This window comes from Ictidomys tridecemlineatus, chromosome 2, assembly GCF_052094955.1.
Source record: "Ictidomys tridecemlineatus isolate mIctTri1 chromosome 2, mIctTri1.hap1, whole genome shotgun sequence".
NCBI lineage: Eukaryota > Metazoa > Chordata > Mammalia > Rodentia > Sciuridae > Ictidomys > Ictidomys tridecemlineatus.
Genome location: NC_135478.1, coordinates 13,053,257 through 13,184,889, shown reverse-complemented (window position 1 = coordinate 13,184,889; position 131,633 = coordinate 13,053,257). Strand labels below are relative to the sequence as shown.

Here is a 131,633-nt window from a genome sequence, read left to right as displayed (position 1 = left end):
CGTGTTTTGAACGTGAAGGGGTGGGGGTGTTTTGTCGAATGCTTTCTTTGAGTCTATTGAGATAATCATACGATTCTTGTTTTCAACTCTATTGATGTGATGGATAACATTTAGGTGATTTCCTTATGTGGGACCAACCCTGCATCCCTGGGATGAACCCCATTTGATCGTGGTGCACTATCTTTTTTAATGTGTTTTTTTATGTGATTTGCCAGAGTTTTATTGAGAATGTTTGCATCTGTGTTCAGGAGGGATGTTGGTCTTAAGGTTTCTTTCCTTGATGTGTCTGTGTCTGGTTTTAGGGTCAGAGGGATACTAGCCTCACAGAATGAGTTTGGAAGGTTTCGTCTTTTTCTATTTCATGGTATAATTGTTCTTTGAAGATCTTTGACAGTCTTTTTTTTTTTTAATATTTATTTTTTAGTTCTCGGCGGACACAGCATCTTTGTTTGTATGTGGTGCTGAGGATCGAACCCGGGTCGCACGCATGCCAGGCGAGCGCGCTACCGCTTGAGCCACATCCCCAGCCCCGATCTTTGACAGTCTGGATGTATGGTTCCCTTATGCACTATGACATGTCCTTCTTTGTCCCTTCCGATTATCTTTGGCTTGAAGTCCCCGCTATCTGCTTGTTTACGCAGTCGATGTGACATATATTTTCTCATCCTTCCACCTTCAGCCTGTGGATGTCTTTGCCTGTGAGACGAGTCTGTTGGGACGGCTATTGTTGGGTCTTGTGTTTTAATCCAGTCTATCTATGTCTTTTGATTGATGAGTTTAAGACATTAATATTCAAGGTTATTATTGAGATATGATGTGTGTTCCTGGTTGTTTTAGTTTATTTCTAGTTTTTAATTAATTTTTGTTTTGTTTTGTTTTGTTTTTAGTTGTAGATGGACACCATACCTGTATTTTATTTATTATTTTTACCTGGTGCTGAGGATCAAACCCAGTGCCTCACACATGTCAAGCAGGCTCTCTACCACTGAGCAACAACTGCAGCCCCTTATTTCTAGTTTTAATTTGAACTAGTTTCTCCTCTGATCTATCCCTTGACTATCCCATTAGTGAAGTTACTCCCTTCACTGGTTTTCGCTTTTTTTTTCATTTAGTCTTCATGAATATTTTGTTGAATATTCTGAAATGCAGGCTTTCTGGTTGTGAATTCTTTTTCATTTTTGTTTATCATGGAAGGTTTTTATTTCATCTTCAAACCTGAAGCTTAATCTCGCTGATACCGGATTCTCGGTTGGCACCATGTCCTTTCAGAGCGTGGTGTCTGTGACCCGGGACCTCCGAGCTTTGAGAATCTGGGCTGGGAAACCAGCTGGGATCTGCACTGGTCCCCGCAGTACGTGATCTGATAATTTTCTCTTGCAGCCTTTAAATTCTATCCTTAATCATCAGGTTGGGCATTTCCATCATCATGTGACCTTGTGTGGGCTGTTGTAATTTTGCACATTTGGGGTCCTGTAAGCCTCTTGAATTTGATTTTCCATTTCATTCTTTAGATCTGGGAAATTTTCTGACATCATTTCACTGAAGAGATTGTGCGTTCCTTTGGTCTGTATCTCTGCTCCTTCATCTATCCAATAAATCTTAAGTTTTCATGTCACCCCATAATTCTTGGAACTTCTGTTCATGTTTTTTTAACATCCCTCCATGGTAAACTCTGTTTCAAGATGATGTACTTTGTCTTCATTGCCTGAGGTTCTATCTGCAAGTCATCTAGTCCGTTGTGGTGCTTTCTATTGAATTTTAAATTTGGCTTATTATTTCCTTCATTTCAAGGATTTCTGCTTGTTTTTTCTTTTCTTCTTCTTTCATAATCTCTGCTTCTTTACTACAGTGACCTTTCACCTCCCGTATTTCCTCTCTGATGTCACTCCTTACACCTCCCCCACTTCGCAGGTCACTTTAACCAGGCACGTTCTGAAGTACTTCTCTGACATACCTTCCACTGTGGCGCTGATGGATTCTGTTATTGGAGAATCTTGGTTGGTTGGGGGCGATTTTTCCCTTGCTCTTCGTGTTGTTTGAGTGTCTACCGGTCTGTGGGTGGGTCTGGAGCTAAGGCAGTAGAGTCTTTGCCCTGTGGACTAGTGTCCCTGAAGGTTTCCAGGACCTCACTGTTTACAGGGAGACAAGTAACAAGAACCAGTGCAAACAGCATGCAGCATTAAACCAGTAGTTCCCACCATGACATTGACCATGTTGATTATCACTTAGACAGGAATGGATATGGCCAGATATTGCCTACAACCAAACCAGCAAGTTTCCAAAAGGATTTCCAGAACGGGAGGGTTATAGGATGTGATAATTATGAGGGAGGAGGAGAGAAGACAGAATAAAAGATCAAAGGAAGAGTGAAAGAATAGCAGGGGCTGGGGCCGGGGCTCAGAGGCAGAGTGCTTGCCTTGGACGTGGGAGCACTGGGTTCCATCCTCGGCACCACACAAATAATACACAAATAAAATAACCCATCTACAACTACAAAAAAATTAAAAAAAAAAGAACAATAGAGATTGGCTGTTAGCAGAAGAAAAGAGAGAATCAAGGGAAATGGGAGAAAAATATATATAAAGCAAAAATTTTTTTAAATTAGAAATAAAAATAAAAGAACAAAACTAAAACATACTAATCAAACATCCTAGTTTACCAAAAAAAAAAAAAACAAAAACAAAAACAAAAAAAAACCAAACTGATCCATGTAAAATAACTGGCTTCAAACATGTAGAGATGAGAAGAAAAATTAAAAAAGGAAACTAGAAATGTCCATGTACCATTAAGGTCACAAATAAAAGTGAAAAAGAAAGAAAATCATGATGAAAGTTAAAGGGTTCTTTCTGTTAGAGCTCAACATTCTCTCAGCTTCTCTTCCCAGCGGTTTTGGGTGGAGCGGACGCTCTTCCTCTGCTGGCTGCCTGCAGGGGGAGGGGTGATCCTGGGGGAGTCCCTGGGGGCTCTGGAGCGATTTAAGCAGCGCCCTTCCTGCACCCATTGCTTGCTGGTCCTTGCAGGAAGACTCTCCCCAGGGACCTCCCTGGCTTCCCTCACATGGTGGGGAGCCAGTTCTTAGTCCCCTACATCAGCTGCAGACCCCACGTTCCTGGCCTTGGGTTCAGTCTCCAGACAACCTCCTCCCCCCACACCCTTCTGAGCTCCTGGCCAGCTGCCCCGAGTCAGGCTGGAGGGGGGGTGGAGCCAGGTGGGTTTCTGCGACCAGGTGTCCCCTGGGCAAACCCCTGTCCACGTTTGGCTTTCCCTGGTCAGTCGAGCACACTCTGTGTTGCAGCGTGGTTCCTGGGCTTGGATTTGTGGCCAAACTCGGATTTGCCAGGAATCTGCTTCCTCAGCTGCGGGCCCCTGAGCTGCAGCTGAAAACTGTCCCTTTGTCCTCCACACGCCATTGGAGAGGTGGCGGCTTCTTTCCCCACACTCAGGACCTGGGCTTCCTGCAGCCCGGCCTTCAGCAATGCCCTTGGTCTCTAATGCTCCGTCCCCGACATGCCTCGGGCCTTTGCACGTTCTGAACCTTCCTTTAATTCCCTTCCCTCCACTGTGCTCCCAGCCCCATGGGGGACTGCTCGGCTGGAGCCTCTGGCCGGGCTGTGGCAGTGGCTGGGGAGTTGTATTTTATCCGGCCTCCTGTCCCTGGTCTGCTTTGAATGTCCAGTTGTAGGTTCCAGGAAAGCCTCCCCTTTTTTGCTCACCACCTTGTGGAGAAGCTACCTGTCTGCTTTCTCGACTTCCTGCCCTGGGGCAGCCAGGACCGTCTCCTCCTCTACTCTGCCATCTTGGATCTCCTCCTCTTCCACTTTCAAGAACCAGATCCGACCACCCGGGGTGCTCAGAATTGTCTCCCTGCCCAGGTGTGGATCAGAGGCCAAGACTGTCTGCCCCCTTAATTCCCCTCTGCCACGTATCTCGACATGTACATCGGCTCTGGGCATCAGAAAGTGACATCTCTTCACTACTGAGACTTCGACTCCATGAACATGGTATATCTTTTTCTTCATTTAGGTCTTCCCTGTGGCTCTCACTAAAGGTTCTATGGAGGGCTCGAGTACTGTTTGATTTAATCCTAGGTACTTCATTTTTTTTGACATTATTGTAAATAATGATAGCTTATTAAGAGTTGTTTATTAGTAGTAGTAGTTAGTAGTAGTAGTAGTAGTACTACTAGGGATAGACCCAGGGTCTCATGCCTACTAAGCAAGTGCTCTACCACCGAGATACATCCACAGCTTTTTATTTTGAGATGGGAACTTGCTAAGTTACCCAAGCTTGGCTTGAACTTGTGATCCTCCTGCCTCAGCCTCCTAAATAACTGGATTGCAGGTGCAGGCCACTATGCAGGGCTCTTTTTCGTTCTTGGGTGTTTGGTAGAGTTTTACCAGCAGAGCCATCCAGACGCAGAATTTTGATTACATTTTGTTTTTGTAGTTATAGGGCTATTCCAATTTTAAATTTAATTTGATCAGTTTTTCCTTCTAGAAATCATACAGGTTAACTAAAAATTTCACATTTGCCAGCGTTAACTGTTTCATAATATCCTTTAATTTAGGTGTCCTCTATTGTATCAAGGGAATTGGATAAACACACCCTTCTCTAGAATGAAACTGGGATTGGCAAACAGTGAATGCCCCCCAACCCAGGCATCGTCCCTGCTTGGATCATCTTAATGGGGACAGAACCCAGGGCCTCTTGCATGCCAAACACACGCTCTGCCCCTGAGTCACACCGCAGCCTTTTAATGTCTTTAAACCTATAGTGGGAGTGACCTTTTCTCAGCTCTGAGCTACATCCCCAGCCCTTTTTGAGTCTGGGTCTTGCTAAGTTGCTATGCTGGCCTCAGACTGCAATCCCCCTGCCTCAGCGGCTGAGATCACTGCCACCTTCTTTCCGTTTTGAACACTCTCCCAAGAAGCTTTTCAATTTCATTCATTTTTCTAAATAAACAACTAACGATTTTGATGATTCTTATTGAAGATTAGTTTTCCATTCCCTTCATATTGCCTATTATTTTCTTCTTTTTGTGCTTTTAGGTTTGTTATATTTCTGTTTTTCTTGTATTTCTTTTTTTAATAATATTTTTTACCTTTTTAATTTATTTTTATGTGGTGCTGAGGATCAAACCCAAGTGCTCCACAGCTGAGCCACAGCCCCAGCCCTTAGCTCATCTTTTAAAAAATATTTATTTATTAGTTGTAGTTGGACACAATATCTTTATTTTATTTATTTTATTTTTAATGGTGCTGAGGATTGAACCCAGGGCCTCGGATGTACTAGGCGAGCGCTCTACCGCTGAGCCACAACCCCAGCCTCCCTTAGTTCATTTTTTAAACCTTTCTATGTTATTCTTTTTGTGTCAGCTTTTTTTTTTTTAATGTTATTTGTGACTTCTAAAAAGCAATCGTTGGGGGCTGGGGCTGTGGCTCAGTGGAGCGCACTTGCCCAATGTGTGAGGCACTGGGTTCCATCCTCAGCACCACATAAAAAATAACAAAATAAAGACGTGTCTACCTACAATTAATAGTATCAAAAGAACAGCCATCATGGTTTTCCTCGGAACCTTTGGAAGTCAGTTCTGCTTTGATCATTTTAGTGACTCCCTTACAAGTTTAAGTGCAAACTTAGCCAACGGGTGGCACCGTCCTGTGACCTCAGCTGCGGGGCAGGCTGAGGCCGGGGATCACAAGTTTGAGGCAACTTGGGCAATTAGCAAGTCCCTGTCTCGAAACACAATAAAAAGGGCTGGGAGTGCAGCTCAGTGGTAAGCACCCCCGAGTTCAGTCCCTGGCCCCCACCCTGACTCACAAGTGCACACTGGAGCATCGACCAGCTCTCCATCCCTGTAACAAACAGCCGAGAAGATAAACTTATAAAGGGGAAGAGCCTGTTCTGGCTCCTGGTTTCAGTCCACGGTTGCTTGGACACATTGCGGGGGCCTGCGGTGGCCTCTGGTGGGAGTCCATGGGGGAGGAGGCCACTCCCCTCACAGCCTCCAGGAAGGAGAGAGGGGGAGAGGGCCTGGTGCCCAGGTGACCACCTCTCCCCAGGCTCCACTTCCTAAAGGCCCTTCCACCTCCCAGGAGCACCACAGCTGGTGACCAAGACTTCAGCAGGGGGCCTTGGTGACAGTTAAGATGCCCAGTGGGCACACTAACTCAACACAGGGATCTAGTCCTTTCCCTCCCGTCAGCGTTTGGCTGTGAGGCCCCGACAGCTCCTGGAATGGGGGTCCTCGGAGGTGGGGTGGTCAGATCCCGAGCCGTGGCCCAGGGGGTCCATCCTGGGGTGAATGGCTGACGGTGGGAACTGGGGGCGGGGTGTGCGGGGAGGAGGCGGCTCACTGGGGGGTGCCCTGGAGGGCGGTTCTTCCCTTGGGCCTCTCCCCCGCTGTCCCTTCCGCCATGACGTCTGCCTCCCCCAGGGCCACAGCATGGAGTGGCCCTCGGTGGAGGTGACTCTGGGGCCATGAGCCCCGAGTAAATGCTTTTTTTAGTATTTTTTGGTGTAGGTGGTCACCGTACCTGTATTTTGATTTTATCTTTATGTGGTGCCAGGGATGGAACCCAGGGCCTGGCACACGCAGGCCACCGCCCCACCCGAGCCACCCGGCCCCCTGAACTTTCCCTCCTCTGAGCTTTCCTTGTCGGGTGTTTTGGTCACAGTGATGCAAAGGCCGCCTGGAAGCCCTCCTCCCAGACCAGCTGGGGCCTGGGTCAAGCCCACCCCCTGCTGGCCCTCTCTGGTGCCATCTGATCCCGTCACACTTCCTGGAAACGCCGTCATTTAGGCCCGTTTGCGGGGTCCACTCCTTTGCTTTTTCTTCTTCTCGCATCTTTCCCTTCCCCCGGGGTCAGGACTGTCCCTGTGGAGTCTGGCTGGCAGGGCGTCCAGCGCGTTCTGACGTGCCTCCTGGGGCTTCTAGTGTGGGTGGCGGTTGCCAAGTCACTCAGCTGTCTCCTGGCTTCCTTTGAAGAGCTATGGCCCCACTTCTCCCCGGCTGCCTCAGGGGCCTCCTGCCCTCTAAGTATTTCCCCAGGGTGACACCCGAGGAGCCGGCATCCAGGGGACAGGCGACACCCGACACCTGCAGTCTGACTGGGCTGCTGTGGCACGGCCACAGACTAGCGACTGGCACAGGACAGAAGTGTATTTTGCTCAGTCCTGGAAGCTAAGAAATCTAAGATCAAGGTGCGGCACCCGGTGCCACTGGGTCTCCCTGCTGCGTCTCACATGGCGGAAGGCGGAGGGCAGGGGGCAGAACTCCCTCCACCAGCCCTTTATGACGCGGGAGGAGTCCCAGGACCTGAACTCCTGCAGGCCCAGCCTCCTTGTGTCTCCCCTCCCAGAACAGGGGATTGAACCCAGAGGCATCTACCACGGAGCCACATTCTCACCCCTTTTTGGTTTTTATTTTGGACTTGAATTTGCGATCCTACGGCCTCGGCCTCTCGGGGAGCTAGGGCCACAGGGGTGTGCCCGAGCCCGGCGTAGGGCACGACTTCTAAGGCTGCCACAGGGCCATTAAGGCTCGACACCTGAATTCTGGAGGAGACACATGCAAACCCCAGCAGTTTTTCTGATTTTCACTATACTTTCCTCTTCATCACCTGGTAGTTTAGAAGTGTGCTTTTAGAATCTCTTCTATTAGGAAAGACTTTTTTTTCTTTGTTGAACTCATTTCTGTTGAGAATCCCCTAGAAAGTGTGGATTCTAATAATTATTAGAAAGTGGAATTACACACCTGTAATCCCAGCAATTTGGGAGGCTGAGGCAGGAGGATTGAAGGTTCAAGGCCAGGCCAGGCATGGTGGTGCTCGCCTGTAATTCCAATGGCTCGGAACACTGACGCAGGAGGATGGCGAGTTCAAAGCCAGCCTCAGCAACTGAGCAAGGCCGTAAGCAACTCAGTGAGACCCTGTCTCTAAATAAAATATAAAAAGGGCTGGGGATGTGGCTCAGTGGTTAAGCGCCCCTGGGTTCAATCTCTAGTACCAGAAAAATAAAAAAATAAAAAAGTTCAAGGCCAGCCTCAGCAATTTAACGAGATCCCGTCTTAAAATATAAAAGAAGGCTGAGGGTTCAGCTCAGCAATAAAGCATCCCTGGGTACCTTTCCCCATTACTGAAAAATAAATAAATAACGCTTGGGGCTTTGTGGGACCTTTTGGGGGACTAGGACATTGACTGCCCCCCACGTAAGGTCTATTCTGTCTGGTATTTATGTAACTAAAGGCTTTTCTTTTGGTGTCTTTTAACGTCTTCACGCTCTTCCCGTCAGTGCCTTCAGGGGCGTCTATAGACAGTGCAGCTGGATTTTGAACTTGGTGGCCCGAGCCCCTCCCCAGCAGCTCTGGCCCTCCGACACCGTCGAGTCTCAACACCAGGACTTATTTCTGTGATCTTATTCTGTGCTTCCAACGATGGGGGACAGGGTATCCCCCATTAGCTAGCTGTTGTTTTCTTGGGGTGCTGGGGACGAAGCCCCTGCCTTACTGGTGCCGGGGAGCCTCCGCACCCCATTGCGTGGCGTCCCCGCCCACTTGGTGCCGTCTGGGGACCACCTATTATCGTGAAAGTGTCGGAACACCCGTGTTTGTTCTCCCAGCACTGTCTGGGGGCTACAGGGAACACGCAGCCTCTCTACACTTTAAATCCCCCTCCTCCCAATCAGCCCAGAGCCCTTGGAAGGCGCTCAGCAGTCACCTGCCCCTTTCCGTGTGCCTCCACAGTCACTGGGACCTGACGTCACTGGGACACATCAGTCACCAACGGCTGCTGTTCGGTGCTTGACGCGGTCTCACGGCTCCTTCTCTTTAAGGGTCTTTTCTGGGGTGAAGGTTGGGCATGGAGTTCTAGGTGGTTCTTCTCTTGCCGGTTTGAGACGCCTCCTCCCACCTGTGCGCTCTCCTCTCCTGACTCGAGGGCTCCTCTGGGGACGTCCGCTTTCTGTCTAAGGGGCAGCCCTGCTGGGGCCTGCTCTGTCTCTGCTCTCCGAGGTGCGCATGTTCTGCATTTGGACAGTGACTTTTTTTTCTTTTGGGCACAGTGCGGGGGCTGGCAGCCGGGGCTCTGCACGGGCCAGGCAGGTGCTCTGCCGCTCAGCCACAGGGCAGCCCCGTCCCCTCCCCTCCCCTCCCCCATTTCTGCATCTCTGAAGTGGGGGGGGTGGTTTCAGGTCAATGGAGACTGGAGCCCCACCTGCCCGGCACCATTTCCTGGGCCATGGGGTTCTGCAGAGTGCGGCTGGCAAGAGCCCAAGCTGCAGTTCCGCCCCCCACGGTGGGTGAGAGCAGGGTCCTCTGCAGAGAGGCCCTAGGGTGGCTGCTGTGGGCCTGGGCCTGGGCCTGGGCCTGGGGGGACAGAAGACTCTGCCGCAGGCCCCTTTCCCATTACAAATCCTCAGCCTGCGGTGCCCCTTGGCACCCCTGGTGCTTGGTGAGGTTCCTGGGCCCAGCCCCGGACTCTGCTCTGGCAGGCTGGTGGGCCCTGAGCCTGGTGTCCAGAGGGCGGTGGGGCTGCTGGCCGATGGCACGAGGACTGCACTCCAAGGCGTCACCAAGGGCGGGGCAGCTTGTGGCCCCCGGAGGCTGAAGGCATCCCTTAAGGGGAGAGAACAGCCTGAGGGCCTCCTGGTGGCCTCGGGCTCAGGGGCAGCCCAGTGTCCAGGGAAGGGGGTGCGTGTCCCGACAGCCTGTTCCTGTTTCTCAGCTGGGGGCTGAGGGGAGGTGCTAGGGGACAGCAGGCCTCATGGGGCCACACAGAAGGTCAGTGACAGCCAGGGGGGCCCCACGCCTGCCGTGGTGGCCACGGAGCAGCACCTACCCCACTGCATCCTAGAGAAGGCGGGCGGTGGGTGCAGCGATGGCATTTAATGCAGCTGTGACAAGCACGGTGGGCGGGCAGGGCCGGGCGGGGCTGGTGACCGCCCACCCTCTAGGCGTCCTTTGGGGAAACACTGAGCCAGCTGAGGGACAGCGCCTTGAGGTCTGGGTGACCCTGGGACGGTGCCACCAGGGAGGCTGTGAGCCCAGGCCAGGGGCCCCCCGAGAGGCAGCCGCTGAGGGCAGCAGGCCACCGCCATCATGGGAGGGGGCCGCGGGCGGTGGCGAGGCCGCCCCGGAGAGCTGCCCTGAGGACGGCGGGCACAGGAGCAGCAAGAAACGCACAAAGCCGAGCTCCGGGAACAGCGACAAACAACGTCTTCAACAAAACGGCAACGAAACCATGTCCCTGCTGCCGAGCGAGGTGGGCGCTGCCCTGGGAGGCAGGGAGCGGAGCCGCGGGCAGCTGGGGCGGGACAGCACGGAGGCTGTCGTGTACCTCTAGCGGGGCGACCTCACGTCCTTCCCTGGACTTCAGGGGACAAAGAGAGAGGACTCCTGAGGAGCCAGACTCTTTGGGAAAAGGTCTTCCGAGGTGAGTGTCCATGGCAGAGCAGGTGGCCTGCAGAGGGAGGGAGGTCCCTGGGCAGAGGCCGGGGTGGCGGCCAGGGTCTGGGGGGTGGCCCTCCTCATCTGGCGGGCTTGGCAGGTACGACCCGGTGCTCCCACCAGGAACCCCGAGCCGGCAGGGCCGGGGTGTTGGCTGCGGTGGCCCCTCACTGGGTCCGGAGCTGGTAATCTAGGAGACAAGAGGGAGGCGTCCACCCTCGGCTCCGTCTCCAGGGCCCCCCCCACCCGGGGCTGCCTGGCGACCCCTCGGCACCCCCAGGCAGGGCGCGCTCACCTCCATTCTGGGTGATGTAGCGGACCCAGGGCAGCGCCTGGTAGCCGCTCTTCTCGATGATCTTCAGGTAGCGCACCTGGGACACGGGACCAGAGCTGAGTATATGCCTGGCCCTCTCCTCGCGCCCCGACCCTCCTCCCGCTGGTGGGGAGGCCGTGAGGGGGGCAACACGGGCCCCAGGAGGCCGAGGTGAGCGTCGGAGCCCTGGGCGCAGGAGGCCCAGAGCCAGGCTGTGCACCGGCAGCTGCCTCCTGGACAAGAGGCCGCCCAGACACTTCATGACCCTCAGCTGCCCGTGCGCTTTCTGAGGGGAGCCTGCCATGCTACGCGCTGCAGGGCGGGGTGCAGGCCTCTCCCTGGTGGGGCTGGGCCCGGGGAGCAGAGCCTGCTGCTCCCCTGTGCCCGTGGCAGGCTGAGCGGCAGCCCTCTCCCGCTGGTCATGCCAAGTCCACTGCGTGTGGCCTGCGCTCGCCGACACCTAGTCCCCGCGGCCCCGCTGCGGCCTACGTACCTGGATGCCTGAGGTAGTGAAGTAGGGGATCTCGAACTTGACGCTGATGGGGGGCTTGCCCTCCTTGTCCTCGGCCTCCACGCTGGGCAGGCCGAAGTGGGCCCGCATCAGGTACTCCTTGCCGCCCTGGGCAGGGGGGACAGTCAGCCAGCGCCATCACAGCAGCCCATGCTGCACTGGCCCGGGGACCCTGCCTGTCTGCTCGGGTTGCCCAGTGCCCCACTTTCCCTGCCGGCCTGTCCTCCATGCCTGATGTCTGCCCCACGGGCCCCAGTGGGCAGCCAGAGCCACTCTGAGGAAAGGCAGTGAGTTCTCAGAAGGAAAATGGCTTCAGAAGGTTCAGGAAGAGGAGACGAGTGGCCACGGAGGCCACCAAGACAGCGTGGCCTTGGGGGGAGCAGGGGACTGTGCAGAAGGCACTGGCAGGGGCTGGGGGACAGGCCACCTGCCAGCCTGAGGTCTAAGGGACAGCCATGTGCCCAACATCAGGGCACAATGGGAAAGGGACAAGTCAAGAAGCCTGTGGACAGGGAGAGGTGACAAGCAGGACCCCAGGGACAGTGCTGACCGAGGGCTGGCCCAGGTCCTGCTCCCCAAGGGTGGGGGGCAGCAGCCTCAGGCGCAGGAGTGAGCAGCGACTCCAGAGGGGGGCCGGCATGACCCTCTCCTTGCCCTGGCCACACTGGGACACCACAGTCTTGGGTCCCCAGAGGCCTGACCAAGGCTCAGCAGGGGTCGTTGCCTGTTCAGCCCCAGAGGGGGCGCGTCCTCAAGCCTCAGCTCCCTCCTAGACGTCTGCCCGTCCCCCCAGGCCAGGGAGACAGCGGCCCAAGTGCCAAGTGCGGCCAGGAAGCAGGAGGCCGCTGGACAGCCGCAGCGGACAGCAGCTGCAGGAGGGGAGCCCACCTGTCGCCTGGATGCCACCGGCCCAATCAGACCCACACCCACACTGTGCCCTGGGACCAAAGGGAGCAGGCAGGAAAGGGGACACTGGGAAGGGGCCCCCAAAACGGCGGGTTCCCCGCTTCCTCCCCCCTCAGTGGGGAGGACTGCGGACTGACTCCAGCCAGAACGAGAAGCCACGAGAGGAAGAGGAGGCCACTGATGTCACGGCAGGGGACCTGGGCAAGAACGCTCCCTGCAGAGGGGGACAGGCCACCACTGCCCGGCCCCAGGCCTGGACTCCCAGGGAAGACAAAGCAGTTCCTGCAAACCTAACGGCGCGGCAGCCACTTCCACAGAGCAGAGGGCACGGGACGGGCACCTGCCCCAGGAAGGCACCAGCTGGGGCCCCGGCCCTCGTCCAGGGGACGGCGCTGCGCTGGGGGCTGTGGACGAGGCCCTCTCCTCTTCCCTCAGTCCATAAAGGACAGCACAGGGCTCACTGCGCACCTCCACCTACAGGGCGGGGACACGGGAAGAGAAGCCTCCCTCCGCCTGCGTCAGGAAGTTTAGAAGACAAAACCACCTCTATCTGAAGACATTATTTTAGAAAATAATGTAAAGTATTGCAAGCCAGAATCACAGCGTAGACACCTGTATAAAACAAGCTTTAAAACAAAAATAAGTGAATTGAACATGGGACTCAGACAAAAAGACTCGGGGCTGGGGATGGAGCTCAGTGGGAGAGTGTGGGCCATTCCTGGTCCCCCCCAGGAATGCAAAAAATGAGATAAAATAAAATTAATTTAAAGACTTAAAAAATAGGAAAGGAAAATAAACAACAAAGAAAGTCCAAAAACAAATCTGGAAAAAAAAAATAAACAGATAAACCACTAGGTAACCTTACCCCCCCCTCCAAAAAAAAAGGTAGTCAAAAATACACAAAACAAGAAATAAAGGAAGCCATGTGCGGTGGCTCACACCTGTAGTCCCAGCAGCTGGGAGGCTGAGGCAGGAGGATCGAGGGTTCAAAGCCAGCCTCAGCAAAATTGAGGCCCTAAGCCACTCAGTGACGCCCTGGCTCTAGATAAAATACAAAATAGGGCTGGGGATGTGGCTCAGTGGCCGAGCGCCCCCAAGTTCAATCCCTGGTATCAAAAACCAAACTAAAACAGGCCCACGTGGCTCGGGGACAGGACAGCTCGGCCTCATCGAGGCGTTACTCTTCCCCATTAACAGCAGCCTCGTGCAGACCCGCAGGTTCCAATGCTTGGGAGGAAAAGGAAGCCCGCGAAGGCTGCCGGGAGGTCAGTGGAGGGAAGCGCCCAGGGCGTGGGGCCATCAGGCGGGCAGCTTGCCAGATGTGAAAACAGAGTGAAGCGCTGGTTCAGACAGCGCCTCCCTGCACGGATGGACAGACTAGAGGAAGTTCAGAAATAGACCCACTGCCACGTGAAAATCTGGACCTGGTGAACAGGGCATCTCAAACCGTGGGAAGACAGACTCTTTAGTAAATGACGAAAGGAACCTGAATGGACCTCTGGACAAAGAACGCGGGCCCTGTGTCTCCTCCCGTGTACCAGGCCGAGCTCCCAGGGGACCCAGACATGCCACCGACGGGCTCTGGAGTCAAACGTGGGTGAATTCCTCTGTGTTGGGAACGGGAGGCTTCCAAAGCATGACTTATAATCCAGACACAACACAAGGAAAAGACAGACACGTGACAATGTTAAACCACAATGTTAACAATGAAACAAGGACACAATCAGCAGAAGATGCCAGAAACCAAGTCCAAAGTGAACCACACACCACTTACACCAATGAAAAGGTCCCCATCCAGCCTATATGTAAAGAGCACTTGCAAACCAAGAAAAGGACCAGACCTGCCAAAAAAATTGAGCAAGAGACAGCTAGTTTCCAGAAAAAGAAATACAAATGGCCCTTAGGCACAAGAAAAGCACTGCTGATAACAGGAGAAGAGCAAGTCACAGTGGCACAGCCACAGTCCCCTCTCTCTGCTTAGAAGTCTGAAAGCTTGACAGCAACTCTGCTGCTGCCCTCCCTGGGGAATTGCTGCAGGCTGCGACCCACCTTCCCTGAAGCCACACTCCCAGGACACAGGATGACACAGGCACAAGGTTAACCGCTCAAGTGTCTCTAAAGCCAAAGATCATAAACAACGCAGGGGCCTGCAGTGGGGTGACCCCAATAAGTAAGTGCAGATATAAAAACTGGGGCTGGAGGGCAACACCATCTGAGAGGAGGAGCCAGGGGGTGCCCTTCCTGTTTCCCGAAGGCACTTCCAAGCTGTAGCTGGGCCCCCGGATCCAGAGAGGGGGAGCAGCAACAGACAAAGAGCTGGTGTCACCTAGGACCTTCAACAGCCCCAGAGCCCCCCGCCTTCCTGACCTCCTGGGGGGGGGGGTACTCACTGGAAAGGACTTGATGGACCACACGATCTCGCTGTTCTCGGGGACCCACTTGACGCTGCCCACCGTGGTCTTGAACTTGGGCGAGTCGGCATCGTTGGGCACGGGGATGTGGATCTCCACGTTGTTGGCAGTGGACCGCCGCTTGAACTGGCTCTTGGCCTGCAGAGGGGGTTGACGTGGCTCAAGGTTTGGGAGGGTGAAGGTGAGGTGGCCCAGCTCAGCCACCCAGGGCCACCAGGCCCCAGCCCCTCAGCCTGGCCCGTAGATCTGCTCCCCGACCACGAGCCCTGGCATCTCCAGGCACTTCCCCGCCCTCCCCGACCCTCAACGCCCCCTGAGCCTGGCTTCTGAAGTCGGGTGTCTCCTGCCTGTCCCCCAAGCCTCCGTGGCTTCCCAGATCTCCCCCTGGCCTGGCCTTCTAGGACAATGTCGGTGGCCCCAGCCTGGCGTGGGCTGGAGTGTCGTGGAGAGGTGAGTGTCCACCTGGCAGGCAGCCGCTCCGGGGAGCCCCCCTGTGCCTGGCCACAGGCCCCTCCAAGGAAGTGGCGCCATCTGAGGGAGCCCTGGGTGGCGTCTCTTTCCTGTGCCTGGCCACCCCCCAGCTGAGCCCACACTGAGGCAGCACAGATGGCAGCCCCGTGACACCCGGCCCTCCTGGAAGCCAATGCCCGAGGCCACGGATGGGCCAGGGCCACTGGAAGACCCTCGGTGGGCGGCACGCCGCTGGCCCTGCCCGGCTCCCGCTGACCTTGATCATGTACTCGATGCGGCTGTGGGAGTGCTTCTCGATCACAGACTCGATCCAGATCAAGGGCTTGACCTGGGGGAGGGGACGCACTGAGCGGGTCCTGTCTCATAAGTGCCTTGGGTGGGAGGGGGAGGCCCAGGCCATCTCCAGGGACGGGTCTCGGGGCCCAGGGCCCTGGAGGAGTTGGGCAGCGCAAGCGGAGTGCTGCCTGGAGAAGGGGGCGGCAGGGGCCACACACCTGGCCCGGGGAGGGGCTCCGTCCTGCCTCCTCAGGGAGCTCAGGCCCGAGGACTCGGTCTCCTTGGAGCAGACGCTGCCCATGGAGTGGGGGTGGGGCCAGACACCGTGGCTGCCCTGGGGCCACCTCGTGGAGGGAGACACCCCTGGGGACAGGAGCAGGGGGCCTCCTGCACAGGGCGGTGGCCGGCACTCACGTGGGTGTTGAGGCGGTAGGACATGAGCTCGAACTCGCCGTCTGGCGGGATGAAGGAGATGGTGCGGTCGTTCTCGAAGCGCGAAAGGCGCACGCACTGGTGGAACTTCACGTCCTCCAGCTCCACAGATTTGCTCTTGCCCCCTGAGGGAGGGAGGGAGGGAGGGAGGGTGAGCCCTGCCCCCCCCCCACACCCCTGCTGACCCTCGCCTCCCTGGTGGCACCTGATGCCGAGTGCCTACTGTGCTCCTGGGGACAGGGCTGCTGGGCCTGGTTGATGCCGAGTCCCAGCAGCCAGGGCAGGGCTGGCAGCGGGCTTCTCCGGACACTTGCTAATGATCGGTGGCTCCTCAAAGGGCCAGGCCCCACCGTGCCCTCCTGCTGGAACCTGTTTCCCACCTCACTAAGGGACAGGGGTGGCCCTGCCCAGCCATCCTCCTGGGCTAATAATGCCTGGGAGAGACCGTCCTGGGCCACCGTAGGAGGTGCTGCAGGTCACTTCCACTTCCCGTGACTGCCCACGGCCCAGGGGAGAGACCTGGCCTGACGGTGCAGGGGGCCGAGGCTTCGCGCTGACATTTACAGTGCTCCCTGGTTTTCCCCAGCCCTGGGTGGCCTGGGACCTGACTCTGGGATTTCCACTCTGGCGTCTCCTGCGCCATCCTGTGAGCCCTGTGAGATGCCCCAGGCCACGTGCTCCAGCCAGCCTCTGTCCCACGGTGAGCAGCCCCGTGAAGCCTGCCCTGGGTGAGGCCCACAGTCTGTGGGCCCTGGCCGCTGTGGGCCACCGCCGCCCGCCCCCGCTCGGCCTGGTACTCACGGCCCGTGTTGTCGAAGAGGACCTTGTCGTTGAGGCCCAGGCGCAGCTCCGGCATTCCCGAGAGGAAGACCCGCATCTTGATGGAGCCCACGATCTCGCTGCGCAGGACGTTGCCGTTGGCACTGACCTGGAGACGGCGGCCGGTGTGAAGGGCCCTGCCTGCCAGTGTCCCCACCACGTGGCGGCCCCCCACGGCTTCCTTCTCGGCACCCCTCTCGTCTCCACGCTCCCCCTCCTGAGCCCTGGCGGGGGCAAGGTGCAGACCCCACTCCCAACCCACGCCGGGCTGAGAGCTCTGGGCTCGAGGGGCTCTGTCCAGCCCCCTGCTAGGACCAGGGGGACACACACTGCAGGCCCCACAAGCCCAGGCAGCGCAGCCAGGAGGCCTCCCAGCCCACGAGGCCGGTCTCCGCCTCAGGGCAGCTGTCGGGCCAAGTGCCTTAGCCGAGGCTGCCCGGCCACCCAAAGCCAGTGCCCTCCACAGGGCATGGGTCAGATAGATGTCTGCCAAGGGGGACTGGCTGTAAGGTCCCCTGCTCCATCCACACGACAGGAATCTGGAGACGAACGTTGACCCGGCAGTCAGACTGAGGAAGGTGACGCTCTCACAGGGCCCCTGTGGTGACCTTTGTGAAGGAGTGGGATCCTGGGCAGAGCCACATGCAGCAGTGCACTATGGCTGGGTGCTGTCCCCCTTAGCTCTAAGCTGCACCCCTAGATTTGCTTTTCCACCCCAGAGGACCCCAGAGCCATGTGCTGGGTTCCAACAATTCAGACGAGGGCTCCCAGGCAGAAGGGGACGGTGGTTAACGAGGTCACCGTCTCGGCCCACAGAGTCGCAGCAAGAGCTATGAAACCATCTTCTAGAGGAGCCCCCTCCCGGGCAGCTCCAGGCCTGGAGACCCCACCCTCTGGAAGTCCCGACCCAGTGAGGGAGCTGTCCCATGCCCTACTGTGACGGCCAGAGGGACTCACTCTGGGCCCACGTGACAGATCAGCAGGCCATGCCAGGCCAGGCTGGGGGTGCTGCAGGAGGGCGGCAGCTCCCATCAGCCCTGCCAGCCTCATTGCGTACTGACGGCCATGGCCGGCCCTGGACACGAGGCCCTGGAGGAAGTGAGCACTGTGGGCAGACGGCACTGGAGGGCCTCGGCTCACTCGGGGCTGGAAGGGGAACAGTTCTGTTCTCTCATGTCCCGGGCCCAGGCCATCCCGTGATGCTGGCTGCTGCTCCAGGAGGATGGGCAACCTGTGCTCTTCCCTGTCCCCACCTGTGTGAGGCCCGCTGTTGAACACCACAGTGGCCAGCTGGAGCCCCGGGCTCGGTCAGGGGAAAGGGAACAGGCTGGATAGAGTGCAGAGAGGGACTGAGGAAAGACACCGGGAAGTCGTGTCTCCAGAGCACGCCGGAGTTTGCATGAGAGTGTGATCCTCGTGCCGTATGACTCGCCCCCCACTCAGAGCCAATCTGACCACCCAGGCCCCAGAATGACCACTGGGCAGTGCACGCTCAGCTAAAAGTAAATGGGCCCGAGGCTTGGGAAACTGAACTGAGACTCAGCTCACAGCACTGGGCCGGAATTTGTGGCCTGGACAAAACCAGATCAACTGTTGGATAAAACAAAAGCACCAACATTTTCCATATTATTTAAATAAGACCTAGAATCTCATCACGCAGTAACTTAGAGTTCAGGATATGACTCATAATTACGCAGCACATGGAGGCCATGACAATTTCAACCTGCGTGGTAAATATGCCATCTATGGATGTCACTGCTGACACACAGATGTCTGGATTATCTGACAGGGACTTTAAACAGGCACCTTATAATCATGAACATGCTTGTGACCAATACTGAATAGGAAGTCTCGGCAAAGAAAAGATGACACATAGAAAAATTAAATGGTGAAACTTTAGAAGTAAAAAATACACTAACTAAAATAAAAATTAAAAGCAGAAAGGAGGCAGCACAGGAAAGGGTCAGTGAACTTGTGAAGCGGAAGACAGATCAACAGAAATGATCCAGTGGGTACAATGGGGAGAGGATGGGAAGGACAGAGTTTGGGGGACCCACAGGACAGTAACAGAAGTCTGACGTTCCCGTGGCACTGGAGTCCAGAAGGAAATGAAGTGAAATAAAAACACACCTGAGGACGTCGTGGCGAAGACTTCCTGAGCTTGGTGAGAGACTAGACCTACGACTCAGGAGGTGAGTGAAGGGCTGGGCCGAGCGCAGTAGCAAAACACCGGCCGGCACGTGGGGAGGGCCTGGCTTCAGTACCCAGTACCGCGGGGGAAAGACGGGGGAATAAACTCCAAATAGGAACGCACAGACGTCCACACCTGATGTCTGAAGTCTAAATGCGGCAGGCCGCAGACGTGGCTCGACGGTACAGTGCTCGAGTAGCATGCAAGAGGCCCTGGACTGCATCACTAGCAGCAGGAAAAATAAAACCTCACTGTTGAAAACTAAAGTCAAAGAAAGACTGGGAGAGCAGCCAGAGCAAAACGACACATGACCCTAGGAGGACAAGGACCTGAGTGACTTGGGACGCCTCACCAGGAACAGGAATGTGAGAGGGAAAATTGTTGAGCCAGAGTTGTGCGTCCACTGAAAAGATCCTTCAGGAACAAAGGCAGAATGTGAAGACGCTCCCAGATGAAGGAGAAACCAGGGACACTGGTGTCCCACTGACCTGAACTATAAAAATCGCTAAGAGAAACATCTTGGATGGAAGGAAAATGATGCCAGAGGACTGGTGAGCACCTGGGTAACTATGGGGACTGCGCTCCTCTCGGGTGGCAGTGGGTCTCACAGTGGAGAAAGGAGTTCAGGTGTCTGGTGGGCTTTTCCACATACGCAGACGTAACAAACGGGACGACTCTACCATCCAGGGGTAGCAGTGTTCACACAGACCAAAGGAGTGTAGGAGGTTGATTCCAAGTAACTCTGAAATCACAAGTACAGTCACACGTGTTTAATGACCAGGCTATGTTCTCATTAGGTGACTTTGTCACTGTGCCAACATCCTAAGTACACTCATACGGACCTAGATGCATCGAGGTCACAAGTCAATCACTAGACACGGCCTCTCGGTGCAATCCAGAGATACTGGTAACACAAGATGTACGAGGCTGCTGCTGCGATCACACACAACAGTTTTATGGCAAAAAAAAAAAAAAAAAAAAACTAAAAGGAGGACTCTTGGAAAAGGTGATAAACAGAGTGGCATGGTAAATACGTGCACCAATAACCCAGTCATTCATTATCACTAATAAGCATTACACACTGCACACAGCTGTATGTGCTGTACTTTTTTATATGACTGGTACCACAGTAGGTGTGTTTACACCAGCATCACCAACACGTGCCATGACAGCTATGACATCACCCGGTCACAGGAAATATTCAGTTCCTTTAAAACCTTATCGGACCACCATCAATATGTAGTCCATCGTTGACCAAGATGTCATTATGTGGTGAATGACTATTGTAAACAGAGAACAGGAAAAAAATGACAAAATGGTAGACCTCAGTCCAAATTCAGTCACAAAAAGTATGAATGGCCTAAACACATGCAATGAAAAGATACAGACTACAGCTGGGCACGGTGGCACAAGTCTGGAATCCTAACTACTCAGGAAGCTGAGGCAAGAAGATAAAATAAATTCAAGATAGCCTGGGCAACTAGTCATTTTTATCAAAAAAAAAAAGATCATCAGATCTTTAAAAATTGATGGTCATTTTGTGTATAAGGCTTAAAGTAAAGGGATGAGAGAAAAAGTAAAAAATGTACACCGTGAAAAAACTAATCACAAGAGCACCAGAGGGGCTGGGGCCTAACCATCTGCCCGGCCACGGGTTCCACTCCCAGCACCTCCAACCAAACAAAGCAAAACCCTGGGGTGACAGTGTTGATAGCAAAGTGGACTTCAGAGCAGAACACTTATCAGAAATGAAGAAGGACGTGGCATAATAATAAAGGGTTCAGTTCATCAAGAAGACAAGAGAAGCCTAAATGCGTTGGTGCCCAAGAGCAGGGTGGCAAAGACACACAGCCACCGTAAAGGCAGGCACCCTATCCCTTCTGTCAGTGAAGGGTGACAAGCAGCAGAGCACTGCCAAAACTGCTGGAATAACTGAACAACACCATCGATCAGCTGGATCTAACGGGCCTACACAGCACATGCCACCCAGCAACAGCAGGGGACACACTCCTTGGCTGCACACATGGAGCTCTCACCAGGAGAGAGCATTCCTGGGTCCTTAAAACAGACCTAACACATTTTAAATAACTGAAATTATTCAAGGAATGTCCTCAGACAACAATGGAGTTAAATATCTATGACAAAGGATGACAAAAATCTGCAAACCTTCAGAAATTTAAACATAACCCATTGTCACAAGGAAAGTCTCAAGGAAATTTGAAGGTATTTTCGAACAAAAATAAAACCCCAACATATTGACTGTGAGATGTTTTAAATAACAATGATTTGAAAATTACAGCATTAAGGGTTTACTTCAGACAGGAAGAAAAGTTTCAAACTCCTATCTACAGCTTTACCTAAGTAACTAGAAAGAGAAGAGAAACCTTCATCAAGGGGAAGGAAATAGTAGGGATGATGCAAAAATAAAATAGAAAAAAACAGAAAAATGGGGGGGAAAATCAATGAAATCAAAAGCTGATTCTTTGTAAAGATCAATAAAATAGGTAAACACCTCACAAAACTGATAAAGAAAAAGGAGAGAAAACACAAATGATCAGTACGGGGAATGAAGAGGAACTACCAGCATAGACTTTCAGACATTAAAGACCTAAAGGATTGCTATAAACACCACTCAACAAGTCATGGGACATGGACCAAGCTCTAAAATAGAAAAATAGTAATGAAATAAAAAGTTGAAATTTGTAGTTAAAAACATTCTGAAAAAAATCACTGCTTAGTTTCATAGTTTCACTGGTGAATTTTAACAAATGTTTAAATAATTAGCACCAATTCTATATAATCTCTTTCAGAAAAGAGGAGGAAATACTTCCCAGATCATTTTAAAAGGACATCACTACCTTGATACCAAACCAAACCAAAGTATTACAAAACGAGAAATACAAACCAGACTTTGTTATGAATACAGAGCCCTAACTCTCCATACAATATTAGGCAGATAAAAAATAGCACACCAAGACCAACTGGATCTATTCCAGGAATGCAAGCCTGGTTCAATCATCAGAAAGCAGCTGGCGGAAATCACCATGTTAACATCTTGGGTGGGGTGAGGCTGGTGAGAGCCTGCCTAGCTCGGGAGGTCCTGGGCTCTGGCCCTACCATGGCAAAAACCGAGCAAACAAACATCAAACAAAAATTTAAAAAAGGAAACCCCCATGCTCACAACAATTCACAGAGAAAAAGCATTTAACAAACACAACACTTATTCATGATAAAGATCTTGCAGCAAATTAGCAATAAAAGGGAACTTCTAACATGAAAACAGGACATCTACGATAATCCTACAGCTGCCTTCCTAGTTAGCAGTGAAAGACTGAATACTTTCCTTTCAGGAACAGGGAAAGAAGGTCTGCTCTCAACACTCACAGTCAATACTGCCCTGAAAGTTTTAATGAGGTAATAGGTCAAGAAAAGAGATAAAAGGCATAAATATTTAAAAGGAAGAAATAAAACTGTCCCTGTCTATGGCCAATACATCTATGTAGAAAGTCCCAAGGAATTCAAAAAGCACTTCAAGAATAAGTGAGTTTAGGGCACTGGGGTTGTGGCTTGTTGGTAAAGTGCTTGCCCCGCACGTGTGAGGCACTGGGTTCGATCCTCAGCACCACATAAAAATAAATAAAAGTATTGTGTCCATCTACAACTTAAAAAAAAAAAAAGAATAAGTGGGTTTAGCAAGGTTGCAGGACCTGGTTAGCAAACAAATGTCTCATTCCTAAACCCTGGTGATGTCCAGTTGGAAATTTAAATTAAAATATATAACTTATAACAGCTTCAAAAGATGAAATTCTTGCTGACACCTGACATCTTATTCTAATCCAGAGATGAAGCTGTGCAGTGGCACACACCCATAATCCCATAATCCCAGCAGCAGGGAGGCTAAGGAAGGAGGATGGAGAGTCCAAAGCCAGCCTCCTCAAAAAGCAAGGAGCTAAGCAACTCAGTGAGGCCCTGTCTCTAAATAAAATACGAAATAGGGCTGGATGTGCGCAGTGGTCGAGGGCCCTGAGTTCAATCCCTATTACCTACCCCCTCGAACAAAGAAACCAAGATGAATGAAAATAAGGGGACCATAAACTCTCCAGTGCCCGCCCCGCTAAACCCACACTCGTGAGAGTTCAGGAATCAGGAAAAGTAACGCCTTCTCACCTACAGAGGGCTTTTATCGTTCATAGTCAATAAATCACTTGAAAAAATGCAATGCTTAGGAATAACTCTAACACTGCGGTCATAGTAAAAACTACACAACACTGATGACAGAAATCCAATCTCTCTTCCTTTCTCACGTGCACACCCACACACTCTCTCTCTTCCTCTCTCTCTCTGTTCATGGATTGGGAGGCTTAATTTAGTAAATATATCGAATCTCAACAAATTGACCTATAGAGTTAACAAAACACCAGTCACAACCTCTGCAGAACTTTTGTAGAAATAGATAAGCTGACTGCAAAATTTTATATAAAGGAACTAGAATAAAATATTTTAAAATGAAGAATGTTGTCTCAAAATTAAAAAAAAATAAAGGCTGGGGATATGGCTCAGTGGTTAAGCACCCTGGGTTCAATCCCCGGGACACACACACAAAATAATACTATTTTGAATAAATCATAAAATCATACTGATTTTCAGACTTCTTATAAAATTACAACAATCAAAACGGTGTGTTAGTGATGTAGGGATAGAAGGCCACACAGTCCAACGGAAGAGACGGGCACAGTACGGACAGTGGAATATGCAGACACAGCAGCTACACAGACACTGGAAGAGAAGACAGGCCACAGAGTGAGGTTGATTTTGACAAAAGTGGGAAAGCAATTCAATAGAGAAAGGGCACTCTTCTAAAAAAGAAAAACAGTGTTGGAACAACTGCAAAAAATTATTGTATATGCAAAAAGAAACCTGGATATAAAACCTCCCACCTTATATAAAATCCAACTCAAAATGGACTGTGGCTCTGAATACAATCTATAGAGCCTTGAGAAGACATGCAGAAGAAGGCTGGCCTGAACTTGGGTTGGCAATGAGTCAGACTCGACACCCAAAGTGCAATAAAAAATGCTTTTGATACTTGGATTTCACCAACATTAAAAACTTTTGCCAAATACTGCTAAGAGAATAAAAAGGCAAGTTATAGACGAGAAGAAAATACTTGCTGATCCGACTACCTGACCAAGACTTGTATCTGGGATATAAAGAACCTGTAAACTCAACACTAGGAAAACCAGCAATCCCATTGTAAGGTGCTCAGAGACACAGAGAGACATTGCTCCACAGAGGGTTCAGGGGTGAGAAGGAAACACAAAAAGGCATGTTGCGCGTCATGGAGCCCTGGGGAAACACAGACCGGCACTCTGCCGAGAGAACGCTCCCTATGCCCTAGAATGGGGGTGCGCAAAGTAAAAATGACCACGGGGGCGCAGCCACCAGAGTCCCACCCATTGCTGGTGAGCGTGCAAAGGGGAGTTCGGTGGTTTATTATAAAGTTAAACATACACTTACCGTGTGACCCAGCCATCCCACTCCTGGGTATTTACCCTAGAGAAATGAAAACTCATGTCCACACACGACCCCGAACACGACACACAGCAACACTACTCATTTATTGCCAAAAACTGGAAAATGACCCAAATGTCCTTTAATGAATGGAGAATCACACTGTGGTTCATTCGGAATGTGAAACAAAGAGAAGGGCAGAGAGAGGAAACAGCGGTGGGCACACAGAACCTGGACCCCCGAGAGGCACTGCACGGACAACGCGACGTGTGGCTCCTCACACCCCCTGACAGCTGCACTGCCAGACGATGCCATCCAGGTGACAATCTCAAAGACCATGCAACAGTAACTGAGCACAGATGGGGACGAAGGGAGTGGGCTACAAGGGGGCAACACGAGGGATGGACATTTTGGGTCTCCACCCTGGCTGGGGACGAGTGCACAGGTATGAATGGGGGCTGACACTCACAGGCACAACGAGCAACTTTACTCAGTAGCTAAAAAGCAAATTAAAGGAACAAACCAGACGGGGTGGGGTGTGGCAGAGCATCAGCCCAGCATGCTGGAGGCCCTGGTCCCCCCAGCACTGAAAACAAACGAAGCCAGGCACCAGACAGTGGACCAGAACCCAGCCCAGACCCTCCAAACCAAGGCAGCACCTGGAGAACCACCCGCACACTCTCCACACCCTGGAAAACAACACCCTTTGGACAGCCGACATGAGGTCCGAGGAGCGACAATGACAGTCCTTCAGGGAGGAGGTCATCCTGATGACAGAAACTTCAGCTTTTATACTTTCTTTCTTTTAAACAACCTGCACGTACCGAGTGTCAGAACAAGCGCTCTCCGCCTAACACGGCCTGTTTCCTGAGCAGCAGGAAACACTGCTGACTGCCGATTATCGCAACCTCCGTGTTTCTTAGGGCTTTGCCAATATTAAAATTAAAATTAGTTTTTTCCTAGGATGGAGCACTCAACAGCATTTTTTAAAAAGCAAGGAAGAAACCTGGGGTAGTGGCTCAGCGGTAGAGCACTTGCCTAGCACATGGGAGGCCCTGGGTTCAAGCCTCAGCCCCACATAAAAATATTTCGTCCAACTAAAAAATATATATATACTTTTAAATAAAAGCAAGGAAGAAGGAAGCCTACCAAGAGGTTCACAGACTCGATGACGTCCAAGAACACCTCATTCTTCCGGTACTTGATGCCTTCAGACCGCCAAGATACTGCGTTGGTGACAGTGGCTGGGGGCCGCGGGGCCCCTGTTTCCAGCTTGTGGCCTTCCTGAGTGATGTACCTGTGGGGCCAGAGTCAAGGAGGTGTCACCTACACTGGCACTGAAGCTTCAGGTGGCCATCTGGGCAGGGCAGGGTGGAAGCAGGAGGTCCTGAGCCACATGGAAGCCCCTCCCTGGCGTGGGCTCCAGGACAGGACCCCCCGAGTGCTGTCCAGCAGGCTGACAGAATCCAGCGACAAACAACCAATAGCACTTATTTCGGGGAGCCAAGGAGACAGTGTTTCGGGGATGTGTGTTCAAGTGCATGCATGTGACTGCAGGGCTGGGGGCCCATGGCCTGGTGCACGCTGGGCGAGCTCGCTACCACTGAGCTAAGGCCCAGCCCTTTGTAAAAACTTTTTATTTTATTTTGAGACAGGGTCTCGCTAAGGGGCTGAGGCCAGCTTTGAACACACGATCCTTGCCTCAGCCTCCCGAGTAGCCGGGGTTAGAGGCTTGCCACCGCACCCAGCAGAAGAGCCTATGAGATGGGCACTGAGCAGCACTGAGCCTACGGGGGCACCCTGGTGACTGATCCCATCTGGAGAGCAACAGGTGCAATGGTCGGGAACACAGGCTTCTCTGGGTGTCCCCTGGCTTCCTATGAAATGAAGACTGGTGCCCGGGACTGTGAACTGAGAGGAGGGAAAGTGCTCTCCACAACACCTGGCCCAGTAAATGCTGAACCCACACTGACTGGTTTTTTGATGGAAAAAACTCCAAAGAAGGAAGACTCTGTCGAAGCCTGTTGTGCAAGTGAGACCGAAGACAGCGACTTCCCGAGAGCAAGGGATTCAGGGCATTTATGTGGCTACAACAGGAAATGATGGTCACATTATGAGGGATGTTGTGGAGAAAGGACCCTAAGCCACCCAGAACAGCTCAATCTAAAACCCATGTCCACACTGGCTGCGGTGGCGCACGCCTGTAATCCCAGCGGTTTGGGAGGCTGAGGCAGGAGGATCCAGAGTTCAAAGCCAGCCTCAGCAAATTAGCGAGGCCCTAAGCTACTCAGTGAGACCCTGTCTCTGAATATAAAATGAAAAGTGCTGGGTATGAGGCTCAGTGTTAAGCACCCTGGGTTCAGTCCCCAGTAACAAATAGATAAGGCTCAGGTCCAGCTGGAGATGGGAAGGTGAGGGGGACAGCAGGGTTATACATCTGCTTCTCCCACTTGCAAACCTGAGGACAGCATGTCATGACATGGCCCCACCTGACCACGGGGCCCTCCCCACCCACTCACTCCTGCAAGATCTTGCTGTCCGTGGTCTGGGGGTAGCCAAAGTCCATGAGCTCATCCAGCAGCTCGTAGATAATGACGAAGTTGTCGCGGATGCTCTCCTCCTCCAGCTCCTTGAAGTACTCGGAGAACACCTGTGGTGTCGGGGTGGGGGCGGGAGGAGCGCTGGGAGGAGAGACGGGGTGAAGGGGCCGCACACTCCTCCACCTCCAGGCAGAGCCAGCAGCCCTGCGCACACGTCCCAGGCTTGGTGACGTGCTCTGCAGCACTCGGCCTGGAGAAGGCAGGCAGGACAGCGCTGGCTGGCTGTGAGGGGGAACCAGCAGGGGTTGGGCACACGCCCGCCAACATCTGACCAGAAGCCCTGGATGCCAACCCACAGTTCCATTCTCCTCCCTCCTAGATCCACATCCCCCACCGGGCCTGTGGCCTCCCCAGAACCTCTGTTTAATTGTGCTGACACCCGGCATGTGTCAGCCACCCCTCAAGGTGGGCCCCAAGCAACTGGGCCTTGAAGAGTCTAAGCAGAGCCTGGGTCACCCACCTCCCCAACCCGACTGCCAGCTGGCCCTCCATCATTCCTCCGGCTCAGGGCTCGCCCTGCCCCAGCCCCACCTCCTCTGTCCACTTCCTGACCTCACCAGGGGGAAAGTCACAAAGGCCAGAGAACCCCAAGTGCAAGAAGGCAGGGTGCCCCTTCCAACTTCCAGAGTTCTGGCTTCAGAACTCCCTAGGGATGGCCACAAACGGGGACGCGAGAGCAGAGTCACTCCTCAGCCCCTGAAGGACGCTCACCTGCACCACCTTGTAAAGAAAGGAGAACACCAGAGACACGCACGCGTTCTTCTTGGAGGTGGCGACCACTGCACGGAGCCTGGTTAAGGAGCGTTCCCAGCGGCCCTGCCTCTCGCGCCCCGTCACACCACCTGCCATCTACTTGTGGCAAGGGGAGTTAGCAGGCCCGGGGCTCCAGCCAGGCCTGGGACACAGCAGTTACCAGCCCCCAGGGAGGACTTGAGGACACAGAGAATCACAGAGATGACAAGTGGCCTGGGGTGGCCTCTTCCAAGAAGAGAAAGCAGGACAGGACCGACCAGTCCTGCTCCTCCAAAGATGGGTCGGGGTTCCCGGCCAGGACCCCTGGGACACGGCTGGGCTAGCTCTGCCGCTAGCTCTTGCCGGCTTTGGCAATGGGCGTGGCCCCCGAAGCGGATCTAACCTCAACGTCCCTCCCTGTTTAATGGGGGCCTGAGCGCAGACTTGCTGTGTAAGGTGCCTGGCCCAGATTCCCCTCCTGCAGGAACAGCCCCTGCCTCCACAGGGCCAGCAGGTGCTGGGCACTTCCTGTTCCTCTTTCCTGAATGGGCCTGGAGCCACCAGGGAGGTTGGTCCCTCTAAGGCCTGCATGTGGCACCCCAGAAATCCCTGTCTGTGACATGCCTGAGCTAGGTGGCTGGTGTGCCAAGCACGAGCTCTGGGAAGGAGGGAGGGAGGGCAGGGGCCACGTCCACCTCACTCCCACCCTCCCCGCACAGCACAGAGGTCAGGAGATGGGCGACACAGGGAGGGGGCAGTGGTGACTTTCCTGGCCTTCAGAGTTGGGTTCATTCTGGAAACTGTCACCAGACAATAAAGTTGGGGACCAGGCTAGGGTGGGAGGATGTCCACTCACCCAGAGGGGTGAGCCCTATCTCTTCCTTAGCTGTCCCTGTGTGGAATGTGGGGATCCAGAGGGACACTGGTCTGATGGCTGCTGCTGAGCTGGCATCAGTGCCTGGCCCCTCCCCACACCCGGGTGTGTGCGGCCCAGACCCAAGTGGCTTCAGAGAACGGTCAACTCCCTGAGTTACAGACTGCCCAGAGACCCTCCAGAGCCGTCTTGGCCTGCTGGAGAAGGGCGAAGTCTAAGCAGAGGCCAGAGGAGGGCCACCCCCTCCCACAGCAGGCTGGCCTCCTGGCAGTGCAGAGTGGGGGAAGGTGGCAGGGAGGCCAGAGGCCACGGTCCCAAAGCTCTGGGTGTGCGGTGGCCCATGGAGCGCGCCTGCATGGCAAGTTCCCACGTCCCTGCAAACATATCGGGGGCCATATGTGCACCAGCTCACCCGCCCCCGGCCCGGCCCCCACAGAGGGGGCTGCTGCTCCCATGCACTGTGGGAGGAGGAGATGGCCTCTGCCACTTCAGCTGCTGTAGGGGCCCAGACGGGCTGGCTACGGCACAGCTGAGCCTTGCTGCAGCAGTGTGGGTACCAGAGGTGCTTGGAGACCTGGGCCAAGAAGCAGGAGGGTCAGCTGGGCCCCATGGGCAGTCTGGCTTGGCCGGAGGGCAGGAAGGAGACTCCATGATCTGAGCAAATCTCTCCCCATCTCTGTAGCTGCTGCCCTCTGTGGTTCAGGCCAACTGCCCTCCCATGTGGACACGGGCCTGGCCTCTTCGACATCATCTCCTCGTGGCCACTGCTCTTCCCTAAAAGGGTGCACTCAGCAGCCAGAAATGCAGATGTGCCTGAAGCCCTCCCAGGAGTTCCCACCACATTTAGGTGACATTCTTCTAGACCCGACTGCAGAGCCGCTGACCACGCCAGCCTTGCTCCTGCTCTGCACCCCCAGCTCCAGCTGCAGGAGCTTCACCTGGCCCAGTGTTCCTTATGCCCCCTGCCCTGCATGCTGGCCTTCCTACAGGTCCCTTCCAGGATGTCACCTCCTTTCCTGGGCCCCCTCCTGCCCTCTCCTCCCCACCCATCACCTGTCATGCTGTGTTCTTAGCCTATCTCCCTGGGCAGCAGGGAGCTCTGGAAGGACAGGGCTGTGTACCCTGCTCAGCACTGGACCAGCCCTGGGGGCACGGCGTGTAGGCGACACACACACACTCCGGTGTCACACAGGAGGACTCCAGGAAAGGGATACGATACAGGTTGTTGTGTTTGATCCACATGAAGCGGACACCCCCGTGGGCCAGGATGGGGGACAGCATGCCCTCCTCCTCCTTCTCCATCAGGATGGGCATGAAGTGCTCCACCTCCGACATGTCCACGTCGCCACGGTAGTTCCGACAGATGAGCACCTGCGGTCGGGGAGGAAGAGGACAGACAGGAGCTTTCACCTGGGGTGCTGCAGTCTGGGCCCTGAGGCAGGGGCGAGATGTGCCAGCTGTCCTGTCCTCCTGGGGACAGGAACTAGACCAGAGGCCACTTCCCCCTCCAGGTGAATGTGAGGATGCCCCCACTAACGGTGGTTCTTGGCAAGGAGAGGGCTCTGGAGGGAAGGCCCAGGTCCGAAGCGCTGGCTCAGAGACACCAGGCCAAGCAGCTCCCTGCACGGGCCCTCACGGAGGCGTCCCCCGCTAATGCGACCTGCTCTCCTGCCCGAGTCGGGGTCCTGTTCGCTACTGAAGGTTCCGTTTACTAGATCACACATGCAGCCCGACCAGGAGAGCCCCCTCCTCTCCCACCTGTGGATCAGGACCCTCTGCCCACATGTGGCGGAGCTGAAAAACGAAGCAAGCACGATGGGAAGTCTGACAGTGTCTGGAAAAGTCAAGCCACAGTTACCGCAGGAGCCGCCTTCCCTAGGCGTCCACCCCAGAGAAACGGGACTGTGGGTCGCAGAACACCTGCAGCAGCTCCGCACTAGACACACCCGACCTGGAGGCTACGGCCACGGCCTTCAGCAGCGGAACAGAGAGAAGATTTGTGCCCATGCGCACCGCAGACAGCCAGCAGCAACAGAAAGGAACACACCAGTCACCCCCTGTGTCTGCAGGGGACTGGCCCCAGGACCTGCCCCACCAGCACACCAGAATCTGCTCCAGCCCCTGGTGTCAAGCGGCCCAGCACCCACACGGAACCTCCACCCAGCTGCGGCAGACTCCGGCCCGTTTCCTGATGGTCACAACACCTGAGACCACACGCAGGCTACGTAAACGGTTGTCACACCATATTGTTTAGGGAATAATGACAAGAAAAAGTCTGAAAGGGCAGGAGACGGCAGGAGAGGGCGAGGGGTGCCTCTCTGGTCTCTCTTTTGTGGCTTCTGGGGAAAGGCCCTGACCCGGCCGGGGGACTCCCACCTGTCCTCCTGGCCATCACCCTAAGGCAGGCCCGTGGTCATCAGAGACGGACGGGATGCCCTTCAGGGCGAAGCTGCCTGCCTGAGGCCACACGGCAGTGAAGCAGTCAGGACCGCACCCTAGCCCCGGCGGGCTCCAGGGCCTGCTCTGCTGCTAAAAGCCGCTGTCCTGGCTTCTCACGGTCCACTCTCTTCTCCAGGGATCCAGAGTCTGGGGGATGCTGGCCTGGACGGGGGCCTCTGGGTCCCCAGAGTGCTCAAAGGAAACAGGGGGCACAGTTTGCTTCCCTGCCCCCCAGGGCTGCCCAGGGGCTCACGCAGTCAGTAAGCACGTGCTGGCGGGCACCGCGGCACACACCTGTCATCCCAGCTACTTGGGAGGCTGCGGCAGGAGGACAGCAAGTTCGAAGCCAGCCCAGGCAACTTGGCGAGATCCTGCCTCAAACTAACAAAAAGGACGGGCAGAGTGCCCCTGTTCAATCCCCAGTACCACAGCAAACAAACCCAAAATTTAAAAACTATGCCTCTGTGCCCCTGTAAGGTGGCTCTGTGCTGGGCCTGGGGGCACGGTAGCAGCCAAGGCAAGGGCATGTGCTTAGGGGGCATTGGGGGCCTTCCCGAGGGCATGACTTCAAATCAAGGCCTGAGGGACAGGAGCCATGGGAACCAAGCGTGGCTGAAGTGGGGGTGGGGGCAGCCCATGGGGGTCTGGGCAGAGTGGGCAGGCCGAGTGACGACCGCCTCGGAGCTGGGGCTGTGGGGCCAGAGGAGAGGTAAAGGCAGGAGGGAGCAACACTTAAGGTGACAGTCCCTCTCCTTGCTGTCACCCTTGTCCCCAACCCAGGTCCTTCCTCACAAAATGTGACAGGCTTCTCCTCAACAGAAGCAGTTTCCTGCTGAAAGTGACACCTACCCCAGCCTCCCTGGTACTGAGAATGAACCTCCGTCCATCACCTCGGGCCACGGTACCCACGGGTCAGGCTCCTCGAAGCCCCTAACCCCCACAGTCCCACCCCCGGCTCTCGGAGCGACGCACATCGGCTCCTCCTCAGGGCCTGTGCACTTGCAGCCCCCTCTGCTGAGAAAGGCCTGACCTCCTCTATTCTCCAGCCTCAGCTCGGACGGCATCTCCTCCACGGGTCCTGCCTGCCTGCCCTGGCTGACAGAGCGTGTCCCATCCTCTCCACCCTGGCCCCTCTGTCCTCAGTGCCCATGTGCACATTGCATCATATATTTATTTGCACCTTCCTTTAATGTCTGACATTCCCAGGGACCAGGAACCAGTCCTGTCTCCTTCATGGCTGTGTCTCAGCACCCAGGGTCCTGCCTATAGTAGATGCTCAGTAAACATGCATAGAGTCAACATGGGATGAGGAGGGGTCAGAACAATGCCTTTCTAGTGGGGACGACTGGATGGATAGATGAACGGTTGTGCCGCTTATTGAAGTGGACCCAGAGCAAATATGGGAGGTGACAGGATGTTCACTTTGGGAAATGCCCAGTGGGCAGTGGTTGGGATTGCCACGGTGTCCTGGAGGCCAACATGCCTCAGAGCCAATAGAGACGGACAGTGATGGTCAGAGAGGCAGAGGTGAGTGCAGGACTGCAGTACAACTGAGAGCCACTGGCACTGCCATAAATTAAAGCCACCTGCCATGAGGGACAGCATGGGGAGCACACTGAGGCCTGAGAGCAGCCAGGGCAGAGCTGTGCGGGAGGGGCGGACAACAAAAGGAACATCAAGAATGTGACATCCTTAACGTTGGGGGAGGTGTGATGACTGGTGGCTAGTGGCGTCAGCTGCTGCTAAGAAGCAAGAGATGCAGAAGTGTCCAGGAAGGGCTTGCTACCAGCTGATGTGGCCACACTGGTCTCCTCAGGGACCCGAGGTTCTGCTTGGCAGGCAGACACGTGGTCCTGAGCTCCTCGATTATTTTTGATTCAGTGCAGTCTGCTCAGGAGGCCGACTTTTGGAACTGGAGGTCCTCAGGGAGTGGAAGAAAGGGCGTCTTGGTTGCAGAGGGAGGGAGAGGGGCATCTTGGTTGCAGAGGGAGGGAGGGGAGCTTCCCAGGGGCAAGTCTGATCATGCTTCTCCCAGGCCACAATCTCCTCATTATGACTCCTTCCTCCTGGAATTGAAGGGGTCCCTTCAGTTCCTTTCTCCAATCGGGACATTCTCAACACCTGGTGCCACCCTCCAGGCTCTGGCATTAACCAAGACTTGTGATTTGCCAGCCCATGTGGGCTGCCCGTCACCTTCTGTACTCACTGGGACACCTCTTCTCCACCTGACCACTAGTTGGTCACCTCAAAACCAGCTCCGGCGCTAACTTCTGCCAGGGAGCCTTTTGTAACTCCTCTGACAGCCAAATACCAGGTTGAGCAACTGCATCACCCGGGGCCTTGTTCCTGCCTGTAGCTGCCTGGATCCGACTGCTCAGTAACCTCTTTGCTTCCACGCGCCTCCCCTGCTAGAGCCGAGGGCCTGTGGAGCCTAATGCAAACTGTGGACCACAGCAGGGCCAAGCTTCCCACATTTCCACACAATAACCCCATAAAGGCCTCTTCCAACCAGTGAGGAACTGAGGCCCAGAGAAGATAATGTATTTGTCAGAAGTCACAGAGCTGCGACGCCAAGATGGGTTTTGCACTCAGCTTAGTTCCACAGAGTTGGCACAGGACTGGGTGCGTGCCAGGCACTCAGGAAAGGTTTGCTGAAGAAACAAGCAAGCTGAGACAGGCCTTCTGCGGCATCTCTGGAGATGTGGTGGACAGGATGGAAGAACATGTGCCCCCAGGACTAGGGAGCACTGTACCCACCCACCCGCTGGTGCACCTCTAAGAAGGGCATCCTCCCTGTTTCTGAGAAGGCTGGGGGAAGAAGCACTGGGACTCACCAGTTGTTGACTTTGGTGGCACCCAAGGCAGGCACTCACTCAAAGGACTTGAGGAAAGTTCTGGGAGTGGGGCAGGAAGGGGCAGCCACCTCACCTCTTCAGCCTCAACTTCTGAGCCAACTCCCGTCCACCTCGCCTAGGACCCAACACCCACGCTTCTGTCACCCGTGAATGCAGGGCTTGTTTAACACTGCTGGGCCAGCTCCTGCTGCTCCCACATGCAAGAGGCCAGGTGTCCCTGTCTTCCACCTGGGGTGGGCTTGGAGGGCAACAGCCCACTTCTGAAGGCCTGAACATTTTTTTCTGTAAGAGGTTCTCTTGTCTGACAACCCTAGGGAAGATGCCTGGTCCTACTGATGCCAACTCCCTCAGACTCAGTCCCCTTTGCAGTCTCTTTTATCACTACCCCAGGGATGCTCATTGCTCCCCCACTGTGATCGACATTTACTTGTGCTTATTTGTATTTGGAGATTGATGTCCATCTCCCCCACCAGACTGTCAGTTCATGGGACAGGGACTGACTGATTGTGCTCCCCCCAAAATAGCCCACCACTTACAAGCATGCCTGGAGCTTAGTAGACTCTGCAAATATCACTGAATGACAGTTGACTCCAAGTGGAACTCGGAGACCTGCAACTTCTCTGTGACCGGTTTGACCTTGGGCAGGTTGCTTCACCTCTTTGTGCCTCAGTTTTTCCTTCTAAAATGCCGCTCCCCCCACTCACCTCCCTAACCCTCGTAATTAAATGTCACGATGAACAGAGAGAAACTGCTACAGGGAGAACACGCAGGTTAAACAGAAGCTGCTGCGCCCGCAGAAGGCGGGATTGGCCCGAGGGCACAAGTCCCCGCCACGCCCAGTTACCTCGGTCAAGGGTCGCACGGCCCCTCGGCGCTTGGCCGGACTCTGAGGGCGGCTGCAGCCCGTCCTCCCCAAATTGGGGTGGGGGGTTCCCAAGGAGGCCAAAGCTCGGGACTCAGGACTGATCGGAAGGGGATGAGGCCACCGGTTACCTGGCAACGGCGGCGGTGGCAGCCCACCGCGTTACCTAGCAACAGACCAGTGATTGCGGAGTGAAGACCACCGCCCGGTTACCTAGCAACAGGGTGGGGCCCTTCAGGTGAGGCCTATCGACCTCCACGCTTAATGCCAGGGTGGGGCTCACTGGCCGGTCACCTAGCAACAGGGTGGGTCCCCGAGGGACGAGGACCCACTGGTTGCCTGGCAACGGGGAGGGTGGGGAGCCTTCAGTACCTTGCCCTTCAAGTCCAGCACGTAGACGGCGCTGGCGGACATGGCGACTGCGGGAAGCCTCGGCAGCGCCGAGGGCGGCTGCAACGGCAGAGACTGCCGGGCGTTGAGTCAGGCCAGACGCGCCCCGCGACAGTTCCTCTCCACTTCCGGTTCGAAGAGCCGCGCGCGGACCGTTATATCCGGTCGGGAGGAGGTACCAGGATGCGCAGGCGCGGGACAGAGTTTGCGCAGACGCAGCACATCCTATACGCCCTTATTTCTCGTCCCCGTCTCAAACACGCCGGAAGCAAATGGCAGGGGGCGGGGCCAAGGAGGGCTGACTAAACCTGAGCTCTCGGGTAACCCAGCTGCCGGGAACACCCGGCGGCTGGAAACCCCGTGCTGGGGTCCAAATTAGGCGACAGGGGCTAGTAATGGAACCAACGTGGGGCCAGCCTTAGAGAGCCTGCAGTCTGATCGGAAGTCAGGGAAACAAATATAGTAATGGACTGCGATAAGCCCTAAGGGGAGGGGCGGTGATGACATGGAAGTCAAATAAACTCTCTGAATGGCAATTAAATATTACAGTTATTGCGTGTCACCTGCCAGTGTCAACCTTTATCAGTGAAGAAGCGTGCCAGTTTATTGCCTGGAATGCTCTCGTGAAAACCACGCCCCACTTAGCGTGGGCAAAAAGCAAGGTTGATTTTTGTAGTTGAGTCGTTGTGGATCATGCAAATTGTGGCTAATTATTCGGTTGGATTACATGTAGTTAACTTTTTTTTTTTTTCTGGCAGTGCTCGGGATGGAACGAAGGTCTTAAGGCATGCTAGGCAAAAGCTCCACCACTGGGCCAAGTTTGCTTTTATGAACGCTTGGCCTGTGGAGAAATTCCTGCATTCTGTCCCATTGAACCATCACCACACTCAGGGCATCCCAAAAGGGCTGTCACAGCATTTACTCAGTCTGCCTATCTCTCGCATATCTCTATCTTGCCTCTTATCTGTTTAGCATTTGGAAAGAGGGTTTTGGCAACTCTGTGATTATATAACTTCTACTTAGGATAGAGATATAATTGCAGAATATAATTGAGAAATATGGAATATTCGAAGGCTACTAAGCGAATCCTAGGTTGGAAGCTTTTTTGTGGTGCCCTGGAAGCATTCTTGCACAAAGCACAGAGCAAGCAGCCAAGAAGAGCTTCTTTTTTTTTTTTTTTTTTGTACTGGGGATTGAACTCAGGGGGACTCGATCACTGAGCCACATCCCCAGCCCTATTTTGTATTTTATTTAGAGACGGGGTCTCACTGAGTTGCTTAGCGCCTCCCTAAATTGCTGAGGCTGGCTTTGAACTCACCATCTTCCTGCCTCAGCCTCCCAAGCTGCTGGGATTACAGGCGTGCACCACCAAGCTCGGCCAAGAAGAGCTTTTGAAACCAATTGTCGGATGGCCACACTCTAGATGGACTGTGATCACACATCAGGTTGGTGACCACTACTGAAGAAGAAATCTGTCGTTCAGAAAGAAGTACCTGTGATTGATGCCACGTATAAGAAACCCTGTACATAGCTTCATACTATGTCCAAATTATTGCATTTAGAAAACGTGTATTTTCAGATTACTTACTTACAGTTTTGACATGTTCACTGAAGAAAAAAAAATGTCAAAACTGTAAGTAAGGCAAGGGGGCTGGGGATGTGGCTCAAGTGGTAGCATGCTCGCCTGGCATGCACAGGGCACTGGGTTCGATCCTCAGCACCACATAAAAATAAAGACGTTGTGTTCACTGAAAACTAAAAAATATTTTTAAATTCCCTCTTTCTTAAAAAAAAAAAAAAAAAAAAACTAAGGCAAGAAGAAAACCAGCAAGGGAGGTGAGGTCTCACTCAATGGAACACTTCTGGCTCGCTGAAGGTATTCTGAGTTTTGTGTTGAGTCCAATACAGTAAATACTGTCTTTACACATAAACTATTAGTAACCCTTTTCTCTACATGGGGGAATTCAGGTCACATCTGAATTTCAACCTTGGCTTTTACATTTATTATGTATGCCAGATATGATCTCAGCAGTATCAGGAAAGACCATACCTATCGTGTAGACCAGTGTTTCTCAAACTTTGCTGCATATTGGGGTCACCTGGGGAGCTCTGAAAAATTCATGACCTAACCCCACCCCAGACCATGGCTTCTGACATTTGTGGTTCTTAATGCTCCCCAGGATGTCCATCACCACACTCAGGGCAACACTAACGTGCAGAATTTGAGAACCACCGTGATGGACTGTGACAACAAACCAGACCTCTCGGTGCCCAGGTTCTCGGTGAGCTCCCTCCCAGATCCTGCATTTGGCTACGACTTGCTGACTAATAGCTGCATGGAGAAGAACCCTGGAGGAGGACAAGCCTTCCAGGACTTGCCGGCCCTCGGGCTAGCCAGTGCAGCCACACCAGTGAAATAAACCCCAAGAACCATCCAACCGAGCTGTCCACCCACAGAACTGAGATCACGAATGTTTTAAGCCGCTGTTTTGCAGGAGCTCAATGTGCGGATCATTACAAGATTCATCTTACCACCTCATGGACAAAGGTTTTCACAGCACACAACGGACCCAGGCTAACGGGCAGGGCGAGTCACTGATGAAAGGAGCCAGTCAGTGCTAATGGGACTCCAGGCTGCACACCCTTAGTTCAAATGCTCTAAAATACAAAACTCTTGTGAGCTCTGACATCAAGTGGAAAATTCCACACCATGAAACTGTTTCATGCACAACATTGTTAGAAATAGGGCTGGGGTTGCAGCTCAGTGGCAGAGCGCTTGCTTCACACACCAGGCACTGTTGGATCGTCAGCACCACATAAAAAATGAAATATGTTGTGTCCATGTAAAACTAAAAAAAAATTTTTAAAAATTGTTAGAAATATTTAAAATTACCCTTAGGCTACACGTATAGGGTATATATGAAACAATGAATTGTATTAGATACTGCAAGATACTTCATTATGTTTATGAAAATATTCCCAAATCCCAAAAATTCTGGCCCCAGGCATTTGGGATAAGGGACACCCAACCTGCATGTCCTCTTTCTTAGATACAAACCACAGGTAGAAACCAATGTGTGTTCTACTTTTTTCCATTGAGAGATAGTTTGCACCATGCACATCCTTCAGGTGCGGCGCTTCTGTGGTAACGGATCTATAATTGAGACCCTCAGACTTCCATTTTAATAGCGGTTCTGCTTTATTCTGTAGTTTACATGCTGCCATTTGATCCTCCTGTGGTGCACGCAGACCTTCCGAGACTCGAGCTCTTCAGCCTTCGGACCTGGGCCCTGCTGCTCCTCTGCACCTGTCTCTCTGGGCTGGGCTCTGCCCTGGTTGGTCCCCCATGAGGGTCCGAGGTCAGGAACCAGAGGCTCCATGTGACATGCCGCCTCTGAATACACACATGGAGCTCCGGGATGAGGGCTGTGTGCGAGACTGTGCCCGGATTCCATTAGAGAGAGCACTGCAGCCAATCAGCAACGTCTGCCAAGGCAACATCATCAGATGCGTCCAGAAAGCATTCACTGGGGGGAGAGACTGAAAATAGGCCACCGGCTTGAAAGGGGACAAGGTACACATTCATGACCATCCCTGTCCTGGGTGGCTGCTCTGCTACCGGGCTGCATGGCATCAGGTGGCCGGGGAGGCATCCTGAAGGCCACAAGGCTGCACGGGGCTCCTCAGTGCCTGGGCGGGAGAATGTAAGTCCCAGTCAGAGCAGCCCGGGTGGGTCTGCAGGGTCTGCGTGGTGCGGACCAGGCCAGGCCAGCTTCTCGTCCTCTGCAGTCCAGCTCATCCAGGCAAAGACAGCTCGCTGGCCTCAGAGTGTCAGATGCCACTCTCAAAACTTTAACACGACACTCATACAGTGAGTCTGAGGTTAGCATCTCCAGAACTTTCCAATTCAAACTAAAAAGGGTTACCGTCAATGTACTACCAAAAAGACCAAAATTAAATAAAAGGGCAGTCTTACTTTAATCAAGTTCTAGATTGAGGGGACAGAGTTTTGAAAAGCACTGTGTCAGCAGAAGAGGCATGGGTATAAAAGAATGTTTCCGGAAAATACCAAAGCAACCAAACAATCCCGACTTTGTCTTCTGCTCTCCCTCGATGCTCCTCCACAGCCAGGGCCAGGATCTACTTGGTCCAGCTGACTTTGGGGATATCATAATGCTCTGTGAGGGTGTCCAGGTGCCTGTTGAAGTCCTAGGAAGCGAAGGAGAAGGTCTGCATCAGCACAGGCCCAGCCAGGGCACTAGGGACTCATGGCACTGCCCAGCCCCACCTCTCCCATGTCCTGTCTCTGCCCAGCAAGCCCCTCCTCACACCCACCCTGCAAGCCTTACAACCCCTGAACACTGGGCTCTCTCTGAAGGAGCCATGGGAGGTGCCATTCTTGTTGAGTAAACCTCTCCCCCACCAGCATTCCAATAGCTCCCACAGACTCTGGGCCAAGCTGGGACCCTAAACGGCTCAGTCTCCCCACACCGGGCACCTGACTCACCTCCACTCTCTGCTTATGGGTTTTGGATGCTTTTTTCAGGATCCTCTCCATTTGCTGGAAGAGAAGAGACAGGGAGGTGACTCTGCATGCCCAACACGGCCCAGCCAGCCTGGTCTCCCTTCTAGAACAGCCAGAGGCCTCAGGATGCACACCCTGTCCCTCCCCTCAATCCACTCAGGCTAGTCCAACAGAGAACCTGGCTCAGTCACCTTTGGTCCTAGCTTCCTGAGTGGGAGGAAATGAACCAGCACCAACTGAGCATGAGCAGACTCTGCTGAAAGCTGGACACGTGCTTCCTGCACCCTTGGGCAGTGGACAGCACTGCAGCTTGCAGAAGAGCAAGTCCCACATGGGGTTACAGGAAGGAGGGGAGAGAGGAGGGTAAAGGGCCTATCCTGAGTCCCAGCTGGAGTGCCGAGGCCTACAGGATCCGGGTCACAGACAATACAACATGTCCTCACTCATCTGTGGAAGCTACAGGGGCGCCAAGTGATGTACCAATGCTGGACATATATACCCGGGGCCCAGGACTGAGGGTTGTGAGGACCGTGCCAGCATTCATTATAAAGAATGCTAAAATCAATGAGCAACGTCTGCCATGGCGATGCCCATCAGATGTGTCTGGAAAAGCAGTTCTAAGAGGAAGGACGGCATTCTTCTTGATGACAAATATCCGCCTTCCTTCTCCATTCTAAATGCCAACTGAGGGCTCTCAGTAGTCACCCGAGGGTTGCTGGAATCCCTTCCTGACTCCAGCCACAAAATCTCAGCCCTGCTTACAACTACAACCACAGGTTACAGATTGAGGACAGACCTGCACTCACCAAAACCCTACAAGGAAGACTTTAGCCCTATTTAAGTGGATGGACACTTGACTTTTTTAAGTTATAGATGGACACGATGCCTTTATTTTGTTTATATATTTTTATGCCGTGCTGAGGGTCAAATCCAGTGCCACACAAGTGCTCTACCACTGAGCCACAACCCCAGCCTGCCACGTGTTTTTTGTACGGACCAAATTCTACCCAAGGGTAATCAGTTAACTCTCACCAGTGTCACTGTTTAGGTTCACACAGACCATGGATAGGACTTCCCAGCCTCAGCACTAATTTGTTTTTCTTTTTGATACTACTGACGACTGAACCCAGGGCCTCATACATGCCAGGCAAGCACTCTACCACTGAGCCACATCCTCAGCCCTTTCCTATATTTTATTTTGGACAGGGCGTCTCAAAGTTGCCCAGGCTAGTCTTGAATTTGTGATCCTTCTGCTCAGCCTCCCGATTACACGCAGCACCCCTGAACCTGGCTCATACTCAGAACCACTGGCATTTGAGGACAAATCATTTCGCAGTGGGCAGGGGGCACCGTTCTGTGATGGTAGGTTGAGCGGTGGCCTCGCTGGTCCCCACCCACTGGATGTCCACAGCACTCCCTCGGCAGACCCGTGCTGGGGGAGAGAACCACTAGGAGCACTAACCCACACCGTTATTCCCTCTCCGGCATGGTCCGCTAAGCCTGTCTGTCTTGCCTTGACCTCTCCTTTCCCGCGCCGCCCAGATTCACTCAGGGTTTAATACCAACAGAAACGACACACAGGGCCTTGTAATACGGAAAATCCGGCTCTGCCCAACAAGGGCGTCATAGAAACGGGCCGTGGGGGCTCGGAGCTGAGCACAGCCAACAACCAACAGCTGACACCCAGTGAGCGCCCAGGGCCACAAGACCTAGTGCCCACGTCCCCGACCCCTCAGGACAAAGTGCTGCCCTGACACCTACTGATGGGGCTCGGGCAGAGGCGCAAGGCAAGCGAGTCACAGCGTGGGAAAGCCCGGCCCATGCCCTGCCCGGGGCGAGGGGAACCGCCTCCCCGGCCCTGAGTCCCCTGCGACGACCCTCGCCCCGTGCAGCTTCCAGCCCCCGATCCGCCCGAGCACCCGCCCCGGGGGCCCGCAGCCCAGCACGGCGCCCCACCCGCTTCTCCTGCATCTTCTCGAAGGCCGCCTGGGCCGGCGTCCGCTTGTCCAGGCAGCGCCGCTTCTCCTCTTCGTTCTTCTTGCTTGTTCCCATGGCTTCCAGAAGTTTCGCCTTGTCCTTGTCCTTCTTTTTCTTCTTCCTGGGAGGGGAGACGGGAGGGAGACAGTGAGGTCGGGGGCCCCAGGAATACTCTAGCGGAACAGAGGAACGCGTGCCACGGGCCTCACCGCTTGTTCACGCCGAGCTCTGCGACGCCTTTCAGCTTCAGGGGCCCCTTCTGGACCTGTTCGTAGGCCTCCATGGCTCCCGCTGGCAGTTCGGTGGGGAGACTGCCACACTTCCCGTTTGTAAATGTTATTTCCGTCCCAACGCCCGCCTCACTTCTTCTTGATTGGCTGACGTGGTCGGCGCGCGGGCGTCCTTGGCGTGCAGACTGAGCCACATTTCCGGTCGCGGGCAAGGCGGAGAGTCAGGCGCGTGCCCGAGCCTCTCAGCTGCCACACTTCCGGTTTTGACGCCTACTTCCGCTTTCTCAGCCTGTAGCCCAGGTGTTCAAAACCCAATGCTTTGTCGTTTGCTTGACGTTTGGATGCGTTTTCGCTCGCTGCCGTGTGTGGAGCGTTTGAAAGACCCTGGACCTGATTTTGTAACCTGATCAGTTCTCATTCATTTCCAAGCGTTTGATAGATAAAATAATAAACGAATTCTGAGTCATCAATATGTACGTTTAAAAAAAGCCTTTAGAATCCTTCATTTATTCTTCAAGTGACAAAAAAATGCACATATTTATCGTGCACAACGGGATGTTTGGAAATTCACATACATTTGGAATGGCTCAATCGAGTTCACTAATGTGCAATCTCATTATTTTGGGGGGGAGAACACTTAAAATCTACTCTGAGAAAATTCCAAGAACTAATTAAATTGCTGTTAACAATGTTCAATATGTTACACGCCAGATCTCTTGAACTTATTCCTCCTAACTGAAATTTTTAATCTTTTGACCAACTTCACAACCTCTCCCTCCTTCCACCGGTTCTACTTTCTACTTCTATAAGTTTATCTTTTCTTATTCTGAGATAAATGGGTGCACAAACTGATTAAGAAACAGTTATTTGGGCTGCTCAGAGTTGCAGCTCAGGAGACGCAAATTTCAGACAGGCTGAAGCAAAGTTTAAAGGCAAAAGCCCCAGGTGGGGAGGGAAGTTACTTCTGCCATTTGTCAAGAATTCAGATGGGTGCAGGCAGGTAGCAAGCCTTGTAAGAAAGAGACTGGCTAATTTAATTTAAAGAATGTCCGTAAAGCAGTTTTCAGAAGGTGAAAAGGAGAAGGCAAGAATGAAAAAATAAAGTAAGGAAGGGAACCGGGGTGTGGAGGAGACCACCTGGTGGCTGTCTGTCGGACTAGAATGTTCCACTCCATTAGAACCAGCCGTAGGTGTTCTGTGGAGCCGGGATTCTTGCGGCATGATGCGTTTTGAGATTCCTCTGCGGTTGGGCCGAACAATTGTCCATTCATTTTTATTGCTGAGGCTTCTCCCACTGTGCAAATATTTTCCATCTGTTTATCCACTCACCTGTTGATGGATTCCTGGGTTGTTTCCAGTTTGCAGCGATAATGAGAAGAACTGCTGGGAACATCAACGTGGGCCTTTGTGTGGACATGAGCTTTGCAGCTCATGGGTTCATTCTTGAAGCAGAATTGCAGCAGGGTTTGGATTTCTCCAGAATAAGATGTTTGATCTCAGCCACTCGGGCCCTGGGGCCTTAAGCATAGAAAAGAGTCACAGAGAATGCCATGACACTTGGGGACCCGGCAGTTGGTTTTTGTTTCCCAGTACCATGAGTCATTGGAGTAACAGAACTGCTATCATAACCCAGACACAATTCCATTTTCGTTTCCTTCCATCCTTTCAAGCCCTTTTTAAAACATGCGAGTCATCTTCTGGTCCTGGATAACATGCTCTCAGGTCCCAAGACTCTGCTCTTATTTTGACGTTCTGTTGAGCAGTGAATAGGCCATTGAATAACTGGAGCGTCCAGAACTTGATGCAGAGAACAGCGACCTCTCCCTCGGCAGGACCTGCCGCACTAGGGCAAGGGACTGGGAAGAGCATGAGCTGCTCCTGTCCCCTCTCGTCACTGTTAGCTGCTGTTTGTGTCCCTGGGGGTGTTTGAGGAAGGTGGAGGAGGAAGTTCCTGCGGTTCCTTGGTTATAGGTAGCTGCCTCCTTCCCTGTGGGTGCTTTTCTACCTGCTTTCCAGCACTTTCCTTGTTTGCATCTTGAATGTCCTTGAAAGGTCTTTGTGAAAAGTCCTGGTACCTGGCGTGGCACAGTTGATGGGTTGTGAAATCTTGGAGAGGTGGGGACTTGTGGGAGGTTTTAGGTCTTTGGGAAAAAGTCCCTGCAGGGGATTATGGGACCCCAGACTCTCTTCTTTTTCTGGTTGCTTTCTAGCCGTGTGGTCTGGCTCTGCCAGGTGCTCCCATGACGATGTGCTGCCTTGCTGCAGGCCCAAAATCATGGGTCAGTTGACCATAAACTGTAACTCTAAAACTGAGCCCAAATCAACCTTTTCTCTTTATAAATTGACTCTCTCAGGCATTTTATCACAGTAACAGAAAACTGACTAACAAACTCCCTCTCCCCTGAAAACTTGACCCTGGAGTGTGCATCTTAATTTGTAGTGGTCCCTGACAGCTTCTCCCTCAGCCTCAGGGCAGCCAGCAGGCTCCACCAGCTTTGTTCTCTTGAGGTTTCCTCCCCTTGCTGGGCAGTCATGTTGAGTGGGATCCAAGATGACGTCACACCAGCTCTGTCTCACCCGACTCCCATCTGGTGTTTGGGAAATTCTCACACAGGCTGGTCCCAACATGCCTGCAGCCACCTGGCTCTGCCCTCACACCCAGGTCCTGCCCTCCAGACAGCCTTTCACCCTCTCAAGCATGGCTCCGACTGGATTCTCCAAGAATCAGGCCGTCTCAAAGCCGTCTTTGCTGGGCTTGGTGGTGGAAGGTAGCATCCTGCCCCTTATGCCCCAAGAACAGGGAGGAACTTACAGCATGGCCACTTCACCCTCCAAGTGTCCCCCGATCTCTCTACCAGAGCTCCTGTCCTGGTCTCTGACCTCCATGTGGAAGCTTGCTCTGGCCGAGGGAACAAGAGCTGGAGGTGAGCTCTGGGACTCACACCCTTTGTGAATCTGCATGGGAAGTCCCGCCTCCTGCCTTGAGATCCCGTGTGCCAGGGGCTGAACATGGTAGTTTCCTGCAAAGGTCCATAGGTTCCAAACTTTGTCCCTGGGAGGCAGCACTGGGAGGAGCTACAGGCCTTTGGAGGTGGGGCCTCATGGGAGGTTTTTAGGTCCTTGGGAACATGCCCTGGAAGGGGATCCTGGGTCCCTGGCCTCTCAGCTTCTCCCTGCTTCTGTCCCTTGCTTGAAATGTGAGCACTTTCCCTGACCTGTGCTCTCACCACGCTGTGCCACCTACACCAGAGGCCCAAGCTAACAGGACCTGCTGGTCTTGGACTTGAACCTGTCTTTCCCGCATAAGTAGACTGTGTCGGGGGTGCTTTGTTATAGTGACGTGAAGCTGACTGATACACTGTGGGATGGGGGAGTCTCTTTCTAACATCTCACAGTTGGCCTTCCTTCCATCTTTCCTTCCCATTACTTCTATTGTGCACATGAAATTCACATTGCAACCACTTTAAAGTGGTCCACTTTTAAGTAAGTCCACAGTGACATGTCTTACTTTTTTTTTTTTTGTATCATTACAAAGGGTATACAAACATTTACTGTGGGATATATAATTGGAAAAATGCAGAGAAGCCAAAAAAGACAGAAAAAAAATCATTCTCAACCAGAAATAATCTCTTTTGTTTTGTTTGCAGTGCTGGGGACCAAACCCAGGGCCTCACACATATTAGACAGGCACCTGACCACGGAGCCATACCGTGAATCCTCTTATTTATTTATTTTGGAACTGTGGACTGAACCCAGTCTCACTGGATTGCCCAGGCTGGCCTCGAACTTGCAATCCTCCTGCCTCAGCCTCCCAAGTCTCTGGAATTACAGGTGTGCGCCAGCTGTATCCTGCTGCTATCGTCTTGATTCCTCTATTTCTAGTCTCTCAACAAGAATAATTTAAAAAATACAAGTGGGATCTCACTCTAGCACTTTCTTGGTCAATAGACTTTTCTCCTATCAGAATATTTTGTGTCTGCTTTCATGTGTTAGGTGCTTTAAAAATCAATGACTGGATTTTTAACACGGAGGGAGAGAGGGAAGGAATGAAAACTCTCCCACCGTGTTCTGCTGACCTAAAGACACCCCCCACACTCCCAGGTAAGGGAACCACGCATTGCAGAATCGAAAGGAAGGACGAAGAAAGGGAAACCACAGCAAGGACAAAACGTGGAGCCCTCCCTTCCCGCTGCTGTGTCTTCTCCGCACACCTGTCCCCATCCGCGATGCCCCCGCGCCCCCACATCTGGGCTGAGGTGACCTGAGCCGCAGCGGGAGCCCTGCCGGTCTCCGGTGCCCGCGCTGTGTGCCGCCCGCGGTCCTCGCTCGCGCTAGGCCAGCAGCCCCGCGCATTTTACTTCTGACCGTCGCCAAAATCCTGCCCTGGACAAGCGCTCGCCTGGCACGTGGGGGGCCCTGGTAAAGATGCCGTGTCCACGCACAGCTAAGGAATCCTCAAACGTTATGCTCTGGAGGGTTTTCTTTTCTTTTTCGTGGGTGGATGGGGGGTGGAAGGAGCAGAGGTTGGAGGAGAGGGAAGCAGCAACTCTGTGTCCCCAAATCCGCACCAGGACCCAGGACCAGGAGGGCGCGGTGGCCGCCGTTCCCAGTCCCGCCTGCAGGGGGCAGCCGCCGCCCGCCGCCCGCGCCGCGATGCGGAGCCTGGACCCCGGCGCCGCCCCCTCCCCCGAGGAGGCGCCCTCACGGGTGGCACCGTCCGCGACAGACTCCAACCCAGCAGCCCGGCCGTGGAGGCCTTGGAGCTGGCCCCTGGCCCCAGCCCCCAGCCCCAGCCCCAGCCCCAGCCCCAGCCCCCAGCCCCAGCCCCCAGCCCCCAGCCCCGCCCCGAACTTGAGCTCCGGGAGGTTCCGCGACAGAATGGGGGGGGGGCAGGGCTTGACTTTGTAAAGACGCTTTAGGTTTGCACTTGTCCCCCCGACCCCACCCCTGGTCTGTGACCATCTAAGACGCGGCTCTGGTGGGACTTGGAATTTCTTTATGGCTTTTTTGTATATAATGAAATTGAAATTCTCTGCAGTGAAGAAAAAATATTGATAAAACCATAATGTTCAAAAGACCAGGGACTGTCCAGGAGGAGGGGGAGGAGGGAGGGAGGGGGAGGGGAGGGGGAGGAGGGGGAGGAGGAAGAGGAGGGAGGAGGAGGAAGAGGAGGGAGGGGGAGGGGAGAGGGAGGAGGAGGGAGGGAGGGGGAGGGGGAGGAGGAAGAGGAGGGAAGGAGGAGGGGGAGGAGGAAGAGGAGGGAGGGGGAGGGGAGAGGGAGGAGGAGGAAGAGGAGGGAGGGGGAGTAGGAGGGAGGGAGGAGGAAGAGGAGAAAGGGAGGGGGAGGAGGAAGGGAGAGGGAGGAGGGGGAAGGAGGAGTAGGAGGGAGGGAGGAGGAAGAGGAGGAGGGAGGGAGGAGGAAGGACTCCCATAGACTACCTTTTCTCCAAAGGGCAAAGCGGTTTCATAGAGAAATAAAGGCAAATGAATGGACTTTGGGCTTAGATTGACTAAATCTCACGTTGATGAGTTAATAAAGTTCACATCAAGGAAAATGAGTCACCAGAGGAAAAAAGGAAAACAGATGGAATGTTGTTGCAGAGTGTCACAACCAGGACGCTGACTGCACTGGCCGCCAGGTAGGGAAAGTCCATCACAGCCAGATTCCCCCCCCCCCTGGGGCGGGCTGGCAGCCAGCCTCCTGTCTCTTCTTGACGTGTCCGGTTTTAAGAATGTGAATGACTCACATGTAACCCTTTGGGATGGGCTTTTCTTACTCAGCATAACCCCCTGAGATTCACCCAAGCCTGTGGCTGTGTTTGTTTCCCTTTCTTTTCCTTCTCTTTTTCCCCCCTTTCCTTTTAAAGCACTGACGATTGAACCCAGGAGAAGTGAACGGCTGAGCCACATCCTCAGCCCTTTTTATTTTCAGACGACAGGGTCTCACTAAGTTGCTGAGGAGCACAAGGTCTTTGCCAGAAGGGGAGCAGATGCCAGCTCCATGCTCCAGAGCTGCAGTAAACCTCTTTTTAAAGAATATAAATGATCCAGTCTCTGGTATTCTGTTATCACAACAGAAAATGGACTAAGACACCACCATTGGAGATAGGATGTCTTAGAAGCAGCCTCTGGTCATTGTGGACACTAGCTGAGTAATCATAGTTAGTGCTCACAGAGCCTCTGGGAAACAGGGGCTGCCTTCCTAGTCCTCAAGCTTGCCACAACCACAGGGCATTTGCACGAGCTGTGCCCACTGCCAGAAATTCTCTTCCCATGTAACCTGTCCCTTCACTTCCTTCAGGTCATTTACTCAAATGCCACCCATCAGAGGAATCTTCCCCTCCCAATCCCTGTGGCCCACCTTCCTCTCCCTCCCAGCCTGGTTATTTCATTTTGGAATTTAGCACTCCTGACTAGTTATGTACTTACGACGCCCCAGAATGTGAGCTCCATGACAGCACATGTGTGGCTTTGCTCACGGATGTATCAGCAAGACCTGGAGGAAGAGGAGGGTACACAGAGAGTGCTCATACTAATTAATAATTAATTGTCAGTCGTGGGCGCACAGAACCAGATCACCAAGTGTCTGATGAGGCAAGGAATGTGGACTGCAATCACGAGGTGACAGGAGTAAGGAGGTCTTGTTTTGTTATTGTCTTCATTTAAAAATATTTATTTACATGCAAAAAAAATCACCCCTTTTGGAGTAATTCTATGAGTTTTGTCAAAAGAATACAGGCAGTGTATTCTTGTTCAATTAAATTTGGCCTAATGCAGCTTCTGAATCTTGAGTCCCTACCTAGCCAACTGCAACCTAACTTAGTATGTAAACAAACCACAACCTAAAACAGAGTATGTTCTTGCAACAAAGAGCTGAGTCTCAACCAGTCATAGCAGCCAAGCTTCCATCAATCACAAATTTCCAACCAATAAGCAATGCCCAAATAAGGCAAATGCCCAGCCCTACCCCATCAAGCTGTTTATGCCCAAGTGGCTGGGTGGAGCTCTCTGAACCTCTTTTGGTTCTGAGGGCTGATTCGCCCACCATTCTTTGCTCAGGTAATGGTGATGAAGTTAATTTGCCTAAACTTTTAACATATCCAACACTACAATAAAGATAGAGAACACTTCTATCACCTGCCCCCCCCCCCTAAAATTCCTTCATTCCCCTAACCCCATGAGAACAGAAAACAGATTCCGGACATTTCATATAAATGAAATCATTCAATATGTGACCATTTAGGTCTGGATTCTTTTGCTGAGCATACATAATTTTTTTACTTGGGTTATGCATGTCTTTTTATTGTTGATTTGTAGGAGTTCTTTATGTATTAGGAATACTAGTCCCTCATCAGATTTAGGATTTGAAAATATTTTCTCCCATTCTGTGGGTATTACATGTTTTTGTGTGGACAGAATTTCCAAAATATTTGATTAGATTTTTTAAAAAGAGCAATTTTAATTCATAGCAAGATGGAGTAGAATGTACGCAGATTTCCATTTCCCATATGTTCCCTGTTCCTACACCTACATAGACTCCCATTATCAACATCCCCTTTGCAAGAAAGTATTGTACGTCTGTTATAATTGATGAACCTACATCGACATGTCATTGTCCCCCAAAGTCCGTAGTTTGCTAAATTAAGGTTCACTCTTGGTTGATCATAGATTTTCACATTCCCTAGGTAACTACCCAGGAATGTGATTGCAGAGTCATTGCAAATATGCTGAACTCAATTTTAAAAAAAGAAAGAAAAAGAAAAGAATCGACCTGCCAGCCCATTTTCTAAAGCCCCCGCAGCCACAGTGTATGAGAGTTCCAGTTGCTCCACATCCTCATCAACGTTTGGTATTGTCGGTTTTTTGTTTTTATTTTGAAGGTGCCCTTGGAAGGTCTTTCAAGCTTGATCAGAGCCATGATTGACACATGACTGTGCAGAGTGGGGTAGGAAAGAGCTGGGGAGGTTGGGGCGGGGAAGCCTGCCAGGAGGACTTGCAATGGTCCAGGGAGGACAGGGAGAGGGAAGACCCAAGAGTGTTCCTGGGGACTTGGAGTGTGGCACAGCCAAACACTGAGCAGGAGGGGGAAGTGGAAAGACAGGTGGTGCCCAGAGGGAGAACCTGAGACCCTCAGACTCTCTGTCCAGGAGGACCCTGCTCATGTATTTATTTTGCAGTGCTGGGATGGAAACCAGGGTGGTGCACCTGCCAGGCCAGGGCTGTGCCACTGAGCTCCACCCCAGCTCCTCCGGGGTCCCACACAGGTCAGCAGCTGTTACACCGCATCTTCTCCCTGCAGGTGCATGGTGCCCCTTAGAATGTCAAAGGCCCAGATGAATCCAACAACAGAGAACTCAATCTGGTGTGATTTAACCCACTGCTTCTCAAGCTTTGACCTTGGATCACTTTCCTCAAGTCATAACACAACACTTAATTATCATCATCATCATCATCATCATCATCCTGGTGCACACCTCAGAACCTCATCTAGCTTGTTCACCATTATATCCCCAGTGCCTGGAACTGGCTTATACCCAGCCATCAATCGTCTATCTAAATCCACAGTGTGACCCAATGATGGAGGTACTAATATAATTTCTATTTCTGCCCAGAGAAGTCAGGTGACTTACCCAAGGATACACAGCGAGGGAGCAGATAGCTGGGATTTGAGCTGGGTGTGCCCACAGCCTTCCTACCCCCTTGCCTGGTTCCCCATGGTGCCCTGGACCCCTGGCCACCCCCAGTGGTGGCGGACATGGAGGGCTGCTGTGTGACCTCTTGCCCGAGGATGCATGGGTGGCTGCCCAGAGAGCTTGGCTGTAACTTGAGTCTCACAGGCTGGGGGTGACTGGGCGGGTGGGCAGGTGACAGCCAGGGCAGGAAGATTTGCCCGGACACCGGCGTGCAGCAGTCTGGTGACCCGCGTGGCCCTGGGGAGTCTGTCCTGGAGTCCGTCCTTCCGTCTCGCCATATGGGCAACAAACAGACCATCTTCACCCACGAGCAGCTGGAAGCCTACCAGGTGGGTGGCCAGCGGGGGGCCTGGGGGCCATGGCTTGGGTTCCTGGCCTGGGGATGGCGCAGCTCCCCTTCTTCTGGGCTGCAGTCAGCAAGGCTCCTGCCAAGCTCTGGATGGCATTGGCCATCGGGGTGGCTTTGGGGTGGCCCTAGGGGCCGGGGGAAGGAGGCCCCAGGGACAGGGTCTGGTCAAGCCGACACCTCTCCCCGCAGGACTGCACCTTCTTCACCAGGAAGGAGATCATGAGGTCAGTGCTGCAGGAAGTGCTGGGAGACCGCCATCCCCTGCCCTCGGACGCCCTCGGTCATCAGTGTCGCTGATGTGGGGGGAGGTTCAGTCAGGGTCGGAGGATGGAGGACCAGGCGGGAAGCTCAGGAGTCATATCCTGTCCTTTGTCACAGTCTCTATGCTAATGAGTTTAGGTTTGTCCCAAAGGTGGCAGGGAACCCTGGAGGGTGTGAGCAGGGAGGGGCAGGTCCCATGTGGAGTCACCTCCCCGGGGCCAGTGTGTGGAGGCTGGGACTGGAGGCTGGAAGACCAGGGGCAGAATCCAGAGCCAGCTTTGGACTTGGTGGTAGCAAAGTGAGGGTGTGTGGAGGTGACCTGGGGCTTCTGCAGGTCCCTGGCGTGAGCCCAACGAGATGGGCACAGATGAGTGGCCCACGTCATCACTCAGCCTGTGGGGCCATTGTCCGGGGGCCCCGGCCCATGAACTTGGAGCTGTGAAACCCAAGCTGGCTGGGGTTCAGCTGCAGAGCGATCGTGGCCAACGCCCCCGCTGTGTGGGCACGGGGCATCCATTATTAATGGGCACACTCCTCACCAGTGAGCCCCATTGTCTGGGTGAGGACAGCTTGCGGGGTCACCTTGGCCATCACGATCGGGTTACTGCTGGGGAAACTGAGGTCAGACAGGGCTGGGCCGATCTCAGGCCCGGGGCAGAGGTGCAGGGCTCCAAGGAGTTTGAAGGCTGCAGGGCTCCGTCCCAACCTTCTAAAGTGTCCCACGGAACAACGGAGGCTCAGAGTGGGAGGGGGACCAGAGACCCAAACTCAGGATGTTGCCTAAGGGCACCTGCCGGGGGCTGGCCTTGGGGACTGAAGTTCCAGGTGCCTGTGTCAAGTTTGTAGCCGGCATGCAGCCCAGGGGTTCCTGGCCTCCTCAGAGAAAGTCCCTAACAGCTTGGGGACCTCAGGGTCATCAAAGATGGTCTCTGCAAGGCTGCCTCTCACGCACCAAGGAAGGTAGAGTGTCACCAGGTGAGGGTGGCTGGCAGAGCAGAGCTGGCTTTACGGCCCGGGCAGTGGTGGTGGCATTCAGGGCTTTGCAAAATGCCTTTCATTTGTCCTTTCAAAAGATGGGAGTACTCTCTGTCGCCTCAGCCCTGCCCCATGAGTCTCCGGAGGCTTGTTGGGAAATGATCAGCCATCAGCACCTCCCTTTTCCTAAATCTGTCTTCCTGGCAAACTCCTATGCATACTTCTAAGCCCCACACCAAAGGCCCTCCTCCAGTAAGTCCTTCCTTCTCTCTAGCTTGCTTTCCTCTTTCTAGTCTTCCCCAGCCTTGGGTCTTCTCAGCATCTTGGCCTGGCCCACAGGTTGGGGGTCGAAGTGCCCGAGGCCAGCTCTGCGTGAGGGTCAGACTTAGGACTGAGGGATCCTCAGGACTGACGGATTGTAGGGACCCCGCCTCCCTTCTGGGTGGAGTGAACTGCTGCATGTGTAAGAGAAGAGGGATAGGTCACCCCTCCCTCCTGGCTCCAGTCTTTCCTGACTTTTCCTCCCCACCCCAGGCTCTTCTATCGCTACCAGGACCTGGCCCCCCAGCTCGTGCCCCTGGACTATACCAGCTGCCCAGATGTGAAGGTGCCCTACGAGCTCATTGGCAGCATGCCAGAGCTGAAGGTATGCCTGGGCCTTGGGCAGGAAGGGGAAACCGAGTAGCAACATCTCCTGTTGCACACCTACCAGTGAGGCTACAAGCACCCCCCATTTTACAGATAGAAAAACTGAGGCTTAGAGGGATCAGAGAACTTGTTTGTGTCACACAGCTGCAACATAAAAGCATTGGAGAATTGTAGAGCAGGCGAGGGGGGGTAGGGGGGAGGTAGGGGGGTGGGGGGAGTGATGAACAACTTGTGTAGATTGATACAGCAGGAGTGGGAGCCGTTTATTGTAGGACAACAGCGGTATTTATACATTCCACACAGCTTATCTTAATTAACATAAACTAGATACATCAGTCAACCAATAAGAAATCTCCACACTTAATGGCTCGCTGGTGTTACTTCACAAACCACTCCTTCTGGCAAAATGCCAGGCGCCATCCAGACTTGTTTACAGACTCTAACAGACGAGCTGACACAGGGGAAGGGCCAGTGAGAGCTGGGGAAGTGGAGGATCCCTAACAGGAGCTGCTAGGTCTTCTTGGCTGGTGTTTGACACATGGGTTCTGCTTTTGAAGGGAACCTGAGAGAGCATGGCTGGCTGAGGGTAAGGGCTGCAGCCGCCCCCTTGGTATCCACAGGGAATTCTAGTTCCAGGCCACGCCCTGGGGAATCTCAATCTTCAGATGCTCAAATCCTTCAAAGTGGCGCAGTTTTTGCATAGAACCCACTGTGGCGTCCTCTGTACCTCAGAATCCTCTCTAGATGACGGGCCACCCATGAACTCAGTTGTACACTGTGCCGCTTAGGAGGAAATGGCAGGAGAAAGAAAATTGGCACAGATTTGGTTCAGACAGTTTTCTGAACATTTTCAATCTGTGGACTCTGGGTACAGAAACGGCAGACAGGAGACTGTTTCACTGCAAGCAGGACAGACACCGCCTGTCGGAAAAGAATGAAGTGGATCGGCAGAAAAAGGCTAGCATCAGGTCTGGCTAGAAGCAGGACCTCTGATGACAAGCTTGGGAACAACCCCTCCACCCCTCCTCCTCTCAGGAAGAGGCTCAGTCCCAGGTGGCCTCTCCTCAAAGTAGCGGAAGGAACCCCCACCACCTGCTTTAGCTCCTGCAGCTCTGCCAGCAGCAGAAAGCAAGTCCCTGGCCCAATTTTTCAAAAAATATTCCAGGGCAGCCTCTGATTGGCTAGGTGGAGTCACATGCCCATGCCAGAGCCAATCACGGTTGTAGGATGAATAGAAGTCTCTGGCCCCTGATTGGCTAGTTGAGTCACATGCCCTTGCCAGAGCCAATCACGTTGTAGGAGGAATAGAAATCTCTGGCCTCTGATTGGCTAGGTTGAGTCACATGCTCATGCTGGAGCCAATCAAGGCTGTAGGAGGAACAGAAATCTCTGATTGGCCTTCCCCGGGCCACGTGGCTTCCCCTGGAGCGGGAAGGGGGTCCACAGCACAGGGGCGAGGGGGACTTGCCTGAGGTGCTGTCCAGGGACACAGGAAGGGAGCGGAGGGCACAGGAGGCAGGTGCAGAGGGTTAGACCACGTGGACCCCCCAGGTCCCGCTCAGGAGGTGGCCTCCGTGTCCTTCCTGTGCCAGGACAACCCTTTCCGCCAGAGGATCGCCCAGGTCTTCTCCGAGGCCGGGGACGGCCACATGACCTTGCACGACTTCCTGGACATGTTCTCCGTGATGAGCGAGATGGCTCCGCGCGACCTCAAGGCCTACTACGCTTTTAAAATCTACGGTGAGTGCGCGACCTCGGGTGGGGACAGCCAACCCGATGGCGCCCCGGCACGGCCTGCCGTGTCCCCAGGTCTTCAAGGCCTCCTGGCCCTGCCCGGCGCCAGCCCAGAACCCGCAGCCCTTCCCCTTGCGCACTCTGAGCCAGCCACCGGCCGTGCTGTCCCAGGCCCCTGCCCCAGCCGTGACCTCCGCCTGGGACACCCTCCCCTGGCCCCTCCCCTGGCCCCTTCTTACCCTCCAGGTCCAGGTGGGTGAAAAGCAGGCCCTGCCCCTGGCTCCCAGTCCCACGATCTTTTGTGTCACCCAACACCAGGCAACGCTGGCTCTCATTCCTTCCTCTGTTTACCTCTTGTTTGCTCTCCAGGGACACCCAGGGGTGGTGACAATGTCTGTTTAGGGCACCATCTGTCTCCTGTGCCTGGCACCCACTAGCTGTTCAGTTCATATTTGTTGAGATGAATCACTCAGTGAAAGTAAAGCAGGTCCTCCGAACCGGACACCTAGTTGGCACTCAGTAAATGCTCCTCGCGGGTGAATGAATGAAAAACAGTTATCCTAGTGCCCAACACGTAGTGTTCACTAAATACTGGTTGAGTGAATAAAATGAAAGTTATCACGGTGCCCGACACACAGTAGGCCCTCAATATGTACTTTGGGGATGAATCAATGATTCAGATGTGCCTGGCACACAGTAGGCAGTCAGTTCTTGTTCAGTGAGTAAATAAAGGAGAATGTTATCACGGGGTCTGGCCCACAGTGCACACGGTATTTGTTGAATGAATGAATGAACTCCCAGCAGCCCCAGCCCAACTCCAAAGCAAGACCCAGAGCCCAGCCTGAGGGTCCGGGTGGTCTCCCGGTGCCTGGGTTTCCTTCCTGTAACCCCGGGACAGATGTGCTGACAGGTAGCCCAGCCTGCCTGTCCCCTGGGTCCCCTCCCACACCCCCCACCTCTGTGCCACAGACTTTAACAACGATGACTACATCTGTGCGTGGGATCTGGAGCAGACGGTGACCAAGCTGACGCGGGGGGAGCTGAGCGCGGAGGAGGTGAGCATGGTGTGCGAGAAGGTGCTGGATGAAGCTGACGGGGACCACGACGGGCGGCTGTCCCTGGAAGACTTCCAGAACATGATTCTGCGGGCTCCTGATTTCCTCAGGTGATGTCCCCAGCACCCCGTTCCGCCCACTTCCATGCGCACAAGGGGCCCTTACGGAGACCCTTCACATACTCCGCTTTTCCAGATTCCTCTGTGGATTCATCTGTGACCTTGGGAAACTTTCTCAATTTCCCTAGTCTCAGTCCTTGCATCTGTACAGTGGGGACCATTAGGAACCCCACGGGCACCTCTGGTGGGTGGACGTGGCTCTTTGGTCAAGTGCCACACAGCTGGACTTGGGTCTGCATTGCCTGAATAGTTTTGCAGTGAACAGACTGTGCAACTGGACTTGGCAGCCTGCGGGGAGACTCAGAGCCCCAGCCACGGGGCTGACACGGAGGCTGAGTGAGTCCACACAGGGCTGACCAACGTCCACCCTGTTTGTGTACTTTCTGTGAGCTAAGGTTGGTTTTTTGTTGTTGTTTTTTTGTTTGTTTTTTTACATTTTCCAGTGATGACATTCCATGACAGGGAAAATGGTAGGAAATCCAGAATTCTGTGGCCACAAAGAAGATTTTCTTGGCCCAAGCCACGCCCATGCATGGACATATGGCCCATGAGTGCTTTTGTGCAGTTGATTTGCTGCACAAATATCAACTGTTTGTTCTTTGCAGAATAAGGCTGTGGGCCCTGTGTTGACTTATAGGGAGGATTTAGGGTGGCGTCTGGCACACAGTAGGTGATCAGTAAGACCTGCTGTCCTGCTGTTCTTGCCGTTATTATCCATGATGTCCTTCAGTGCTCAAAAAGACCTCCTCTACCTGACCCAGCAGGACGGGTCTCCTGGCAAACAGAGATCAAAAAATGAAAACGGGGAGGACCCACTGGCCGGGCTCTGGGCCCCCATACCTCAGCCTGGTCACCCTCACTCTAGTCCCATGAGGAACAGCCTTTATCCCCATTTTACAGAGGGATACACTGAGTCCTGGCAAGTCTAGGGTGGAGTTGGGATGTAAACCCTGGTCCACAGCAGAGCACGGTGGTGCAGCCTGTGAACCCGGCAATTCCGGAGGCCGAGGCAGAAGGATCACAAGTTGGAGGCCAGCCTCAGCAACTTAGTGCGACCCTGTCTCAAAATAAAAATATAAAAGACCAAATAAAAAAATAAATAGATAAAAAGGATCAAGGGCTGGGGTTGCAGCCCAGTGGCAGAGCACTTGGCTAGCACGTGTGAGGCCCTGGGTTCGACCCTCAGCACCACAGAAAACAAATAAAATAAAGGCACCGTGTCTCCTACGAGAAAAGGACCCAGGGTGCAGCTCAGGGAGGGGTAAGGTGCCCCTGGGGGGCTCGATCCCAAGGACAAGAAAAAAAATTGCTTGAGCGGGTCCTTCAATTGCTTGAGAGGCCCTGCCTCCGGGACTCTGGGGAGGGCGGCCTCGTCCTTGAGGCTGACTCTTTTCTCTCTGCACACAGCACCTTCCACATCCGCATCTGAGAGCACCGCCCAGAAGGATTGGCCAAGGAGGGCCGGGGAGCCCCCCCACTGTGGACTCTGGCCTCCCGGGCGGGCGGCGGGCGCTGGGCGCTGGAAATAAACACGAGGCACTGCGTCACTCTTGCTGGGGGACACACTCCATCCTCAACCCGGCAGGTGGGAGGGACAGGCTTGGAATCTTGTCTCTACCCTGTGCTGGGTGATCTTGGGTGTGGCTCGCCCTCTCTGGGCCACACGTCTCCTGTTTGCTCAAGGGATGAGCTGGCTTCTAGATCTCTCCACGGTGAAGGCCGGGAGGGCGCGTTGTGGGTCTCCACAGGCAAAACCGAGGCAGGGAGAGGAGGCGCACCCCATCCCACCCGTGGTCCTCGAGCAGAATCCACCCCAGGCGGCTCAGTCATCTGTCCCTGTACCCCAGGTCCCGTCGAAGGGACTGAGACTCGGAGGACTCATCAGCACAGCCGTGGGGACGCCTCTGAGGGGGAGGGATTAGGAGTGGCATTCGCTGAGGTGGGCAAGGTACGCCACAGTTTGCATGTGGAGGAAGACCAAGGCACGCAGTGAGTCACTTGCAGTGCTGGCTCGCGCCCAGGAGCGCCTCACTCCACACCTCCTTATCTTGAGAACTCAGGAGCATCACGCCACCCCACCTTGGTTGCCCCAGGACCTTCTTCTGTGGCCCCGGTCTATCCAAGGGGCTTGCCCCTAACACCAGGTCAGGAACCATCCCGGACACCTCCACTGTGCCTCCTTTCTAGAGAGCTTACCCCGACTTTGACCCCCTAAAGATCAAGCACCCCTGTGCCAATACTCCAGGTTTTGTCCACATCTTGCAGTTCCTCCTGAGGAGTGGCAGTTCTTCCCATTTTCCAGGCCCAGAGAGGTCTCGATTGCCAAAAGTCACACAGCTCATTGACCTAGGATTCCCTCCAGAGCCCATCCTCAACCACAAGCCCGGGGCCACCTCCTCCTTTTCCTTTTTTGGTGGTCCTGGAGGTGGAACCCAGGGGCTTGCGGACACTACATCTGCAGTGCTTTTAAAATTTTATTTTGAGACAGGGACTCACTAAGTTGCTGAAGGCCTTGCTGAGTTGCTGAGGCTGGCCTCGAACTTGTGATCCTCCTGCCTCAGCCTCCCAAATAACTAGGATTATTATGGGTGTGAGCCACTGTGCTCACCAGCTCATTCCTTTTTGAAAAGAAGGGCTCACATTGCATATCATGATGCTGCTGCAGATGAAGTCCTACTGTGCACCAAGCTCAGGAGGGAGGAGGGTGTGAGTAGCCGTGCTTGCCACCACCACTTGTGTGAGAACATACTTGGAACTGAGTCCGCAAATCCCAGCTCTGTGATGGCGGAGGTTCCTGTCGGGTGGTTTCAGATGGTGCAAAATGGCTCAGCTTTCAATCCCAATGCTCACACCCTGCTGCCTCTTCTCTCTGAACCTCAGTCTCTTCTTCAGAATGTGGAGAGTGGCCCTACGGCATAGGCTTGCTCAGGAACATGTCCAGTTGTCTCCTCGTATCCTCAGAGATTGGTTCCAGGACCTCCCCTGCATACCCAAATCCACAGATGCTCAAGTCACTTATAGCAAATGACACCGTGTTTGCATATAACCTGTGCATGGACACAGGACTTTAAACATCTCCAGATGATTTCTAATATATAACAAGGTGCAGACGCTGTGGACATAGCTATTAAAACTGTGTTTCTTAGGGAATAATGGCAAGAAAAGAAGTCCATACGTGTCAGGATAGGTAACATTTTGTCTTTAATATTTTTTATCTGTGGTTGGTTGAACTGGAGGTATGGCCCTCAGAGGAGGGTCTGGCACTGGGCCTGGCACACAGTAGGCATCTCAAGCCACCCCATGACTATTATTATTACTGTTGCTGTTGGTGGTACTGGGACTGAACCGGGGGGATGCTACCTCTGAGCTGCACCCCCAGACCTTTGCATATTTTTGAGCCAGGGCCTTGCTGGGTTGTTGAGGCTGGTTTTGAATTCACGTCCTCCTGCCTCAGCCTCCGGGCTGCTGGGATTCCAGGCGTGCGCCCTGGCCGGGCTGCTCCTGCGATTGCTGTCCTGATGGCAGTTGCAGGACTGGGTCCCCCAAGCTCCCGAGGACCAGCAGCGGAGGACGGTGGCGAAGGGAGGCCCCGGGAGCCGCGGCCCCTGGCCATGGTCCTGGAGCTGGAGAGCGCCCCTAGCAGTACCCGGGGGCAAAGGGCGGCGGCGGCAGGTACTCCTCAGGCAGCATGTCCTCTGCAGGCTCGGCCACATCCTCGGGCCCCGGCGTGGCCTCCCGGGAAGACAGGGCCCTCGCCACCAATGGGTGCCAGCCCCTAGCCGCCGGGGTGGCCCCGCTCCAGCTCACGGGCCTGGCGGCCTTCCTGGCGGAGGCGTCCCTGGGTCTTGGGGCCTGGGGCTGCGAGGGGTCAGAGGCTGTGGCCACACACGGGTCCCCGGAGACACTGTCCTTCCAGGCCGCCTCGCCTGAGTGCTTCCTGCTGTCCGCCTGGGGCCTGGGGCCGGAGGTCCCCCGTGCCGGCCTGGCCTCCTGGAGCGACGACCTCAGGGCCGCCAGCGCGGAGCGGAACTGCGGCTGCGCGATGCGGCCGGACGCGGGCAGCGCCTTGAGGCTGCTCCAGAGCCTCTGCCCGGCCTCCCTGAAGGGCCTCGCGGGGCAAGAGGAAGCGGCTTTCCCGGGGGGCGCCCTGCCCGGCTCTGCAGAGGGCTTCCTTGCTGTCCCGGGGTGGGGCAGGGCTGGCCTCAAGGGGACCTGCAAAGGAGAGACGGCGACACCCGGGCCAGGTCACCCACCAGAGCTCTGAATCGAGGCCTGCCCCTGCCCTCCCTCCCTGTCTCAGCACGTGGCTCCCCGTGTCCCCAGGGGCTGGGCCAGCTGAGCCGCTGTCCCCCAGCCCCACGTGCGCGGGTGTAGAGCAGTGACCGTGAGCACAGGGCCATGGGGCCATCGTGGCCACTGGGTGTCCTACAGTGCCCGAAGATGCCACTTCTTCCTCTGCTGGTGGCGCTCACTCCCAGGGCCTCCAGCGGGGCAGGTGCCACCACCCACTGTGCCCCAGAGGAGCTTTGCTTTTGGTGACAGGCAGCGCAGCGGGTGTGGCCGACGGCACCGGCACCGCCCACCGGGCACCGGGTCACCGAGCCACAGGAGCTTTCATCTCCGCGATGATCTCAGGGGACCATCCCACCTGCGGCCCAGTGTCAGCCTACATGTCACGGGCCGTCACAGGGCCACACTGAGGTCTGCCACGCTGCGGGCACAGCCACATGTGGAGCTCCTGCGGGTCCGCAAACCCTTGTTTAGGGACACAGGACCCAGGGGCCACCTGCCTATGAAATGCGACGTTTACTGGTCGTTTCTTAAACAATTTAAAACCTTTTTAAAAGCCACGCTTAACTCCCAGGCGGACAGAAGCAGGCAGGGGATCGGATGTGGCCGAGGGACATTTGCAAAGCCCTGGTCCACCCAGAGGATCCGGATGCCATCTGTGCCAGCGCTGCCCGCCCCCCTGCCCACCTCCGGCCCCAAGCGCTTCCAGCCCCAGCCCCTTCCCACGTGCCACCCCCGGGGCCTTCTCACCTGGGAGTCTCCAGGGGAAACGGAGCTGGAGGGTCTCCTAACGGCAGGTGGAGGACCAAAGCCCCAGCTCCCTTCCTGGTGGGACAGCTGAGGCCCATCCCGGGCACCCTGGGCCCCGCCAGCCACTAGAGTAACCTGCTCGGCCAGGTGCCCGCCATCCCCATCCCTCTGTCCTGCCTGCTCCCTAGCTTCCGGACTGTCAGCTCCCAAATAAGGAGAACCAAGGGACCCGCCCCATGACTGTGTCCCTCCCCCACCCCCCTCCAGGCCAGCAGCAAGCTTCCTTCTAAAATGTCACCACTATTCACACTGTTCCCGCCCCAGGGCACCGGGCTGGGGCCTCCCAGAGCCTCCACCCTGCTTCCCCACAGCTCCCTCCGCAGCCAGCATTGTCATCTCGCTGGCGCTCTCCCGGGGCTTCCCCACACATCTGGAACAGAGGCCCCTGTGTCACCCCGTGCTCCCCTTCTGACAACTCCCCTCTCACTACCTGCACGCCCATCCACAAACCGCACTTTTTATTGGTTTTTGACACACTGAGCGCCAGGACCTTTGCGTGTGCTGTCCCCTCTGCCTGGGTGCCAGTCTTGATCGCTCCTCCTTGACCTCCACAGCCCAGCTCTACGCAGCCTCTTCCAGGAAGCCTTCCCCGACTCCCTCGGCCTGCGCCCCCGCTGATGTCCAGCACACCAGCTGTCAGAACGGGGCTGGAGGGAGGTTAGGCCTCCACCTAGGGGCACCTGAAGGTCCACGCTGCCCCAAGAAGCTGGGGCACACTCGTTCATCTACAGATTCATCAGTTGAGCTCCTTCAATATGCCAGGACTTCTCTGGGGGTGGGGTGAGAAAAGCAGTGGAGAACATGCTAGGAGGACCCCAGCCTCCGGGAGAAGCCCACAGGAAAGAAACCCAGAAATAAACAAGGGCTTTTTAAGCCACAAGGAGTTCTTTGCAAGGAATGAAGAGGGTAATGGGTGGGTCCGCTGGAGGTCCACAGACGGGATGGAGACACTTGAAGGAGAATTAAGAGAAGCAAGACATGGAAATCTTGGGGAGGAAAACAGAGCACGTGCCAAGGCCCTGAGGTGGGGGCCAGTACAGGGAAAGGCCCAGAGTGGGCCGGTCATAGGGAAATGCCCAGAGGAAGAAGGAGCATGTGAAAGATCCTGAGGGTAGCGGGTGCATCCAAACAACAAAAGGATTGCTAAGAGGCTGGAGCAGGGCTGAGGATGCGTTTGGATTGTAATCTCAGAGCCTTCCCTTGGACAGCTTTTAGGCACCTAGTTATAGATCAGATCCTCTTTTGAGAGTCTCTCTGGCAGCCATTGGTCGTTGTCTACTCCTGCCTCTCCCACAGATCAAACGTGTCCTTTCCCCATCACATACCTTCTCAGGTGCAGCCACTGAGCAGGAGGAAGGTCTCCGATGTTCCCCGAGGCCAGGGACAGGCCTGGTGGCCTCCTCTGCCAGTGCACTGGAGTAAAGGAAGAGATCCTCATAATCTACGTTTGCTGGATCCTTCTGCAGGGCCAAGGGACCTATGTTTAGTTTCTTGGAAGGGGAAAGACTGAGGTCCTGGACACACCCTGGAAAGCGGGTCCCAGGCTCTCCTACTCCAGTAGTTTTAGGTCGCAGGCCACGCCCAGGCCCTACTAAGGAAACACGCCCCACCCACAGCTGCTGCTCAGGCCCTGGCCACGCCCACGAGCCTTAGAAGGCGCTGCATCCTGCCCTCCCCACGCTCTGGGCCTTGAAGGCAGCCACCTGCACCCCCCCACAAGGCGCTCCCGTGACCTCGGCGTGAAACCATGCGCGCGAGGACAGGGCAGCAGCGACAGGGGCTGCCCACTCGGGAGTGGCAGCAGCAGAAGCAGGAGAGGGGACTGACCCCGAGGTCCTGACCCCTGGGGATCCCACCCTCACCTGCCCGCAGGGCTGGGTCAGCAGCTCCTCGTGGGGCCAAATGGGCTTCTGCTGGTGGAAGGTGACCAGGGCGTCCAGCGAGGCGTGCGCCGCCTTCTCCCCAGGGATCACGAGGCTCCCGTCGTCCAAGAGCTTCACCATGAAGTGGCGGCAGCAGTTCGGGGCCCTGCAGAGACGCTGCGGGGTGACGGCTCGTCCTTCCACTCACCCCCCTGAGCCGGCAGCCCCCCAGCCGCCGCCCACTTCCACTCCAAGCCCTTCCTAACCGGCCGTGCCTCAGTGTCCCCGTCTACGACCAGAGGTGACCAAGGCTGGCCTCAGGAATTCTCGCGAGAGTGAAACAAGCGTTACAGGCCAAAGCTGGACGCAGTGCCCGGCTGGGGACAGAGAAAGGCTAGAACTCGGAGCAATGGAAATTTCAGGCTCCATCCAGTCCAAGGCTGTGTGCCTAGCACACAATAGGTGCTCAATAAATGCTCAGTTAATCGAATGAATTAGTATTCCTTTATTACAGACGATGATTTTGCAGGAGGCTCAGAGAGGCTGAGTAACATGTCCAAAGTCCTACAGCTTGTAAAGGCAGAGCCCTTCCCAAGTACCTAACTCGGGCCTGAGTTTTTCCCATTGTAACTCTTTCATGGGACACTTCGATTTTTAACCTTTGACCTAGAATCCTTTGGATTTGCCTGTTGAAAAGTGGTTTCATGCTTCTGAATCCTCTGAGATGCCCATCAGGACTGAAGCCTTGGGCTGCCCTAGGTTTCCTTAAGGAGGACTCAGAGAATCACCAGTTAGATGGTGAAGGTGGAGGGGTGGCGGTAGCCACTCTCAGAATCCCCAGAAGCTCCTGGCCTCAAGTCACCATCATGCCTTGGATTCAGCTATGTCTGCTGGATACAGCTAGACCTGCAGCCATGACCTCCAGCCAAATTGGCTGGATCTGCACATTGTCTGCTCCCTGGGAAGCTGCCGTGTGCAGCGCCCGTTGCCCTCTCAAAGAAGCCCAGGCCCGCCTACCCCCGCCCGCCCCGCCCTCAGCCCAAGCCTTACCTGTAGGAAAGAGTGTAGCCCACGTGGCTGTGACTGACCCTGATGAGAAAGGCCCCCAGTGGTTGTGACGCCAGCAGGTCCTCAGCAGCCCTGGAAATGTACACACAGGAGGGACATGGCCACGGCACAACTGCCCAGCACACAGGGGCCACACAGCCGTGGTGGCCAGCTCTTCTGGTTTTCAAACTAAACCCAACTTTTCTCCCCGTTGTTTTAAATCTTGGGATAGTCAGGGACAGAGGCAAAGAGGCAGTCAACCTCTGGTGACAATGTCCCCAGGGCAGATCTCCTCCCATCAAAGCACCTTTGGGTGAACTGAGAGCCCCAGGTAATGGAGCAGGAGCTGTGGCAGGTGCACTTCAAGTCAAAACTCAGCTCAGCCGCTCACTGGCTGTGTGACCTCAGGCAGGTGTCTCTCCCTTTCTGACCCTCAGCTAAGGGGAAAGTAAGCCTCATTCCCAGGGCTGGTGTGAAGGACCTGCTCCCTCCCAAGCGCTCCCCACATGTTCACTACGGCTCCTCCGTTCTCCCTTCTCCCCTCCTCTGGGCTTTCTGAATGTGCGCAGGTTTTAGGCAATTGCTATGCCATTTGATAGAGGGACTTGGGCATCTAGGGATTTGGGTGTCCGAGGGAGGCCCTGGAACCATCCCCCGTGGACACAGAGGGACGGCTGCACATTGGTTGGATCCTGAAGGTTGAGGGCCACTGTTTGGGGACCGTGTTAAGAAGGATTCTGAGGCTGCATCCTGCTATCACTGGTTGGTGCTACCCACCTGGGTAAGGTGGCAGGTGCTGCCAGGTGCCTGGGGGAGCTGGCCTGGTGGCAGAGAAAAGGTGAGACCCAGAGAGGGGAAGTGACCAGGACTTTGCAGGGATGATCTGCGGGGGGTGGGGTTTGGGGGGTAGAAAGAGGCAGCGGGGGAGGGCAGGGTGTGTCCTCACTCTCGTGAGATGGCCCCGTGGAACCACTCGGGGACACTGTCCTGGGCCAGCTGGCCCATCTGTGTGTGCACAAACCAGTCCAGTCGCGGGGGCAGCGGCGGCGGCAGCCTCTCGGCCTCGGCCATGGCTCCCGGTCCGGCGGCCACCTGGGGGTGAGAGGGGGAGGGTCAGGCTGGTCCCTCCCCATCCCTGCTCCCTGCTCAGGAAGCCTCCTCTGCTGGCCTCCGCTGGCCTCCGCTGGCCTCCGCTGGCCGGGGTCAGCCGGCTCCAGCCCTGGGCTTGCCGAGACCCACCGGGTGCCATTCATTCGGTGACTGCTCCCAAGTCTCCAAGGACCTTGCCTTTGACTTCAGTCTTATCAGGTCACTGCCAGGGGGACCTGGGAGTCCCCCTTGTGAATAGCTGCCTCCGGTGCAGTGCAGGGGGCGCCGCTCAGGGGCAGCGTGGTCGCGCAGCGGGTGCGGCTCCCTCCGCAGCACCGCAAAATGGAACAAACCAAAGGCGCGCACAGAGCAGGTGGCTTTGCTTGGTTTCGTTTTTGCTTTGCGGGGCTGGGGACGGAAGCCTGGGTCCCTTCCCCTGAGCCCCGCCCCCCCAGCCCTCTTTAGTTTTTATTTTGAGACAGAGCCTGGCGAAGTTGCTGAGGCTGGCCTCAAACTGCGATCCTCCTGCCTCGGCCTCCTGAGTCACTGGGATCGCAGCTGTGCACCACTGCGCCTGGCCCCATGTAAACATCAAGTCCGTGTCAACGTCCCCAGAGGGCTGAGGAGGTGGCGGAATGATGAGTGCCGAAGGAGATGGCGGCCAGCAGCCCGTTGCCAGGGTTTCACGGAACACCAGGGGCCCTGTGGCCTGCAGTGGCTCCTGCCATCAGTGCTGCTGAAGGTGGCGGCCACCGCAGCGCCCCTGCCGCGTGCCAGCGACAACATTCCCACAACTTCAAGTTCAACTACTCTGGGTGGGAGAGTCCCTGATGGGAGGTGACGGGACCGAGCACTGATTTGCCAGACTCCCTGCAGGAGTCCCCGGTGCCCCGGGTTTCTGTCCCCAACCTGGAGCTCGGCCGTCGGGTCCTCAGGGTCAGGAAGGCTGGCAGCTGGGCTCTTCCCAAGGGAGGGCCCTGGACCCCTGCGGCCACTGTTGACTTTCTCAGGTGACAGGCACAGCCCTGGGGTGTGGCCCAGGGAACTCTGAGCAGGCGGAGGGTAAATAACTGTGTCCCAGCGGACCCGCCCTCCGCAGCCCACCGCCCACAGCCTGCCACAGCCTCCCGCCACAGCCTCGCGCAGTTGGAAGGCTCTGGTCTGGCTCTGTCTCTGGGGGCTCCCAAGGACAGGGCCGGTGACAAGCTGTAAGGAGCCTGGAATTCCCCAACAAGATCCTACAGAACAAGAAGCAAAGCCAAGGGCCAGCCACGGGGCGGAGTCCAGCAGGAGCTTCTTGGAAGCAAAGGAAACAATCAAGAAGGTGAAGGCGGCCCACAGGGAGGGAGGTCCCCACCGCCCCTCGGTAGAGCTGGACTCCACACCTCCACACCCAGGAACAGCCGCAGCCGGCCAAGGGCCGAGCAGACGCTTCACGCCAAGAAAGACAAAGGGTCAACAATATGTGGAAACTGTTCACCGTCTTGGGCAGCCGGAGAGACGCAAACAGACTCACTGAGATCCCACCTCTCTCCAGTCGAATGGCCATCATCAAGAGTACAAGCGACATTCAGTGTTGGCGAGGATGTGGGGAAAGGCACACTCAGACACTGCTGGGGGGACTGCAGATTGGTGCAGCCACTCTGGAAAGCTGGAATGGAACCACCATTTGACCCAGCTATCCTACTCCTCAGTCTCTACCCAAAGGATTTAAAAACAGCAGACTACAGGGACACAGCCACATCAATGTTTATAGCAGCTCGATTCACAATAGCCAACTGTGCTATATGTACACAGTGGAATATTACTCAGCCAGAAAGAAGAATGAAATTACGGCATTTGTCACTAAATGGACGGAACTGGACACTATCATGCTAAGTGAAACAAGCCAATCCCCAAAACCAAAGGCCAGATGTTCTGATATGTGGATACTCACACCCCATAAGTGGGGGTGGGGGAGAAGAATAGAAGTTCACTGGGTTAGAGGAAGGGGATGAAGGGAGGGGGATGGGAATTGGAGAAACAGTCGGATGGTGGGATGTGACTTTGCTGTGCTCATGTAGGATCCGGGGCCAGAGCAGCCCTGCAGCATGAGCAACCTTGGGGTGGGAGGTCAGACTCTGTGTGTGTATGACGAGTCGGAGACACTGCACTGTCATGAGAATCAAAAGGAACAAATTAAACGAATAAATAAATAAACAAAAAGAGAACAGGGCGTCTGGAGTCGGAGGCCGATGAGCTGAGTAGGGGTCTAGTTTAGCTCACCCCTCGGCCGCTGCGTGACAGGCCACCTGACCTCCCTGTGCCTGGATTTTATCTGGGCATAATATCCACCTGCTCAGGTGGCGCTGAGGCCGGGGCGTGTGCTGCCAGATGACGTGATTCCGGGGTGACAGGGCTGTGGGTCCCAGGATCACGGCAGCTGAGTAACTCCTGGGCCTGGGGCCCTCCCTGGGCCTTCTCTGTTCGCCCTGTTTAGATCCCCAAGTCCCTGCGCTGGCGTCACCGTGGCCTGCGCAGGTGACAGAGCTGCTAAGTGACACCTCCTCGGGACGCAGCCCCCTGGTTAAGGAACACGCGACTCTGTCTGCACGAAGCAGCCCGGCCCAGCCCAGGACCTCTTTTTCCCCTTGGAGGCCAGGGCGGCCTCCCTGCCTCCTCGGGCCTCCTCCCCGGGGATCCTCCTCCCCTCTCCCTCGCCTTGCTCCCCCAGCAGCTGGGGCTGTTTCTGTCTGCGCCTCCACCGACCGACGGGCTTCCTGACCACCAGGCCCACGGCTGCTGTTCCCTCTGTCCCCTGGGTCCCCACATCACCCGGCCCCGGCAGGGCACCTCGACATGTGCTCATGGGGAGCGGGGGCTGCTGAGGCTCCAGCGCACCCAGCCGCACCCCCGCGAGGGGCCCTGGTCCCAGACTCCCCACCCGCCGCCTTCCTGTGCACCCCCCCAGCCGGGGACTTGAACCCAGGGCCGAGCAGGCCAGGCAGGTGCTGCCTCTGAGCTGCCCCGGGCCTCCCGATTTCCACTGTGAGGGAGGGTGTCACCGTGCTGCCCAGGTGGCCTTGGGGCTGGGTGACAGGAGGGCGGGAGCCTCCCAGCTCCAGGGCCAGTCCTGGTGCCCCTTCCTCCAGGAAGCCCTCCTCCCAGCTCTGCAGAAAATCCTCCTGCCTCCGGGGACCTGGGGACCTGGCCCCCCTGTCCCTGCTGCTGGCCCAGCCCCCTCCATTCCCTGCCTGCGGGTGGGGACAGGTACCTGAGACCCCCGGGTGCCGGCCCAGCCTGGGTTCGCTCCGGGCGGTGCGTGGGCAGGGCACCCGCCCTGGTTCCTGCTTCCTCCAGCGTGAGCCCGGGGCGGGGCGCCACCCAGCCAACCGCAGCCCAGGTGGAGGGAGGTGACTCCCACCCCAGGCCTGGACTCACTGAGTACCTACTGTGTGCCAGCCCCCGCGGCCACAGGGAGGACCCAGGGCAGGGCAGACCCCACCCCCTGGTGACTGTTTTCCCCAAGAATGGAGACGGCCGAGTCTCCAAGGTCCTCACTGCCAGGTGGACGCCAGTCAGGAAGGGCTGGTGGCCTCCCAGAGGGGCCCAGGGGACCTGGAGCAAGGGCACAGGACGCGGGAGGAAGCCCACCCGACTGGGGGGGGCAGAAAGGGGGCAGGAGGTGGCCCGCAGCTGGACCCAGCCTGGACTGGACTGAGGTCTCACCCCCGCACAGGGTCCCCCAGACTGTCCCTGCGGAAATGCTCGCGACCTTGTGTCCCAGGACCCTGTTGGAGTCCAGGGCTGATGCCCAGAGTCTGCTCACTCTCGGGTGTCCGGCTGTTTCTTCTGATTTTATTTTATTTTTTGAGAGAGAGAGAGAGAGAGAGGGAGAGAGAGAATTTTAATATTTATTTTCTAGTTCTCAGCGGACACAACATCTCTGTTGGTATGTGGTGCTGAGGATCGAACCCGGGCCGCACGCAGGCCAGGCGAGCGCGCTACCGCTGAGCCACCTCCCCAGCCCCTCTTCTGAGGGCCAGGGCGCAGGCCTGGGGACCCCTGGGCCCCGCTGTGCGGCTGCCCCCGCCCTCGGCCCCCTGAGCGCACAGGCAAAACCACTTCCTCCTCCTCGTGGGGCAGGAAAGGCCCGTCCTCGTCCTCGTGGCTGCCTATCAGCCTGGCCCAGCCGGCCTCCCAGACCCCACTGTGGGAACCAGCTGGCGCCTCCCCCCAGCTCTCCCTCACGGAAGTGGGTTGGGGGAGGGTCTGGAGTCTGTGGGTCAACGACTCAAGCAAGAGACACGGGGACCCCAGCTTTTCACTCACTGCTGTGTGGCCTTGCATGAGTCACTCAGCCTCTCTGGGCTTCGGGTTTCTGCAGCTGTGAACTGAGCAGGATCACATCCTCTTAGTCACGTAAAGATGACAGGAGGGAAGCCTCGAGCAGGGACATGGGCTCTGTTAGCGACGGCATCAGTTCTCTGTGTGGTGACTTGGTCCAGTGTCTTTGGACTTGGCTGGGGTTGACGCAGGCTCCGGCTCGGGACCTCCCGGGCTGGGCCACCTTGGGCAACTCGCTCTACTTCTCTGATCCTCCAGGCCCTCCCTAGCTCCTGGGCTGGCTCCTTGAAGGTGTGGGGCAGACTGTGGGGAAGAGGATAGGAGGGGCCTGTGGGACTTGTCACTGGGAAAGCCCGGCCACCGAGGCTCATGTGCATGGGGAGGGTCTCTGGGTTTCTCGGCCCAGACCCTGAGGCCCCACTCACTCCTTGACCACTCAGGGACGTGGGCCTCCACACACTGGCGTCCTCAGGATGTCACCGCAGAGTCCCCCCCCCCCCCGCCATGTCTGCAGTCTACCCATGCATCCTGAGCACGCAGCCCCAGGGGAAGCGGGTGTCACCGCGGTGGGGGCGGCCGGGCTGGGGCTCCAGGGCCCCCCTCCTCCCAGCAGCCTTTCCAGGGGACCATCTGGAGGCCTCAGCGGGCGGTGGGACATTTGCAGCCCCTGTGGGTGGCCACCGGGCAGGCGGGCAGGGCACATAAAGGGCCAGCACAACACTGCCACATGGGGACCGATTCTGGGCACAGGAACCTTTTGAGGGATACACTCAAGCCATATCCAAACCTTAGCACCACACAATGGAATATTACTGTGCCATGAAAAAGAACGGGACCCTCACCTGTGCCACAGCCTGGATGAACCTTGAAAACACGATGCAGAGTGACAGATGCCTGCCGTGAAAGGTCACACGGTGCAGGGTTCTTTTGAGAGGAAATGTCCCAAACAGGTGAATTCACAGAGCCGGGAAGCAGATGGGTGGTGGCTCGGGATAACCAGTGGGGCAGGGTGACAAAGATGTCCTAAAACTCCTTGTGGGTGTGGCGGCACAGTTCTGTGGACAGAATTGCAGGTCTCGGTGGGAGAGCTGTATGGTGTGAGGACATCTCAATACAGCTGTTCCTCAAACAAAATTCAAGATGTGAGTTCTCAAGGGGACACTAGCAACAGAGCCACCCCCAGGCCTGCCCCATCATCATCTCAGTCCCTGGGAATAAGGCAAATCGACTCCTAAAAAGAAAAGGAAAAACCCTCTGTGCTGGGAGCAGTGGCGCACGCCTGTCACCCCAGCAGCTCGGGAGGCTGAGGCAGGAGGATGGTGAGTTCAAAGCCAGCCTCAGCAACTTAGCGAGGCCCTGTCTCAAAATACAGTATAAAAAGGGCTGAGGCTGTGGCTCAGTGGTAAAGCACCCCTGGGTTCCATCTCTAGTACCAGAGGAGGAGGAGGAGGAGGAGGGAGGAGGAGGAGGGAGGAGGGAGGAGGAGGAGGGGGGGAGGAGGAGGGGGGAGGAGGAGAGGGGGGAGGAGGAGGAGGAGGGAGGAGGAGGGAGGGAGGAGGAGGGGGGAGGAGGAGGAGGGGGGGGAGGAGGAGGGAGGAGGAGGAGGAGGAGGAGGGGGGAGGAGGAGGAGGAAAAGAAAAGTAGAACTCTGAAAGGAAGAGATCTATTGTCAATCTAGTGACGTGCTGCATGAGTGGTCAGGTATAAGGGAGGACTGAGGGAGTCAAGGAATCCCGTGACCTCACTGGGGGGGGATTTGAGGCTGTGGGGGCAAACACAGAAGGTCCCTGACTCAAATGGTTCCAGTTTACCATTACGTGAAGGGTGACGCCGAAGACCCTCTGCTCTTCCCATTCAGCGTAGTATTTAATGAAGCGCTAGCGCGGTCCAGCCGCAGTGTGGGCCAGGCTCTGTGCTAGACGCTTGGCCACCCACCGCAGGCTAAGGCAGGGTCCTGAGCACGCTCAAGGAGGGGGAGGCTGGGCCGGGGTGTTGGGTAGGGTGGCCGATCCTCTGCATTTGCAATTTAGGATATTTTCCCAGGCTGGGTAGTGCACGCCTGTAATCCCAGCTACTTGGGAGGCTGAGGCAGGAGGATGGCAAGTTTGAGGCCAGCCTGGACAACTTAGTGAGATCCTGTCTCAAAAAAGAAAGAAAAAGGGTCAGGAGTGTGGCTCAGTGGTGGACGCCCTTCCCGGCTTTGCCCTCCAGGGCTGGGGGAAACCACCCCAAACCTCCAGGTCGTTCCCCTTTACACCAGGTTTGTGGACGCAGCCCCCGTTAGGCCCAGTGACAGCCAACAGCAGCTACTCCGCCGCGGGTTCCCTTGTTAGGTGGGAAGGGAAGCGGTTCTGCCTGGGGCAAAGACGGCGATGGCACAGCTCAGTGTCTGATGTCCTGTGCGCCTGTCCCTGTCTGGGACCTGCCACCTCCCTGGCTGTCCACAGCCATCCTGAGGCGGGAACCGTGGTCACCCCCATTTCAGGGATGGGGGCGCCAAGGCTGAGCTGGTGAGGCTGAGCACGTGCCCGGGGCTGTGCCCAGGCTGTGCCCAGGCTGTGCCTAGGTCTGGGCTGCGCTGGGATCTGAGCCCAGGCCACCGGATTTCCCACGGCCTCTAGAGGGCTCAGCAGGAAGGGCCTTCCAGCCAGTGCTGGGGACGCAGGGACAATAGCAACTCTTCTCCAGAAGAGTTGTGCGATATCAGGGCACCACCAGCCTAGGGTGAGGCAAGTGCCAAGGCCCTGGGGCAGCGACTACCAGGGGAGACTGCAGTCATGAGAGGAGCGAGGATCGTGTCCCTGAATGCCAGCGGGGACCCGGGAAGCTTTTAAACAAGAGGCAGAGGGTGTCCACGTGATCAGCCCCATGGGAGCTTGGGCACCGAGTGTACCAAGCTTCTGTGATGAGCATGTGGCACACGCGTTGTGTGTCACATGTGTGACTCCACGGTGGGGGATTCTGGAAGCTTCTGCCTGGTTTTCCCTGCACATATCCTTGATTTGCTGATGTTGCTCTTTAGTCCTTGGCTGTGAGCCGCCTTTGCCTTGAGCACAGGCCATGGTTCGGATGTGATCTGTCCCCAGAGTTCGTGTTTGGAAACTTGTCCTCAGTGTGGCCCTGTTACAGGAGGGGCCTAGAGGGAGTCAACTGACCGTCAACGGGGCCCTGCCCTCCAAAGGGACTATAGGACCCTAGCTGCTGTCTGGCTTCCTGTCTTGCCATGTGACATCTTTCTCCAGCATACGTCGCTGCCGCGACACCATCTGCCAGGGGCTGGACCAATGGGCGGCCTGACCTTGGACTTTCAGCCTCTCACAGGGTGAGCTACAGAAACCTCTTTTGTTAGTAAAGCAGGCTGCCTTGGGGGCTTCATTACAGTAATGAAATACACGAATGCCATACACCAGATGTCGAGCACTGGTGAGCAAGCACAGGAGTGACCCTGGGGACCCTCAAAGGGGCAGAAGACCATGGAATCTGGATTAGAGGATGGGCTCTGGGAGGGGCCTCCAGGGGATGTGGAGGCAAATGGTGGTTGAGCGGACAGGCCGAGCAGGGCAGAGCCAAGGTGAGGCTGGGGGGGGGGGGAAGGGAGCTCGGGTGGGGAGGGTCTGAAGCCAGTGCTCAGCCTGGCCATGTCACCAGGGATCAGGACAAGTCTTGGGGGCCGGCGGGAAGGCTGTGGTGTGCACACAGTGGAACTGTAGGTGGGGCGTAAGGGCCAGGTCATTGACAAGGGTGTCACCTCCCTGGAAGTCCTTCAGCTGTAACTGAGGGGAGCCCCCCTGCCCCCCAACCTGGGCTGTTTATTACCTTTTCCTTCAGTGTTTTTGAGACGGGGTCTTGCTGTTTCCCCTCTGGTTTTGAACTCCAGGGCGCCCCCAGTCCTCCTCCCTCAGCCTCCCAAGGAGCGCAGACTCCAGGCCCCGGACATCAAGTTACACCCAGCTCCAAAATCTTTTTAAAAATTGCTTTCTGCAGTGGCGGATGCAGCCCAGGGCGCGCTCCCAGCCAGCTCTACCCGCCCAGGTACTTCTCTTATTTGAACGCAACAGGAAACCAGTCAAAAAGGTTGGAGCCAGAGAGTCCCGGGACTGGAATTCCAGGGGGGGCTGCAGCTCGGTGGCAGAGGGTGCTTGGTGTGAGCGGGGCCTGGGGCCCAGCCCAGTGCCAGATACACGCACAGGAACTCTGGGTGGGGAAGACGCAGGCGACAGGGGACCGAAGCAGGGGGAGACTCAAGGATGGAGGGGAAAACATAAAAAAATACACGAGACACGGAGAGGGATGGAAACGTGACCCAGGAGTGGGCAGGGCCAGGTGCGGGGAGGGCCCACGCCCCGACCCCCGCCCCCCCCCTCTGGGCAGCACGTGAACATGAAGCCCGGGAACTTTAGAATGAGCTTTAATTGGTCTGTTTTCCTTAAGTGCATTTATGATGTAAACAGAGCAGGTTAGAGACCCCAGGGGAGAGCAGACATTGCTGGTATGTTCGTTTTAATTCAAAAAAGGAGAAAGGTGACGTCAATGACTTGGATTGACAGCGGCGGGGGGGGGGGGCGGGGCGGGAGGAGAGTCAAAGAAACGGTGGGGGTGGGGCGCCCTCCGCCTGGATATGTGGTCCCAAATCGCAGTCTCTCCGGGAGGACAAAGCTATCAAAACAGAACCGAATAATGACAGTAAAAAGCCGACCCAGGCTGCCGCGCGGCCAGCCTGTCCCTGGAATGCCTGTGCCCCGGCCGTGCCAGGGCCCCTGTGTGGACGGTGCTGCCGGCCCCTGGCCACCTCTGGCCAGGGCGCTGCACGAGCTTCCCGTCACCTGGGTCTGGCCCTGGAAATCAAAGACGAGATCACTTCATGGCACTACAAATCTGGAAAAATAAAAAATCTCAGCTAGAAAGAATGTCCGATTTGGAGATGGCGAGAGGACAGGGTGGGGGCCGTTTGGTACCGCTGAGGGGGGATCCCCGGCCGCGAGGCCCTGATGCTGGGGTCACCTGTGCGGGCACAGCATCCCCCCTGCTCCAGTAGGGTGCTCAGAGGCCCGTGGGCCCAGACCAAGACCTGGCTGCGGTCGGAGCGCCCCGTCCTCCCTCCTGGCGCTCCGCGCAGGGCGTCTTGGATTTGTGCTTCCCTTTGGTTTAACAGTGAAAGAGACGGGAGGGAAATGGTTTTTGTCACTTGTCCAAAACTGAGAGGAGGCTGATGTGGGCGGCAGACCTGTCGGGTGAATGCGCCCGGCCCTGGCCATCGGCCACTTGCTCGGTGCAGAGCGGACGTGCCTGGCACCACCAGCGGCGGGACAGGCTTTCTGTGGGGCGCTGCGGTGACACCAGGATCAGAGGCCCCGAGACGGGGTCTGCCTGTGGCGGCTGCGGATCACCGGGGCCCCATCTTTCTCTCTGGTAGATGGGCAGGTGGGCCGTCCTGGTGGGCGTTAGAGGAAAATAGCGAATTCTTCTTCCATCTCCAAAGTTGAAAAAGATCAGACAGTTACTAAAATAATTTCTCAATTATGTTCTGGTGGCCGAGGACCCGGTGGCCGCGGCGGGCGAGGTGTTGGAGCGGGAGGGCCCCGCGAGCCAGGCTCGCTGGGGACAGGCACAGTCAGCTGGGCCGGCGCGCCCAGGTAAGGCGCTCCTCACGCCAGCGCGCAGCGGAAGAAGCTGCTCCTCTTCTGCTGGTCGGGGGTGATCTTGACGCCTTGGCTGCTGCCCTGGGGGCTGTTGCCTTCCTGAGGTCACAAGGGGTTGTCTCGAGTTACTCCTGAGCAGGGCACTGCCTGGCCGCCCCGCCCACTCCGACCCACCCACACCCACTCATCATCCCCACCCCACACAGCCCCTCCCCCCCAGCCCGCCCTCCTGCTCCCACCCCCACTCCCTTCCCACCACCCAACAGGGTCAGTCCATCCACCGACCCCTGACAAACCACTCACCCTTCCACCCCTCCACCCGCTTCCAATCAGCAGCCAGTTCTCTCCTGTGTGCCAGCTGGTCCCCCACAGTCCGCACCCCAGCTCCCCTGCCGTCCCCCTCCCCCGGGCCCCTCCCACCTGGCGCTCCTCCCTCCCTTCCTCTTCCTGGTCCCCTGCCCCTCCTCCCTCCTGTCCCCCACTCTGTACCGAGCACCAATCTGGGAGGCAGTGGAAGCGCAGAGCGACTGTCCCAGGGGATCTGGAGGCTGGGTTCAGGGTGCCCCGCCCTGTGCCGGGCTGCCCTCCCCACTGCCCGCTGACCTGCCTTCCACCTGCTGCCAGGGGCGGAAAAGCTGGACGCTGACCTTCTCAACCCCCTCTTCCCAGAGCGCCCGACATTCTGAGCCCTGTCACCTGGCCCACCAGCCCCAGGAAGTCCTCAAACCCTGTTTTCCCCACCTCCCCGTTTGGGAGCCCCCACCCTCTCCACCAACTCCTCCGTCTCAGCTCTCAGGCAAAACCTGCCTCCCCGCAGGAACCCAGCCGGGGTGCGCTGGGGGTGCCTCTGGGCACCCGGGATTGGCAGAGAGAGCGGAGGCCCCGCACAGGGAGTGCTCGCTGTAGGGGGACCGAGACCTTGGGGAGACACAGAGTGAGGTTCCCACAGCGGAGGGGGGGATGGGAATATGCATTTGGCCACGTCTAACCAGGGACTTTCTGAAGGGGGGGCTGGGTGGGGACAACAAAAAGTGGCTCCTGCAGAAGTCCCCACCTAGCGCCACACACTGGGAACCTGTCACAGTGGGAACCTGTCGCGGCAGTACCCAGAGGGAGAAAGAGCAGATGAAAGTGCAGAAAGTGCTGTGAGGGCTGCATCAGGGCCACCAAAGACAAACAGGGAAGGCAGAGGCAGCACACAGCTGCACCTCAAACACCACCACAAACACCACCAGCAGGAGGGGCGGGACTCAGTTCCTGATCCAAGTTCAGAGAAAGAAGCCAGGTGGGTGGCGCTCCCTGCAATCCCAGCAGCTTGGGAGGCTGAGGCAGGAGGATGGCGAGATCAAAGCCAGCCTCAGCAACTCAGGGACCCTAAGCAACTCAGGGAGACCCTGTCTCTAAATAAAATACAGAAAGGGCTGGGGACGGGCTCAGCGGTGGATGTCCCGGAGTTTAATGGCTGGTACCAAAAAAAGAAGAAAAAGGAAGAGCGAGGGCCAGGCCCGCACCACACCTGCGCTCGGGCACTGGCTGGCTCTCCAGGTACCAACAGGCCGGTGCTCGAAGCACCAGGCTCCATGGGCAAAAGGGGTGAGAGGGGTTGGGAAGGTGTGAACTTTGACCTTTACACTGAAGAAAAGAGGAATGGCGAGGAAATCCTGCCGCTGTGGGCAGCGCGCTGTCCCCAGGCTGCTCTGACCAGGCCTCGCTGTCACCCCAGCTCCCGGGACAGCGGGGCTGCTGCAGACCAGAGGGCACCGCGTGTTCCTGAGCACCCTGTGAGGCCAGGCTTCACCCAGAGGCTGCCCCGCTCTCCGCTCAGACAGCACAAGTACTCAGTCAAGAGGGGGCAGCGCTGGAACCAAGGCCCCTGTCCCGAGGGACAGCCTTGCCCACGCCGAGTGCTGTGGGCCACGAAATCGCAGAGAACAGAAGCAGGGGACACACAGAGGCCCCGAGAACCTGACACCCACTGAAGGTCACAGAGCTGTCACATGTGCAGAGCTTGGGACAGCGAGAGGCTGTCACCCTGTTGCCTGCCGAGACGGCGAGCCAGCGCCTGCCGGACAGCACAGAGTGCTGCTGGTGGACCCCTGCCCAGCCTCGCCCCAGGACCTGGGGGGACGCTCTTTCCATGCACATGATGTCATCTGTGAGACCCTTGTGCCACATCTGGGTGTGCCCCCCAGCACTCACGTGCAGGGAACTCAACCCCCAATCGCTCGTGGTATTTGGAACTGGGGCCTTGGGAGGTGATTCAGCCAGATGCGGGCGGAGGGGGGCCTCCAGGACGGCATGAGTTGGCTCATGTTCTGGTGGCCGAGGGCCCGGTGGCTGCAGCGGGCGAGGGGTTGGAGCGGGAGGGCCTTTGCCCTGGCCTTTGCCCTTGGGCTTCAGAAGAGGCAGCAGCAAGCTCCAAGCGCGCACGCCTGCCGCCTCACCACGGCGTGCCCTCTGCCACCTAACGATCTAGCCAGAAGGGCCAGCGACCAGCACCAGACTCTCGGGCTTCCCAGCCTCCAGAACCCTGAGCTCTCAGTCTTAATCTTTATAACCCTTATTCTTTATAAGTCATCTAGTCTCAAGCATTTTGTCACAGCAACAGAAAACAGGCTAAGACCCCTTCTCAGGAGGGATGGAGGAGTGTGGCCCGTGCTGCCCAGGGCTGGGTGGGCAGAGCTGGCACTGATGTTCTCACTGCCCTTGAGGCCCCTCCTCCTCTCCTGGCTCGGGGCTGCTGGCTCGGGCTGGGCCTGAGAAGCGGGGCCTGGCCTGGAAGGCTACGGGCCGCTGTGCCGAGGGTGGTCAGATCCAGTGAGGCCCGGGCAGGGAGCCAGCGAGGCACATACTCACCAATTTTTTGTCCATTTTTGCTTTGATGTCTCTGGCGAGAGTGAAAAATGCCTGTGGAAAGACCAAGTTGTCAGTGCCCCTCACATGACAGGTCTCCAAGTCCCAGGTCACTTGCATGGAGTGGGTGTGACGGGCCAGTAAACAGCGTCCCATGTGTGGTTTCCCTTCTGCCCCCAGCTCTGCCTGCCCACCGGGACCGTGCAACGTCACATCTACTTTTACTATAGACACAGGACTTCTGCCTGAGGCCCCAGCTGGCCCTTCTCCGGCACCTCTGAACGTCCTCCCAACCCCCATCTGCTCTTCTGACAAACAGCCCCCACCCCCCACCCCCCTGCCCTCGGGGGGCCCTGGGGGGGCTGCACTAGTGCGGCCCTCGAGGGCTTTGGCGGGAGAGGCCAGACCTGGGCACAGGCCCCGTGACGTGGGAGGGCCCGCGTGGAGGGGGCTTGGTGAGGGGTGGGCAGCTTCCCCGTGGGGGCCAGAACCCCGAGGAGGCCTGGGAAGGGGGAGATGGGGTTCAGGGACAGGAAGCACCAAAGGCTGAGAGCGCGGCCCAGGTGGCTGCGGGTGGAGGTGGTGGGTCAGGGCCAGGGAGGGAGGGGCCTGGCCTTTGCCCTTGTCACTGTAGGGAGTCTGGGGCAGTGTGAGGTGGAGGTCCCTCTGGGAGCTGTCCCTAGGGTGGGGAGTGGAGAGGGTGAGGGGCGGGCTCCAACAGGGCTCCCTACTCCCTTGCCTTCAGCCGGCGGGACTCTGGGCCTGCTCTCCAGGTGCCCGAGAGCCAGTGAGAGGACACGAGCTGCTACCTGGCAGGGGCCTTTGCCCTCATGGCAGCCAGGGACTTCCACGGGCTGCTGGCCCCACACGCTGAGGGGAGCGATGCAGGGAGAGCCCCCAGGAAGAGCCCGAGGACAGCTGGCACTCTGCAGCCTCAGCCCGCAGGGGCCAGTCCCAACAGGGCCCCAGACTCACGTTCTCCACGTTGATGTTGGCCTTGGCGCTGGTCTCCATGAACTTGATTCCATAGTCAAGGGCCAGCTGTGAGGGAGACAGTGTGCCCACGTCAGCCCGACCCGGGGTGTGCCAGTGGGCTGAGGAGGCAGTGGGGGACCCCCGAGCTCTAGAGGGGAGCAGGCCGCAGCACCCCTCAGTGGTGCTATGGATGCAGCCGAGACCAGGAGGGCGGACAGGGGCCTGGGTGAAGCCACAGCCCTACCCCGCACTCTTTGTGGCCTTGGCAGCTGACAGGTCGGGATGAGTTCCCCTGTGGCGCTGGCCAAGCCTCCCTGTGTGGCCGTCACCAGGAGGCCCGGCTGGTGCGCTCTTCCTGCCCTCCGGCCGAGGCATGTGCCCCGCTGGACGACCAACTCCCACTGGAGCCCCTCAAGCAAACCGGGATGGCAGGTCACTTTGTGCTCGTAAAAACCATGAAGGGGACAGCCAGGCATGGTGGCACATGAGGCTGAGGCAGGAGGATAGCCAAGTTGGAGGCTAGCCTGGTAAAGCTCGCGAGACCGTCTCACGAGTTCAGTGGTAGAGCAGCCCTAGACTCAGTCCCAGCATCTCACTCTCACACACACACACACACACACACACACACACACACACACACACACGGAGGGAGGGAGGGAGGGCCGTAGCTGGGTGTGGTCAGTGGCAGAGCCCTGCCCGGCATGCACAAGGCCTGGGCTTCACCCAGCACCGTAAAAAACCAGTGACCGACTCTACGTTGGTCACCCTCCGGGGCGAGAGGACCCTCTGCCCCTCGGCGCCCAGGTGGGCCATCACACCCACCTTCTCTCCCCGTTCCCTGGACACCTGTCTCTTGTCGTTCACATCACACTTGTTCCCAAGTATCATCTTCTCCACGTCTGCAGAGGCGTGCTGCAGGGAGGGGACAGGGGTCAGACTGGATTGTGGGCAGGTGCCTTGGCCTGCATGCGGCCCATTCCTCAAAATCAGCGTGCTGAGGTCAGGCCCACGGGCACATTCTGGTGCAGACGACAAGCTGAGGCTCAGAGAGGCTGAGCAGCAGGCCTCACGTCACCCAGCCAGTGCCAGGGTGGCAGCTTCTGACTGATCGCAGGGCTGCAGCTGCCACTCAGGCGCACACTAAGACCCTCCTGGTTGCTGAGGACAGCTTCTCTTTGGGCTGTGTCAACCAGACCCGGGGTCTGGCGGGAGGCGGGGGAAGAGGCGTGCCCACCTTTTCCTCCTCCGGGGGACACTCTGGCTGCTGTCTCTGACCCTGCTCTCTCCTTCTCTGGGCTCTGGAAATGGGCCATGCTGAGTCACTGAGGCTCCCCACTGTCCCCAGCCCTGGGTACCTGCCCTTCCCCAGGGACGCCTCGCTCCTGGGCGCTCTTTCACAAACCCTTGCTTAGGCCCTGAAGGGTGCCCTCATGGGGTCCACCGCAGGGTCAGCCTGGCTCCCACTCTGTCCCCACCTTCGGGGCTGTGCACTTCTAGCTCTCTCTGGGGACACCAGGAGGCGCCTTCTCCTCACCAGCTCCATTCTGAGTGTGACCGTTGTGCTGCTCCCTGCTGCCCACGGCCAGACCCGGAGGGCAGCCACATCAGTGTGGCCGCCTCCCCTCCCACCAAGATGCCCCGCAGCCCGGGTGCCGGCTCCACAGGCGAGCTCCCGGGTGCTGAGCCAGGCGGTGCGACTGCTCATGAAGCGCCTGCTCCTGGCTGGCCCAGGGCTCCGGGACCCCGGGAGGGCAGTGACCCTGCTTGTGCTGTGGCCTCTGGACAGGTGGAGCTCTCTGCTGGGGTCTCAGGCCCAAAGCCCCGGCGGGTCAGTCCTCAGGGCACCGCCCCCAGGGAGCTCTGGGGCAGGTCAATGTTCTGGGGACAGGAAGAGTCGAGGTGGGGCTGCCCTCCTCCGCCCTGTCCCTCCATGGTTCAGGGTCCCCTTTCACAGCCAGCTGCTGCCTGAACACAGGTGGCCTGCACCCGCTCACGCCCTGCTCTACCGTAGCTCAAAGTGCAACGTGACGTGCCATCTTACCACACCCTCCAACACAAGGGTCACACTGGTTCTGGAGCCTTCTCTATGGAAAGCACCAAATGCTGATGGTGACCCAGAGCCCAGACAGCTTGACTCGTGACTGAGACTGGTCACGCCCGACTGCCCAGCCTGAGCTCTCAGGCTGGTGTGTGGTCTCTGGGGTCCACCGCGGGGTCAGCCTGGCTCCCACTCTGTCCCTACCTTCGGGGCTCTGTACTTCTAGCTCTCTCTGGGCCTTGTGCTCACCTCCTCAATGTTCCGAATCCAGTTCCGGATGTTGTCGAAGGACTTCTCGTTGGTGATGTCGTAGACCAGCATGATACCCTGAGCAGGGGGGACAGGGACAGAGGCTCTCAACAAGCTGCAGGCCCTCTACATAGAGAGCCCCAGCAGGGTGGGGGCCACGTGTGCCTTTGTGGTGGTGACAATGTGACATGCTCCCTGCCAGCACAGAGAGCTCAGGCTCAGGGGCAGGAACCAGCCCCTCCCTCCATCCCTGGGCTCCTTCTTTCCAAGGGACTCTAGCAGCGGCTGCCCTGTTCTCCCAGGCCAGCCTTGGCCACCAAGGTGACCTTTCTGCCCCCAGGCCAAACCCTGCCACACCTTGCTCACAAGTCTTGCTGGCTCCAGTCAGCAGGCCAGGCTTGGGCCACGTGCCCAACAGCCGAGCGGAGCGCCCTCGGCCTTCACCCTGGAGCCCTGCTCCAAGGGCCCTGCAGCCCGCTCAGGCCGACCCTCCGCTGCTGGCCTCCTCCCCACCCCACTCACCCTCCTAGATCGCCTCCAAGGCTCAGCTGGGGCCTGTCTGGGGCCAATGGCAGTGGCATGGCAGTGGGTCTTGCTACAGCCCCCTGTGCCCTGGCAGCGTCCCCTCTGCACAGGAAATCTGAGGTGGACTGTGCTCTAAGCCCGTCTAGTTTCATCGGAGGAAATGAATGCAGAACTGGGGTCCCCCAGGGAAGCCTGACGCTGATGCCCAGGTGCCCTCTGGGAACCCTCAGAGCAGAGGCCAGCGTCAAGCACTGGGCTGAGCGCACCGCGGCCCTTCTGTTCCCTAGCCAATGCGCAGAGGCAGCTGGGAGCCAGGCCCCGGGTCCTGAGTGCGGAGCGGCCCCTCCACTGCTGTCTGCTACAGGGGACCGAGGCTCCGGGAGGGGCACCTCTAGGCTTCCATCCCAGGGGGGGCCAGCTCTGACAGAGGTGATGACCCTGCTCCTGTTAGACCCCCTTCTCAGCACCAAAATAAAGCACGGGGCCCTTCACCAGACCTCGTGCTGCCCTGGGTGTCACCTGTGGGGGGCCAGCCTGCAAGGCCAGCACAGTCCCCTTTTGGGGCTGAGCACCGGGCTCTGGGGCAAATGGCCAGCTCAGGCCCCGGCCTGACTCACTCCCTTACTCCAAGCCACTTGCTCCCCGGGATGAGTCCTGTGTCTGGGGCACCTCAGGGGGCACTGACCTCTGGTGCTGGCCAGGACATTTCTGAGGCCACCCAAGTTTGCAGAGAAAGAATGAGCTGGGCAGCCCCAGGCAGCAGCTGTGCCAGACAGAGCCTCTGCCCCGTCACTGCCGACCCCAAGACGCAGTGAGGGCTGAGGCTCCTCAAAGGTGCCACCCGGGACCCTCATTCAGGGGTCTCTAGGGGACACTTAACAAACACTGCTACAGGCAGGCTGGGAGGTGAGGGAGGCCGTGATGCTGGTCACACCCCAGCCACCAGCCAGGGCAGAAGCCCTGCACATGCTCTGCCTCAGGGAAGCACAAAGCCCTCTTTGCCATTATCCAAGGACCGTCTCCTAGGAGGCCCAGGACTCCTGCTGCCACCAATGAATTGGCGCCACCGTCCAAGACTCTAAGTTCCTGGATATTTACCTATCGTGTGGGGAGGAAGGGGATCATCTGGGGACAAAACACTGGGCTGTCACCTGTCCCAGGTTTTCTTGGAAACTCCCTTCAGTGGGTGTTTCTGGCTCCCACACAGGGAACACCCTCTGTCTGGAGGCTTCCGATGGGACACCAGACACCCAGGGCTTGCCAAACCTGGGGTTTCTAGGGCCACGCTGAAGCACAGGCAGTGCCGCTGCAGGGGTGGTGACTTTCTCTGCTGTCACTGGCCATACTCGGCTCAGGGCACCTGAAATGTGCTGGTTTGGAGGGGCTGGGTTTCAACTTCCACTGATTGAGGGTGGCTAGCGCCTGCTGTGGGCGGAACTGGCCAGGAGCGGAGGGCTGACAGCCACCAGCGCCTCCTGCTGGCCGAGCACATGGGCCCCGGCCCGCCCCCTGTGGGACCAGCCGCGGCTCCTGGTTATCAAGCAGGGATAGCGATGGCATCTGCACGCGGAGGATCCTGGCCAGCTGCAGGGAGGTCACTCGAGCCAACATGGCGCTACTGTCTGAAGCACAGGAGGGCTCAGGGGACCACGCGGACTGGCTATTTTAGCCCAGAGACGAAAAGAACCTACCTGAGCCCGCACAGCCCTCTCCAGGGGGCAGAAGGTCTGGGACCCCAGTGGCCAGGGGCCCCGCTCCACCACCCTCCACCAGAGCACCGCAAGGCGAGGGGAAAATAAGCGATTAATTTTGATGAACAACACTAAGGTTGCGAGCCTCCAACTGAGTTTCCGTTGTTTCAGACTCTGAGTGGGACGCTCTAAATACTCAACGCCTTCCTTCATCGCTAGCACGCACGCACGCCTCCCTGCGCCCGTCCTGCAGACCCACGGTTCCCAGGCTCTGAGCATGCGCGGTGTCTGAGGCGGGGCACTGCCCTCACCGAGCTTCTGGTCTAGTGGGGGAATCAGGAACCTATGCACCCAAATGTTGGGGTGCACATGGAGGGGGTGCTGGGAATGAAGGGTCGGTCACTCATCCTCACAGCAGCCGGAGGCACACTCCTGCTCCCTGTTCCATTTTCCAAGTAGGGAACAGCTCAGAGGGTGGCCCCGATCCTAGGCAGGACCAGGGGGTCCGCTTCCTACTCCCACTGGGCCCTGGATCCCCTGCCTTGTCCACTCCTCCCGTGAGCAGGACCTGGCAGGCAGCACCGGCTCTTCCCCTCCCCTGTAGCTCTGAGCAGGCCCCGAGCAGGCGCTGGTGAATGAGGGAAGGTGAACAGCCTTCCTGCAGCTCAGCCTGCAGCACCAGTTATTAGCCCCAAACAAGTCAGCGCCTGGAAGGTCTTCAGGTGTGGGTAGCAAATTCCACAGGGGCTGATGTGGGCCATGTGACCCCTCTAGGTGTTGGGGCACGCCAGCTCTTAATTTCAGTGACCTCACCTGGAAGAACCGGCTTCCAGGGCTTCGAGGTCTTCCTTGAATGACTCTTCACTTTGTGTAAACCCTGCATTGTCTCTGAAGCCGGGGGCGTGCGTGCACACGGGAGGGGAGGGGCGCACTGTCTCTTCCTGAAACTAACACAAGACCCACCCTCCGCCCAAGGAATCAGACACAGGCTGCACAGAGCCACCAGGCTTTGGCGTGGGTGGCGCACGGATGCCCACTTGACTTCAAAAAAGACAAAAGGAAAACTCCATACCATGGCTCCCCGGTAGTAGGCCGTCGTGATCGTCCGGAACCGTTCCTGGCCGGCTGTGTCCCTGACATGAGGAGGATCAGGCACATTAGCGATAACACGGGCAAGACTGTCCCCAACAGAGAGCAGCAAGCATTTACTGAGGACACGGCTCTCCCCGGGGCCTCTGCTCTCCCCGGGACCACAGAAAAGGGAACTCTGGCTTGAGAAGTTGAAGACCTCGGGCGTCTTCCAGCTGGGGGTGTGGCAGGGCCAGGATCGCTTCACTGGCCCCTGTCCCCTCTCTTCTGTGCAGCTGCTTCCAGTGAACTCTGCCTGGGGTATCTACATCACAGAAGAGCCAGACTACACTAGTGACTGACACCCAGGGCCACTCAAGGAGGAGGCTGGTGGTCCCGGGGCCACAGCCACAGCCCTGGCCGTTGGGGAGCACAGCTGAGCTCGTCCACTTGGTTTGGGGGGCGGGGAGCCCCCCTCACTTCTCTGTGACGGGGAGTGTTCCGATGGTCCAGGGAGGGGACGCCTGGGCCAGAGGCAGCCGCGCCCAGCCCTGCTCGTGGCCAGGAGGATGGTGTTTGGTTTAAAGGTCGCCTAACTAACTGATGGGTGGCAGGGCCCGGATAGTGAGCAGCAGCCTGGGACGCCTTCTGTCCCTGCCCCGTTCCTCCTGCAGAGGCCCCACGTGTCTGGCCTGTAGAAACTGCTCACTCCGTGCCGGGTTCACTCTCTACCTTTTGTGGTGTTTCTGGGGTGCTGGGGTGGAACCAGGGCCACACCCAGACCTCCGCGCTGCACCCTGGCCCCAAAGCTACCAGAGCTTTTTTTTTAAGTGCGAGGGGGACGGTGGGCTGGTTAGGGCAGTCACTTTACCCTGGCCCTCTCAGAAGCGTTCTAAGTCACTCCTCCATCAAGGTTGCTAAGAGCAGAAGCAGGAGGAGAGGAGGAAGGGAAAGCGTGACTTCTGCTTGCTGCTACAGTGTCCCTCAGACTTGGGCACAAGGCTGCAGTGGGGCCACCGTGTTGGAGGCAGAGGACCTTTTTTTTTATGGCTTGTAACTGACAAGGTGGCCAGAGACTGAATGGCTACCCAGCTCTGCGGGTTGACAAGGAATGACCTCATCCAGTTCTGGGGTCTGAAATCAGATTAAGGGGCGCGCATCGCTGGAGTGGAGGGCACCCTCGGGGCTCTGAGCTCACTCAAGACAGAGTCCGGGGGCAGTGTCAGGCCCATCTCAGGACCCCACCAGGACGACCCGCTGCCACCCAAAGGTGCCTGACTGGCGTGGGGTGACCCACTCGGCAGCGTGACTCCTCCCTGCGCGTGGTGGGGGTGCGGGGCTGCCCTCCAGCCGACCACCTGCACCCGCCGCCCAGCTGCACAGAGTCAGTGCCATGGTGGGGACTTGGCAGCTCGCAACTTCCCCAATTTACCGTGGCAAGGGAAGTCGCCCTCGGGTCTGGGGACAGGTCCCACCATTGGGCCTGGCCTCCTCTGAAGGCTTAATTCCAGTTTGGGGGTTTCGGTCTGCACGCCAGAAGGGAGGCCCGGGAGCGAAAAGAGGAAGTGACATCAGACCTTGACCCCCAGCGAGCTGCCGGCTCAAAAGGAAACTCCCGGCCAGGCGACGCGCTGCCCTCGTGCCGGCCTCACCACCTCACCCGCCAGGCCCAGAGACTCTCCCAGCCCAAGGGCGAGCTGCCTGGCCCTGGGCCGGGCTGGCCGGTGCTGGAGTACTGGATGCTAAGCTACCGGACAGGGAGTTCTGCCCCACGGCGCAGACACGAGGCCGAGCAGCCAGCAGAACCCAGCTCCCTGGGCGGGTGTGAGCTCCAGGGGCTCTGAAGAGCGTAGTCAGGGCTGGATGGAGAGGGCAGGGGTCACGGGGGCGGCACCGGGTGGGTACCCAGGGCTCTGGCCTGAGCGTGGCTGAGTGGAGGGCCCGACCAGCGACGACTCTCACCATATCTGCAGTTTGATCCTCTTGCCATCGAGCTCTATGGTCCTGATTTTAAAGTCAATTCCTGAAAGAAAAAATGCAAAGGCAAGTCATTGCCAGCCCCTTCCTAGCTGCGTGAGAGACAGGCGCAGCCACCGAGCAGGTCACAGTCGTGACAGCATGTGGCGCGCCTGCCTGGCGCTGGGCCTGGGGATCTCAGAATCCACATCTAGTCTGGAAGCATCTGGAAATGCTTTTCCGTCTCCACAAGGAACCTGGGGCTTTGGGGGCTGCTGGGAGCTCCCAGGGAGGAGCCAGGGCAGGGCTGAGGGCAGACCCTCAGGCCCAGGTCTCAACGCTCTCGCTGGCTCTCACGCCCTCAATGCCCGCTGAACACGCCCCTGCCCAGGGCAGCATCCCACAGCTGGCCTCCAAGGGCCCTCCCCACCGCCGGGCACACCAGAGCTCCTGCTGCTGACCTTTCTCTGCAGGTGGCCTATGCCCTGCCTACGTACCCAAGACCTGCTCAAAGGTCACCAGGAAGCCTTCCTGACCCTACTCTCCTCCCTTCCCACCTGCTACTTTTAATTCCCTTTGCCCAGGCTAACCCCAAGCTCTCCAGGCTGCCAGGGCTCCCCCTTGGGCCCTCTCCAGCCTTCAAAAATACAACTATGTCAAAAGCTAATCTCTGCTCCAGACTATCTAGTGTGGCCATAAACGAGATGTGGAATATTATTCAACCTTGAAAAGGAACAAAGCACTGCCACAGGCTACCATGTGGACAAAACTCAGAAACACAATGCTGAGTGACAGAAGCCAAGTGCGAAAGGACACAGACTACGATTCCATCAATGTGAAATGTCCAGAAGAGGCCAATCCATACAGACAAGGAGTATACTCACGATTGCCAGTGGAGGAGAATGGGAAGATTAAGAGGGCTGGCTTAGGAGTCCAGGGGCTTCTTTATGGAGCAATGAAAATGTTCTAAAACTGATTGCTGAATGGATGCCCCATTGTGAACGTACTAAAAGACACCAGATCACACATCCCAATGGGCAGATGTAGCATATGAGTTCCACCTCAAAAGAGTTGTTTAAAGAGTATCAAGGGAGGCCTGGAGATGCAGCTTGGAGGCTTACCCAAGTAAGCCAAGGGTCCTTACCCAGCACACTCGAGGCCCTGGGTTCGATGCCCCGCACCACAACAAGAACAACCAACGCAAATCACCAAGCCACATGCACACCTTCTGGAGGCTGTCCTGCGCCTCCCAGTCAAACTGAAAAAGCTGTCCCAGCGTCTCAAGGGCCTGCCTGACCGCGTCACCTCGTGGCACCCACTGGTCAAGACCCTCTTTCTGGCCACACTGACCCGGTGGCTCTTTCCGAACCCCCCCAGCACGCGCCTGTCCCTGGCTTTCCCATCGCTCTTCCCTCTCTGGAACGCCGTCTCCCTCCACAGCCTCTGGGTCCCATTTGCTCAGGTCCATGTTCAAGTGGCCTCAGGGGAGCCTTCCAGCCCATCGTCACCTCCTCTCCCCTGGCCTGTCCTCTCCTCTTCACCGACTTTTACCAACATTGGATCCGGTCGTCCTTCGGTATCCGACCAGGACTGGTTGCACAACCCCCTGAAGATACCAAAATCTGAGGATGCTCCGCCCCTTCTTTAAGATGCGGTGGGTGTTTCACTGGATCCCTCCACATCCTCAGCGTCCCTAGGTGACTCCTAACACCGGATACAGTGCAGATGTTTTGTTAACAGTTGTTACATTGTCTTGTTAAGGAAGAATGACAAGAAAAGTTTTGTACATGTTCAGTACTGATGTAACTTAAAGAAAGCCCAATTCACGGTTGAATCCGTGCGTCAGACCCTGCGCACACTGAAAGTCAAACTGCTCAGGGGAGCCCTGGGCAAACCTGCCCCGTGAATGGCCTCTGTGGAGAGAAGAGCCAGACCCAACCTTTGTCCCCCAGGCTGTTCTAAACTCTGCTGGAGAAGACGGGAGGCCTCGGTCTGGCCTGACCTCTCAGAACCCATGCTGGGGACAATAACTTGGTCCCTGCCAGCCTCCGAGTTGTCCTGGGGAACAATGGGAATACAAGTCTGCACCTGCATTTCACCCACTAGAACATAAGCCCGCTGAGGGCAAGGTTGATGCGTCTTCCTGCTGTTACCTCCAGTGACTGAACATGGCCGGGCTGGCATGCAGATGTGCCAGACCTCAGTCCCCAGACACCTCGGCTTCAGGCCTCACTACATCTATGCTTCCCTTGGATTCGCCTGAGTCCTTTCAGGGGCCCCAGCACCAAGGCTGGCATCAGGCACTGCTTAAAGGTGGCCGAATGACAAATTAGAAGCAGCCGGGTCAGCGTGGTGCTGTATGGCTTAGGAAGCGCTTTCTGAATGTCATCCTTCTTGATGAAGCAACGAATGGGCCCCTGAGGAGCTGCGCTGGTGAGAACCAATTCCAGAGAGCCACAGGGCCAAGTGCATACCACAAGTCATCAATGGAGCTGAGGAGAATGGGCTCTGGCCAAATCATAAGAAGGGCAGAAATGAATAGCTCCTCAATCCCTGATCTATAAAGAAAACCCAGAGCTAAACTCAGTGCCAACAGACAGCTGCCTCCGTGGATTCAGCGTATTCAGGGCAAGCAGTCCCGGGTCCTCGGATCCGAAAACACTCCCCACCTCTTGTCAGAGATGCTCAGAGATATACAAAATCAAGAAGCACTGTTCACCGGCCAAGCCCATCACTTTGTCTATGCTCCTCCTGGGTTTTATTAACACTCCAAATTTAATTAGGAAGTATGAACTTTACGAGGCCTAAGAATTATGAGTCCATAACTTCAAGGTCATGGCAAATTAAACTTTCCTAGAAGACAGGAGGCCCACAGAAAAGCTACAAATGTAGTGTGAAGAACACTAGAGGTGGGGCTGGGGATGTGGCTCAAGCGGTAGCGCGCTCGCCTGGCATGCGTGCGGCCCGGGTTCGATCCTCAGCACCACATACAAACAAAGATGTTGTGTCCGCCAAATACTAAAAAATAAATATTAAAAAATTCTCTCTTTCTCTCTCTCTCTCAAAAAAAAAAAAAAAGAGCACTAGAGGAAGGAGGGAATGTGGGTTCAAGTGCTACCTCCACTTCCCTAAGTGACCTTGACCAAGTCACATCTTCATCTGCAAATGAGAAGGCCAGCCTTCTTGGAGCTCAGAAGTGCTAGAGAGGGTCCTGGTTAAGAATTAAAAACCCAGCAAAACGACCCGAGTTGATCTCAACAGTGCTTGCACTGAGCAGGAAGTACCTGAGGCTGAGCACCTGAGCTATGGGATGAGAGTGAGCCACTGTCTTGACAGGAGTCAACACCACTTCCTGGCTGTTTGGGACTCAAGGGCTACCAAAGTTTGACCTTGAACGAGAGAGGGGGAGAGAGTTCAGAAACACCTGTGCCTCAGGGTGATGCTGTAGGAGCCGCTCTGCTGGCCCTGGACGGCCTCTGGCAATGGTAATAAGCCTTTATTCATGGTGTACTTCTGAGCCTCAGCCACCCAGGGCACTGGCCAAGGCAGATGGCATCTGGAAATCGGGCATGATTTCCAATCCAATCCCTTCTGCATGTAATTGTTTTACAAAGTGCAGGTCCTGGAGCTGGGCAAGGATGGAGTTAGCACATCACGGTGGGATGCAGGGAGATAAAATGACGTGGTTGACGTTACACAGGGGTAAAGCAAAGCTCATCCCCTAGGTTTCTAGTTTGGGACAAAATTTCTGGGCTTGGTGACCATCTCCCCTCCTGAGCAGGACTAGGTAGCTCCCAGGCCACTCTGATCCAGAATGGTCAAACCTTTTCCCTGTGGGCAATGACAGTTTTTGTGGCAAGGAGAAAAGTCAGCTCCACCTCTGTGGATGACAGAACTGAGATGCGACAAGCCAATTCTGTTCAACCACAATGCGGGCTGGCCCTGCAGGAAAAGCTGTACTGCAAAGTCAATCCTGGGCCCTGTGATAGGGAAGTCAAGGTTTTCTGTGGCAGTGGCTGATTTCAGTTTCTCACCGAGGCTTTATCTTGCATCTCCTTGGGGATGACGGGTCCCGGGGCAGGCAACTGTCACTTGCCATTGCTGTCACCATTCCCTCTAGAAGAAAGTCACTCTTGGGAGTTGAGAGGAGAAATGGCTCAACTCCTGAATATTCCAGAGTAAAGAGTGGGCTCCCCTGCTCTTTATGGATTAGAGTCCTAGCTCCAAGGTGGATAAGCTATGCCTATTCTAGGGGGTGCATGGTGGCATCATTCTGGGGTGACTAAGCCTCAAGTTTCAGGGTCTGATCCATCCAAGTTCGAATCTTATTCTTGCTACAATAACCTTCGGTGAGTCCCAAGCCCTCCCTGAGCCTCCAAATTCTCATTTGTAAGATGAGCTTATACACAGTACCTAACACAGGATACACAAGAGTGTGATAATGCACAGAAAGAAAATGCTCAATAAGGTCGGGTGTCACTATCCCTTTTCCATGCCAACTCCCCATGTCTCAGTTTCCACCTCTGTAAGAAGGACCCCTAAAGAACCGTTTTGAGGGCTGCTTCGAGGACAGAGATGACAGGCGTGATGACCCCAGTTCCGGACATAAACTTCCTAACAGGCTGGGGATCAGAGAATCTGTGTCCCCTTCTGCACAATGGGCATGAGTCCCACCGCCAGGACTCGGGAAACCCAGAATGGAGGTGGAGAGGGCTGCTCTTCTCCCATCAGACCCCCTCGACCCTCTCGGAGCCCTGGACCCGTCCAGCCGGGTCGACCCCTCTGCCCCAGCAGCTCCGGGGCGCGCCAGGCCCAGGCCTCCAGTGCCCCCGACCGCCCCCCGGCCCCGCTACCTATGGTGGAGATGAAAGTGGAGTTGAAGGCGTCCTCGGAGAAGCGGAACAGGACACAGGTCTTCCCCACCCCCGAGTCCCCGATCAGCAGCAGCTTGAACAGGTAATCGTAGGTCTTCGCCATATTACACTCTCTCCCGGACGGGAAGTGCGGACAGCGCCTCGCCACTGGCCGCTGGCCACGTCCATCAGTGCCGAACCCGCCCCCCATTGGCTCCCGGCCCGCCGCGCGTCACCGCGGCCGACGCCCGCCCCAGAGCCCCGCCCTTCGCGGGGGGGACCCGGGGAAGGGGCGAAGTGGGTCCGGAGCCGGAAGTAGCCAGAGTGCGCCGCCCATTGGCCCGCTCTTGGAACAGGGCTGGCTGCGATTGGCCCACGGTGAAGAGTCAGGGGCTTCAAATGGGACCAGAGAGGGGGCCTGGCATTCCGAGTCCCCGCCTTATTCTCCCCAATCTGAGCGGCTCCGCCCCGCCTCCCGAAGGGAGGGGGAGAGCGGGGCGCGCCTCCAACGGCTCCGCGCGCCGGCAGCTTGGGGGCGGGGCCTGGCGCATGTGCGCACGCGCACTGGGAAGACCGTTGGTCTCCAGCAGAGGGCGCAAGCGCGTGGAGGGAGCGCTAAGGCCCGACCCAAGGCGCGCAACCGCAGTAGGTGTCGAGGCTAGCGCGGGAAGGATGGGTGATGGTGCTGGCACGGTCAACTGCAGGTTTCTGTGCCAGCCCCGGGAGGGCGCAGGTTGTACTCGTAAAGCAGCCCCTTGAGCCGTGCCCCCGATCGTGGTGCTGTCCCGTGGGCCTACCTAGAAGACCTCCGCGGGCTGCGCCCTGGGGCGCGCTGGGACTCCGCAGGATCCGCCCTCCGACCTAATTAGGCCGACCCGGCCCACCGGCCCCCAGGGCCTCCCCCCAGCCTCGTCTGGCCCGCGCGGTCCAGCCCGCAGGCACGCCTGGCCGTCTCGCACCTGCTGGGCAGTCAGGACAGTGACGATTCTAGGTAGCATTTAGGAGCGTTGGTTCTGCGCCTGAAGGTGCTCCGCACACTTGTAAAAGCAAAAAAATACCGAATCCCCACACCAGCCCAGCCTGGTAGGTATGACTTTCTAGCTTTATGGTGAGCAGAAACTGAGGTCAAAGGAGGTTACGGGACTTTCCCAGGCTCCGAAGTGGGAAATTGGATTTGAACTCAGATCCGACAGGCTTCACAGGCCAGTTTGGGCCCCAGGGATTCCTGCTTGTCACACGTGTCCCAGTCTCTGGTGGATCACTCTGGGACTCACCTAAGGATATGCTGACAGCTGGCCATAGCCTGTCCTCCTGCCCCTTCAGCTCATCTACCCAGGTTGGGGGAAAAGTTCCAACCAGAGCCATTGACCACTTTCTGGGCCTCCGTCTTCGTGGTGTTACTCTTGTTCTCTGGATGTTTTCTCTTGGTGCTCTCCCAATTTTGCCCGCTTCTGCCAGTCCCCCTTCTCTGGACACTGCTCATCAAGCCCACTGCAGCCTTTTGGTGGTGGTGGTGGGGGAATTTCTGTTTATTCTCTAGGTGTTGTTCTTCATGGATCTGTTTTTACTCACCTTCTGGGTGATCTCGTTTGCTCCCGTGGCTTTTAATATCTCCACGCCAACAGCTTTGTAGGTGATCCATAGCCAGCCAGCCCATGTTTAAAGCCATCCCTCCATATTTAACGGCTTTCTGGTCATCTGCCTTTGGATTTGTTAAAGGTACTTCAAATGCAGTTATGTCCACCACTGAACTCATCTATCCAGACTAGCTTGGCCTGAGTGAGACCTGTCATCTTTGACATCTTTCTTTGATCTCTCACATCAAGGTTCTTAGGAAGGTTCAGAACAGCGTTTGAATCTTGCTCTCCCATTTCCACTGTCACAGGTCATCACATTTCTCCACTGGCCTCACTGGCCACTCCTCTAACCTAGATACACCCTGCAGTGTGCTCATTTTAAAACACTTAATCTAATATCCATCTGTTGTCTCTCAGCTGGGTAAAAAAAAAAAAAAAAAACAAAAAACTTCACCCTAGTGTATGCCGCCCTTCACAGGTCCTCAACTCGCCTTGTATTCCACCCACACTTGATGGCACTGGGAACTCCCCAAGAGCTGGGCCACGTCAGTTAAGGAACACTGGACCCTTAAATGCTGAAGTGCAAAGATGATTAAAACAGGATCCTGAGGTTAGATTACAACCCAACAGGGTGGGGAGGGAGGAAAGAGGTACTTAAAGGAGGAACTTCCATATAGTATCGGTGGGTGGGGGCTTAGAGGAGAGAAGTAAACTGTATTCAACCTCCCCCACACCTGCCACCTACATTACATTTACATTTTAAAGGCTTTCATTTCTCTTTGATTCCTTACCTCCCCTCCCCAAGCCAAGATCTTGAGTAAACTAAGAGAGCAATTCAGGTAGTGAAACAGTAGTGACTTGACACTCTCCTTTCTAAATTCCCTGCCACCCACTTGGCTAAAGTTTAAATTACTTTCTTCTGATTACTTCTTCCCTCTTATTTCATGGAAGGCACTACTGTGGATTGATTTTCCCAACTTGTTTTCCCTCCTGTCTGCGAGTCCTTCCTGATAATGCATGCAGAGTGGCATTCCCTCGTTCTGCTCTGATCTGCTTACTTCAGTCTTCAGTGCTTCTCCACTCCTAACCATGCTAAGTTCAGGTTCTCATCAGTGTGGACCCAGCCTACCTTCCAACTGTACACGTGCTTCCCTTTAATTGTGAAGCCTACAGAAACCTTACTCAGGCAGATCTTGTACTTGTCGGACTCAGGCGGTAGAAACCACCTCCCATGTTCTCACATCTATTAAAATCCTACTTATTCTTCACAACCTGGCCTAGGCAGGACTGAGGATCACAGGACAGGAGCTTCTGAGTAACTGAGGCTAAGCACACACTCTGCAATAAGGAGATCACAATCTATCGTGAAGTCATGGTACAACGCAAAAGTTCTTGGCACAATTACCCTCTCTTTCTACCCAATTTACATTTGTTAAACCCAAATGCTGTATGTCCCCACCCATTTTGAAATTCACACAAATTGTCATTTATGTAAAAATTTATTTGACCAAAATGTAGAAAAAGTGATACTATTACATATGATACAGTCGCAAGAATCTAAAGAAAAGTGTGGATTTTATTCAGCTGCACAATTTGCTAGTGTATCTCCTGGGTAGTGTGATGCTTAATAAATAGGAGTGAGGGGCAGGGGATTTGGATAAGCTGGAAGCAGGGTGAATTTGGTCAGAATTGTAAACTCAAGTTGGTCCCCACACCGTTGGGGAAATGTGGAATGTTTCAGCTCTGAGATGTTGACCGAGAAAGCAAAAATACAACAAAGCCAAAATGTGCAGCCCCTGCCTCAAAGTTCTCCATATCCAGTTTCATCAGGAGTTTCTTGGTCTTTTATTAACTTGGTCCCAAAGAAGGAATTCAAATCTTGGATAATTTGTCATTCCCTGATGGATGGAGATGACGTCAGGCCAATTACTTTTCTATATCTACTTTGCTGCCAGAGAGACCCCTTCTGCCCAACATGTTTGTTGACAGGAAAAAAAAAAAAAAAAAACTCTTCTGTGTAATTTATGGATGGCTAGCAGTCTTTTTGATATGGCTGACCCTAACAGGACTGTACTGCACAGTATTCCTGCTCAGGTATGGCCCCAAGAGCCGACAAGCTTGGGTCATTATTAGAATAAGTAAGACACTTGCTCATCAGAGGACAACTTTAGAATGAAAGAAAAATGTAGAACATAGCATCAAGGATTTTCCAGGCAATCCCTGGGTAAATATTGTGACTATTTCCCAAGCACTGTCAAGCTGACTGCTCCAAGGATATGTATTCTGCACAGTGGAGTGTGGAGAAGCGAGGGATGACTAGGTTTATCTATGGTTCATGGTTTCCCACGCTGGCTCTTCTTTTTTTTTTTTTTGCTCTGGATGGGAAATCCCTACCCATTTTATTGTGATGGTCCCTAGCCTCCTGTAACTTGGCCAACAGTGACCCAGAACCGTTACACCCTTTAGCATCTTAATCAACCCATGACTAGACATCGGAGCCTATTCTTGGAAGTGTGGGGTTGACTATATTCCCAGGAACCAAAGCCCTCCATCTGAAGGGAGTGTGCTCGTATGAAACGCCCTGCCTACCTTAGGAATAAATGCAACTTAAGGATAAAAGTAGAGCTCAGAAAGCTGGTGCCATTTGGAAATTAAAAAAAAAAAAAAAAAAGGGAGGAATTAGATTTAACTGGTGCCCAAAGCTTCTTTGATACAAAATATTTGGTCACATAATCATAATTTGCTTGAAATCCCAGCAAAGCGAAGATGCAATAACAAAAGAAAACTTCTTACAAAAGAAGAGAAAGACATGGAGCTCTAGGTTTTCTGTTGGAACAAGACTCTTCCGGTTCTGGTTATATACAGTTAAGTTCATTTAGTGTCTGATCCAGTGTCTGATGTAGGCCCACGTTCTCTTCTTTGGCCTGGGCAAGTTTTTCTGGTGGAATCAAGAGGAGAGGGAAAAATGAATTAACAAGCATCTTTGTTAAAGGGGAAACAAACAAACAAAAGTCTCTAAACCTCAAACTACCAAAGGGCAAATCAGAGCAAATACTCTATTTTAATTAGAGCAGAATACCACAGAATAACAGGGACCGAGAACCCAATTTTGAAGTCAAGTTTGCAAGATAAAATACAAGGTGCCCACTCAAACTGAGTTTCATACAGACCACAAATAATGAATCCCTAACATTGCATGAAATAAACTGAGGCCAAAAATATTACTGCTTTGCCTGTCTGAAATTCAAATTTAACTCGGTGTCCTTATTTTTATTTGATAAGTCTGGCAACTCCAGAGTCAGAGCACCTGGATTTAAGCTCTGGTTGCACCACTGAGGCAAGCGAGTTAGATCTCCAGGTCTGCTTCCCCGGATGTCAAACTGGGAAATGACCTCAGCGTGTGACATGGGGAATAAATGAGAGATCCTTCAGAACTTGCGGAATGCTATACAAACTTAAGATCTTATCAGTCCTAGTTTTGGGTGCTTATAAGTCCCCCCCCCATGCCAGTTAGTGAGTGGCTGACTCAGGGTAGGAAAATGTGACCCTGTAACCCCTCTTTCCTGTGGAGCCTCTGGGAATGGCTGTCTAAATTCCAGGCATAATTATGTCACTGTATCTGTGTACCCAGAGCAATGGAGCCAACCCCCAGGTAAATGCAACCCTCAGGTAAAGTCAAATTTCATATCTGAAATCTAAGCCAAACGACAGGAATGTTACTGAGAAATTGAACTGATTCAGGAAAAAAAAAAAATGGTGGGGCACATTCCAGTGGCTTGGGAGGCTGAGGCAGGAGGATCAGGAGTTCAAAGCCAGCCTCAGCAAAAGTAAGGTGCTAAGCAACTCAGAGACCCTGTCTCTAAATAAAATACAAAACAGGGCTGGGGATGCGACTCAGTGGTTGGGTGCCCCTGAGTTCAGTCCCCAGTACCGCCCCACCCACCCCCCCAAAAAAAGAAAGGAAAAAAAAATCCCACTAAGAATGACAGAGCTCAGGACTGGTTTGCAATTGAACAATGGCTGATAAGGGACCAGGCTTGAGTCATTAAAATACTGAAGAAAAAGCAAAATACCTCCTAAAATGTGGGATGATCGACATGGAAATTTTCAGAAAGAAAAAAAATAAAGGGACTGCAAAAGAGGGCAGCTTTGCTACGGCACCTCTCCTTCCATAAGGGACTTAAGGGAAAGAAGTGACTGCGACCTGGGGTGACTCAGACAGGGCGACCTGGGCCTATCCAGTGTGGACTAAAGGATGTTAATTAAATGCCGACTCTGAGCCAGGGTCTCCATTGTCTCATTCTACCCTCACAGTAACTGAGCCAGCACCTTTACTCTGCAGGAAAGCTACGTGGCTTGTTCAAGGGTGCACAGCTGAAGTGATGGGCGAGGGTTCCAACCCACATCTCACTGCAAACCCTGAAGCCACTTCCCCCTGGCACCTGGATTCCCCGCTTCTGTTTTTATTAATTAGGTATGAGATGAAATGGCCTTCCCTTCAAGTGTTAATTGTCCTTCAGAATTGTGACAAGGCTCACAGCCATCAACAGGTAGTAGCACTGGTCTCTGGGAATGAAGCTCCACCCAGGTGCGGGTTGGAGAGACTGGACAGGCAGGGTGGGTGGTTATTTCAAAGGGTGGAGGCTACCCATGTCTGGAGAAATCCCAGCAATGAATGGAGCAAACACAGACCACCCCCTGGCGTCTAATCTCTCAAGGGCACAGGTGAGGCGAGTGGCCGCTGATGGTTTGCCACTGGTTCAGGATAAAGGGAAGCAGGACAGAGGCTGGAGGGAAGGACATGGGCCACTGGGGGATGAGTACAAGGAATCGGGACAGAAGTTCCCATCTGACTTTAAAACCAGAGGATGAGCAACAAGCTCTAGTGACCCCAAACTGGTGCTCTAATTGGAGATTTTCATGCCATCTCCAGGTTCAAAGGAGCCAGGGAGGTGTGGCCGGGACAAAGTGCCAGTGTTTCTGGGATACTCTGAGGTGGTATCAGGAGATGGTACGCAGGAGAGAACAACTATTTGAAATTTGAGCCTCTGGTCACTTTAAGCATGAACTTTTAACCCCACAGGCCATCTTCACTGCCTCACCAGAGTTAGGGTTAAGTAGAAGGCAAGGGACAGATCTTAGGATCTTGGGCACCTTGCCTGGAGTCAGGAGATGATAATGTCACTTGTATTCCTGTGTGTGTGTGTGTGTGTGTGTGTGTGTGTGCGCGCGCGCAGACCCTGGACCTAGGGCTTTGGGCATGCCCTGCCCTTCTTTTTGAGACAGGGCCTCACTAAATTGCTGAGGCTGGCCTTGAACTTTCACTGCTCCTTCCTCAGCCTCCCAAGTTGCGGGGATTACAGGCTTGGGCCACAGTACCTGGCTGACTCCCCAGCCCCGCCCCCTTTTTTTGAAATGGTCTCACTCAGTTGCCCAGGCTGACCTTGAATTTGTAATCCTCCTGCCTCAGCCTCCAAGTAGCCGGGATTAACTGGCTTGTGCCCCATCAACCCGTGGGATGTTCATTTTTTTTTGTGGGGGGCTGGGAACAGAACCTGGGGTCTCACACATGCTAAACCAGCGGCTCTACCCTGCGCCACACTCCCGCCTCCCAGGGCGCTCTTCAGTGCCCCTGTGAGTCAGCTTTCTAAGGGCAGCGTGTAGAGGTGGACTTTGCTGGTGAACTTGCTCCCGAGGGCGAGAGCTGGATGAGTATCGCGTGGACAGTGGAGACATGGGGAAGACCGGTCAAGAGTATAACAGACAGAACGAATGAGAAGAGGAGGGACCAGGAGACAGGACGCCACTGCCGCTGTTTGAATGCGTAGCTCGCACCCCATCAAGGGTGGCCCCGTTTTGGTCACAGGCCTGCGTCTCCGCAGGTTCTGCCGACTCTGTTAAGATGCCCAAGAGGCTTGGAGAGAGGAGTCTCCATCCAAAACAATTTCTATTTAAGGCGAAATGACTGGCATTCAGATGCACTTGGCTCATGCCACATGGGAGGGCTCGGCCAGGCTGGCTTTTGTTTTCGCATCTTCAGAAAAGAATCACGTGGGCCTGATTTTCCCTCTTGTCATGAGCTCCTCCATGGTGAGTGAGAGCCCCCACCCACTGCCTGTCCCAGCAGGTCACAGGCACTCAGCTACGACTCAAAGGTGGCAGAGAAAAGGCAAAGGAAAGAAAATGAGGAAAGAAGACGAGGGTGGCCTGTCTTTATTCACTCAGAGTCACAGACACGTCAGAAGAGGCCGTGAAAGATCAGACCAGGAGACAGGAGCCCCAGAGCGCAGGCCCCCCCACAGAGGGAGGGCGGACTTCGGCATTGCTAGGGCTCAGAGAGAGGTCATGTCGTTGAGAGCATGGTCCAGCTCCTCGCTGATGGCCTTGTACTTGAGCTTCTGGGCATATAGCTCATCTAGAGGGCGAAGGTCCCCAGGGAGAGAGTCGGAAGGAGAGGTTCAGGGAACAGACGCGACGGTGGGAATGGAGGGCCACAGGTGAACAGCGAGAGGAAGGAAAGAAGTGAGAAAAGGGCATGAACAGGAGGAGCCAAGCAGCGCGGAGACTCACGGGTGGTGTGAGGCTCTGCAGGGGACGAGCCTCAATGAACCCGAAGAGAAGGTGACTAGGAGTGGACAGAGCTGCCCCCACAGCTGCAGGCCCCAGTCGTGTCTGATTTCCAAGGATGTCACCCAGCCCACAGCTCACACTGGGAACCGCCATTCTCCCTTCCATGGAAATCTCGCTTCCCAAAGCAAACCCAGGGACACACAGTCTGGAGAATGGCTCTGCCTCCTGGCTGGGGGAATGGCAGTCTGGGAGACTTTGTTTTAACCCCATTTCTGGAATTCCGGGCTATTTCATGAAGAACAGGGGACTGAAGTTAACATTAGAACCCTTCAACAGGCAGGGCGACGCGGGGCACCAGCCAGACTGGCAGAGCAGGGTCTACTGACGGGGGTCCTAGTCCTCTGGATTTCCTTTCTCTTACATTGAGATCCGCTTCAAGCTCTCTGGCAGAGAGTCCGTAAAAAATGCAAAGCATTTCCAAAAAATGCCAGGCATCTCTGTGAAATGAGCAAGTTGAGGAAATTCCAAAGACTCCCTCCCTCTGCACTCCATCGACACAAAGCCCAGCTCAGCCCCCGCGGAATCACCCCCGCTGTCCACCAACTGTCCCTGCATATGTCACGCAGGGGGAGCAGGACGGATACTCTTAGATGCCAGTTTCATACCTTCCAGGTCGTCGATCGTCTTTTCCAGTTTGGCCACTGTTCTCTCTGCAAATTCAGCACGGGTCTCGGCCTGGAGGAGAGGAGAGTCAGAGCAGGACCAGGGCTGGGGGGCCCAGGGGACAGAGCTGGGGGGCCGCACCACACTCACCTCCTTCAGCTTGTCAGACAGAAGTTTAATTTCTTCTTCATATTTATCCTCCTTTTCAGAGTACTGCGGGAGACACCAAAACATGGCTTTGTGAAACAGAGGGGCACAGGCAGACAGGAACGCAGGTCCCCCGTTCTCTGCAGAAGACTGAGTGCCTGACGCACGAGAGCATGCTCAGGAGCCAAGCCCAGGCCGCGCCTTTCAGGAGGAGGGAGGTGGCCCTGAGCTGGGCCTGAGCTCATCACCCGCCCATGTTCCCAGGGAGTGGGGCGCACGGGCCTCTGGGAGTGCATGTCCCTAAGTCTGTCCACCAGCTCCCCCAAGGCAGAGCCTGCAGAGTCGGTTCTGGGTACTCATCTCCCAGTGCTTGTCCCTGACTGTGTCCCCAGCATGACATGCTCCTTTCCCCATGGCTACCTGTCAATCATCTCAGGTTAATATCACTAACGTTTAAGAACTGCCTGCCATGCTCCTGCCACCGTCCAGCACGGCTAGATATCCTCAGTCCCATTTTCCAGATGACGAAAGGGCCATGGAAAGGTAAGTATTTGTCTAGGGTCACGTAGCTATAAAGTGACAAAGCCATGAGTTGAGCCCAACTTTGGAATTTGTGTTTCTGGCTGGAATCACAGGGGTACCCTTGTCTTTCCCCTCTTCCATGCTGGGGATGGAACCCGGGGCCTCATCTACGCTAAGCAGGAGCTCCACCACTGAGCCACACCCCAGCCATGCCTTTTTTAATGTCACCTCAGTGACACTTTTCCTAAATTTCTAAGGTCCCTCTGTTGAATTTTCAAAGAACTATAACTTTATTTTTTTGGTAGCAGAGGACTGAATTCAGGGGCACTTAACCACTGAGCCACATCCCGTTTTTTGAGACGGGGTCTTGCTAAGTTGCTGAGGCTGAACTCGCCATCCTCCTGGCTCAGCCTCCCAGGCCTCTGGGATTACAGGCGTGTGCCACCATGGTGTCAAGAACTACAACTTTCTCAGTCTCTTTCACTTTACTACATTCTGAGCTCTTCCAGAGCAGAAACCATACATGTGATCACTGCGACAGCTCTGTCCCTGGCTAAGGCCACATCTGGCTTGCACACTGAACTGCAATTATTCACTACATATGCTGGGATCAAACATCCACCAGGCACATGCTGGTATGGGAGACCCTGCCCTAAGCAAGATAGATGTCGTCCAGCAAGGAAAGCACACATCGATTGGGTCATTATAATAAATGTGACAGGGCTGGGGTGAGGCTCAGTGGTGGAGTGTTTGCTGAGCACACACAAGGCCCTGGGTTCCGTCCCCAGCACCGCAAATAAATGACTAAGTAAACGCGATAAGCCTAACACCAGGGATAGAAGCAGGTGGGGCTCCACAGCAGGGAACCCCATAACCCGGCTGAGAAATCAGGGGAAGCGTCGTTGAAGGGGCGAGGTGTAAGCAGAGATCTAAAGGATGAGCGGGGTTATCAGGCAGAGGGGCGGAGGAGGCCACCGCAGGCTGCGGGAATAGCTGCTTCAAAGAACTGGAGGGGACACAAGGACGGGAATGTCCACGAAGCTGAGGTTCTGTGCACCTGGAGGGTGGCAGGAGGGAGCCTGCGGAAGAGATGAGGCTGGAGCTCATGAGGCTGGGCCACCACGAAGGGTGGACAATGCTCCTCATGGGGTCTGCTCTGCAGTGACTGCTCTGGGCACTTTCAACCTAAAAAGCTAATTCCACCTGCATCATGGATACCTGGAGGACCCGGAGGACGCAGGCAAGAGCGAGGCCTGGTGCGGCTCTCCATTTATGTGGTTTTGCTCGGATCCTCCTGAGAGGATCCTTTCCAGGTACACGAGATGGAAGTCAAAGATGGTGCTAAGACCCCCACAGAAGAGGACCCAAGACCTGTCAGGAGAAATCCAGCCCCTGGACAGCTCGTTCTGGAGGACCACCCTGGCTGCTGGGCACCCAGGTACTATTAACAAGTAAAGGTCAGATTGCTGACCCCTGGCATGTTCCTGAAGAGACAACAAAGTTCACCCCGTCACCCTCCAGCTCGAGCCAGCCACCAACCTTCTCAGATGCAGCCTCGAGCGATTTCAGATTGTTAGTGACATTCTTGAGTTCTTCTTCCAGGTCCCCACATTTTCTACAATGAGACAAAGAACGTGTGTGTTTTATCTTCCCGAGCTGCAGGCAATTCCTTTAAAAGAAACTTTCAAAAGGAGCAATCCACGCTGCCCAGGGCCCCCAGAAGGAATGTGGGAAAAATGTGAATGGAATTTTCTAGATGTGATGCTGTGTACTTATCAAAACCCCATCATACCGGGCAGAGGCAAGGCGGGCCAGGAGCTCTTGGAGGTTTGTAAAGCACTCCTGGACTTCCGCCAAGGGCAGGCAACAGGACTGTGAAACTGGTGGTGACCGAGGCTGACTCCGGAAGGTGGAGGAATGAGATGGAGTGTGGGGGCCGGGGGGGGGGGGGCAGCGAGCAGAGCTTACACGGGACACTCCAGGAAGCAAGCTTGGAGTGGGTTTGAGAAACCAGATCTCTCTCAGCTCTGCAGGACGCTCTCTGGAGCTGGATTCCTCATCCAAGGCCAAGGGAGGAAGTGTTTTGATTGTTGCAACTTGTGAGATTCTGGTCAAGCTTCTCACCTCCCCGCCAAGAACGTGTCAGGGGCCCAACACTGACGTCAGGAGCAGAGCCCTGAAGCGCTAACGCGCAGCCTGCTCTCTACACTCTCAGCCCCTGAGCTGGCCTCGCTGGGAAACGGGGCTTCTGCGCTACCACCTGTCTCACTGCTCTTCCCCAGAATCTTCCTGGGAAGAGAAGTCATGAGCAATGCTTCCCGGGGCATTAAGACAAGATACTATGGATGCAAAAGGAGGGAGGAGGGCTGGGCTGTCGCTGAATTGGTGGAGCGCTTGCCTCATATGCACAAGGCCCTGGGTTCCACCCCCAGCATCATCAAAAGAAAAAAGGAGGGATGAGCCAGGAGTCCAGGTGCCCGCCCACTGGCACAGAGACCCAGCCAGTGTCAACGCCCAGCACAGCCACCTCCCTTGGGTTCCACCCAGGGAGCCAGCGGGCCACGCAGTCCCATTCTGCCACTCACAGTTCAGACACCTCCGCACGCTCCTCTGCCCTCTCCAGTTCACCCTCCAGGATGACCAGCTTCCGAGCCACCTGCAGAGACAGGACCCCGCTGAGACCCATCCCCACCATTCCCCACCGTCCAGTTGGAAGCGCTCTCCCCAGTAGGTGGCCAGGCCACGCAGCCCATGCGCACCAAGGGGCCTTCTGCTGGCCCCCCTCACATCATGGTGGGCCCGGAGGGAACCGCGACCCTCGCACAGGCCCCAGAGGTGAAGCAGACAAGGAAGGAGAGAGAGCTGGACCAGGGGGAGGAGAGAGGGACCGCAGGGACACAGCTGGGGCCACAATCTGCAGCTTTTGCCAAACTGTGCCAGAACATCGGACCCATGTGAGGGAGTCGATCCCTCGGCTTCTCCAGCCAAGTTGGACGAGTGACCTCAGGACTTCTTGGCGTCAAGCAAGATAGTTTCCTAGCCAAGGGGCTGTCACTGCAAAAACAGATGTGCACCCAGAGGCTGGCGGTCCTAACCCGGGGCTTCCTCCAGCCCGTGGTCCTCGCTATCGGCAGCGCCATTTCCTCCCGCTTCCTGCCCCCGTGGGACCCGCTCACCTCCTCGTACTTGCGGTCGGCCTCCTCGGCGATGTGCTTGGCCTCTTTGAGCTGCATCTCCTGAATCTCCATCTTCTCCTCGTCCTTCATGGCGCGGTTTTCTATCACCTTCATTCCCCTGCAAGGAGCGAGCTCAGGATGAGCTGTGCGCTCGCCCACCCCGCCCCAGGCTCTCCTGCCCTGCGGTCACCGGGCACCACCGGTCACAGAGCTGCGGAGATGAAGCCAGCCGCCAAGCTCACGGCCACGGCCCCTCTGCTGACTGCCTTGACCTGCAACCGCCCCCGCGAAGTGGCTCCATCACCCCCATTTCACAGAGGTCACGTGACTCCATCACCCCCAGGCCCAGAGGTCACGTGACTCGCACAAGGTCACAGAGCCAGTCAGTGGCAGAGCTGGGACCGAACCCGGTCGTCTGTGCGCTCCTTCTAGACTCTTCTCAGGAATGTAAGGAGGCATGTGCTCACCACATGATAGCTGTCACTACGGTGCGACCAGAGGGCCCTGCCAGTGGCTGTGGGAAGCTGAGTAGGAGCCACGGACAGTGCTGTGGTCGGCCACAAAAGGCTTTCCAGGAGGGGACGTGGCTGTTGGGTCAGAGCGTACGTAAGAGAGGCCACAGTGAACATGAGGGAAAGGGAGCCCACGTGGGGGACTGTGCCAGAAGGCCCCGAGGATGGGCAATGTGGGAACCTGGCGGTCAGGGGGCTGCCCGAGTGACAAGCTGAGGTGTTTATGCAGAGGGGACACGGGACCGAGGGTTTCAAGACAGGATGTAATAAAATGACAGCCGGCCTGCCTGGGAAAGCAGTGAGAGGCAGGCCCACGAGCCCCAGTCCAGCGAGCTCAGAGACGAGCTTCAGAGACCGAGCTGCGCACCATCGGAGGCCACAGTGGAGAATGCCGCCCTGAGCTCCCGGGCAAGGTCACAGTGCGCCAAGGTCACAGTGCGCCAAGGTCACAGTGGGGGGCACTGAAACATTGTCAGGTAACCTTCAGGCTGTGCGCTGGCTGTCACCCCTAGGGTGGCTCGTCACTGTGTACACCCCATATCCCCAACCCGAAAAGCCTGAAATCCCAAACACCCTGGTCCCCTCATTTGGGACAAGGGACACTCAACCTGCACGGATCAGGTGAGGATGAAGGGGTCTGAATGACAGGGAGGCACTTAGAAAGGACGCATCCTGGGGACAGCTGATCCTTCCTGCGACTCGGCTGAGCAGGAAGTCGGGGAGGAAGAGATAAGTGACAACTCCGGAGAGGAGGCCCACCAGGACTACGTGTCATTGATTGTGCCTTTCGTGCCACTCCCCTCCGTCCAGGAAGCACTTCTCTGGCCTTCGCCACAGTCTCAGCCATCAAAACGCCTGCGGGTACAGGGCCTGGCCCGGCCGTGGGGGGCTCGCTGGAATGTTTATTGAGGGGAGACCCTTGTGACCCTGAGATGGGAGTGACTTGCTCAAGGCCCTGTGGTAAGGGGCAGGGGAAGGACCTCCGGCTCCAAGAGTAGAGTCCTTTTAACCAACGCAGCAGCGTCCCCCAAGGGTGACACTCAAGGCCTCTCTGGTGACGTGCTGCAGACAAGCAAGCGGCCTTCCCAGGCTCAGAGTGGCGTGCGGAGGCCCTCTGTGTAAGATGTCCAGCAGGTGTGACCACGAGCTCGTGCCGAGGCCAGTCCAGGCTCCGGGCACCACCGAAAGGGCCTCTCCATTAGATCCTGGTCACTCTGTGGCTGCCTGAGCCGCCACCCTGTCCATCTAGGGCATGGCGAGCAGGGGCCGCGGCGGCCTGTTCCCTCCCCTGGCTGTGCCACGGCCGGGGAAGAAGCGTCCGCCTCGGAAACCTGCAGTCAGCCTCCCGGGTCCCCGGACGGAACCTGCTGGTTCATGACCAGGAGCCCCATCAGAAACGAAGCCTGCGGGGAGCTTACACTGGAAAGCCCTCGTGGTGGACAGGTCAAGTGAGGATTCTGGTGACTGTGTGGCAGAGATGCAGTGACCACTGGCCCGGCCCACACCATGGCTGCACAAGGAGCCCATTTACCACCGCACAGAGGCCGCTGCCTCCCAGAGCCGCACAATCTGCCCTCAGTCCTCCGAGCCAAGGCGTGCCAGAGGACGGTCCTGCTCCCAGGACAGAGCGCCCTGTGGAGGCCCGGATGCTGCAAATGCTATGGGGGCGGCCCCATCCGTTGTAAGGACATCAGTGGCACTGGTCCCTGAGACACAGCTGGCACCACCCCGTGAACATCTGCAGATGGCCTTGACAGCTCTCATTTCCCGTTTTCTTTTTGCACAGCACTAGGGATGAAACCCAGAGCCTTGGACATGCTGGGCAAGTCTCTACCCTGAGCCAGGCCCCAGCCCCTTTTATCTTTATTTTGAGACAGGGTCTTACTGAGTTGCTGAGGCTGGCCTCAAACTTGCCATCCTCCTGCCTCAGCCTCCTGAGTAGCTGGGATTACAGGTGTGAGCCACCACCCAGTTGTCCCTCTTTTCACACTGCCCTGAAAACCCATGTCGCAGGAACACTGAAGAGAGGTACCATGGCTTTCTAAGGAAGTATCCCTCTGCGAACTGACCACTGCTCTTTTTGCTTTTCTCTGGGAGGTCAGCAGTGTGATCCCCGGTTCACGGAGGCCACCAGCCCAGTGTCCTCACCTCTCGCTCTCATCCGCAGCCTTTTCTGCCTCCTCCAGCTTCTGCAGGGCAGTGGCCAGCCGTTCCTGGGCCCTGTCCAGCTCCTCCTCCACCAGCTGGATGCGTCGGTTGAGAGCTGCCACATCACCTTCGGCCTGGGGAGGTCACAGGTGCGGGCAGGTTAAGAAGCAGCCACCCGGCAAGAGCTCCCGCCTCCCCTCCGCTGACCGAGTCCCAAAGGCCATCCCAACCCCCCCCAGAAGGAATCCATCCTCTCTTGTCCGGAGAATTTAAAATGACACATCTTCCCTGAAAACATCAGGAGACAGCCACCCCTCAATCAGGGGACGGCCAGTCGATACCGTAGAGGGACGAAAGGTGCGAGATCATGCATCAATGAAAATAATAATGACAGGGACAATAAGAGGCGCACACCAGGGACCTGGGACCCAGGGTGGGCCTTTCAGGCAGCTCACAACAGAGCCACCATCGGGGTGTGGCTCTCCTCTGAAAAAGACACTGAGTGTGTCACCAGGGCTGACCGCAGGACTCCCAGGAGGCAAGGCCCCTGGTGACCTGGTTTACCACGTCCCACCAAGCCCTGCCGCCACACACCCGAACGCAAGACTCGTGCACACACGGAAGGAAGCCCACGTGCCGGCCCTGACCAGCAAGGTGGTGGCAGTGGGCAGCACAGCTGGAAATGTCCTGGACGGCCTCTGGCAGAGACCACGGGGCAAAAAGGCACAGAAAGGAAAGACGTGGCCACAGGCGCGGAGAGGTGTCTGGACGCTGCTGCTGCCCGGCCTTCCAGGGTGTTTTCACCCTCCAGGAGGAAGCTTGGCCAAGGGCATAAAGCAGGAACTCTGGGTCAAAAAGCGCCAGGTCGAATCTGGGCCTTGGCCTGGGGCAGGTTGCGTCACCTCTCTGAGCCTCTCTCCTGCAGAGCCTGATGACCTCACAGGACTGCCATGAGGGCTGTCACTGCAGGGCATGGCCGGCTCAGCCCCGACACGTGGGAAGGGCCACGCAGCCCTCAGAGTCTCACATCTCACCCATTTCACAGATGGGGGCACCAAGGGCCCTGCTAGGGGAAGTGGTCTGTTCAGTGACTCAGCAGGTCAGGGATGGAGGCCCCGGAGCCCTGGCTTTCCCAGCCCCACATCCCTTAATCCTCTGGGGAGGGGGACTTCCGCCAGGCCACTGGGGCGGGCATGGCCACCCTTGGAAAGGAATGCTGAGACAGTCACGCAGGGCCAACCAAGAGGCGAAGCACATACCTTCTTCCTATCTAGACAAGAAATCTCGCAAGTGGGAGAGACTATAAAAATGACTGGGAACCACGCCCTGCCCGGCCGGGTCTATACATCAGAAAATAGGAGTCACTGAACCAGGAAGGTCTGCGGCCAGATCCCCGCAGCAAGGACACACCCACGGGGCCTTCTGACGGATGCGCCCCTGAACCAGCAATGTGGAGAGCGGTTGAGGGACATCTTTAGAAATACCACCTTTTGGGCTGGGGTGGTGGCTCAGCGGTAGAGCACTTGCCTCGAATGTGCAAGGCCCTGGGTTCAATCCACAGCACCACATAAAAATAAATAAGTTATTCTGTACAACTACAAAAAAAATTAATTAAAAAAAAGGAAAGAAATACCACCCTTTGGGGTGGGGCTATGGCTCGGTTGGCAGAGCTGGCTTGGCATGCACAAGGCCCCGGGTCCAATCTCCAGCATTGCCACCAAAAACAGAAACAAAATCACCTTTCAATGAGGAGGGGGTCTTTCTTTTTTTTGGATGCTGGGGAGGGAACCCAGGGCCTCTCCCATGCTAGGCAAACACTATCGCGGAGCCCCACGCCAAGCCCGGGCACCTCTCTTGACTGCACGACTCTTAAGTCTGCCCAGCACCATTGGCAACTCGGGGAGGAATCTGGGGTTTGTTTTCCTTCAGTGGTTTTCAGGTGTGCATTCAACACCGCTAATTCCAGAACTTTCCCTCCAAAAGAAACCTATCCTGAAGACACAGGAATTGATTTTTAGCATCGCACAGAGGTATCTGATTCACAAATTGTCTAAAAAATTAACTAGTGAGCAGCCACGCTCTGAAATCAAGAGCCCCGAGCTGCGCACACCTAGGTGCTGCCTGCACAGGCGTACATATGGATTTTTGAAAAACTGCTAGTCACTGCTAGTCATCCTGGGCTCCACCCCTTCCTGCAATCAAAGCCTTCCACACGCTACAAAGGATTTTCCTTATAAGGTAAAAGAGGCTTGCTAGATACATGTGGCAAAGAAACAGGAAGATGTCGGTTAATCACACAAAAATCTAAATGAAACCAGCTGTTGGGAGGCAGGCCCAGAATCCTGCCACACGCCGCCAGCTCCTGGCTTTCTCTTCCAGAGACTCGGGTTTTTTTTTTTTTTTTTTCCTCTCTCCCAGTTCTTTTCCCTGAATCACCAATCACCTTCAGGCTTCCCCTCTCCGGACCTAGAGAAGCAGCTCTGTAGAGTGAACTTTAAAGAAGCCCCAAACTCTCCAAAAATATCCACCCTCCCCACCGGACTGTCTCACTCCTAAGTCTTGGCTCAGGGCTGAGGGCCATTTTGGAGCAGAAGTAATTGTCCTCTTGTGAGATGCCTTGGGGTGAGATCAGAGGAAGGGTTAGGACGCTTTGGTGTGTGAAAGAGGCCAGAGCAGCTACTGTTTGGGGGCTGACACGGTTTCCAATGTCTCTTCCAGCCAGAGAGCCCTTACAGGATTAGAGGCTGCAAGCCAGGCCAACACAGAAGGGCCTGGGAAGGGGACCAGCCCCAGCCTGGACTCGTCCCAGGACTGCCATGCAACCACCTGGCCAGGATCTTTCCTTTTCTGGGATCTCCACCCTGAGCCCCGAGTCCCAGTCCCCCAGCTCTCAGGTCCCGGGGCTTCCACTGCCCCTGCCCCACACACCCCTTGTCTAAGTCCCAACAAACTCTAGACCCGGCCTCCCAGCCTGGCCTGGCCCAGGAGCCCCCGGAATGCTAACCACACTTCGTTTGTTCCTCTAAAAGACCGTGAACTCTTTCAGGGCTGGAGGGAGGGGAGAAAAACGAGTTGAGCACCTACTATGGGCCAGAGCCACACACAGCTGGTAAGCACTTTGAGAAGGGATTAAGATCCAGATCTGTCCCCAAGTCCCAAGTGTTGCCACCCTCTCTCCCCAGGGGCAGTCAGGGATGGAGAAGGGGTGCTGCGGCTCCCTTCTCTTTCAGACCTGTCCTCCCTCTAGCTCCCTCCCGCCAACGTGCAGCAGAGGCATACAGTAGGTGCTCAAAGGATCACAGGTGGAGGGCCCCTCGCGAACATTCCAAGGGCCTTCTGGAGGAAGGCGGGGTCCCGCGGCCCTGGCTGCCCAAGGGACCAGCTGGAGAGAAAGGCCGGCGGCTCAGGGCTGCACTTCCGCCCCCCGCCTGGAGCAGACACGTCGCCGCCGCGCCCCTGGGAACGGCTGGGAAAGTTCAGCGGGAGCCGGGAAGCCACCGGGGAAGCGAGAAAGCGCGCCGCCCCCGCCCCCCGCCCAAGTCCAGCCGGCCGGCCCAGCCCCAGACAATGGGAGCCGGCCTTGCCACCCCCGCGCCCCGCCGCCCGGTCCAGTGGCAGAGCCCCTCGGCCGGGGACTCCGCGCCTGTCCGGACCCGGAGCCCAGCGCCGCGCACCCCCTCCTCCACCTCCCCAGCGGGGGCTGCGCACCCCTCTGCCCCATCCCCCCATTTCCCGCGCGGCCGGCCTCGCCCGCCCCGGATGCAGCGCCCCCTCCGCGGCCCCCGCCGGAGAGGGAGGATGGCGGCGGAAGACAGGGGGACTCGGCGGGCGGCGGCCGGGGAGCTGACGCGGGGCCGCGATCGGGGAGCGGCAGGCCGGAGGGCGCCAAGGCGGGCTCCGGGCAGTGACGGCTGCAGCCGGGCGCGCGGGAGCGGGAGAGAAAGGAGAGCGCGCGGCTGGGGGTGCGGGCGCGGGGCGCGCGGGGCTCTCACTTTTTCGCGCCGCTCGCGCTCGCCGTCCAGCTCCCGCTGCAGGCCCTGAGCGCGGTCCTCCGCCTCGTCCGCCTGCTGCTGCAGGGCCTGGATCTTGCGTTTCACCGCCTCCAGGGAGTTGAGGCCAGCCATGGCGCGGAGGCGCGGGGGCGCACGCAGCGGGCGATCGGCTGGGCTCGGCTCGGCTCCGGAGAGAGCTACAGCAGCCGCGCCCCGGCCCCCCAGCCTTTGCCTGTGCCGGGCCGCCCCCGCCTTTCCCCGCCCCCCGGCCCCGCTGCCGTCGAGGCGATGAGGTCACCGGGGCCGGCCGCCGACGTCAGCACCGCTGGGGGAGGGCCTGACGTCGGCACCGCTGGCCGCAGCTGCTGGAAAGTGCCCCTTTTCGGGACTTATTTGGAGAAAGCGCCGGGAGGCACCGCCTTCTCCAACTGGTTCTCCTCCTCTTCCTCCAGCGCTGCCCGCCCGGCCAGCCCTGGGGCTCCTGCCTGCCCTGCCTCGGGCACCCCCAGCACTGCGCACTTACGTCGGAGGCTTTCTTCTCCGTCAGCTCCAGCTTCTCCTGCGCGTCCTTCAGGTCCTCCGAGTATTTGTCCAGCTCATCCTCTGTCCCTTTCAGTTTCTTCTGGAGGTGCGTCAGCTCCTCCTCCACCTGGGGACAGATCGGGGGACGCATCAGCCTGGGGTGCCACCGTGCCCCTGCGGTACAGGGTTGGCCCCCATATCCACAAAAGTCCTCTGGCTCCCCTCCTCTCTGGGCATGGGTTTCCTCATCTGTAAAACAGGGATAACAATAGTACGCACCATTCAAGAAATGCGACCTGCCCAGGGGTTTCCGCATCCCTCCCTTGTCCTGGGGACTAAATGTTCTTAACCTCACTGGGGTCCCTAGTCCTGCTGGGGACTCGATCACAGCTTTGGGGTAATTGGTGTTCCCACAGGTTTTGCAGAAACACTGCTCATTCAGTTTTGCACGACAATTTCAGGCTTTTGCAAAACCCTCTAGTGATGTGGGTTAAGCAGGAAGGGGAACCTCAAACTCTGGATCTGGACCCCTCCTCTTTTCCTCAGTCTACCTTTCTGTAGGCCTGTACTCCGCATTGGCAGCCAGGGAAACTTTCCAAAGAGTATGGCTGCCCTTTCTCTGCCCAGAACCTGCCATGGCTCCCCATTGCCTGTTGCCCTTAGCCGTGCCCAAGGCAGTGGATCTCAAGACTGTCTCCCAAAATTCTCCAAAGGGCTCCGACCCTGCACCCCAACTTCTAAACTTTGGAGACTTGGCTAGAAGAAACCAACCGATCAAAAATCATTATCTTTGAAGGCTCAGGTTAAATCTTTACCAATGTTGCATATTTGGTGTATGTTTATCTTAATTAAAATGTCCGCTATCTTTTCCAGATTTTTAGTCCTTTCTCTTTATCTTGAGAGTCTTCCCTGGCTCCTGGTTTGAGGAGCTCCTGAGTCTGGGGGATACAAACCACAGGCCCCATCACCTCCATCCCCATTACCTCCACCACACCCTCAAATCAACTCAGACCCCACACTGCACCACCCTCCAGACTGGGGTGGCCACATCCATCCCCTGGGCTGGTCTGACCGTGGTCTCTGCTGGTCCGACCCCTGCTGTTGTCCATGCTCCTAGGGGGAGCAGGCAGCCCAAGACCCTGCTTCATTGTCCTCCTTCCAGGAGGAGGCCCAGAAAGGTGAGGTGGCTTTTCCTAGGTCACACAGTACAGAACTGGAACCGGTTCCTCTGAACATAAACACTATCAACTCTATACTTGTGTCCCCCCCACCCCAAACCTGTATTTTGGACCCCAATCTGGAAGGGATGGTATTTGGAGGTGGTTGCCTTTGGGATTGGATTAGGGTGAGGTGAGGTCTGGAGGGTGGAGTCCCCATCACGGGATCAGGGGCCTCAGAAGAAGAGGAAGGGACCAGTGTTCCCTCGTCCTCTCCATGTGAGGACACCGAGGAAGGTGGCTGTCAAGGAGCCCAAGAGCCTTCCCCACAGCACACCTGCACCTTGACCCTGGGCTCCCAGCCTCCAGACTGGGAGGAAGCATGGCCGTGGCTCTGCTTAGAGCTCCCGGGGCGGAGACCCAGCTGCTGTCCTGTCCCCCACGCCAGCCGGGCTGTCCTCCTTCCTCCCCAACTGGCTCCTGCGCCTGAGACTTCTGGAGCCGGCTGATCCCACTCTCCCCCAAGAGGTGAGGTGCCGTGTGGGTGTGAGCGTGCGCGTGAGTGAGTGTGCGCACACTAGCGTGAATGCTTAGAAGGTCCTGCCCCTGGTCAGGGCCACCCAGACTCGCAGATCCTGAGTCCTGCTGCCAGGGCTTCAGCTCAGGTTGCTGAGGTGGCCCGTGAGGGTCTCTAGCTGAGGTGCTGCCCAGAGCAGGGACGGATGGGTCTGCTTAAGTCACCAGGGACCCCCGACTCCCGCAAGAATATTCAGTCACGGGAAGGTGACAGGGCCCAACCCAGTGCCAGCAGCAACTCAGACCAGAGTCAGGGTCTGCAGGTTTTGGCCTTTAACTCCAGGTAAGGACTGACTCCAAGTCCCAGCTATGTGACCCCTGTCCCCTTTTCTGACCTCACTTTTCCTCTCTGACCTGGTGGCCTCTCACCATCCTGGCTTTTGAACTTCTGCCTTCATGGAGAAAACGAGACAATCTTCTTTTTAATCTTTTTAGTTGCACAGGGACACAGCACCTTTGTTTTGTGTATTTAAGTTTTTTTGTGTGGAGCCGAGGATCAAACCCTCCCGCGTGCCAGGCCAGCGCTCTGCCCCTGAGCCCGGGCCCAGCCCCAGTCCTAAGCCAGTTTCCTTTAAGACACTTCACAGATCAGTCCTGACCCAGCAACCCCTGTCTCCCTTCGGGATCACAGCATTTACTGGGCACCGACTGTGTGCCTGGCTGGTGTGGGGGAGGGGTTCAAACATGGGTTCAAACAAGGCACACTGGGTTCCTGGGGTGTGAAGATGCTCGGCTCTGAGGACATTTGGACAAGAACTGGTGGGACCAGCCGAGGGTGGGTAGGAGGCTACTGAGCGTCTCAGAGTGTCCCAGGCGTGTTACAAATGCCATCTCCCTCGAGTCCCCGTTCCAGAAGGACAAGTCGAGTCTGAAAAGGGGAATGAGGGTGTCCAGCAGCGGGGCACGGGAGTCCCACTCTGTTAAGTAACTCGGGGGCTGGGGCCCAGGGGCAGGGCGCCTGCCTGGCATGTGTGAGGCCCTGGGTTCGATTCTCACCTCCACATACAAATAATAAAATAAAGGTCCATTGACAACTAAAAAAAATATTAAAAAACAACAACAGCAAAACTACCTGCTTGTTGGACTGCTGGCCGAGCTGTGCCCACGGCTCCCCACCTTCTGCCGGGGGGACTCCTGCCCTACCCCCCCCCCGTCCCCCAGCCTAGGGCTCCCTGGAACCACCTCCCCAGACCACTGTAGGAGAGTTGTCCAATGACCCAGGGAAAGGAACCAGCCCCCCAGGGGCGGGCGGTGGATCTGCAGACCCACGCTGTGGACGGGCCCTTCCTTCTGACCCAGTTCCACCCAGGGAACACGTGCTGGGACGTGCAGCTCTGCCCGGCAAGTTGCTGACCTTCCCTGGGCCTCAGTTTTCCAGCCTGTGAAATGGCCCGGAGGGTCATGGAGCAACTTTAGTCCATGTAAACGGGCCTTAGGGCCAGGCTGAGGCAGGATGTGGGGTCAAAGGCCAATGATGGCGGATGTCACTGCCCTGGGAGGGGAGTGGGCAGGAAGCAGGCAGGCTGGCCTTCCATGTCCTGTTCCCACTGGACCGGCAGGGATGGGAATCAGGACTTTGCTCCTTGTCCCTGAGGGTTGGGTTGGTCCCAGGTCGCTTTCTCTCTGGCTTCCTGGAGCAGAGGGCAGGCTGGGCAAGGTGACCCCTCGCCACCGCCTCCGTTCCCAGGCAGGGTGGACCACTGGCCCTGTGGGGCTGTGGCTTCCGCCTTGGGGCTCTGGGACCTTGGATTCCAGGCCTGGCCATTGGAAAACTCATCTGCCACCGGGAGGATCCCAGCGGCTCCGGAGGCTGAGGCAGGAGGATCACGAGTTCAAACCCAGCCTCGGCAACTTAGCGAGGCCCTAAGCAACTCAGTGAGACCCTGTCTCAAAACAAAAGAAGGGCGGGGGATGTGGCTCAGTGGTCCAGCACCCCTGAGTTCGACCCCTTGTACAAAATACTACTACTTACTACTACTAATAATAATAATAACAAAAGAAAGAATGAAATCCAGCCAGAGACTGCAGCACCGTGTCTACCTCCAGGGTCAGACAGTGGGCTAGAGGCTTAGAGGACCTTCCCTTCTAGCGCGTGGCTGCCTCTGGAGAGGAGCTGTATCAGTCACCCACACCTTAGTGAGAATTGGAGCCACAGGCTTTGCGCTGCTCCCTGGCTAAGCCGCCCATGACGGGGCTAAGGGTTGATGGAGGGAGCCGGCAGGCCAGGGCCCAGGCAGGACGGGTCTGTGTTTGCCAGGGAGGGGCCCCGGGAAGAGGGAAAGGAGTGTGGCCGGGAACACTGGGGTGGAGTTGGCCCACATGGATGTGTCACTCAGGGCTGCCCTAGGAACTGGGGGATGGGAGGGCCAAAGAGGAAGCAGGGCGGGGCAGGAAATAATCCCCTGTGCACAGGCGCCCGGCCAAGGCCTCCACCTGCACAGTCACCTCTGATCCTCCCATGCAGCCAGGAAGGCCCCAGTGACGTCCCCACCTCACACAGGTGCCACCTAGGCACTGGGAGGTGAGGGCACCCAGTGACCAAACTGATGACATGAACCGGGCCTGGCTTGGGCCGGCCTGGCCCCTGGTGTGGCTGTCCTGGGGGACGACGGGGGCTTATCGACGTCCTGCACCATCTCAAGGGCCCAGCAGGTGGCCCGGGATGGCGCAGCCTGAGGAAGGGCACCCCGGGAGGGCACAAGCCCCTTCCTTCCTTCTGCCATTCCCGCTGTCCAGACGGGACAAGTGACTCTTGCTCCACCCCGAGCCCCAGCCTTGGCCCAACCCGGCCCCGTCCACTGAACCCCGTCCTGAGGGTCTCCTGGGGTCTCCTCCCTGGAGCTCTGGCTCTGCGTGGGCTCCTGGGCTGCTGGGGTGGGAAGCGGCCTCCCTCCTGCCCCGGGCCATCACCTCCTGACCCTGGGACGCCAGGACACGCTGGGATACACAGCCCAGCGGGGTCCCCATGTCACGCCCTGCTCAGCCATCCCCTCCTCTCCATGCACAGAGACATCCCAGGGGCTGGGTGGTGGCTCGGGGGCAGAGCACCTGCCTGTCACAGAGAGGCACGGGCCCATCCTCAGCACCACGTAAAAATGAATAAAAGAACAATAAAAAGACAAAGGAAAAGACACACACGTCAACACCACGTCCTCCCGAAAACCAGTCACCCAGACACACACCCCGACAGAAGCTCAGTCAGCCCCCGCGTGTACACACACACACACACACACACACACACACACACACACACGGTCACCTCCATGCCCCCACAGCCTGCCTCCCACTGTCCACACCACACACCACACACCGCAGGCCACACACTGACCAGTCCTCGCACACACCTCCGCCTGCCCACAGTCCCCACGGGAACACACACACACCCACCCCCCAAAATGCTCACATGCAAACACACGACCCACAGAGAAACGTTCAAGCACACACAAATACGTGAATACAGAAAAGTCCCCACGGGCACACACTAGCACACACACACAGAGATGCTCGCCACGCACAAATATGCACAGGCACACAGAGGTGTTCGAGTGCACACACACACACACTCACACACACACTCACACACACTCACACACTCTCACACACAAACTCACACACACACACACTCATACATGCACTCACACACAAACTCACACACACACACACTCACACACACACACACACACACACACCCAGCCTCCCCCTGGGGCACACAGCCCCTGCCCTACAGCACCTTCCCTCTCCAGCTCCCTGGGCTCCCGCTGGCCCTGTGGAGGCCATGTCTGGTCACTCCTGATTCCCAGCCCAGGGACACCCTCCCAGGGAAGACAGCGGTCCCCTCTGTCTCTGCCGGAGCATCATCCCCGGCCCCACCCTGGCACTCAGGTACCAAAATTTCTGTGACCTCCACCCTCTGCCCCAGCACCTACCCCACTTGGACTGCAGAGTGGGCACAGAGAGGGCGCTGGGCAGCCCGGTGCAGCCCAGCCAGCCAAGGCCACTCACCTGCTTACACTTGTCCTCGGCGGCTTTCTTGTCCGCCTCGGCCTGCTCGGCCCTGTCGATGGCGTTCTCCTTGTCCAGCTTCAGCATCTGCATCTTCTTCTTGATGGCCTCCATGGTTGGGCTGCGGGGGCGTGGGCCCGGGGGCTGCGGCGGGCTGCGGGCTGGAGGGTGAGTGAGCGGCAGGGTGCAGGAGAGGGCCTTATAGGATCGGGGTGCGCCCGCCCTCCTGCAGGGCGAGTCTTGGAGGAGGCCCAAGCCCGGCCGGCCGGGCCAGCCGCCACTCGCTCGCTCCTCGGGAGGACTTGGCCAGCTCACCCGGCGCCCGCAGCCCTCGCCTTATTTGGGCCTAGGATTTTCTCAAAGGAGGAGAAAGAAGAGGCTGGGCAGTTTCCATTTTTAACCTGGTGACCCAGGTCCTGGTCCCGCGTGGGCATGAGGGCACCGTGTGGGCCCGGAGGACCTGTGGCGGCAGGGCCTGGGGTGGGGGTGCACCGGGTGGCCCCGTGTCCCTGGCTGTCACTGGGAAAAGTGAGGCGGGCGTGTGGGTGGGTGCCCAGTCCTGGGAGTGGGAGCCCAGACGTGGGAGTCCCGTTTGTCCTTCTCTGGGTCCTGCCTCTGGGTTTTAGGGTCAGGCCTCTGTCCCATTCCTAGCCACCACCCTGGGAAGCCCTCCCGCATTGCCCCCACCTCTCTCTGTCCCTCTCTCTCATCACCTCCGCCTTTCAGTGACCCTCCATCTCTCTCCATCTCCCCTCCCTCTCCTCCTCCGTCTCTGCATCTCTGTCTCCATCCCTCCTGCCCACCGTGTTCTACTGCACCCAGCTCACCAGGGAGACCACCAGCCAATCAGTTGATCAATCGGTTCTTGGAAACTCTTGGAGCCTGGGCAGGCTCCTTAGATCCCCTGCCCTCTCTCCCCTGCTCAGAACCTGCCGTGGCTCCCCAGGGCCCATGGAAGAGCAAATGGCCTTAGCTCCTGTACTTTCCACTCAAGTGCCTCTCCCTTGCCGAACAATAGCAGAGTAAGCTCAGAATGCAGGCCTGTGGCTGAGTCCTGTTCAAGGTCCCCTGAGGTCCCCAGAGGGTGGGAAAGTGCTTGTTAAATCAAGTAATTCCTCCTGCACACGCGCGCACACACACACACGCACACACACACACACACACCTCTGCCTATGAAACTCCTGTCCATGCATCAAGACCCCACGTAGACGACTCCTCCAGGAAGCTTTCCTGATACCTGAGCAGAGCCCTGGACTCCCGGCCCGGCATCAGGACTCTTTGTGGGGTGGATGCAGGTTGGGAGAATTTCCTGCCCTGAGCCTCAGAAGGAACAGGATAAAGGGAGCTACTGGGAAGGGGCCAGCTCTGCTGGGGACATGGGAGTCATGGCAGGATATGGAATTCACAGCTCTCCTCTGCTCCTGCCTGGCAATGTCACTGTCCCTTAAGCCAGCTTCTTCCTCTTTGTCACGGTGAGGACTACACCCTTATTGGCATGGAGGTGCAGGAGGTGGGCAGTTAGCAAACGGAAGTTTCTGGAACCTCTTTCGTGTCCTAAGCATGTTGGTTTCATCCCATGTTTGGGAGCTGAGGAGGCTCGGCCCAGAGCCCTCCCCGGCACCGCCCTCGGGCTCCTCCCTGATCCCCCCCCTCGGTGCAGACTCGGGTTCCCTTTGTGGTAAAGCAGTCTTGACCTCATGTCCCAGGATGTCAACATGGCGAAAGACACAGGCAGATAAGGGCCTATCAAGAAGCCACACGCTGGGCGCACAGCCTCCCACTTGCGTCTGCAGCCCCAGCAGCTGGAGACATCTTATTCTCGACTGCAGATAGGAGGCCAGGCTCTCCCTCAAGGCCACCGTGAGGTGGCTCCAGCTGAGGCTCCTTTGTCTCTAGAACCAACTCGAGAAATTGGTTGGGGGGTGGGGGACATGAGGCCCAAAGTGGCTCCCTATGGTCCCCCAGATTGTCGGTGACCCCCAGACTCTAGCCCAGAGCTGGTGCCATGTCCTGAGCCCCCCATTTCTTCCTGCCCATGTGCTGACTACCCCAGGCCGAGTCACCAGCGGTCATCTGGCTGCCTCCCTGCTGTCCCTGGAGACCCCTGGACCGGCCTGGTCGCAGGTGGTGTGGCTAATTCCAGGCCTGACTCCACCTGCTCTGGAAAGGGATCCCTCCCGCAGGACCCGGCTGCCCGCTGCATGGCCTTGTAGGGCAGACCCCTGTCCTGGGAACGCTGTCTTGCCCAGGGAGTGCCCGGAGGTGGAACCTGATGCCGGGAGGGCAGGAGGGGGCTAGGAAGGGCCTCAGGGCCAAGCGGTGTCCCCCCCACCCCAATCGGGTCCTCTCCAGTCCCTGCCCTGCAGCCTCAGGGCTACACTTGCACCCTGAATGTCTATCTGCCCCAGGGACACCTCAGGAGCCCTGACCAAGAGTGGAGGGGTCATTTGGAGTTCCTGGACCCTGGGGACCCTGGCCCAGCTGTCCAGGCTGTGTGGCCTGGGACATGAGGTGGTTGAAAGTTGCCATTTATAGTTCAAGAGGAGTGAGCCCCCCTCCCCCTCCTAAGCCTCCCACTGGGGCTTCTGAGGACAGGGAGGGGAGGCACATCCCTGTCACCATCCCAGACACGAGGTCACTTATGGAGCATCTACTTCCAGCCACTGCAGTTCCGCTCTGCAGGTTTTAGGGGCACGGTGGCGGGCACGGTGGCGGGCACGGTGGCGGACACGCCTCACCCTGGCGGGGCAGAGGGACAATTACTGCAAACAATGAGGCCATTACCTTCCACACGGCAGACAGCTGACCCCGGAAGAATCTGAGAGCAAGTAGTTTATTTGGGAGTTGACCCAAGGAGACGGGAGGAGGGTGTGCGGATGCCAGACAGGGAGGGGTGACCTCCCGGGGCGGTGACCGAGCCAGGGACCACCGCGGGCAGCCGGGCGCAGTCCCGCCGCCGACCTCCCGGGGGCAGCAGAGAGCAGCCTAAGTCCACGGCCGCCAAGCGGCGCCGCCCGGGAGCTCCCCGCCCGCGGGTGCGGGGGAAGGGGCGCCCGGTCGGGGGGACCCCGGGAGCCCGGGAGGCGCGGACAGAGAGCGGGGGCTGAAAACGCTCAAGGATGGGTCAGGCGGGCACCTGATTCGCCTCCATGGACGTCAGGCAAGGCTTCCTGCCCGGAGGAGGCGGCCTCGGAGGTGGGGTTGGGGGGTGGGCGTGGAGCGTGACCAGAGGTGACAGGTGGGAGGGACCAACTGGGCAGGTGAACGTGTCCCCCTGAGTGCAGAGGTGGGGGTGGCGCCTGAATAACCGAGGACACTGGGATACCCCTCCCCACCCTGGAATCCAGCTTGCAGAGAGACCTGAGGGGACAGAGTGAGTTCACTGAGGACCAGCAGGGGACAGCGGGGATGTCTTCAGTCATGAGGACACTGAATAATAAAATAACAAGGATCAGAGCAAAAATTGCCCCGATGGGGGTGACCCAGACGTGCCCGCAGCGGCCCTGCGCCCAGCAAGTTGCATGAGGTGTGGGGGGGCGTGGGGGGCTCCGCTTCACCCGGAACCCGGCCATGTCCTCGGGGCCACCCCCAGCAAAACCGCTCCCTCGGGTCCCACAGTTGGCGTGTGGCCAAGCCAGGATTTGACCCTGAGGGGGCCTGATTCCTGGGGACTCTGGAACAGCACCCCCCCACGGTCTTGCTGACCCATCTGGGAAGGGGTGACCGGCTGCTGGAGGGGAGCACAGGCCTGAGCCCCGCTCCCCAGTCTCTGGGACACACTCAGAGGGAACCGTGTGGGTTAAAGGGCCTGCCCACAAATGCCGCAAAACAGGCACGACCACAAGTTTGGCAGCATCGTCATGCTAATTAGTGATAATGACAGTTGACAGACATGGCTGAGGGTGCCCGGGCGCTGTTCCGAGAGCCTTCTGTTCAGAAGCCCACTTTGCTTTCACAGAATCCCCTGAGATGGGAGCTGTGGCGGGTCCCCTTTACAGAAGGGGAAACCGAGTCAGAGAGAGGAAAGGTCACTTGCTCGAGCAGAGGCAGGGTTGGCTTTGGACCCAGGGACAGGTCCAGAGTCCACCGCTGACCTACTAAACTGTACCCTCGACAGCTTCTCCTGTTCCACTCCCAGTGCAAGTTGTGCCACAGAAGACAGCCACTGGGTGTCACTGATGCTAATGGGGGACAATTATCCATGGGTCTCTAATATCTGCACATCTCACCAGCAGGGTGTGGACGGCTTTGGCTCCAGTTGTCCTTTCAAGGATGTTTGTAGAGCAAACAGCACTGGAGGATAGAGAGAGGTTCTTCCTGTGGAGCAGAGAGGCTTGTTTGCTCTCCGTAGAATCAAGGTGAGTCTCCCTCTCATAGGGGTAGGGCAGGTTGGTTTGTGTCCACTATCAAAATTGGGATTTCTAAGCTTGAAGGAACTAACCCGTGTGAGTCTTTGGAAGCACCAGCTTAAACACAAAACTCACACTGCTTTCTGTGCCTCAGTTATAAAGTCCCTTTTTCTCTGACCCTGGTGTCCCCTGCTTTCTGCCAGTGTCCATGAAATTGTAGGGTTTAAACTGTCAGCTTACAAGTAGGGTAAAATCTCAAACTGTGGGGGTCCACTTCCACTACTATAACGAAACACCTAAGGCTGGGTAACTTTATGAGGAAAGAAGGTTTATTTAGCTCACAGTGCTGGAAGTAAAAGACATTAGCTCAGCTCTAGTGAGGACTTACGGAGGATGATGTTACAAAGGCAGGGAGGGGCACAGGCCAAGAATAAGAGGTCACACAGCCCCAGACAGAAAGCAGCCAGTGATTCAGGGCTCAGACTCATTCTTAAGACAACCTTCTCTTGGGAGAACTGACTCTAGGTTCCAGAAGAAACACCCTAGGCCCCAGCAACCTGAAGTCCTCCCACTAAGGCCCAGCACCACGCTGGGGACTGGGGACGTGAGCCCCGGGGAGACAAACCACACCCCAACCACAGCATAGACCTTTCACAGTTCTGGAATGCCAGCTGTCACCAAGTTGTGGCTACTGGGACAGTGGATTTGGTCTGTTTTGGTCCCATCTTTGCTGCTAAGCTACAGGTACCGAGTGGGGCAGCAAAGAGTTAGCAGTGCCTAGGTTGAAATATCAGCCTTAGCCGGGTGTGGTGGCGCACGCCTGTCATCCCAGCGGCTCGGGAGGCTGAGACAGGAGGATCGTGAGTTCAAAGCCAGCCTCAGTAAAAGCGAGGCCCTAAGCAACTCAATGAGACCCTGTCTCTAAATAACATACAAAATAGGGCTGGGGTGTGGCTCAGTGGTTGAGTGCCCCTGAGTTCAATCCCTGGTACCCCCCTTAAAAATGATTAAAATGGTTAACTGTATAAAGTATAAATAAAATATGTATATTTATTTTTTTTATAATGTAAAAAAGTAGCAAAAATACAACTAAAAGCATTTGTTGAACACTCACTCTATGCTAGGCACTGAGTGTTTTAGAAGCACCGTCTCGGGGTTTACAGATGTTGGCTGCTCCCACATCACCTCCGACGTTTGTCCATGTCTTACTTTGGGTTTCCCCAAAACAAGGGAGGTGGTCCCAGAAAGAACGGTGAGGGCGTAGGGAAAGGGGGCGGAGGGGAGACACATTCATGAACGGAAACCGGCACTTGGCCTCCTGTGGAATCTTCTGAGCAACTGATGCAGGATTCTTCAAAGTCATCCCACTGAAGTGTTTAGGGGGCTGGAAGGAATTGCCCACCAATTTTTTTAAATTAATTAATTTATTTTTAGTTTTCAGTGGACACATCTTTATTTTATTTGTATGTGGTGCTGAGGATTGAACCTAGCGTCCCTTGCGTGCCAGGTGAGCGCACTACGGCTTGAGCCACATCCCCAGCCCTGCCCACAAATTCTTGGCCTTCAGTGGTTGACAGTTGTGCCTTAACCTATTTTCTGTTCCTGTAAAGATCTTACTGGATCATTAATAAAGGAAAGAGGCTTCCTTTGCCTTGTGGTCCCAAGGAAGGGAAGTCCAACAGGGTGCAGTCAGTTTTCCATCACTATAACAAAGTACCGGAGATAGCGAATTTTATAAAGAGAAAAGGTTATTTGGGCTCACAGTTCGGAGGTTCCAGTAATGATCCATTGATCCCATTGTTTGGGGCCTGTGGCAAGGCAGCACATCATGGTGGCAGCAAGTGGCCGGGCAAAATCCCTCACCTCATCAGCCAGGAAGCCAAAAGGAGGAAGGAGAAGGGGCTGGGTCCCTCGGTTCCTCTTGAGGGACGGGCGCTGCTTCGCTCATGGTGGAGCGTGGAAGGGCGCTGGCACGTGGTGTGCAGAAGAGACAACGCGACAGGTGGCTCGCTTCCTAACAGCCCGCTCCTGCAGTCCCTGCTCCAGCCTGGCGCTCGAGGTCCCCAGCGGCCTGTGCTGAGGCTGTATCTGTCTGTCTGCCAAAGCTTCCATCACTTACTCAATGTTTTTTTTCTCTTTAAATATATCATTTTTTAAAAAATGTAAAGTAGGGCTGGGGTTGTAGCTCGGTGGCAGAGTGCCGGCCTGGCACTCCTAGCCTTGGGTTCCGTCCAAGCCCTGCAAAAAATAGACATGAACGTGTGACTCTGTAGCTACGTTGTATTCTCCTTCAGTCTCCCTAAGGTGAGACAGTGTTGGTGACTAAGTTTTCACCTGTGGAGGGTGAATGCAGATTCCGTGTGTCCTTCTGGAGGAGACTTAGCTCCTCCTGCTCCCATTTCCCCCACAGTTGACACCCTTGTCCTTGGGTGATACGGTCTAAGAAATCCCTGCCCCCGTGGATTCTGGAAGCCACCGATAGTACTCGGCCTTCTGTATCCTATGTTTTCCCTACACCTACCTAATTATGATAAAGTTTAATTTATACATTAAGCATGAGAATAACAATAACTAACCATAAAATAGAATAATTATAACAATATCCTGTAGGAAAAGTTATATGAATGTGGCCTCTCTCAAAATATCCTGTTAGGCTGTACTCACCCTTCTTGGGATGATGTGACCATGTGTACATGGTGATGTGAAATAAGGCAAATGACATAGGCATTATGACACAGCATAGGGTTACTATGTAAGGGTTATTTCAACATAAGGACTATGATATAGGGACACTCTATCTGAAACCAAGATGGCTGCCAGGTAACTAACGGGTGGGTAGCATATACAGCCTGTACACACTGGACATAGGGATGATTCATGCCCTGGGTGGGATGGCTTGAGAAGTCATCATGTTACCTAGAATACCTTGCAGTTAGCAACTTACAAATTATTTATTTCTGGAAATTTCCATTTAATCCTTACAGACTGTGGTTGAGTGTGCATAATTGAAGCTACAGTGTGCAACACTGTGGATGAGAGAGCTGAGCACAGAAGTGTGTGCCTGAAATTCCAGGGGCCTGAGAGGCTGAGGCAGGAGGATTGCAAGTTTAAAGCCAGCCTCAGGAACTTAGTAAGATCCTGTCTAATATAAAAAGCGAAAGGCGCTGGGGAGGTGGCTCAGTGGTAGAGCAGCTCTGGGTTTGGTCCTCTGCACTACAGACAAAGCAACAACCACCACAAACTGTGGATGAGGGAAGACCTGTTGAACACAGGAACATAGACAGCCTGCGACCCAGCTTGCAGACAAGGCGATGCCTTAGGTTTGCTAAGGACAGAAGATGGAAGAAACCTAGAATCGGGCTATGGTTTGAACAACTCACCCCAAAAGCATGTATTGGAAATTTAATCCCCAGTGTTTGGGGAGGTGGGGCCTAACGAGAGGCAATTAGATCACAAGGTGGAGCGAATGAGTGAATGCCGGTTATTGCAGGAGTGGCTTTATCATTGTGAGAGTGGATTTATTACAAAGAGGAGTTCAGTTCCCTTTTATTCTCTCTCCCTTTTACCCTTTCTCCTCCCCAGGATGAGGCATTGAGGGGGCCCTTGTCCTGGACTTCCCAGCCTCCAGAAGGGTGAGGATATACATTTTGTTATAGCAGCCCTGGCAAACTGATACGGCAAGAAGGCCATTCATTCTAACTGGTACAGAGGTTGGTACCAGAAGTGGGGTGTTTGCCTTATGAAAATGGTTGCATTAGCTTAGTGGCCAGGAGGCAAAGACATCAGCATTGCAGACTGTCGAGCTGGGGACCGTTGCCACACCAAAGAACATTTGGGAAGACCATCATCTGCGAATAGCTGTAGGGCTGGCCATGTGTCCTCCTAGTCTGTGCTTCTAGAATGATTAGAAAGAAAAAGGGATGCCACTTTATATTGGCTGCTTTTTTGCTGCTTTTGGAAAACCATGATAAGAAATAGAGAGTCTTAGCAAGAACTAGCCACCTCTCAGGATTGGATGAGCCAAAGGGTTTCTGCCTCCCAGGCAGTAACAGCGGGGCTCTTGCCATCTTCCCAAGGCTATTGATTCAGAGAACCTCAAGTAGCATCTGTCTCCTGAGAGTGACAAAGGTGTGGTAGTTCAAGGAATTAAACAGACACAAGGGCTCAGCTAGCAAAGAGCAAAGAGCACTGCCGCAGTCTGGCTGGGCACAATTCAGGAGCCACTTGTCAAAAGAAACAAACTTTATTTTTAGAACCACACACACACCCCCCCCCCCACCACACAGCTCTTCAGGAAAACCTTCAGAGCCCAACTGCCACCAGGGCTTCCCACAAGCCTCTCAACCTCCCCCACTCCTCCTGCTCTTGAGGCCAATTGGCCTGGTCACGTGGGCGGAGCCAAAAAAGTCCCCCAATGAGCAGCTCCTGGTCTGAAAGGGCAGGGAAACAGCCCAATGAGCATCACCACAGAGGAGCCAATCAGCTGGCAGCTAGATGTTGCTGGGGCTGCTGTGAGCCAATCATCAGCTGGCAGCTGGAAGTTTGCTGGCAGCTGGAAGTTTGCTGGGGCCCCTTCGGCTCTCAACAGAGCACCCGCTGTATTCCCGGCAGTGGGTGAACCAGAAGCAGTGGGACCAGAGTTCTGCTCAAGTGTTTCAAGAAACAGAATCCAGAGCAGGACTTGAATCCTGGCCTCTCTGGTTTCCGGGTTCATTTAAAACCCGTGTGTTCTCCAGGCTGGAGTGTAGACTCCAGGGTCAGGGATTTGTTCATTTCTCCTACATCCTCATCCCATGACAGAGCATCTAGAGCAGAATAGATGCCCCAAAAACAGGTGTTGGAAGAATGAAAAAAAAAATGATAATAATAGAAAGCAATGTGAAGGCAACATTTAAGATGGGGAGGTTTAGGACGGGGGCATCCTATGTGGCTCCTGGACCTCCCAACCCTCCAGTCATTTAATAAAACCCGGCTTCCTGCTGATGAGGGCCCCCAAGGCTCCCTTCATGTCGCTGTTGCGCAGGCTGTAGATGAAGGGGTTCAGCATGGGGGTGACCACGGTGTACATCACTGCAGCCGCCGTGTCCTTCTGGGCCGTGTGGGAGGACATGGGGCTGAAGTAAACCCCAATGAGTGTCCCGTAGAACAGGGACACCACACACAGATGCGAGCCACAGGTGGAGAAAGCCTTGCGTTTTCCGCCCGCGGACGGGACCCTCAGCACGGCCGCTGCGATGCGCGTGTAGGAGACCAGGATGCCCGCGAAGGGCACGATGATGGGCAGGGCGCCCACCGTGTCCACCAGCACCTGGTTGAGGAAGGTGTCGGAGCAGGCCAGCTTCAGCAGGGGGCTGAGATCGCAGAAGAAATGGGGGACCTGGTTGTGGGTGCAGAAAGAGAGGCGGGTCAGGAGGACAGTGTGGGTCAGGGCGTTCCCGAAGGCGGCTGTCCAAGACAGGGCCACCAGGAGGCCGCAGAGCCGGGGCGTGACAGTCGTGGCGTAATGCAGAGGGTGACAGATGGCCGCGTAGCGGTCATAGGCCATGGCGGTCAGCAGGAAGCTGTCGGTGCCAGCGAACCAGATGAAGAAGAACATCTGGGTCAGGCAGCCGGAGTAGGGGATCCCCCTGCGTCCCGACGCGTGGTTGGCCAGCATCTTGGGGACGGTGGTGGAGGTGAAGCAGACGTCCACGGAGGCCAGGTTGGCCAGGAAGAAGTACATGGGCGTGTGCAGCCGGGGGTCGGCGACGATGGCCAGGATGATGAGCAGGTTCCCCAGCCCCGTGACCAGGTACATGGACAGGAAGGCGATGAACAGGAGCCGCCGCTGCCTGGGGTCCTCCGAGAGGCCCAGGAGCAGGAACTCGGAGACCCGGGTGAGGTTGGCTCCTTCCATGACGCCCCTGGACCATCAGCAAGGGAGGGGAGCTGTCCGTGGTGCCGACCCGGGTCAGCCCCTCCCCCCTCCCCCGGTGTCCCCCTCCCAGGTCCCTCCCTCTGGTGGGTGCAGATATTCGACAGATCCCTCCGCCACCCCCGCAGCAGATCCCCCTCCCCCGCCCGCCGGCTCCATCCTCAGCAGAAAACACCGGGGTGGACACTGTTCATCCCAGCGCCCGCTCACGGGATGTCGCCTACAGCTTGGGGACAACTCCATGCAACTGACCATTTCTTAGGGCCACCACCTCCCGCTCTGTGCTTAAGGCTCCATCTGGCCGCAGGGGCAGGCTGAGCCTGCGTCCATCCTAAAGTGGAAGTCCTGGGACCAGACACCCCCAGGAGTGTCGCTCCGCTGGTGAGGGACAGGGCTCCTGGTTGAATCCCGTTTCCTCATTTCTGAGGGTTCCCGGTAGAACGTGGGTCCTCGGAGGCGGGATCACCCCCCTCTTGCCCCAGGGCAGCCTCCTGGGCCCCGCCCACGTGTCAGCCGCCTGAGGAGACCCTTGAAGCTGTACTGAGGGGGAGGGGCTTGATAGCTCAAGGTGCCAGCACTGCTTGGCTCTGGGGGGCACCTCATGGGAGATGGCATCACATGGTGGGAGCACTGTGAGGGGGGAGACCCCATGGGGACACAGGGAGTCCCCAGTGGAGGGTGGCCGGCCAGGGCCAGTGAGAACTCCCCTCCTCCCCTCCAAGGTCAGCACCCTAAGGTGACCTGAACGTCCCCCAGGAGGCCCCACCTCTAAAGGCTCCGCCCTCTGACATCTCAACAATGGGGGCCGGGCTGCCCCCATGAACCTTTAGGGGACACTCAACCACATCCAAACCACAGCCCCCTTCCTCCCATTCTTCCCCTGGGCACTCACTGGGCCTTCTGGGCGTGTCCATGAATGAGCTACTCACCCTCAACCCCCGACTCGGAACTTGCCTTGGGAAGTCCTCGGGCTAGGGCACAGAGGGCGGAGCGCCCCCGGCTTGGAGAGAATCCCTTTCTTAGCGCTGGCAGCTACCCCTCCCTCTGCTGCCCGGGACCTCGACCCTCCTCAAACACATGGCCCATCAAGGGCCACCAGGTAGCCTGTCGCTGATCCAGGATTGACAGCTGCCAGCGGGCACCAGGACGGTCATCCTGTGGCTAATCCAGAGGTACTCATCACTGGCTGATGAATAGCATCGTAGGACCTCAGAGGACAGGGAGACTGTCACAGAAAAACCAAGAGCAGACCCCTCATTCCAGGCTGCAGCTGTTGAGTGGTGCCGGGGTCTTGGCCAAGTGGGCACCTGGAAAGAGCCACCTGGCCCCTGTCGGTGGCTGTGCTTGTGAAATCCTCTGCGCACCAGGGAAGGTACCCGTTTATCATCACCCTTAAATTTCAAGGTCGGTTTTGGTGTTGAAAAGTTAAGATTTACTTTGTTTTTTGTTGGGTTTTTTTTTTTTCAGTTTTTTGTATAAGTCAAAAGTATGTGACTTTTTCTTTTTCTTTTTTTTTTTTTTTTTTGGTGCTGGGGATTTAACCCAGGGGCAATTTACCACTGAGCTACATACATCCCCAGTCCTTATTTTTATTAGTTGTTGATGGACCTTTATTTTATGTGTTTACATGTGGTGCTGAGGATCAAACCCAGGGCCTCACACATGCTAGCGAGCGCTCTACAGCTGAGCCACAACCCCAGCCCCTGCTGGGATTAATCTTTAAAAATCTTTTAAGAGGCTGGGGTTGGGGCTCAGTGGTAGAGCGCTTGCCTAGCATATGTGAGGCCCTGGGTTCCATCCTCAGCACCACATAAAAATAAATAAAGGTATTGTGACCATCTACAGCTAAATTTTTAAAAAATCTTTTAAAAAATTTTAAAAAACAGACAGGCCTGATGGTGCATTGCTAGTTATCCGAGCAGCTCAGGAGGCTGAGACAGGAGGATCCCAAGTTCAAAGCCAGCCTCAGCAACTTAGCAAGACTCTAAGCAACTTAACAAGACCCTGTCTAAATAAATAAATAAATAAATAAATAAAAGACCCCTGTAATTGACACTTAATGATCGTCCATATCTCGGGGTCCAATGCGATCGGTCAGTACATGAATACGATGCTTGATGATTGGCTGTAAGGGCCGGTGACTCGAGCCTGGACTCCATCCCGGGGAACGTCAGCTCCATCCCTCTGGGTGGTTCACACCCCCAAATCTTGGAGTCACCGCCAACTGCCTTGCTCTGCACCCACCCCCCACCCAGCACCTGACCAGTCTCACACTCTCCTCCACTGCGCCATGTCCTCACCACGGGGATCTGGGAGTGTCACCTAACTGGTTTGTCCTCTTCCACTCCTGCCCCATGGTCTCCCGGCCACATGACCGTCAGGGAAATCCTTCTGGAACGTCCATCTGTTTCCTCAGCACGTGGTCTAGAGCCACCGTTGGAGAAAACCCAGTTTTTCCGCTCAGTTGCCTGAGACCCTGTTGGCCGCCCCGCCCCGCCACCTCTGGGTGCCTCCTCTCCCTCCTGCTGGTTTGGGTGCCTTGGTGCTCCTTGGACCCGGGCACGCTCCTGCCTCAGGGCTTTGCGCCCCCCTTCTCTCTGCTTAGAATTATTCCCCCCCCCCCCACCGCTGAGCTCTTCTTTCTCTCCCTGGCCTCCACGATAAAATCCCCATCGAGCAGGTGGAAGAACTTTCACAGCCGTAAGTCAGATCTGGGCCTCCACAAAGTCTGTCCCCATGCAGTTAGAACCTGCACCTTCCGCCCCGGCTGACCTCCCCCATTTCAAGTCAGGCCCCTGCCCCCCAGCCACAGGGGTCTCTTGGTCCAAGAATGGTCCTGCCTCAGGACCTTGACACCTGCTCGGGACAGCTCTCCCTGCGGACTTCTCTCCAGTCTTTAAGGTCGACTCCAAGTGCCTCCTTTGCCTGTAGCTCAGCCGTGGCTGCCCGGCCTTCCCTTGTCTTACGAGTCGTGTGTCTGGACTGGAGAGGGGTCTCCCTGGACCGGTCACCTGCTGCCATCTCCCTCCCGCCTTGGACAGGAAGTCTACGCATCCTGGTTACTGTGTCCACTACTCAGGGAACACCTTCAGGGAACAGGAATTCTGAGACCTGGCTCCCCACCCACCTCTCCTGTGACTGAAGTCCCCTCCAGGGGCTCGTGTGCCCGCTCCAGTGTGAAAGCTACTACAACACTGTGCTGACCAGGAGGCCAGGGCGAGAGGAGGCCGGCCCGTGTCCAGCACAGAGGCGATTTGTTTTTCTTTCTTTTTTTGTGGAGGGTACCAGGATGGAACCCAGGGGCGCTTAATCACTGAGCCACCTCCCCAGCCCTTTTTTATATATTTTTTTAATCTAGAGACAGGGTCTCACTGAGTTGCTTAGGGCCTCGCTAAGTTGCTGAGGCTGGCTTTGAACTCACGATCCTCCTGCCTCGGCCTCCTGAGCTGCTGGGATTCCAGGTGTGCCCCACTGCGCCCGGCCAGGTGTAATTTTTAAAAATACTTTTGATCCATGGGTGACCGAATCCACGGACGTGGGAACCAGGGATGTGGAGGGCCGCTGTGGCATTCATGGGCACATTCTACAGTGTCAAGAAATAACGGAGACCGGATGATCCAGGATGTTGATTATGTCTGAAACACACAGGTGGAGAGGGTAGATACAGAAAGAGAAGTAGGTGATAGACCAGTGGGTTAATAGGAAGACAGGTTATAGAAGATGGATAAAAAGATAGAAGGTTAATCAGTGGACAGGCAGAAAGGTAGACAGAGACAGCAGAGATGGCTGACGCAGGGTGCAGAACTATCATCCCAGGGGCTGGGGAGGCCGAGGCAGGAGGATCGGGAGTTCAAAGTCAGCCTCAGCAACAGCGAGGCCCTAAGCAGCTCAGTGAGACCCTGCCTCTAAATAAAATACAGAAAGGGCTGGGGAGGGGGCTCAGTGGTCGAGCGCCCCTGAGTTCAATCCCCAGTACCGAACCCTCCCCAAAAAGGTAGCAGAGAAGATAGATCTGCAGAGGAGAGGAGGCCGGGCAGACAGGCAGCGAACAAGACGGTGGGGAGGGATGGATGGATGGACGGCAGCTAGAGGGATGGACGCCGGGTAGGGAGAGAGAAAGGGAGAACCGCAGTGGAGGTTCATGGGGGTGAGAGCGGGTGGGGGCCTTCTTTCTACCCGAGACCGTCCCCTTCCTCACGGGGTGGTGACCGGAAGCCGGCTCCTGGGTTTATGGGGCTCATTTTGGCTGTGGGGGCCAGACGCCTTCGCTTGACCTGACATGGCGCTGAGGATGGCGCTCCCGCTGAGCCCAGCCCCGGCCCCCCGCTTGGACCTTCCGCTGTCCCTTTTCAATGCCCGAGGACAAGCTCCACCACCAGACCCTCCCAGGGAGGGACTCTCCCCTCCTCCTACAGAATGAGGAAGTTCAAAGAGAATAATTAAGCACTCAGGGTTTTATAGTCTCATTCTAAAGCTCTTAAAATCGCCAGGCAGAACTCAGAGGGGGAGCCTCTCGGCAGGACTTCCCGAGTCCTTCTACTCTCCCTACACAGACAAGTGAGCCCAGAGAGGCAAAGCCACTTCCCCCAGGTCACACAGCAGGCTTGGCTGCAGACTCCACTGCACGCTGCTTGCCGAGGCCCCTCTCCTTCCACTGCCTGGCCCTCTCTGTCCCCACTCACCTGTGGGAGGTGTCGCTCCAGCTTTGGAGACGTGTGGCAGGAGGGGAGCCAGCCCTGCCTGGATGATGTCCTGAGCTGGGTGTGACACAGGAGGCAGACCTCGCCCCCCGCTGGGGAGCCCAGGACCTGGCAGAGCACACGGCCCCCTCCATCTCACCCCTGGGCTGGGTCCCTGGTGTCTCATTAGGACACCTGCTAATTGCCTGCTCTGTGCGCTGTCCCCGCTGGGCCACCTCTTAGGGAGGGAAGG

The 131,633-nt window shown here is 56.1% G+C and overlaps 7 protein-coding genes across 12 annotated transcripts; 1 reads left to right on the top strand and 6 right to left on the bottom strand.

The window, feature by feature from the left end:
• Positions 1–10,409: 10,409 nt before the first annotated feature.
• Ap1m1 (adaptor related protein complex 1 subunit mu 1) lies at positions 10,410–35,191 on the bottom strand. 2 transcript variants are annotated; one of them, XM_021731522.3, is made up of 13 exons: positions 35,020–35,191; positions 29,706–29,862; positions 27,597–27,664; positions 26,805–26,935; positions 25,435–25,582; positions 24,292–24,327; positions 16,566–16,692; positions 15,747–15,889; positions 15,313–15,384; positions 14,565–14,723; positions 11,251–11,376; positions 10,740–10,815; positions 10,410–10,634 (listed from the first exon to the last, which is right to left on the bottom strand). In XM_021731522.3, the coding sequence occupies exons 1-13, from the start codon at positions 35,059–35,061 to the stop codon at positions 10,612–10,614; spliced, it is 1,308 nt and encodes a 435-aa protein (XP_021587197.1). In that variant the 5' UTR covers positions 35,062–35,191; the 3' UTR covers positions 10,410–10,611. The 2 variants fall into 2 exon arrangements, with proteins under 2 accessions (XP_021587197.1, XP_005333098.1); XM_005333041.5 differs by lacking the exon at positions 24,292–24,327 and having other exon boundaries at positions 35,020–35,190.
• Positions 35,192–38,212: 3,021 nt separating this feature from the next.
• Positions 38,213–41,904, bottom strand: Fam32a (family with sequence similarity 32 member A). The gene is made up of 4 exons (XM_005333043.5): positions 41,749–41,904; positions 41,519–41,660; positions 39,545–39,598; positions 38,213–39,246 (listed from the first exon to the last, which is right to left on the bottom strand). The coding sequence occupies exons 1-4, from the start codon at positions 41,820–41,822 to the stop codon at positions 39,178–39,180; spliced, it is 339 nt and encodes a 112-aa protein (XP_005333100.1). The 5' UTR covers positions 41,823–41,904; the 3' UTR covers positions 38,213–39,177.
• An 8,733-nt stretch (positions 41,905–50,637) lies between these two features.
• On the top strand, positions 50,638–57,141 carry Cib3 (calcium and integrin binding family member 3). The gene is made up of 6 exons (XM_078037748.1): positions 50,638–50,791; positions 51,001–51,035; positions 52,582–52,693; positions 54,288–54,435; positions 55,399–55,594; positions 57,011–57,141. Exons 1-6 carry the CDS (start codon positions 50,741–50,743, stop codon positions 57,030–57,032), a joined length of 564 nt encoding a protein of 187 aa, XP_077893874.1. The 5' UTR covers positions 50,638–50,740; the 3' UTR covers positions 57,033–57,141.
• Positions 57,142–58,787: 1,646 nt separating this feature from the next.
• On the bottom strand, positions 58,788–68,026 carry Hsh2d (hematopoietic SH2 domain containing). 2 transcript variants are annotated; one of them, XM_078037747.1, is made up of 6 exons: positions 67,955–68,026; positions 64,559–64,704; positions 63,616–63,705; positions 62,566–62,731; positions 62,029–62,163; positions 58,788–59,815 (listed from the first exon to the last, which is right to left on the bottom strand). In XM_078037747.1, the coding sequence occupies exons 2-6, from the start codon at positions 64,681–64,683 to the stop codon at positions 59,240–59,242; spliced, it is 1,092 nt and encodes a 363-aa protein (XP_077893873.1). In that variant the 5' UTR covers positions 64,684–64,704; positions 67,955–68,026; the 3' UTR covers positions 58,788–59,239. The 2 variants fall into 2 exon arrangements, with proteins under 2 accessions (XP_077893873.1, XP_077893872.1); XM_078037746.1 differs by lacking the exons at positions 64,559–64,704; positions 67,955–68,026 and having other exon boundaries at positions 63,616–64,504.
• A 5,393-nt stretch (positions 68,027–73,419) lies between these two features.
• Rab8a (RAB8A, member RAS oncogene family) lies at positions 73,420–91,034 on the bottom strand. Its single transcript, XM_005333044.5, has 8 exons — positions 90,875–91,034; positions 86,028–86,088; positions 84,070–84,130; positions 80,782–80,859; positions 79,317–79,406; positions 78,495–78,560; positions 77,523–77,573; positions 73,420–74,765 (listed from the first exon to the last, which is right to left on the bottom strand). The coding sequence occupies exons 1-8, from the start codon at positions 90,996–90,998 to the stop codon at positions 74,673–74,675; spliced, it is 624 nt and encodes a 207-aa protein (XP_005333101.1). The 5' UTR covers positions 90,999–91,034; the 3' UTR covers positions 73,420–74,672.
• Positions 91,035–93,931: 2,897 nt separating this feature from the next.
• On the bottom strand, positions 93,932–116,605 carry Tpm4 (tropomyosin 4). Of its 4 annotated transcripts, none has more exons than XM_078037742.1 (9): positions 116,439–116,597; positions 110,705–110,830; positions 106,190–106,323; positions 103,530–103,647; positions 102,939–103,009; positions 101,893–101,968; positions 99,835–99,897; positions 99,687–99,756; positions 93,932–95,389 (listed from the first exon to the last, which is right to left on the bottom strand). In XM_078037742.1, the coding sequence occupies exons 1-9, from the start codon at positions 116,550–116,552 to the stop codon at positions 95,307–95,309; spliced, it is 855 nt and encodes a 284-aa protein (XP_077893868.1). In that variant the 5' UTR covers positions 116,553–116,597; the 3' UTR covers positions 93,932–95,306. The 4 variants fall into 4 exon arrangements, with proteins under 4 accessions (XP_077893868.1, XP_077893870.1, XP_077893869.1 ...); XM_078037743.1 differs by lacking the exon at positions 93,932–95,389 and adding an exon at positions 98,636–98,866 and having other exon boundaries at positions 116,439–116,605; XM_078037744.1 differs by lacking the exons at positions 110,705–110,830; positions 116,439–116,597 and adding an exon at positions 110,182–110,445.
• Positions 116,606–125,685: 9,080 nt separating this feature from the next.
• On the bottom strand, positions 125,686–126,699 carry LOC101972497 (olfactory receptor 1f45). The gene has a single exon (XM_021731436.2). The coding sequence runs from the start codon at positions 126,681–126,683 to the stop codon at positions 125,742–125,744; it is 942 nt and encodes a 313-aa protein (XP_021587111.2). The 5' UTR covers positions 126,684–126,699; the 3' UTR covers positions 125,686–125,741.
• Positions 126,700–131,633: the final 4,934 nt, after the last annotated feature.

Excerpts from the sequence above, each read along its gene's own strand:
- Rab8a (XM_005333044.5), bottom strand. The coding sequence starts at position 90,998 with ATGGCGAAGACCTACGATTACCTGTTCAAGCTGCTGCTGATCGGGGAC. Across the intron at positions 77,574-78,494 it reads CCAACATCAACGTGGAGAAC|GCATTTTTCACTCTCGCCAG; the intron begins GTGAGTCTGGGG and ends GTCTTTCCACAG. Across the intron at positions 74,766-77,522 it reads CAAAAATGGACAAAAAATTG|GAAGGCAACAGCCCCCAGGG; the intron begins GTGAGTATGTGC and ends TTGTGACCTCAG.
- Fam32a (XM_005333043.5), bottom strand. The coding sequence starts at position 41,822 with ATGGAGGCCTACGAACAGGTCCAGAAGGGGCCCCTGAAGCTGAAAGGC. Across the intron at positions 41,661-41,748 it reads GAGCTCGGCGTGAACAAGCG|GAAGAAGAAAAAGAAGGACA; the intron begins GTGAGGCCCGTG and ends CTCCCCTCCCAG. Across the intron at positions 39,247-39,544 it reads CCCATAAGCAGAGAGTGGAG|GACTTCAACAGGCACCTGGA; the intron begins GTGAGTCAGGTG and ends TTCGCTTCCTAG.
- Hsh2d (XM_078037746.1), bottom strand. The coding sequence starts at position 63,911 with ATGGGAGGAGATCTGCCCTGGGGACATTGTCACCAGAGGTTGACTGCC. Across the intron at positions 62,732-63,615 it reads GGCTACACTCTTTCCTACAG|GGCCCCGAACTGCTGCCGCC; the intron begins GTAAGGCTTGGG and ends GCGTCTCTGCAG. Across the intron at positions 62,164-62,565 it reads TGACCCAGCCCTGCGGGCAG|AAGGATCCAGCAAACGTAGA; the intron begins GTGAGGGTGGGA and ends TTGGCCCTGCAG.
- Tpm4 (XM_078037743.1), bottom strand. The coding sequence starts at position 116,552 with ATGGAGGCCATCAAGAAGAAGATGCAGATGCTGAAGCTGGACAAGGAG. Across the intron at positions 101,969-102,938 it reads CGTGCGGAGGTGTCTGAACT|AAAATGTGGGGACCTGGAAG; the intron begins GTGAGTGGCAGA and ends GTCTCATTGTAG. Across the intron at positions 98,867-99,686 it reads GACGATCGACGACCTGGAAG|ATGAGCTATATGCCCAGAAG; the intron begins GTATGAAACTGG and ends TTCGCCCTCTAG.
- Cib3 (XM_078037748.1), top strand. The coding sequence starts at position 50,741 with ATGGGCAACAAACAGACCATCTTCACCCACGAGCAGCTGGAAGCCTAC. Across the intron at positions 52,694-54,287 it reads GCAGCATGCCAGAGCTGAAG|GACAACCCTTTCCGCCAGAG; the intron begins GTATGCCTGGGC and ends TTCCTGTGCCAG. Across the intron at positions 55,595-57,010 it reads CGGGCTCCTGATTTCCTCAG|CACCTTCCACATCCGCATCT; the intron begins GTGATGTCCCCA and ends CTCTGCACACAG.
- LOC101972497 (XM_021731436.2), bottom strand. The coding sequence starts at position 126,683 with ATGGAAGGAGCCAACCTCACCCGGGTCTCCGAGTTCCTGCTCCTGGGC.
- Ap1m1 (XM_021731522.3), bottom strand. The coding sequence starts at position 35,061 with ATGTCCGCCAGCGCCGTCTACGTGCTGGACTTGAAGGGCAAG. Across the intron at positions 15,385-15,746 it reads CCTACCGCCTCAACACCCAC|GTCAAGCCCTTGATCTGGAT; the intron begins GTGAGTGCCGGC and ends CCCCTCCCCCAG. Across the intron at positions 10,635-10,739 it reads CTACATCACCCAGAATGGAG|ATTACCAGCTCCGGACCCAG; the intron begins GTGAGCGCGCCC and ends CTTGTCTCCTAG.